This window comes from Harpia harpyja, chromosome 2 (genome assembly GCF_026419915.1).
Source record: "Harpia harpyja isolate bHarHar1 chromosome 2, bHarHar1 primary haplotype, whole genome shotgun sequence".
Classification (NCBI taxonomy): Eukaryota; Metazoa; Chordata; class Aves; order Accipitriformes; family Accipitridae; genus Harpia; species Harpia harpyja.
In genome coordinates, this window is record NC_068941.1 from 31,863,765 (window position 1) to 32,007,943 (window position 144,179).

At 38.6% G+C, this 144,179-nt stretch overlaps 1 protein-coding gene and 1 long non-coding RNA gene across 2 annotated transcripts; both read left to right on the plus strand.

Moving 5' to 3' along the window:
- Nucleotides 1-22,871: 22,871 nt before the first annotated feature.
- PAPSS1 (3'-phosphoadenosine 5'-phosphosulfate synthase 1) lies at nt 22,872-69,894 on the plus strand. Its single transcript, XM_052774933.1, has 12 exons — nt 22,872-23,119; nt 30,151-30,265; nt 33,853-34,088; nt 35,456-35,594; nt 37,698-37,816; nt 45,765-45,878; nt 47,833-47,944; nt 51,003-51,208; nt 53,510-53,645; nt 55,100-55,368; nt 59,204-59,433; nt 69,065-69,894. Exons 1-12 carry the CDS (start codon nt 23,060-23,062, stop codon nt 69,201-69,203), a joined length of 1,875 nt encoding a protein of 624 aa, XP_052630893.1. The 5' UTR covers nt 22,872-23,059; the 3' UTR covers nt 69,204-69,894.
- Nucleotides 69,895-92,601: 22,707 nt separating this feature from the next.
- Nucleotides 92,602-101,610, plus strand: LOC128152457 (uncharacterized). Its single transcript, XR_008238661.1, has 3 exons — nt 92,602-92,705; nt 99,732-99,853; nt 101,521-101,610. It is a non-coding gene; the product is annotated as an uncharacterized LOC128152457 (long non-coding RNA).
- Nucleotides 101,611-144,179: the final 42,569 nt, after the last annotated feature.

Sequence of the window (144,179 nt, forward strand, 5' to 3'; positions counted from 1 at the left end):
TACTCTGTTCCTTGGAAACTGAGAGCTGAGGTGAGAACTCCTTGTGGGTATGATAATTCCTATGGCACATTCACAAGTACCCGCACTTATGCTCTTGAGTAATCTCAGTAAATTACTTGAATAATTGCAGTTGGCTTAGTGGTTTTAACTGGTTTAGTATTACTCCCTTGTTTAAAATTACAGGAGAGACAAATTGTGTGCTCTTTGCTAGCTGCAACTTTCCATTGCAGAAATTTCAGGTTAGCTTGCCTATAAATACCTCCTTTAAGAAAAGGTTGTAGCAAGTGCACAAAACTTACACTTTACAACTTCAGTTATCTCATAACGTATGGGTATGCCTGGAGCACATAGCTATCAATGCTGCTACACACCTATGCATGTAGCACTAGGATTTTAATAGTTTTTAGATGCATAGTACAAATTTTAGATGCATAGACAATTGAGTAATTCTCAGAACTGTTTAAAATGAAGCAACATAGCTTCTATTAATATTAGGAATAACTTCTTATATAGTACTGTAGCATTATTTGCACCAAGAATCCCATCCAATGCATAGTAGCCATCTGATGGAAACATTTGAAATTTACTGTTAATGCATTTCTGTAGACACAAGGGTTCAAACAGGCATCACAGACTCAGTGTGGTTTCTCCTGTAATTAAAAATATTTTCATTTAAAGGCAAAATATTTTTGTTCTTGTTCCAAGAGCACACCACTGCAATCCAGTGTTTAAACCGGATGTTTTCTTTTAGCTTTCCTCAAATCCTTAGTTGCCAAACTACACATGACTTCAGTGGATCCTACTCAAGCTTTCCCATATAAACTGAATGGCTTTCTTATAAATGCAGCAAAGAAGAGAAGCTGTGTTCCATGGTAAATATCAAGTCCACTGCTACTGGAAAAGTTTACCATTTGCTCCTAGAGAAATAAGCATCCTGGTCCTTCAGCCAGCACCTAGCTGAGATAATTCAGATCCATTAAGAGGTTTCCATAAACTTCAGTAGACCAAACTATACGAGAAGACGTCTGAGATTTAACTCGTTCTAAATATGCTGATAATGCTCTAAAGTGAAATCACAATGTAGGCTGTCTATCTGAAGCAAGAGTGCAATTTTGCTTAGATTGGGAACATCACAGAGGACTGCAAGAGAGATACACTTTGGAAAAAACAGATTAAAACACAAAGTAGGCAATGCAACCTGACAAATTCCTAACGCAAAAAAACCCCAAACCTGTCTTCAGTTATAATTCCATCAGCTGCAATAATAGAATCTGGTTTTGGAAGGCACGAGGCACTATAATCCAGGTGATAGAGAATTTAAATAGGGAAAGGAAATCTTCCTAATCCCCAGTATTGCTTTGTTACATCATTTGGTTAAATTAGATCATCTGTACCAACTGCTGCCTTCAATGCGCTCCCAAATGAACACAAATACTACTACTAACCTGTCTTTTTGTGTTTTGTTATGTTAATTTATTGGGATCCAAGGTCATAATTACTTTTTAAAAAGTTTCTTGCTAGAGTCGTAGGGAAAACATTCAGTGGGAAGAAAATAATTAAGGAGAAAATAAGTGTATGAGATCAAAGGCTTCCCCCCCCCAAATAGATTAAAGGCAGATCTTGATTTTATCATGCAAGTACAAGTCAAAGATACATTGTTAGCATGAATTTGCTTTCATTTAATGTTTTTGTAATACAAATAACTTGAAAATACAACTCCCCTTAATATTGTGTTTTTCTATATAGCAAACAAATGGATTTAAAAACTTGGTGAGGGAGTGGTAGGTGGCTAAATAAATACATAGAAACCCCAGTGTTTTGTCATATAACAAACTATAATAGCACTTCAAAGTTTTGGACAGACTTCCTTATATTATTGGTTTAGGGTGTAGCTGTGTGGAAAATTGTAAATGTTGTCTTTTGGTATTTACTTTACAACCCTTTGTAATCTTCAGCTATATTTATAGCTTAAAGTGGGAAGAAATCAAAATTAAAAAGGCCTGTTTGAGCATCCTTTGTAACCAAACGCTTTTCCCATTTGTCCTTAAAATAAAAGCACAGCTTGCAGTTTGGCTGCCTGGGGAGACCACCAGAAGAGTTTACAAGACATGACCTTACTGCGAAGGATCTTTGTGGAAGAGCGTAAGTTGCAGGAACACACAGAGGGGAGTCATGGACAAACTAGCTGATTTTTGTGGGGCAAAGGGGCTGCTTTATTTTGTATGGGAGGGTTTAACTAGAAATAAGAGGGAAAGGGCGAGGTTTTCTCGCCTGGGGACAACACAGGAGTGATGAGTTACTTGCTGGGGTTGCCGCTCACTCTTGTTTGCCGGTGCACCACAGCAGTCCGTCCCCACAGCCCACTCCCGGCCGGACTTGGGCAGAGGTTTCAGGCCCCCAGCAAGGCCACGGCGGCCCCAGGCCCCTCTGCCCTGGCTGCTGCCCTCCGCCTGGGCTGCCCCCGTCAAGGGGCTCCAGCTGCCCACCCCCTGTCCCCCCCCAGCTCCTGCCCCAACGGCCAACACCACCACAGAGGCCGGGACGCACAGTGCTGCTGGCTGTCCGCCGCCCAACGGCCGCCCAACAGCCGCCGGGGCCTTTGCTTGTGGGAGCCCGTGATTTCTGCTCGCCAAAGGGCAACCTTGCCCCCATTAGCCGAGTGTCAGGACTACCTCTGAGGCCTCCCGCACTTGCCCGGGCGCAGGGGCCTGTGACAAGTGGCGTCTGGCCTGAAGCGGGGGTGAGGCCTGACTGACGGGTGCCCGGAAAGGCAAGCCGGGAGGCCCCAGAGCCCCGAAAGCGAGAGCTGTCCCCTCAGAGCCGCTGCAGAAGGCTCTGGCCTGAGGCAGGTACTGACCCAAATGTGTTCTGTGTACCCTGGGATCACCCGTGCTGGGGAGAGGGGAGAGAAGACAGTCTGAGGGGAGGTTGCTCCAGTGAGGGCATGGGTGTTGCAAGGGAATGAATCCAGTTACCGGCAGTGATGGAGGCACCGCAACTGTGGCAGTTGGTTATAGCCAGAGGCGAGCATCCAGCCAAACAAGGGCACCAAAATGCAGAACCCAAGACTGGGGGTGAAAAACTGGCTATGAGCTACTTTATTTAGACTTTTGAAAATCGTTTCCATCGTAAATAAGGTGGTCGACAAACTCCTTTTAGGTTTTGACTTTCCCCTGTTGTTTACAAGATGCTCAAGGCAAGGTTTATAAAGAGAATTGCTTTTTATTGGACTAACAACTCTTTTTGGCAAAAACAGCTAGGCTTTAGGGCAAACAAAACCTTCAGGTTTGTGTAGCTGTAGAAAGGTGTCACGGGTACATAAATTACAGGAACTCCTTTCCATTCTGCCACACAGTCTCAGGCTAAGACTTGAAAGCTATTGCTTACATAAGGAATATCCCTGGGGAGCAAAGTGGGTTTTCTGGGGGGTGTACAAGAGCCTTACCAAAACAGGTTCTGGCTCTGGACTATCCGTATAGTGAAAACAGGCCCTCATTTGCTATAACTGAAACAAAAGTAGAACTGCTCACAGAGGACACAAATCTATCTCCTGTAGCAGCTTTGGAAACGTCCCAGAACTGTAGTCATAAGAGCAGCTGCGTATGCTGTAAAAGAAACAGAATAGTAATGTTTTCCCAAATTTCAGGTAAGAGAGTTTGCCTTATGGCCAGCTAACCTACGTCCAGGTGATCAGATCACAGCTGCATTTCATTAAAATTCTGTTCCTTTATATTTGGGCTGAAATCTTCTTGTTGCCTTTTGCTTCCTTCATTGCTTAAGCCTTCTCATCTGCTTTTTTTCTAAATAGAACACCGGATCAGAAAAGATTTCATGGAGTCTAGTTCCTTCCTACAGCAGTTAAACATGTCATATAATCCCATTTGTAAATTTGTCAAGCTTTCATCTTAAAACAGGTTTGGGTTTTTTGCAGCCATACTCCTACTGGGAAGCTGTTGCAGTACTTGATGACCCTGACAGTTGGAAACTTTTCTAATGTCTATGATAAATTTTCATGGCAATTTACGCAGGTGATCGTATGCTGATACTGAGTTCTACTTTAAGTATCTTTCCTTTCAGTGTTTCTCTTATCCGCCTTTATCCCCAGTATATTTGGAGAGCAATAATAAACCTCTTCTCAGATTTTCTTTAAATAAGGTAATAAGCTAAATAAGGTAAATCCTTTCAATCTCCTCTATCAAGATTGTCACCTATTTTACATTATTTCAGAAAAGGTCGTAACAAATTCTTACATAATAGGTTGTACCCTTGCCTGTCTATAGGAAGACTGTGGGGAGGGTTTCATAGCTTTATGTCCCCAGTAGTACATAGTTCTGCTGCAACAGATGAATATGCTATTTTTTTAACCTAAGTGTCTTTTCTAAACTATGAACTATTGGCTGGTAATAGAAAATTTCTGTTATTAGTTCCAAAGTGTACAACCTTGCACTTTGTACATTTTAACCTCATCCCCTTTCAGTAACTGAAGTTCAATGACCTTTATGATATTCCAAGCCTTTTCTAGTTTGACACTGCCTCCAGACTTTGTCATCAGAAAATGTCATAAGCACACGCTTATGCTGTACCAAAATTAGCTATGATACTATCCCCTATTTTTAGTCTCCAAACTAATCCTAGAGAATTCTGCTGGTAACTTTCCTCCAAACATACACTTCCCCTTTCAATGCAACAGGTTGAATCTTTGTATTTTTGCCCTGGTAGTGAAGATAGTACAGTCCGTCCAACACCAAGGAATTTGGTTTTTTTCTCTGTAATTTTGATTTGATTCCAGTTCATTTCCTACCTCTAAATTCTTATTTTCTCTCACAGTGAAGCCTTTTTCCATTGTAGACTAATTTTTGATGGGCTAATGTATAAATTGTTTAATAAGGTACATCAAAATTAGGCTTATTTGGCTTATTTTAACTAGAAAAGGAAGGAGTTGTTTTTATCTGAAAAAAGGCAACTAGGTAGATCTTATATAGTCTGCTTCACATAAAATTATTTTTTTACTCTTCACTGTTTCAAATTTCCATTTACCTTGTTGTGTTAATTGTTCTTTCCTATGCTGTGTGTTTTAAAACCTTGCATACTATTAAAGTCAGTTTAATAGATTTGTAGTTTACTTGGTTACTTCCTCTTCTCTCCCCATACTCCATTTGCTAATCTTTAGTAATACGTTACAATACTTGCCTCATTCACTTAATTAACTAACCCTCTGCTTTTCAGTTCACCATTTCAGGCAAAGTACCAGATTTTTAAAAATTTTATCGTTCCAAAAATAAGCTTGGTAAGGAGTACTGTGCTGTTAGGAGCAGAACCGAGGTGCCTAAAGCAACAACTATACAGGACTCATTTGGCTGTCTGCCTAATGGTCAGCAAATCCACAGGGGTTGTATCTAAACTAGGGAATAAAAGGAGGAGCCTCGCTGTAACTGTATCTCATTTAAGTTAATTGCTGAAATGCCTGTTTTTCCTTGTCTTTGTTATTAGAAGTCACTGTGATTTACCATAACAATTACTAATCAGTTTGGTCAGAATCATTCTTCTCTACCGTATGCTATGTTCTTAAAAAGTGATACTTTTTCCAGTTGTTTATATTATCTTGACATTCTCAGATATATTTTGTAATTAACACGTGAAGTTTTTTCCTGTATCTACACCAAAACAGGAAAGAGGCATCAACTGCACAGTATTCTGACTGACCAGTATTCTGGAGAATGTTGTCAGAATTTGCAAAGGGCACAAGCAAAAACAAAGATCAGGGTATTCCCATTAGGAATGGTACAAATCCTACTGTGTAACAGATATTTAAAACCAAATTTTTTCATGTTAGCAGAGCACTGCAGAGCTGAAATCTCTAAGGCATCTGAAACTGTCATCCTTATATCCTTTATTTTAATGTGAAAAATAAAACTTGTCATTTAGATCCTTACAACATCCATCTTAAACTTACTTTAAAAATACCATTCCAGGATAAAACAGTAATTTCATTGTTGACCCTATGCTGTAGAATGGGATCATGAAGGAGAATTGCAAAAATTTCAAGAAGGAATCTGAACTCCTGCTCCTTGCGTATGGAACTGGATTCTTCTTTGCAATATCTGCTGTAAATGAAACCATTTAGCATCCCCAGTAACAACTCCAGAGAAATCTGATTTTTACTTAGCAAAGAAAGCACTTCAAATTAGAATTTCTGTAAAGCATGGGTTTAAAGTTTGACCATTTATCTGGAAATACGGAAGGCCTTAATATTTCCCACTAGGTTCTGACTCTCTCATATTAGTCTGTCTTACTCTTACTTACTCTCTTAACACTCATAGTACAAAGCCTTGGCCACAGATACTTTGGAGCTGTTTCTCCTGAAGCCAGAGCATCTGAAAAGAAAGCTCTCCTGGTCTGATGCCTTCCTTTTTTTTGGTTAATGTCCTCCTGCAATGTAAAGAGGTGGTTAATGTGTACCATGTCTGCTATTTCAGACACATGCCTATTAAGATGGAAGAAAGCCTCTGCTTTCCTAGGCATCAGAGAGATTGATCAAACGAGCCAGAAGCCTGTGGGTTTCTTTATTGCCAAAGAGTGCATTTTGCTTCGAAGTTTTTTTAAACCACAATGAATCAAGGGCTTCAAATATGAGCTCTGAAGCGAGAGATTACAGATTCTGAAGAGAGGCCTGTCTTGTCTAGATATATCACAAGGGTTGCTGTAAAGGTTAGGTCTACAAGAGAGCCTTTCAAGCCAGTGGCCTGCAAATTGTGGTCTCAGATGGAAAGGGTGAGGCTGAAGTGGGGAGCAAAGGAAATTACCCAAACCTGCCAAATTGTACAGCTTCTGACAAGCATGGAGTGTGGAGGACTGTGCTTGAGTTACTTTGTATGGGACTGTTGATCCCATGTTTTCCTTCAGTCAGAAGATATGTCACTGTGTCATCTCAGAAGAAGATGGTTGCTCTTTTTGTTCTTTGAGCTGCAAATCTTACGCAGTGTGAAGCCATGGAAAACCAACTGCTGGATCTCAATGACATTTTTCTGAGTAAATAACATGAAAAGCTTGTATTGTTTAAAGTGCAGGGGAAAGTCTGTGAGAAGTTTGTTTGTGTTCTACCTGTTGAACAAATTGTTCTTCTGTGTGAAAGATCTGGCAGCCAACATTGTGCCTTGAGCCCTCATGACTTTATAGTTTGGTTTAATACAAAGGTTTAGGTTCTACACTTCCCCAATATACACAAACAAACACACAGATTGTTTAAAAGACAAGTGTGTAAGTTGCTTATCTTGGCTTTCTCTTTTTTCTCTTCTTTTCTTCTATTTTTCACAGGTTAGCCCATACTTCCTTAGTTCTATCTCTGGGAAATTTCCCGAGAAACCTATGAAATTCTCTGGGAAGAACGTGTTCTCTGAGCTAAAAAAGATACATTAAACTGTACTTCTACAATTTCAAATTACACAGGAAGATTATGAAGGACATACTCATATGTCAGATCAGAATAAAATTTTATAGGTTGCTGTGTAAATATACACAGAATGGCTCTTGATGTGGTTTCCCGCAATAGTTGCTCTAGGCTTTCATCTGATGCAATTTTCGCTGAGTGCCATAATGACAGGTTCCACAAAGCCCCCCTCATTCATTTTTAGCTCTACCAAACCAAAACAGAAAAGATCAGAAGAGAACAGCCAGTAGCTAAAACCAGACTCAGAAACAAGACCTTCTGCTGGTAAATCCTGTCTCCACACACTTGGGACTGGTCACTATAACTCTGCCGAAAAACTGTATGTATAGACAAAAATTTAGAATGCAAGTAGATGGAGATGGTTCCAGGCACATGAGGCAAGGTGAATGTGAGTGGCAGCAAGAAATGAAGTAATTTTATGGTATAGGTCAGTTTAACCAGATCAAAGGGACTAAGCACAAAGGCTCAGGATCACATGGAGCTACCCCCACAGCAGGTAGCCAGCTGTTCATACACAGCTTTGAAATCATGTTTTGGCTGAAGTCAAGTAGCAACTTTACCAAGCTAAGGGACTAAAATCAATGTGAGTTGAAACAAAGTCTAATGAGTTTGCTGTGAAGATACTAGCCCTAAATCAAATAATTTTAAGAAAGCAGTAAAGGTGCTCTAGAGGATAAAGAAAAACTTACTAAGCAAAATTAAAATGATTCAGTTAGAAGGAACTTCATTTCCATCTCTGTCTGAGCTGTATTTTTGGTTAATTGGAGGAGTTTGAAATCATAAATAGAAACATAAACAAGAAATAAGTGTATTTCCTGTCATGACCCTTCCCCTGATCATTGCAAGTTACCTTTCTATGACAAAATTCTACACGACAACCTCCCCTCACCACCACTCCCCCCACCCCCTCAAAAAAAAGAGTTTGTTGAAATATGGATAAAATAGTCCTTTGGCAGTATTCCACCTTGTTCTAGTAACAAGACCTTGCTCTTCACTCTGCTCCACTGCCCAGCTCCTACAGAGAGGGAGTTTAAAGCTACCTTACCTCAAGGTAGTCAATGTAATTATTTAGGTAAATTATTGTCAAAGCTCTATGTAGAAGCATTTTGGCTTAGAACCTAACCAACTAATCCTCATGCTTCTTCCCCTCTGTACTGTAGATTGAATTTAGGTAGCACTCTGTTGATTGACTGCTGATTGACGTATATAGATTGTGTTTACATGTGGTAAGCTAAACCTAGATGTAATCATTTTTCTAGTCAAAACAACTAAATCATAGGTGAATATGTAAACACTGGAAGTGTTGCAATGATGTTTATGCAGCACTGATGTTTGTCTCTAAAATTGACTCGGGAAGAACAATTTTCTTGAAAGGATGACTCCGTATATGAAGGCCTTCATTTCAAGTAATTTCATCTTGGTCATCTGCTTTGATTTCCAGACTAAGAGAAGACTGAAGTGGGTATAAAGGAAAATTTGGATATGAATATGGTGATGATTCTGCCAGAGGTACACCTTGCTTTACAAATTCAAAACTTTCCTTGTTTTCTACCTTATTTAACTACTTCTGTTCTGCTGTTTTGTCCTTCTTATTCAAATATTCTCTTTTTTCAAATTACTTTGAGCTTTATTTTTCATTCTCTTGTAACATCTTGAAAGATGATTCTGCAGCACAGTTTTCTGGAGAACAAAAGCACACTGTTGAAACATTCTTCTTCCTGCATGGCTGTATTTTATATCATTACAATCCAACTGAGTAATAATGTTAATACGAAAAATTATTCATCACAATAATAAATCTCCTAAGATTTCTCTAATTACTATTAGGCATTCTGTTGAAGAATACTTGAGTCCTTTGTGTGAATTAACAAGTAAGTGAATACATATTAAACCATGGATTTTAAAGGCCATATACAGAAATGATCTTTATAAAGATTTAGAAATGCCAGACAAACTGCAGCCACATCTGTCATGACCAAATGAAACACAATATAATACATGAGTTAATGCTGCCACAAACCAGGTCAGTCTGCCCCTTGGACACTTAACAGATCGTGCTGTTTGCTCCCAGTCCACTGGGCCTGGTATGTGTTAAGCTTCTGGAGTCTGAAGAGACTCCAGGTGCTTCATTTGTGTTTGTATTGTGAGGTGCAAAATTTAATGCTCCCTTCTGAAACCAAGCAGATAGTTCAACAAACTGATTCCTGTGCCTGTTGTTGGCTCTTCAGGCTCTTTGTTGTTTAAGAACACTTTCAAGAAGAATTTGATTTGCATGGACATTTTGGGCTATGTTTTAGTTCTTTAGGCATACATAGATATGAAGGCAAAGACTTAGTGAACGGCAAAAGAACTAAAATATGATCTGTCTTTACTTATAAGGTAGCAGATTTATTGGTTAGAAAACAGCACCTAAATGCAATGTACTTTTTTCTTTCAAATTACCAGAAGTCTATCTGTTCAATGTGACAGGATTCCTCCCTGCAATTGCTCTACCTGCTTTGGGTGGAAATGCCATGTAGGTTAATTCTTACTATTTTTTAAGTTCTCAGCCCCTCCTGCATAAGATTTCTTTATCTCTGTCATCACCTTATGCAACCAGGTGATCTGTAGCTTAAATGCCCCATCCTTTTCTCTGGCTGCAAACCAGAAAGGGTGTGTTGTAATACAAACATCTCCTTGTCCAAAAGATAATAGCCAAAACATTGTGATCTTATGCCAACTTCCATTGGAATTCTGCTTCAAAATGCAGGTAACGAAATGACATATGGGCTTAAAATCAATGTTTTAAGTCCAAGATAAACGCAGTTCATAATCACATTACTCAAATCCTTGTAAGAGGTACATGAGTACAAATGTGTTCCACATAGACACAGTATATTCGTAACAGTGTTTAAGTCATCCAGTTTATCTGATTAGATTCTATATTAAATGAACCATTTGATATTGGGGAGAAAGCCTGATGTGATTAGAAGTGGTTTTGGCAGAAAGATATTATGACAAAAAAAGGTTCATGATAGGGACACATGCTTACAGTGCTCGTGAAGTAATGATTCGTTCTTAGTGAGACGTTTTACAGGGTGACATTTTAGAAGAACTTTCCCGCCAGATATATAGCTTCTCTCCTAGTTTCTTTGCCTCCTTCTCTCTCTCCATTCTTCACATGATGATGAAAGGAGCTCTTTTTAATCTTCTCCCACCTCAATATGTCCTGTTCTGAAGGCCTCCAAGGCATCATTCTTGGGGCTATGTTTTTCAGGATTTCTTCCCCCAATTCAAAATTGAAGCTTTGCTGAACAGATAGGTACCAGCCTGGAAACATTATCTGCTGTTTCTGAATGGAATGTCAGATTCTGGATGCAATCCCATCTGGTCTGCTCACTGAAGAGTTTGCCCAAGAGATTGTGCAGTCTTTTTCAGACAGTAACAATAATTCCAGACCTTTTTCCAGGGGTGACCCTTGTGATCTCATTTAGCAATATGGTTAGGGACCTCTAGTGACTCAAAAGATTACTCCAACGAGATTGCAAAGTTGAAAAGGTTTGAAAGTTCTATGTTTCAGAGACCTTTATAAAACTCTCCCTCCCATTTTTTACATTGTTTATAGTCATAAGAGACAATTTTTGAGGAGACAGAGAGTGGTTGAGGTGACTAGATAAATGAGTCTGACCAAACCTGACTGTGCCCACAGGAAAGAACAGTTAAACTGCTGGCATTTTTTGGTTGTTTTTCTCCCTACTTCAATTTTGCTGGTGTGTTTGTCAGCATAGCAAAGAGTACTGTTCTCAGACATCAAAAGGAATAAAAGGAAAAAAATGATTACTCTAGCATTTAGAGATTGATCCTGTTAGCTACTGGGCTGAAAGCCTCTTAAAAACGGCTAAAACCTTCAGGTCCTTTTGATTTGATTAAGTGCACTAATCATCTCTTCTGACTTAAGTCAGTGAGAGGGCCAGGTACAAGCACTTCACAGGCTGTTCTCTGTATTGCTCTGACCAAAGCTGCAATAAAGTCAGGCTGAGATGAGCATCTCTCCGAGGCACTGAGGTGAGAAATTGCTACTTGGGAGCAAAGTTAGCTGTTAGTTAACTAACCAACCAACCAACCAACTGTTGCTGCTCCCACCTTTAACCAGGACACAGGAAGTGACCAGCGATGGGTGTGAAGTATCACCAAGACAGCTTGCAACAGCTCTGCTCAGAACTCTGGTTGGTAATGCATCCCACTGGAGATTGAAGCAGTTATTCTGGGAAAATATGAATTCTAAGTTCCTGAGAGATGTCTTGAAGGAAGTCTTTCAGTTAAAGCTGCTTCAGACTTGCACATCTGGCAAGTAATTCCATATTTTTAACCTTAAGGAAAACGTCTGTAGTTTGATTAAATATTTTAGATTAGAGAAGAGTTTTCCCTATTCTTGAGTCACTGGATTTAAGCATGTTGTGAACTGAACTAGAAATGTGGTTTGAGTCTATGTTAGCTTTGGCCCTTGGGTGTTCTCCACCAAAACACATTTTATAATTCTGTACTAGTAAATGCCACCATGGTAGAATAACTTATTTAATGCATATAACATAATAATATTTAGGGTGTATAAAAGTCTTTGCTTTCAAAGCATTTTCTTCAATTTAAGTAGCTACAGTAAAAAGAATTATTATTCATATGTTACAGAATGGGAAATCGAAACACAGAATGACAAGCCAAAAATTTTTACAGTCAAGTAGTAATTTTGCAGACCTATTTAAAGTACTCATTTTTCAAGGATGGTTAGCATCTACATGGCTTTAGTAGTACTGGGTAGTCCTCTGAAACTTATGTCAAAAGGTCTGATACTGAACAACAAATAATGGAAGTATAATGTATAAATTACTTTTCCCCTTCCAGTATGCATTTCATGATCCTTGTCCTGTTTTCTAACAAGCAGACTGTACTCTTCTGGAAACCTTTAATGTACTTTTCTAGTGGTGATTCTTATGAAGCTACCTTTCCAGGTTTAGTGATTATGTGGCAATTCACCAATCTATCTGTTAGTATCTGTGTGTACAACACTTGTAACACTTTCATACAGAATGTTTTTTCCATCTTTTAAAGTTGTTGTGGGCAACTTTCTATTTATTAATTATCTTGGAACTTGCTAGTTCCATTTAGAAAAAATAGAGCTTGAAATTACGTGCATTTGCCAAAACTGCTAAAGACAACTAAAATAACTTTTCTGAAAATTTCTTTAGAAGAAATAATTCCTAACATCAGTTAGATTCTCAAAATGTGCCATGGTTGCATAGCCAACCAGATAGTCAGGCTGCTACAGTTGTTTCCAACAAGTGGATATGCTTGTGATACAGTCCTCTATTTAGCAGTCCAAAAATCTTTTTAAGATGAGATAGCTATTTTTCCCCAAACGTGTTATTCTTAGGAGATGGATTTGCATTTTGAGAGCAATAAATTACTGAAAAGCACTCTAATGGCTCACTTTCCATTTGCAGCAAATCAAATGACTGAAGAAGAAATTGTATTACAAATATTGCTGAGAACAGGCTTTTCTCATTAAAGAGAATTTGTTTGTATTCTAATGACAAAACCTGTTATTAAGCTAGATGATGTATGTAATGAGTAGCAAATGAAGTGGTAGAATACTTGTAACTGGTGAGAAAGCAATTCAATAGCACAGTGACAGTAGAAATTACTTTGCAAATCTCTATATACAATATATTTACTTTAGTTGCAAACCATTTACTCTTGGAACTTCCTTTTCAACAGTTGTGATTTGGCAAAAACAGTCCCAGGGACATTATGTCCTGGGATTGTTGACAAGTGTGAAAGTCCTCTGTATGTCCTCATCCCTAAGAAAACAAACTGTTAGTTCACGTTCACTTTCTTTCTCAGCTTGTCTCTCCTACTAGGATCATATCTAAGAAGAGCTGGTCCTTCTTTGGCTTTAGGGTAAGAACTGTTACATATCTCTTCATCTTTTGGTTACCTGACAGGAGCTGTAACTGCTCATCCTTCTCCCAGTTTTCTTCTCTAAGCATCTTCCTATCTTCCTGCCTGATAACCTTCTTTTGTTCCATTCCTAATCCTAGAGATCCCACCAGGTTTAGCTTATTTACGGGTTTGCCACAAGATTTTTTTTCCACATAATGTCACATCCAGAGATGTGGAAAAAGAAAGAAAGAAAAAAAAGTAGTTTTCTTCAAATGTTGAACAAAGACCTTGATAGGAATAGAGAAAACACCTTTAAAGTTATTCTGTCTTTAGTTTTGCTTCACTAGAGATCTCTTTGTCTAGAGTTTCTCGGTCTTGCTCCTGATGTTTCAATAGATAATACACCTGTCCTTCCTTGTATCTGCCAAAGACAGGGTGAACTTACATAGTACCTAAATTTGAAATAGACAAAGTTATATGGAAAATAGGCATCTGTCATATAGATGAATATTTTTGAAGTTTGAACACTGGAATCAGGACCAGATTTTTTAAGGGTGTTACTTACCTAAAGACACAGAGAAGCAAGCAGCAAAGTATTCAGGTTTCTAGATATATGTCTAGCTCCCAATAAAATTAACTAGCACTCTTGAAAATGTCAGCAGTCACCTAGGGCTACCTACAGTCACTGTGTATCTATAGAGTACACGGATTGCCAATTGTCTTCACAAATCTAGTACTTAGCTGTCTTGTAAAGTTAACTCTTTATGTTGTTAATGACAAAGAACAAAATAAAACAAATAAGCCCCAAATCAGAAAATGACCACCGAAAGGCTGAATTATTTCTTACTCATTGAATGACCTCTAGTGGTCATCACAGCTTTTACAGCAGTTGAAATGCCAGCGCTCGGAACATTCTAGAGGAGATGTGCATTTTTTTTCAAAATAAGGAGCATGAGGATCAACTTTTTCGAAAATGTGCACTATGCACTTTTGCTCTACCCCGTCTCTGTTAAAATCAGATTTTATTTCACTTTACAAAGTGAGCGCCCTGTGAACTCTGCAGGAGTTTTAAGCCAGAGTTCTAGTATGTGCACTGCCCCTTGCTGTCTCTCTTTGCTAGCCAGTACCTCCCTCAGTCTACCTCTTTTGAACTTTGTCAGAGACAGCCTTCCATCGGCCAACACAGCGTTGCTGTGTATCCTGTTACCCTGTATGACATCTGCTCAACTTCTCATAACATCATTGTATCACCTGGAACTGGCCACCAACCATCATCTCTCACTGCTGGCCAAAATAGACCACTTCATTCTGAACACTGACGGCACATGGAGTGTAGTTTATCTGTCTAAAGAGCAAACTCAGCAGATGTAATACTTGCAACATAATTGCGAAGAGAGCTCTAATCCTCAGTATTGTGGGACATGAAAAGAAATCTGAGTTGAGCATTCAGCAGTATGTCAGAAAACAAATGGTATTATCATTACCCAGGGTTTTTATTAGCATTTCTGCTGATCTTTCTGTGGCTTCTTTAAACAGCTGGGCCAGATTTTTCTGCTGGACATATATATCAGTCCAAATATTAAAGAATTTATTAAAAGCTTTTGCTAAAGACAGAGAATGGGTTCCCAGAAATATCTCCACTATTCCCATCTTTCTCAAACATGGGAGTTATACAGGACTTCCTGCATTTGCGTATTTTGTATGTAGATGAGCATATCTTGTCTGCAACGCAAGCTGCATTACAGGTGAAGTATCCACATGTTAATTTCATTAATCTCAGGTAGCTTTTGACAGTCATATTTTCCACTACACAAAGCTGGTGACAAAAGAAAAATAGCACCTCCAGCAGAAGACCACTGAATAAGGAATTTGTGGTTAAGAGCTGTTAGAGATTGCTTCATGGTCCTACTTCCAGTGTTGAAAAAAAATTGAGAAGAGCTTGAACAAAATGCTTAATCTATTTAAAAGGCATTCTGAAGTTCTTACTTACCAGAATGGTGTCAAAAGAAGAATGATTTATGTGAGAAAAAAGTTTGGAAACAATCCTGACAGAACAGTGATGAACCTTTTCTATGTAGGCAGTATCGTCTACATTGAAGATGATACCATTCTCAAAAAAAAAAAGGCAAAACTGCAGACAGCCTTCATGACTACCTGAGTTAGTTACACTGCTGTGGGTATTTTTCAAGAAAAAAAAATTGAATAGATGCATCTTAACATGACCATGACGTCATCAGAATTTGATCAGAATGTTTGATGTCTGGAAGCTACTAAAAATAATCTCATCTATTCTTGAACATCCTAAAACTTGATTTAGCTCTGTTGTTTTTCACTTGACATCTTGGGACAGATTGGCTGGTGAAACACTATATTAAAAAGTAAATATCAGACATCATCATTTTTTAATATTATGATTAAATAAATATTTTTTCGTTAAAAAGCTGTTTTTTCCCCTGCAAATTTGTATATTTCTTTGGAATATAACCTAAGAAGAAATCTTCTCATCTTTTTCTTAGCCTGGTCAGTAGCCCAGATTGTACTGGAGATTGAAACTGTATGGTACCATGTATGTCTGTTTGGTAATGTTAAATAATGCACATTGGGACTCTTACTATATGTTTGGGATTGATTGGTATTAGATAGTATAACTGGCTATGCAGAAGCTAACTCCATAGAGAATTATTTTCTATGGCATTGTCCCTAAGTGGAATTGAAAGGATTTCCGTGACTTGGTTTGGTCAGCATGTCCATATGTAGAATTTGCTGTGGGCTGTCAGTCCTTCTTCAGTGGTATTATGTGGTTGTAGGCTGCTTTGTCTAAAACTTCATCTGTGCTCAAAGCCTGTTTTTCCCAACCTTCAAATCAGAATCCAACGTGGTTTCTTTAACTAGTCCCTGTGCTGCCTACAAAGATTCTAGTAATTCCTTTTTAACAAGTACCTCCATTTTTATGTAATTTCTCTTTTTGAAATTAAGCACAACAGTAGTGGATGTTTTGGTTTTGTTGCTTCTGCAAGAACATTACAACCAAATTGATTATGGTCATTTTACAGAGTAGCTCTTTGACAGAAGTATTCAGCATCACAATCAACTCAAGTATACTAAATCCTGGTGGTTCTTAACATTTAGTAAGGGCACAGGCATACAGCACATGAGCTCCATACAGAAGGGTTGCAAGAGCACCTGCTGTCATGAGAACAGTTTTTTAACTCAGGTTGGAAACAGGTTAAGAAATAACAATTCATCAGGGATTGTTTATTCATTTGAATTTCACTAAGGGCTCCCACAGAAATTTGCTTTTGAAGTTCAGAAAACACCTGGCTTGGATATCAAAATCAATCCATCATGAAAGGTTTCAGGAAAGTAGAACTGGAACTTACTCCTTATAGCCATGCAGAACTTACACATAACCTTACAAAGAATTCATAGGCTGTTCATTTTCGCCAAATCTTTGTATAAGTTAACATGTATTTGCTTCCTATGTTTAAAGAATGCTCTTCTCATCTCCCTCTTTAATAGTTTGAGGAGGTTAAGATGTTAGAGAGGCAAAATACACGGGCAGCTCTGGATGGACTTATATGTCAAACTTCTGTACACCAAAAATATATTTACATTTTCACTAAAACAGCATTGACAAGAACTGATGAAATATGACCTATGCTTGTGACATTAGCCTCTGTAAAATATGTAAATGTTGGTTATTGCCTGATATACCTCATCTACGCATGTGGCTTTACTATATAGTTAATATTTCACTATATTATATATGCATACATATGTATACATTGTTTTAGAGTGCTAGTGTAATCATAAAAGGTTTTAGGAATTGCTGTTCAGAAATGGTTTTTTTATTACCTCTAAGATTATGTCATCTGCCTGACCACCAGTGTCTATATTTGCAGTTACACTTCAGATTTCACTAGTATGTGGTCCATTCATCAGGGTTTTTGCAGTATTTTGTGGAAGGAATCATGCAGCTCCCTGCCTTCAGTCTGTTTGGGCAGTATTGCGCATACATCTTGATTAATACAACTGCATTTTCTTCTCTTGTGATTTTCCAAACTGTAAATACCATTGCCTAAAACTTCACCTGTGCTTGAAGCCTCGTTTTCTCAAACTTCAAATCAGAATCCAACACAGTTGCTTTAGAAACTAGGTTTCTATGCAGACCATTTAAAAAAATCCACTGTGCCTTGCTCCCTGTCAATGTGTGAGTATTACAGGGGAGACAAATGTACCTGTAAGAAGTCACCTGCATAGTTAAGTGGGCTGCCTGTGTTTTTAGATTTAATTTACAACTCTTGCAAACTACCATCTTCCCACTATTGTCTCTCAGACTGCAGAATGAACGGTACCAATCTATATCAATACAGTTAGAATGAAGTAACAGTAGAATTTTAAAAAGAATGTGATTGCAAATAACATTTAGAATTACCCTTAAGCCACGTAAAACAATGTTGTGCAAAGCACAGTGGACCAAGTGTGCCCTAGACATAACTGAATATTCAACAGGGGGAAGCCCTCAACTCACTGTTCCTCAGCAGTATGCTGGTTCTCTTTCCATTGTGTGAGAGATTAATTAAAATCCAGGCCCTTCCTCTGTCACCATTTGTCATGGTCAGAACGGTTACTTGCAGGGCAGCATGCTGTACAACCTTGTCATTCTGACCTTCAAATTGCCTGAGAGCATTTCTAATTATTTTTCCTGATCTTAGAGAGGTTATCTACCTTGCATAAGGATTTTAAGCTTTTAATCTGAACTTCAAAATATGCTTTAAAACCAACACCTTGGTATCTTTGGAAGGATGTTTTTCTGATATAGCAGGAGTAAACATTCATCCACAAAGAGGGCCTTTTTATTTCCTGTTAAAACTGTCAGAGAACAAGCAATCTACAGCCAGACTGTAGATAGGCTAATATTTTTACAGTAAATACAACTCGTGTTAGTACAGCACCATTTCCACCTTAAGATTAGCACTTAAGTGCTGAAGGAATTCCTTTCTTGAACTAATATAAACGGACTAATATTTATACAGCAAATGTATTGCCTGTTCATATGGCATCATCTCCACCTTAAGATTAGCACTCGAGTGCTAAAGCAGTTCCCTTCTGGAGGTAAGAATCCAAGAACTTCTGGTTCTAAATTCACAGTAAGAGACATTTCCCAGTTGCCCCTACACAACAGGTATGGGGCTCTGGAACTTGAGGACCAGGTCAATGAAGATCAGGGTGTAGATGAAGCCCTATCTAGGGAGGTGCCTAGGCTCAGTCGGGCAGCTCCACGCATTCTCACGTCCTGTGAAAAAAGGACGGTAATTGTCATAGGCGACTCCCTTCTGAGGGGGGCAGAGGGCCCAATATGCAGACCTGACCCATCCCACAGGGAAGTCTGCTGCCTCCCCGGGGCCCGGGTAAAAGATATTACCAGGAATTCCCTCATCTGGTTTGGACCTCTGATTATTACCCATTGCTGGTTGTGCAGGTTGGCAGTGATGAGATTGCAGAGAGAAATCCAAAGGCAATCAAAAGGGACTTCAGGCCTCTGGGACGACTAGTGGAAGGATCAGGAGCACAGGTAGTGTTTTCCTCAATACCTTCAGTGGCAGGGAAATATACTGAAAGGAACAGGAAAACACACCTGGTTAATACGTGGCTCAGAGGCTGGTGCCGTCGGTGGAATTTGGGGTTTTTTGATCATGGGGAGGTTTACACAGCACCAGGCTTGCTAGCGACAGATGGTATCCAGCTATCTCAAGGGGGTAAAAGGACTCTCGCTCATAAGATGGCGGGGCTCATAGAGAGGGCTTTAAACTAGGTTTGAAGGGGGTAAGGGATAAAACTAGGCTCACCAGAGATGAGCCTGGGGGCAGCATGCCAATGTTGGGGGCGGTATCGATAGCCCAGCTCAAGTGCATCTATGCCAATGCATGCAGCATGGGCAATAAACAGGAGGAGCTGGAAGCCATTGTGCAGCAGCATAGATATGACTTAGTCGCCATCATGGAAACATGGTGGGACGACTCCCATGACTGGAGTGCTGCAAGGGATGGCTATAAGCTCTTCAGAAGGGATAGGCAAGGTAGAAGAGGTGGTGGGGTGGCTCTCTCTGTTAGGGAGTGTTTTGACTGTACAGAGCTACATGATTGTGATGACAAGGTGGAGTGCTTATGGGTGAGGATGAGAGGGAAGGCCAATAGGGCAGATATTGTGCTGGGAGTCTGTTATAGACCGCCTGACCAGGTTGAAGAGATGGATGAATTGTTCTACAAGTGGCTGGCAGTAGTCTCAGAATCGTGTGCCCTTGTTCTCGTGGGGGACTTCAACTTTCCAGATGTCTGCTGGAAATACAACACAGCAGAGAGTAAACAATCTAGGAGGTTCCTGGAGTGCGTGGAAGATAACTTCCTGACACAGCTGGTGGGTGAGCCAACCAGGGGAGGAGCCTTGCTAGATCTACTGTTTACGGACAGGGAAGGACTGGTGGGAGGTGTGATGGTTGGAGGCCATCTTGGGCTTAGCGACCGTGAAATGATAGAATTCTCAATTCTTGGTGAGGCAAGGAAGGGGGTTAGCAAAACCACCGCTATGGACTTCCGGAGGGCAAATTTTGGCCTCTTCAAGGCACTGGTTGAGAGAGTCCCTTGGGAGATGGTCCTGAAGGGTAAAGAGGTCCAGGAGGGATGGACATTCTTTAAGAAGGAAATCTTAATGGCTCAGGACCAGGCTATTCCCATGTGCCGCAAGTCGAACCGCTGAGGAAAACAACTGGCCTGGCTGAATGGGGAGCTTTTGCTAGGAGTCAAGAAAAAAAGGAGAGTTTATCATCTCTGGAAGAAAGGGCGGGCAACTTGGGAGGAGTACAGGGATCTTGTTACATCATACAGAGAGGAAATTAGAAAGGCAAAAGCTCAGCTAGAACTAAATCTGGCCACTTTTGTAAGGGACAACAAAAAATGTTTTTAAAATATGTTAACAGTAAAAAGAATCCCAAGGAGAATATCTGTCCTTTAATGGATACAGAAGGGAACGTTGCCACGTTCCACGGGAAAAGGCTGAGGTACTTAATGCCTTCTTGGCCTCAGTCTTTAATAGGGAGACCAGTTATCCTCAGGGTACTCTGCCCCCTGAGCTGGAAGGCGAGGATGAAGAGCAGAATATACCCCCCTTAATCCAGGAGGAAATAGTTAGTGACCTACTACGCCATCTGGACACTCACAAATCTATGGGTCCCAATGGCATTCATCCAAGAGTACTGAGGGAACTGGCGGAGGTGTTTGCCAAGCCACTCTCCATCATCTATCAGCAATCCTGGTCAACAGGGGAGGTCCCAGAGGACTGGAGGCTTGCCAATGTGATTCCCATTTACAAGAAGGGTTGGAGGGAGGATCCGGGGAACTACGGGCCTGTCAGTCTGACCTTGGTACCGGGGAAGATTATGGAACAGTTTGTCTTGAGAGCACTCACATGGCAAGTCCAGGACAAGCAGGGGATCGGGCCCGGTCAGCATGGGTTTACGAAGGCAGGTCCTGCTTGACCAACCTGATCTCCTTCTATGACCAGGTGACCCACCTAGTGGATGAGGGAAAGGCTGTGGATGTTATCTATCTTGACTTCAGCAAGGCCTTTGACACTGTCTCTCATGGGATACTCCTTGAGAAGCTGGCGTCTCATGGCTTGGACAAGTGTACTCTTCGCTGGGTAAAAAACTGGCTGGATGGCCGAGCCCAGAGGGTTGTGGTGAATGGGGTTAAATCCAGTTGGCGGCAGATCACAAGTGGTGTTCCCCAGGGCTCGGTGTTGGGCCCCGTTCTGTTTAATATCTTTATTAATGATTTGGATGAGGAGATTGAGTGCACCCTCAGCAAGTTTGCAGATGACACCAAGTTGGGAGGCAAGGTCAATCTGCTTGAGGGTAGGAAGGCTCTACAGAGAGATCTGAACAGGCTGGATCGATGGGCTGAGGCCAATTGTATGAGGTTCAACAAGGCCAAGTGCCGGGTCCTGCACTTGGGTCACAGCAACCCGATGCAGCGCTACAGGCTTGGGGAAGAGTGGCTGGAAAGCTGCCTGGCAGAGAAAGACCTGGGGGTGCTGGTTGACAGCCAGCTGAATATGAGCCGGCAGTGTGCCCAGGTGGCCAAGAAGGCCCACAGCATCCTGGCCTGTATCAGAAATAGTGTGGCCAGCAGGAGCAGGGACGTGATTTTTCCCCTGTATTCGGCACTGGTGAGGCTGCACCTCGAGTACTGTGTTCAGTTTTGGGCCCCTCACTACAGGAAAGACATTGAGTTGCTCGAGCATGTTCAGAGAAGGGCAACCGAGTTGGTGAGGGGCCTGGAGTACAAGCCTTATGAGGAGCGGCTGAGGGAGCTGGGGCTGTTTAGTCTGCAGAAGAGGAGGCTGAGGGGAGACCTTGCAGCTCTCTACAACTACCTGAAGGGGGGTTGCAGTGAGGTGGGTGCTGGTCTCTTCTGTCAGGTGGCTGGTGATAGGACAAGAGGAAACGGCTTCAAGTTGCGGCAAGGGAGATTTAGGTTGGATGTTAGGAAAAATTTCTTTACTGAGAGGGTTGTCAAACATTGGAATGGGCTGCCCAGGGAAGTGGTTGAGTCACCATCCCTGGAGGTATTCAAAAAGCGAGTAGACGAGGTACTCCAGAACATGGTTTAGTGGGCATGGATGATGGTTGGACTGGATAATCTTGAAGGTCTTTTCCAACCTAAAGGATTCTATGATTTCCTAGAACACAGCACAGGATTCGCTTTGTTTGTTGGGGAAATCCTTGTAAGGTGGGAGATTTAACTGAAACAATCCTCGCCTTCCAAGTCACTCATGACTACATCACCACCGGTGCCCACGCTGCTGCTTCTTAGAGTTTTTGTCACCTCCAAGCCAAAGCTTTGCAGCAAAGCCCTGTCTTTGAGGGCAGGGGAATGAGCGCTCTGCTTCGTCTGCGTCTTTAGCTTGCCCCCGTCACTGAAAAATGAGACAGCCACTTGCCCCCCCCTCCCCAGCTGCTGCTGAGGGGCATAACAACCTCTCCTCCACCTCCGTGTGGTAACCGGAGAGGCGGGGGGAGCTTCTGGGTTACTGGTGCCAGCTGCGGCATCCCGGCGGCAGGAGCAGGCAATCGGCCTCTCCTATTGCTGCAGTCTTCCTCATTTCCATACGCGCAGGGCTGGCTGTGCAACCCAAAGCATCACACGCACGAGCCAGCCGCTCCGTAACACCGCCCCGAAGGTCACGTTACGGGGCAGAGCGGGCGGCAATAGAGCGAGCTGGACCTGCGCCGGCGGGCGAAGCCCCGGGCCGGGCCCCGCCGCCCGCCAGGGGCAGCAGCGGGCGGGCTGGAGCGGCCGCGGCGGAAGCTGCTGCCTCCCGCGGCCACCACCCACCCTGGCGCGCGTCACGGCGCCGCGCACGCGCGTGGCCGGGCTCGTCTCCCCGCGCCCGCCCCCCCTCCCCTCTGTTCTCTGGCTGCTCCCTCCCTCCATCCCTCCCTCCCGCCGGGCCGCGGCTCCTCCCTGCACCGCCTTTGGCCGAGCCGCGGGCGGGGACGCGCACACGGCACAGCTCCCCGGCGGCAGCGGCTTCATCCGCGTCGAGCATCTGTGGGGAAGGCGCGTTCTCCTCCTCCTGCTCCTCCTCCTCCTCCTCCCTTCCTCCTCTCTTCCTTCTCTCGCTGCCTCCGCGGCCATGGAGCTGCCCGAGAGCCAGTGCAAGAAAGTCAAGCTGAGCAACAGGGTGCCGAGCTGGGTGAGCGGGCGGGGAGCGGTGCGCCTGTGGGCAGGTGGGCGTGCGGGAGAGAGGGGCGGGGGAGAGCGGAGAGGGAAGGAAGAAGCGGCCGAGCGCCGTGGTGATGTGGCAGTGGGCGGCTGCGGGCGCCGGGACGGGGAGCTCCCTGCACCGCTCCCTGCCGCCCGCCCGGGGCGCGTGAGGGGGGATGCGGTGCGGGGGGGGGGGCGCGGGCCGGCGGCGGTTGCTGCGCGCGGGGCGCTGCGGGCCGAGACCGTTAACGGAAGGCCGCGTGGGCTGCCTGAGGGGAGCGTCGCCACGGAGCCTGGCGGGGGCGACGCTGGGGGGTGCGCCCGCGCCCCATACCGGTGTGCTGGGGTTCCGTCGCTGCCCTCGGGAAGGCGGGGGCTGCCTGTGGGGAAGGGCGGGAAGGGCAGGAAGCCCCTCCGGAGGGGACCGGGGGCCTGGGGGTTTCGTCCCTGCCTCTTCCGTCGTGAGCCCTCAGCTTCCAGCGTTTTGGAAGAAGGAAGACTTAAGAATGCGATGTACAATGTGGCCATTCATAAACCTGGGTTGGCCAAAGACTGAGGTTCTTTGTATGGCGGGTGTTGTGTGGAAAACTGTCGAGACAGGGCTTAAAAAAATCTAACCAAAGCCTTCATTCTTGTTCATAAAGATGGGGGAAGATCGGTTTACAGTGAAGACCAAAATGCAGCTATTTAGAAGATACACTGCAGGCCTTTGAGAACATTTAATAGTTTTGATGATGCAAGACAAGTGTGTGTGGGGGGGGAAGTATGGCTTCTTTCAAATAATGCTGAGCTGAAGCAGACAAGAGATAAGATGCAGAAAACATTTGATATGGAAGTAACAGTGTAAACCAGTCTTTGAAGTCTTGTCGTGAGTAGTACAGGCCACTACTCTCATTAAAATGACAAATCTATTAAAGAAGACAAGAGCCTCACGGTTGCCTGAAAAATGGGGAAGTTGGTATTGTACTAAAAAGCATTCAGTAGAGCCTGTGCCTGTCCAAGCCTCTTCCACTGTGTGCAAGTTCAAACTTGTTTACATAAGAGAGTATTGGTAAGTTACATTCTTTCAATTTCTATGAGGAAAAGGAAAAATCAGATGTTAGGAAAATAGTGAAATAGGTCATGTCTGGTGGGGGTAACAAAGTGTATTCAAAAGTTACTCCGTATCATTTAATTTGTCAGAAGCAAAGCCAAGATGAGTTTGTCCAAACCAGGGAAATCATGGGTCAAAAAAAAGTTACTGATGTTAACTGTTTGCTGAGTTCAGTTGAGGTTAGCAACACCCTCTATGTTACGTGGCAAGCAGAGGAAGTCTTCTGCTTCTCCCTTTTTCTTCAGAAGACCTCAGCTGAAATGCTTTTTATAACCCAGTAAGCTTCACCAGGAAAAAAAATGCTGCTGATTCACACGCTCCGCAGACAAATGTTCTGGCACTTCTGGCTCTGCGTCTGTTCAGCTGCGAGCAAGGCCAAAGTGACCTATTATACCCTGATGGAATCGGCAGCCCCTAGGAGACCAGGCAGAGCTTTGTCTTCCAAACTTTCTCTGGGCATTCAGCACTATTTGAAATACACCTCTGCCTGTGGAAATCCCCTTGCCAAGCCCACCTCTCAGCACAGCAAACTCCAAGTTACAGAGCATCACACAACAGAGCCACAAATACTGCCCTTACAGTAGCTAGGATGATAGGAAGACTTGTGGAACGCTTTCTTTAGTGTAGTTGAATTCCTAACACAACTGAGGTGTTGCATCATTTTGCAGGTAACTCCTAAAGACAACTTGCTCCAATTCTCCTTTCTGAGAGCATATTCAGCAGAGGCATTTCTGTCTTCGTTTTTGTCCCTTCCCTCTGATGCCAGCCAATGACTCCACTCCCGCACTGGTGAATAAGCTGTCTCTGCTTTTGGTCATACTGTTACTGCAGCAGATGGCAAGTGAAGATATACTCCTTACAGTACAGTTATCACTGAATTGCTTGTATCCACAGTACTGTAGAAGATTCTGGCTGCTTTCTGCTGCTTTGATTTTTTTTGAAACTGTCCTGGTGCTAGAATATCTGGCAAACATGAGTTAGCCTGTGTAAGTGGCAGGAGAGCATGCATTTGGCAGATTGGGTGGTGCTACATGCAGAGGTGTTTAGATGCCTTATTGTATCAGTATCACTGTGGCAAACTGCGTTCTGGAGGGTGGCTGTGAGGATAAAAGTAAGAACTTTTGCTGTAAGTGGGAGAAAATGTAATGCTGTAGGCTATGGCAGAACATGGATTGGTGAATTGTTAGTTTTATAATAACTGTAAAACATCTTAATGTTCAGATATCATTTCTGGGCTTGCCCTTCTTTCCCAAGCACAGTTGTCCAAATCAAAGGACAAATTTTCAAACCACAGTTTGAGAAAGTAGCTATTGGAAGGCATTCCTGGCAGATCTGTTGGTGAACAGGTCCTGAAACCTCATCTAAATATGTGAACAAACAGACTCTCAGGTGAAGTGCCATTGTTTTAGCATCTGTGGTAGTCCAGTTTGTATGTTGGAACTATGTCTGTTCTCCTTGCTTGTGTTTGTATGTAGAAAAAGAAAACAGGCAATGTTCAGTCTGCTTGAGTTGCTGTTTGACTGTTGAGGAGAGCAGTTTGGAGGGAAAAAGAAACCTATCATTTGGTTAATTTATCAGTGCTGAAGAATAAATGTCATAAAAATGTGTTGTTATCAGGGTATCCCCAGCTTATAAGAGGCACATGGTAAGCAAGTTAGCAAATGGCCTAGAAAATATCTGAGATGATTGGGAAATGGAATAGGCATTAAAGATAAGACTACTTTTCAGAGGTGATGCCAGATGTGTTGCTGTTGTTAACTTGGGGAATCAACACTGTTATCTTAGAGCAGAAGAATATGGAATTAGTCACAGCTTCTTGAGTATATATGGTTTAAATAGAAACCGTGCCCGTTCTTTACACAGTTCTTCCCTAATGCATCCAACCTCAAAGCTGTCTCAAGTTGGTGCTGTAGTTTGGGGAGTCTCTGCTTGCCATTGAAAGCTTTACTTCCTACCCCAGAGGTCCTGCTTTGTGAAAAGTTAAAATTTGATGTAAAGTGACTGTAGAAGAACAATGTTTCATTGTTGCTCTGAAGTAATAAAGAATAAATTCAGTTTCTGCCAGTGTAGTGATCTGTCTGTTAACTATGAAACAATTAAGCAATAATCTTTTCTTTCTGCTGTCTTTTGATCTTGGTGTCGCAACTTGGGTTTGCTCTTCTTCATCTGGATGTCTGATCTGAGTTCTTACATGAAAGGTGTTTGGCACTGATAGTCAGACTTGGCTTTGGCAAAAAAAATATTATAGTTGCAACTGGGCAAAACATCAAGAATAAGATAAGAAAAAAATATGGGTCAAGTCTATCTTGGCAAATCTTTACATAGCGAAATTGACAGTATTTCTTTTTGGTCCCCATCTTCTTTCTTTCTTCTGTTCCCATAGTTCTTAGATGTCTGTACTCATTTGCCCTGTCAACACCTGCAAAGCTAAAAGGTCTCCTTTATGCCAAAAAAAGTAAAAAAAAAAAAAAGCTGCAGAGTCATCCTTCCTTGTTCTCTTATCATTACAGCTCTTCAGGGCACATCTGTGAAAGGCTTGTTATGTTAATACTCCAATTTTTTTTATATTCAGTACAAAGATATTAGCCTATTATGGCACTTTAGATTTCATGTGAGAAACAAAGTAGCATAGTGGGGGAGAAGAAAGGAAGGATATGTCAGCCTTCTCAGCTGACATTACCCTTATAATGAAACAGAGTGGACTGAAGCATTAATTCTGTTTAACTTGGTAAGTAAGAGGGAAAATTTTAAAATGCAGTGTTTGTATTAGTGTGGAAGCACTTAACATGTAACAGGGGATGGAAGAAATATTTTTGTGGGCAAGTCGGAGGGAAAATTTCTGATGGTTGTAAAAAAAGCAGATAAATAGGCCTTTGAGTATAATGCCCTTTTTTTCATTAGCCCCTTTACAAAAATCTAGCGTGTCCTTTCAGTAGTGACTATTATAGTGAATGTAATTAGGCTAAGAAATTTAAAATAGCTTTTTTAAAGAATACTTGCTCATCACATCGAGTTTTTGTTACTCATTTTCTTATGTTTCATTTCTTTTAACACTGATAATATGGATCTCCAAGGTGAGTGATGCTTCGATGTAGTGTAAAAGGAAATTACCTTTCTTTCTGCTGTCATTTTTGATGGCCATTTAATTTCATCAACTGATACACATCAAATTTTATGTACAGGAATTTGAAGACTGGCTAAATAATTTAAGAGCACAGCCAATGTAAGCCACTGGTTTCTGCTCCTGAGTATTTTTCTGTGCCACATCAATATTTATAGTAAGTGTACATAGCAGGGATAGTATTTAAAAACTTATGTTGTTGAGGATCGGATGTTCAGATTTTGTTGCTCAGTGGTGGTAGTGAATCATCTAGTAGCAAAGTGGAAATGATTAGGAAATATTACTAGGTTTTTCTGCAGCAAGAGAGAATGACTTGCTAAATTATTAACTCTTTAGAACACCTCTATAAAAAGCTGTTTTCTATTGGAAGATAAGATATTGCTACAGCTTTGCCCAGGAGTAGTGCTGGGCTGTCTTGTTTGTGCGCATGCGCATGTGAACTGCTGGGCATGGGTGTGTTTGTGAATGCATGCAAACTGGTTGGACACTTTAACCTTTAGTCTTAGATGCCTGCTTCTGAAGTACAGATGGATTATTGTCCCACTGCTGAGCTTGCTGGCTGCTCTGTTGCTCTTGTGTGCCTTGTACTCTAGCAATTTCTTCGCTGTCTCGTTGCTGTGATTTGTCATCTCTACTAATTTGTTACTTGATACTTCTTTGGTTTTTCTTTTTTAAAGTTGTGTCTTTTTCATCATTTTAAGAATCCCTCTTGCCTGCTTCCTCAGGGTTTCATGTGTTTTTTAAGCCTAGTGCAATACCCTAATCAGTTCCATTGCTGCTTTGCTAGTTCTGGAAAACAAAGAAAACTGATGTAACTTACTGAATGCAGACTGGAAGAAGTCTCCTTGGATGAGACATTTGACCTCCAAAGTATTTGAGTTTGGTAATAGATTCATTGCCAGGAGTCAAAAGCAAAGCATGTGTGACTTTATGCTTTAATGTAAAAGAGCGTACTGAGACAGTGGCATGGTAGCTGTGCTTTGAGTTTGTCTTCTGTTTATCCATTGCCTGGTACAGCACAGTACAACTGGAATTAATGTGAAATAATGTTGCTGTTAATGTATTAGTTTGAATTGCTGTGTACGTTCATATGCACAGCATATCTTTCTTTTAATTGAAGGCTGAGTACTTTAATTCTTTTTGTTGTTTTTAATTCCACAATTTATGCATTTGCTCACTGAGATCTCCAATTTTGTGTAGTGCATAGTTGTTTCTACTATAAGAAGAAAGTTTTTTGTTTGTTTTTTTTTTTTACTCTGACTTCTGGTTTTAGTTAGCTGTATTGCACTGAGTGTGCAAAACAGCTTTGTTTTAGGAGATAAATTATTTGAAGATAACACAATCAGCAAGTATAACTTCATTTTGTATGGTTATAACCTATTTGCAGGTGGTGGTTTCTTATGGGTTGGTATTCCATCTTCATCTAATTTTAGATGCTGAACTGTCACCACTGAATTATGGAGTTGTATTTAAAAACTTGAACATCTGTTCCTACCTTGAGTTTCTGTTTGTATTAACTATGAGCCCAGCTGTGTATAGAAGTGGGGACATACAATCACACAAATTCATAACTTCCAATTAAGTTATAGGTAAACTTTTGAAGTGTTTTTCTACAGAAGAATGATGTAGCAGCAGTTCTTGAAGCCACAAGTAGATACCATTTTTCTGTTAACCCTACAGTGTGTCTCTCTAAAACTATGAATAGCTCTCTGCTAGGACTCTGTAGATGGATATCCTCCCTTCTTTCTTTTTTATTAAATGTCTTAAGTGCTTTCCTTTCCAGCTAGCACTGATACAACAACGAAAGAGAAGATAGTGCAAATATCTTGCAATGTGTTTGTAAGCAAGAGAAGTCAAAGCAGCATTACATATACCACTGATACCTCCCTCCCCTGGCTTTTTTTTTTAAGCCTTCTCTTCTGTTTGATTGTTCATGCTCTGTCTGGTTATCTAAGGTCTTGATCTTTTATGAACAAAGTTCATGTAACTATGATACCATTAAAGCTAAAGGGAATGCTGAAGTTGATCTTCCTGTGGGTTCCCTCGCCTTAGATTGTGAAATGTGTTTGACAGCAGTGTCATCTTACTTAAGATATTCATATAGCAGCTTATTATTATGAATAAATAGTTTTAAGAAAGTCTGTAACCAGCTTTGTTAAATTTAAAAATATATTACAAAAATCCCATCTTTTAAAGTAAATTCTTTAATAAGTCACTTAGAAATACTACTTTCTTTAAACTCTCAGAATATATAACTAATAATATATATATAAATACATATCTCAATTCTGGAGACTGAAGATAACATAGGTAAAGGCAGAGTGGTCTGGGGGTGTGTCTGCTGAACTGAAAGTTGGAACAGACATGCATAGTTTGCAATGAAAAGGCCTCTTAAGAGTTAAAAATGAGCCAATGTTTGGCTGGTTTATGACAGCAACTTTAGCTCGGAGAGAGCAAGAATCCATTTGATCATCTTGGATTTAAATGAATAGAAGTCAAGTCTAGCAGCTCTAGCTGTTCGTGTGTTTTTATAGTTGATTTTTCTCAAGTTGTATTTGAAAGTAGTAGTTGACTAACCTGGCAATACCAAGTTTCACAGAAGGAGCAGAATGCATGTGGTTTGCTGTGGGTGGCTTTTCTGATTTTCTTTATGTCCTTTGACAGCTGCAGCTGATGGATTGAGCATTGTTTTTGCTTCCATTGGTCTGTCTCCAAGCCTTTCTTTGTGCCTGTGAATAATTTTTAGTATGCTTTGCCAGCTTACCCTTTCAGAAGTTAAAGACCTAATCAACTACTTCTTTTACAGGGAATGCAGAGGGCAACCAATGTTACTTACCAAGCTCATCATGTCAGCAGGAATAAGAGAGGCCAAGTGGTAGGAACAAGAAGTGGTTTTCGTGGATGCACAGTCTGGTTAACAGGTACAGTCGTGGATTTCTGAGGATCCTTTTCGTTTAGTTACTCTTCTGAAAAGCTACTTAGCTATAGCTCCTTTTTTTTTCATGCAAAGTTGAATGTTTGTGGAACCTAAGACCTTGCTGCAATTTTCTTACTATTTTTGGGTAGACCAGCAAAAAATCGCTCTTGGACAGACAGTAACTTGAGAATATATCTTGTTCAGTGCTCTAGGAGCATTGTTTATTTGGCGCTGTCTGCTGCTTAATTCTGATTGAGTTTTGGAGTGTGTGTGGGGGTGTGTGTGTGTTTTAACCAGTTCTGGCTCTTTTTACTGTCCATTTTGCCTATTGACAAATGAAACCTAACTTTTTGGTTTTTTAGCACCTGGGTTTCTGAATGTTTTCTGTAAAGGTCTCTTCTCTTTGGAATGTTCTTGTCTCCTTGGGTTGAAATAACATTTCAATGTGAACTTATGCCTTTGGACAGCAATTGCATTTTGAGGCAATGCATACAGGGAGTTATTTTTTAAATGAGCACCATGTTTTTTTCACTGAATTGTTTTGATTGTAAAAAGAGGGGGTAAGTAAATTCTGGAAGACAGCCTTTGTTCATAACTGTGAGGGGATTTTTTTTTTGTTCTGTCTTTCAAAGTTTCTGGAACTTTTAACCTATTTCCTTCGGAGTTTTTTTCCAGTTAAAACTGAAAATAAAAAATAAATACAACAAAATGTGTTATTTAACTAGTTTGTAAGCCGTTTAGAGCACTGCTGTATTGGGATACAAAAGATCTTCAGAGTATTAGAGAAACTTGCTATACTAAGTAAAATTTGTTTCCACTAGTGTTAATGAACATGTGTGAAAGGTAAAGCAGTAGTTGATAACAAATTACTGAGAGCCATTCGAAACGGATTTGATACAGTAGCTTGCTGTCATGTATTTCTTTGGTAAAAGAATGGAGCCCTTTCTCTCCCTGTTCCCGTCACATAGCTCCAGCCTGTCTCTCAATGCTTGAATGATCTGGTAGGCTGCCTTTCTGTTTCTCCTGGTAATTCATTAATATCCTTTTGAAAAAGGTCATGATAAAAATGTTTTCTCAGTTATCTACACGGCAACATTTTCCAGTTGTCATTCTTTTTAAACAAATATAATCTTAATGCCCCATTTCCTTTTTTTCAGGAGGAGGAAGGGTGGTAGTAGAATACAGAAAAGTAGGAAGGCTGTAAGGTGTTAAGAAGAGTGTGTTGGGGAAGCTAGGTTATTGAAGATGTTTGAGCACTAATGTTGGGGAGTGAAATGGGCTGTAGGTTTTGAAGTAAGCAATACTACCCATTCTAGAACTGTGCAAATGTGAGTCTTCAAAACTGCTAGGTTTTAGAGTAAAAGCTGAAATGGTGGTATACTCCCTTCAATATTATCTCACTTCATCAGTACTCATGGGGTTGGAGTGTATGGAAAGTTATTTCAGAGATCACTTTTCATTTTTAAGCTAAGATTTATTTGAGAGCTAAATTGTAATGAATGTCTTGTTATGTTGAGTCAGAGTGTCCTAGTAAAAAAACCCTGAGGAATCTATCAAAAATATGGAAAATCATTACTTTAATGTGTAAAATAATATGCAATTTTGAGAGTGTAAGTTATTTTAAAGACTTGTCAGCTCAAAAGCTGTTTTTAAAATTCATTATTATATAACCTTAACTTTTGCATTTTGTTGCACGTTGGAGACCAAGTGATGTGTGAAAAGCCAGAGCGTTTGAGCCAATAGCAAGGTAGATGTGGGGACAAAAATTGCAAGTCAAAGACTGCATCAATGAGAAGTAAATGATGAAGTTGCTGAAATTTTTAATTTGGACTGCCATGCTTATTTTCTAGGATGGGGGTGTACTTACTTGCTGCCAAAAGAAGACTGTTCTGTTTCCAGCCTTGCTCTCCTTCTCTTGCCTTGCACAAGCTGTAGTGCTTTCCTAGCCCAACCTTGAGCTGATTCAACTTGCTAAATCAACAGTGAACTTAACACAGCCTCCACACACACACAAAAAAAAAATAGAAAGGAAAAAAAAAAAAAAAGAAACTGAGTTGGCTAACTGGCACCAGAGGTGATAGAATAATACAGGTAGGATGGTGTGAGTGGAGAGAGGGGAGGGCAAGAGAGCAGAACTTCCTCTTTTGGAAGCTGGTTCTGGACTAAGTCAAAACATTCAGCTTCATCATGTATGGCTGTTACTCTTTTCAAAGTAGACAGGTAAGCATTGACACAAGAAACTTGAGTTGTCCAAGAAAATGTAGATAACTTTTAATGATGATGATAGGACATTATTCACAAGTCTGCAATTTTTGGAGAGTTTTGAGTATAAGCCAAACCATACTGAAATCTGTGAGATGTATGCAGGGGCTTTTGTTGAGAGAGATGTGTTGGCTTAAGTTCTCATGTAGGACTTGACCTGGGATATATGTATTCTTATGTTTTCAGTAGACTGCTCTGCATCTTCTGGATATTAAATTGAGTGAAGGAGGAACCAATGCAATGACTCCTCCTCTTTAAATTACCCTAAACTATTGCAGCTATCCAGGTTTCCTTTGCACTTTGTGTTTTCTTAGAACATGCTTGTTAGCATGATTGTCATCCTTTGCTGTAAAGGTCTTAGAAGTAATTCCAAACTGCCGTTTTGTGTGATTTTTTTTTTTTTCTTCTTTCTCTGAAAGCTAGAATAAATCTTAACCACCACTAATAAAGATGAAAACACTTTTCTTCACCCACTAGTGCTATTTTTTTTTTTTTTAAACTACCATTATCCCCCCCCCCCTTTTTTTTTTTTTTTCTTACTTAAAGGATCAATGTCATCTTATGGAGATTTGAGTTTGTGTCCCATTTAGGAATTGCTCTGTATAAGCTGAAGCATGTGCTCCAGATAAACTCCTGAAATCTAGTCTGGAAAATTATTTAAATAAATTTACAACTTAAAGTGAACAGTAGACTTTTTGGTGCCAGCGAGACTTCTCAATTGTTTAAAGGTTTGTTGCCAAAGATTCTGAACTAGAGCAAAGTTTAATATTAAAATGGTCTTTGCTTGTTGCTAACAGACTCTGGTTAGTGGAGCATGACTGCTGTGTGTGAGTCTTGAGTGAGTGAGTTTTGTTGTGTCTGTGGTGTCTAATTCAGTGCTGTTATTTTGCAAGGACTAAGAACAGAGTGTGGTTTGGTCTGATCCCATTTCTTTTGTTGACTGGAATTCACTTCAGTGTGAGATCTTCCTCTTCCGATGTAAACGTAACATCTTAACTCTGTGTTGGGTTTTTGAATCTAGTTTGCTCAGGTAGTAACAGCTGCCAGCAGCAGCACTGGGGAATGTGCACGACCTCTATAAGCAGCAGCAGCTCTCAAGGCCAAACTGTTTTATCTGCTTCTAATTGCACACTTAACTTTGTGCCTTACTCTCCCTATACCCATTGTCTGGCACTTGGCTTATATTGCAGGTAAGCATCTCCAAAAGGCATTGCTGCTGATGCCTGTCCCTTTGGGTTTTTCATACTAGCAGTGGTACATGTACTACAATTTGCCCTAACTTGTTTCTATGCTTATAATATATATTCATATTATTATTGAATATTCTAGGTCTATCTGGTGCTGGGAAGACTACAGTGAGCATGGCACTGGAGGAGTATTTAGTATGCCATGGCATTCCATGCTACACGTTGGATGGTGACAATATTCGCCAAGGCCTTAATAAGAATTTGGGTTTCACGCCAGAAGATAGAGAAGAAAATGTCCGTCGTATTGCTGAGGTTGCTAAATTGTTTGCAGATGCTGGTTTGGTGTGCATTACTAGTTTCATCTCTCCTTATACTCAGGTAAATGTGAAAACCCTCTAGGTAAAGTGTAGGGAAAATAAAAAATGCACAATGTCACTCAGAATTTTAGTTATAGGATTCCTTTGTTGAACTTAGCCAGGATCAAATGCTTGCTTGATTTTTTTTTTTTTATGTAATTTCCTTTCTAGAGGTGATTACTCAAATTTCAGAAACACTAATCTCAATAAAAATTTAAAAAGTTTATGTTAGTCCCATAACTGCCCTTCAGTCTACTAGGCAGATTTATTAATCTAATATTAGGAGCAAACCCAAATGGTACTCCAAGAAAGAGTCTTAAAATGACAATATCTTGTTTGATCCATGTAGATTCCAGTACTTTATAAACATGAAGACTAGGTATACCCTTAACATGAAGACTCAGTTAAACTGTTTTTAAAACCAGCTTTTCCTTCAGTTAATGAATAGCTTGAGCTGTATTTTACCAAGTGGCTTAAGGGAAAAATGTTTAATTGCCCATAGTTCTTTTTACTTTATTTCATGTTGTGTATACAACGTGACATTAGATAATACTGAAAATTAACCTAAATCCATGTTCACATTGTTTTGTGAAGACTTTTTTTTGTCTGTGTATGAGAATATGGATGGGAGAGACAAAAAGGATGTGTGAACATCAAGCATCTTGAAGAATGACCCAGGGGCTGTAGCTCAGATGTTTCACAGCATGAGAAGGTGTTATTTCTTCAGTTATAGTGGTACAAACAGTTCTTCTGATAATAATTCAGGGAACTCAAGATCCTGCAGTAAACCAGAAATCTTTACATATGAGGAAAAATAACCATATTTAGTAAGAGATGGTTTTAGTGGATTTTTTGAAAGCTTTTTGTTCTCTAAATGAAATTCACCAATTGTTTCAATGCTTGGCAAGCTATACAAATATTATTTTATTTGGAGTATACAAGTCTTGTGAGATTAATGAATCTAGGGAAATCTGGTGCTCTGGAGAGAAGAGTGGTCATATCAGGAGCAGCAGGTATAACAACTCCTCTGACTTTAGTGAGCTAGGTGGATGTAACTGCTGGGGATGTAACTCCTAAGTTAGGGGCAGGTATAGAAAATTCTGCGCTCTATGCCTGGGTTTGGTTTTTTGTTTTTTGTTTTTTTTTTTTTATAAATCGGGTTAATGTAAAAGGTCTCAGATCTTCATGTCAGCTTTTACCATGTGATGAACTGCAGCCAAACTGATGTAGCTTGCAGGGCATCAGTTGATCAAATCATGTTTCTTTTTCCAAAATTTGAAAATTCATTTACATTCTGCTATCAGCTTCTTTAAAATGAACTTCTAAAGCAGAAAGACAATAAGAATATGTGGGTGCAATCTTTTGGGGTTTCTTTCTGTTTTCTTTCAGGATCGTAATAATGCCAGACGAATTCATGAAGGGGCAAGTTTGCCTTTTTTTGAAGTATTTGTGGATGCTCCATTGCATGTCTGTGAGCAGAGAGATGTTAAAGGACTCTATAAGAAAGCCAGGGCTGGAGAAATTAAAGGTGAATCTAGATGTAGTCACATCCTTTCTACATAAGTGAAACATTGCTGTAATTTGACTCCACATAAGTGGATGTGCTCAAGTCTGTGAGTGTACCACCCTTAAAAGCAGCATGGACTGGGGACAGGACTGAGCAGAAAATTGGGATTGACTTCTAGCTCATGCAACTGACTAGTTAAATGCATAGGACAATAAAAGGGCAAAAGTGGCTATCCTCACATTGAAAAACCATGAGCAGATTACATGGTTTCTATTGCAAGCTCTTATGATTGAGGATTAGTCTATCTCCTTTGTGTGTCCATTGACTAGTTAAAAAAGAGCCTGATTCTCTCTAAAGTCTACGAAGAATTGCATTAATAAGAGTTACTAACTTCTTTCAAAAAGTAAAGCATGATCACTATCTTTTTGTAAAGACCATTAAGAACACTTCTGAAGAGACTAACTTTTATTTTGAAATTAGGGTTCTATGCTACTGCCCGTGAAAATGATTTCCTATCCCCAGCCTCAGATGAAGATTTAAGTACAGCCTGCAATAAAAAAAAAGCTTAAGTAGGTGATTACTCATTGCAATTATTGTTTCAAGTGCTGCTTTGCTCTGTGTTGTATTATAGTTTGCAGAGGTTAACGATAACACTTTTTACCTGTATTAAGAAGCAAAGCATTTTTTAAAGTAATCACTTTCAGGGGCTGAGTTTGCAGGTGCTGTAATGATGAACTCACCATTAATCAAAAGTGATATAAAATTCAAGAAATCTAAGACATTCCACATGAGTGGTTGCTTGATACTTCTAGTACTGCCAAATATATAACGTGAAGACCAGGAATAAAAAAGGCTGAACTAAGGTTTGCTCAGAATCAAAGCAAGATGGCTTGAGATGGCACAATACAAAGACATAGTTCTGTACAGAATCCTTATTTGTGCTGTAGAACTTCCTTAATATTTTTTTAATTTTACAAGCCCCATATGTTATTGTGTTACTTTAGAAGTGGTAGTGAGGTAGACAGTGCCTGAGTAAGCTACAAGTGGGTCTAGCAGTAGCTGTATCTTATGATCTATCCAATATATGAAAGATGAAAATTAAATGAACTTGCCTATTCATAAGGAATGTCAGCACCTGTTATCTTCTTTTTCCCTGGCAATAGTAATGGGACACTTTCTTTGCTCCCTATTCCCACTCCTCCAGTAATCAGATACTTATAAAGTATACAGGTTTTGGAACAGATATCGGCCTTTCATTATCACATGGGGTACTGCAGCAATTGATCTTTTTCTCAGATGGGGAATTAAGCTACTAATTTTGAAAGTATTTCAATCTGAAGTGAAAAACTCGAGTTTTGATGTTTTCATTTGCAATTGTAGAGAATGCAGATTTTCAGTTGCTGTAACCCAGCTGATATTTCTCTGCAGACCTGACTTGTAGTGCTTACATGCTTTGTCTTTGGGCTTGATTTTTCCTTCTTGTTTATGCATTGTTAGTCAGAATCTCCTCTGTTTCAAAGCAGATTGCTAGCTAAGTAGGCCAGAACAAGTGTTAGTGGTAGCTTGCACGGTCTGTGACAAAAGTTATTATAACTGTAATACACACACACATATCTACCTTAAATTAACAGCTATCTTAAGAAGGGTATATTAGCTAAACTAATGTAATAGGTGTTGGAATTCCTTACTCTTCAGAGTACTGCTTGGTGGCTTGAGTGTAAATTTACTTATATATTGGTTGTTCAACATCAGGCTTTGTGTTAAAAAAAAAAAAAAGCAACAATCACAGCTAACAGTGAAGGACAGCTGATGGATGACTAACTCTGGGTTGATGTGCACAGTCTTCTGCCAGTGCTCCTTTGTTTATTCACAGTATAAATCAAATAACTTCACCAACAAAAATGTGCTATGTATGTGCTGCATGCAGTCACGTAGTAGGATTAGCAGATGGTCTTATAAAGAAAAAAAATGTTGATTTCCCTAAGAAATTCTGTATTAAGGAAGCTAAAACTGTGTTCTTGCCTGTTGTGTTGGTTTATGTCTAGAAAACTGTCTGTGAACAATGTTAAAATGGAGTCATCTTTTGGAAAAAGTCACTTACGATTTTTGTCTTATGTTCTGTAGGTTTTACTGGGATTGACTCCGAGTATGAAAAACCGGAAGCCCCAGAGCTTGTGCTGAAAACTGATTCCTGTGATGTGAATGATTGTATACAGCAAGTTGTGGAACTTCTTCAAGAAAGGGTAAGCAGAAATACAGACATATTTTAGTAACTTTTTTCAAAGAATTTGTGCCTGCAATCTGAATGTATGTGCTGGGAAAAGCAAAGACAGTTTTTAAGAGTTAAAGGCTTATACATCTTTAAATTCTAGCTTTTAAACTTGTCCTATTGCATGTTTCTGTTTTAAACATTGCAACAACATTGATCTCTAAGTGAAATAAGATTTGGACAAGTGGAAAATTAATTTATATTATCATAACTGATAACTGGAAGGGAGAGAAGGCTGTCTCTGTTACAGAACCAATGATGAATGCTGACTTTAAAATTGGTTGCTACCATTTGTAGGAGTCTGAAATTTTTTACTTTGTCTCTATAACGTACAAATTAATATATACTGCAGATGTGAAGAGATAGGGAGGCACTTACACGGTAATTTGAGATGGCTTAAATAGGGGCTGCTGTGGTTGTGTCTGGTTTCCCTTGTTTCCACTGTTTTTCTTGCGCTAGTAAAAGTGGTCCTGCACTTGTGTAATGACCAGTTCAGGAAGCTGATCTTCTTGACATGGCTGAGTTGAGTAATGGTTCATAGCTTCTGAAAGGTAGGTCTCTTTCGTTGTTCATGCCTGCAATCTATACCATCCCTTTTGAAGACTCTGGGCTTCCTCCTGTTGTCTGATAAGTGGATTCAGCTCATTACCCAACCTAAAATAAAACCAAACAAAAAAACCCCACAAAGAAACAAACAAAAAAACCCCAACAAACCACCCACAGAAAACAAAACAAACTTACAAAAAACCCCAAGCCAAAAACTTACTAAAAGTGAAGGCAGCCATGAGATGGCTTTATTCTCTTAAAAACCATACCCCCAGAATTTGCTAATCTTCCTGTAGAAGAAATGTGTCTCCTTACATTCTTATCTATAGTCAGTGGGTAGTGGGATGACATTTCAGACAATTATTTTAATTTAGATACTCTAGCAGACAATTATTCATGGTTTTTTTGTGAGGTGGATGTTCTGGAAATTTAGGGTGTAGGCAGTAGCTTGAGTAAAGCTCCACCAAGTGTTGAAGTTGGTACAAGCAAGAGACCTCATCACGTAGCCAGCATGGAGTTAATTTTCATTCTCCGTGTCAGTACAGGTCTGGAGAGATTTAGTCTCTTGTATCTAAATTTTCAAGAAAATTGTTAATAGATCACTGCTTTCTCAGGAGATAAGACAGAAAACCACAGCAGAATTCTAGATTTTTACCCTAATGCTCATCTGAATATTTTTTTGGAAGAAAAAAGGAGGGAGCTGTGTAGGAGTCCTACCTATGGGAGGTGGCAGTTCCTGACAGTGGGAGGCCCTGCGCCTCCTGCTCAGAAGAACAATTCAGTATGTTTCATAATTGTAGAAACCAATGTCACGTGTGCCAAGATAGTGATCCCCAAAGTCTTGCATTGGTACGCTTGGTACACAGTGCTGAATAATGGCTCCTGGCCCAGTCAGCTTTGCTCAAGGCACATTTTAGCACTTTTTTTCCTTTCTTTGTAGACAACAGTATCATGAATGCCAAGATATCTTAGTGGTTGCTTACTTTAATGAGAGACAACGAAACCAAGGCATGGCTGAACAGGCACCTCTTGTTCTCAGGCCATATTAATACAGTGATATCTTGAGAATATAATTTCTGTAGGTTTTCTTTAGTTGGAACAAGCTGTGTCTGTGGTGTTCTTTAATAATCCATTGTGATTACTAAAGAAAAAGACCATTGGCCAGCAGCACTAAAAATAATTTGGGATGTTTGTTTTGTTTCAACAGCTGTGAAAAACTTTGGGAAGAAGTTTTTGGTAAGCCTTGAATTTCAAGGACTGTTTTTATACTAGTTCAGACAGTAATGGCAGTAAAGAGAAGACAGCTGGAACTGTATAAATCTGTGTTGAGACAGACAGATATACACACACATATGTTTATTAAACAAGAATTTGAAACATTGTTCTTTTATAGGTAGTAGAATTATTTGTTTCTTAGAATTTTTCATAATATTTGAAAAGAACTCTGAAACAAATTTATCAGGTCTTTTCCAAAACCATGTTCAATTGTTAAATGGAAGAAAAAAGGAGGTAACCACACAGAAAAAGGAGTAATAAGCAGCTGTTGAATCTGGAAAGTTCTTTTGTCGTATAACTTGGTTTTGAGGGCCAGCTGGTTTGGTTTCTTTGCATGTAAATGCAGTAGATACTTCAAAGTTCGTTTTAGGGACCTAGATTGCAAGGTACTGATGAGTATCTCCTAAAGCTACCAAGTCTGAGTCATATGAAAAGTTCCTTTTTTTTTTTTTTTTTTCTTTTTCCCAACTGCTTTCAGTACTGTACAAATCAGTGCTTGCACACTTTTTTAAGTCAATGTGGCTTTTGAGCTTGATAAATTTGGCTTTCAATCTGCTGATATTTTCCAATGGAGTCAGACGAGCCTAGTGCGGGTGTTGGGCTGTAAAGATTTCATTGTTTTCATTGTTTTTGCTGCCAACAAATCTAGCTGATCTAGCCCCTTGCACAAAGTTCATATTTCCTTACTATGGAGTAAGTTCAATATTTAGCCTGGAAAATATTTTCTGAAGAAGTCATAGCTCAGGAAGGCCACCTTTATTGTTAAGGAAGTGCAAAAGTGTACAAGGAAAGAGTTGCATTTCCAGTAGGTAACTTTAAACTTTTAACTATCTTTGTATAAATGTCCCATTCTTAGGGACATCAACTTATGGCGGCTCTGCGAATATCACCCCCCAAACTGGAATCTTATTATGCACTTCTGCTACTATTTAGATCAATCCACTGTGAATGTATGAACTTTCTGTCCCTTCCTCTATCTCCCACCCATCCCCCAACAGTTACAGCCAAGTTCTTATCTAAGCTTAGCATTATACTTGTGTTTGGGAAGGTGGTCCTCATGGTATCTTATAGTACTGATTTCCTAGCTATATTCGCACAATTACCTGCAGTTGTATTCAAATTCTGTGTTTTGGAGTGGTGAGTATTTGGAGCAGAGTAGAAGTTGGGGGTTGTTCTTTGTTGCTTTGGTTTATAAGGTCAGTCTCTTGTTTTAGGATGTGAAAGTTGAGGCTGGTGGTTCCTGGAAAATATGTAGAAATGGATTCTGCTGTTCTGTACATCTGTTCAGTTTTGTTGGTTTTTTTGCCTCAGATTATGCTGCAGCTACCACTGTAACAACACAGTGATTCTCTCTGGAGCAAAGTTCTCAATCTTGTGTAGTTCCTCATTCACTTATCAAAAATTTGATAACAAAGAATACTCTGGGTGATCACCTTTATCACCAACATGACTTACAGCAGGCTCCAAAACATCTTTCAGTATTTTTTTTTTTTATTGAGAAACTTGCAAACATGGGAGCTTAGTATTTTTAATATCTGTAACATTCATGTAGAGCAGGCATTACAGGTCTTCAGCCCACTTTTTCATTATTTGACTGTAAATTAGGTACTCAGTAGAGTATATTTGACACAACTGATTATACCCAGCTGCTAACTAGGTACTGAATAATTATTTTATATGAAACTTTGTTTCTTGTCTCCTCCTGCTTTCAAAATCATTTCAGCAGAAAATTTGTACAAATACAACTGTTACTTGTGTGACGCAGTGTTCAAACCAAACACATACAGCAAAAGGTGATTGGGTGAGACTAGGATTCGCAAGACAAAGTGCAGACCATGGGGATTTTGTAAGTGGTTTCTAATGCTGGAAGTGAGCATTTGTGTGAAATATAGTACAATGACATTAACTTGCAGTATACCTACATTTTAACTTTTATATATGCTGACATTGTGTGGAATAACTCACCTTTTTGATAACTGAACAAAGTATCTCTCTTCCTAAGACTTGAGGAGGATACAAGAGAACCGAAATAAATTGTTCAGCATTATAAAAACATTTGTCAGCATTATGAAAATACATGTCCATGCAGCAAAGGAGGCCAACTGCATACTGTACTGTAATAGCAAGAGCATAGCCAGCAGGTCAAGAGAAGAAATTCTGCTGTTTTATGTGGCACTTGAGACCTTATCTGGATACCATGTCCAGGTTTGTGCCCTTCTCCCTCACTTAGTAGAAGACAGACATTGATGTACTAGAGTGAGTTGAGCAGGGGGCCACTAAGATGGTCAGGGGCTGGAGCACATCGCCATACAAGGAGAGGGGAACTGAGGGGAACTGGACTTGTTCAGCCTGAAGAAGAGAAGGCTAAAGGAGGTCTTGTTGCTGTTTCTAGCACCCCAATGGAAAGGTATAGAGAAGATGAATACTTTTTTCAGAGTTGTACAAGGGTAGGATGAGGGGCAACAGACATGAGATGAAACATGGGAAATTCAAAGTAGACAGAGGGGGGAAAAAGGCCTTTCACTATGAAGATGATCAAATATTAGAACAAGTTGCCCTGAGAGTTTGTGGATACTCCATCCTTGGAGATGTTCGAAAATTTATGGGCCAAGTTCCCAAGCAGCTTGCTGTACTGGGATCAGTTTTGAGCAGGAGGCTGGACTAGATGACCTCCAGAGGCCCCTTTGTGATTCTCTGATAAGGTTAATAGTTATTTTGTGTGAGAAGCTGGGATAAAAAAAAAACACTCTGTGTAAAGGATATGCAAGATAATACTTTTAGTTTTATACTGTTACAATGAAGATTTAAACACACAACAGTAAAGATGTAAGCCAGAGTGAGCAGAAATGAGTATAAGCTTTTAAGTATAATTTAAAAAAAACACCTCAGTATTCAACTTCTGTAATTCCCACATCAATAAAACATTGATTTCTTCTCATGCTTAGGAAAGTAAGCAGAACTTCCTGTATTTTAAATTATGGATTTCCTATTCTTGAGGTATGTGTGCTTTGGTTGTGGTTGTTTTCTTCTGAAAATATACAACTTAATGTTATAGAGATTGTTTTCAGTAGCTCAAATTAATAAAAAAGCATGTATAATTTTGGAGTTGTTATTAAAGAACAAGCTTCAGTTACATTGAATTGTGTAATCATGAAATACTGTGGTGGTGTCATTTTTGTTATTTCTTCTGCTTTCTTCTCTTGTTTTTTAGCTTCTGTATTCTGGGAAAAGGCACAGACAAGGTTTTGGTTCAGAGCCATTCCGTGTTAATTGCAGAGACTCTGATTAGGCAACAATCATCCAGTTAGATCTGCTGACTGATATGTTTGTTATGAGTATTTCCTAAATTTTTTCAGTAAAAATTATTTAGGTCAATATAGATATACTATGTAAGCTAAACATGACTCATTTTGATGAAAACAAATGTGTAAAGGGTGTCTTTACACATTTGAGAGAAACAGCAGTGAATGGCTAGCGTCAGAAATTCCTCTTGAAATTCCTCGTTGGCACAAGAGGAGGAGTGTTTCTATGGTTCAAGTGAACTTAAAACGTGATAGAACACAACTGATGGGCAGAGAAGTGGCCCTCAGTCCAGAAAATCGTACCTCTCTCTGTTAAGATCATGGCTGTCATTGCACTTGTCAGTTTTCCCTGTACTTAAAAGTACTGACAAACTTCCCTGCAAGCTGTAGGTACCAAAACTTCAGTGATTGTTATAGTCAAGCAAATACTTCTGGTTTGTTTTTTTCATATATAAATAATTTAGTGGCCTCGCACATCAATTAATATGAACATATAAGACTAGTCGTTCACTAATGTAAATTGGATGTTACTTGTGAATGCCCATCTACCAGAAACTTGCCTGAAGGCCCTTTCCTTACAGACTGTTGAGGACATTAGACAGCATCAGCAAAGAGCCTACCACCACAGTCTGAGGTGGCACATTCCCATAAAGCATCTAGTGTATTTTTTTTATTATTTTGCCATTGTTTATATGAATGCATTGAGAAATAATAAATATTGAGGAACATTGCATAACATCCTTTGGTAGAATGAACCTTTGAGTAAAGTTACTACCTTAAAGTGGTCACTAGATGGCTTGCTAACCTAGCATTTTCCTAAAATTGGTAGTTTAAAGACCTATGGATTCCTCTTGCTGCTGCGTGTTTTGGTTGTTTTGTTTTTGTTTTTTTTTTTTTTTTAATTTAAGGAGTTGTTTTAAATACCATTTTTATGTCTGCAAGGGAGTCTAGGTTTACTAATCTTACAAATTCTCTAAATGTCTGACTCAGTGTTGCTATAACTGTCTTCAAGCTCTTTACATCCTTATAATGAGGTAGGTTGTTGACAAACTGCAATGTGAAACCTTTTTCTCCATTGTTTTGCCTGTTAGTGGGACACTAAAACCAGGATAATACTTGAAGAGACCTTTTTAATAGGCACACTTATTTTAAGCTTTTGATGGTTTGTAAAATTAGGACATTCTAGCACGGTAATGGACTAGGGTCCAGAGGGGAATCTGTGAAGCAACATAATGTGTACTCAGTCATTATACTTTGCTTGTAAGGTCTGCTGTTCTTTACAGCAGGCAATACCTTTATTTGATTCTGGGCTTATTGCTGTGGCAGGAGTCTGCTGCAGCTCTCCTGGGCTGTAATGCTGCTGCTCAGGCAGAAAAAATAGAAGGCAGGTTTTGTCCTAACTTACTGTCTAATAAAATCAGCTTCCCAAATGGTGTCTGATATGTAATGGACTGAGCTTTTCCTTGTAAAATGCAATTTCGAAGTGCTAGTTTAATTTGTGTTCCTTTCATTTGTCTTTGGATGAATGATGTAATAGCCAGTGAGACTCACCAAGTCTTTTTACTCCTGCAGTCATTTTATCTCCCACTTGCTTTCATCATCCCACTCCCTTTGTTTTACTTTGCATGGAGGTAGTGCCTAATGTCTGATAAATGCTTGGATAAGTGCTTTAAAATTCTTCGGCAAACTTTGTGTGTTCTATAGGCATACCTGTTTACTCTGGGCTGCGTATACTGGAAAAATAAAGATAATTTCTTTATTCTTATTATACGTCTGTATATACTTTGCTGTAAGGATAAGCTTTTTTCCTCAAAAAGCAAAGCATTACTTTACAAAAGTTTCCAAAGCTCTGAAAAACGTATTTTAAAAAGAACTGTCAGCTGCTTTACACTGATTTTTTGCTACTGAATATCACTGGAACATTTGACTGGGTTTTGACATTTTACACCATCCTTCATCAGAGGAGACTCTTTAAAGTTTTATCATGATGGCCTTCTCCCTTCTCCTTTTTTTTTTTTTTTTAAATTATGTTTTTATCCTTATATTCATATCTTATGAGAAGTTTGAGATCTTGAGCATTGTGGATTGAGAATGTCTTGTTTAAAAAGCATGGAGGAAAACTGAATTTTTTTCAGATAAAAAACTGATATTCTGTGGTATTCTGGTTATAAAACTAGACTTCAGTTCATTGCATATACATATATATATGTGCACAGATGGCCTCACATTTAAATGTTCTAAGTGTTAGTGTATAGATTAGGACACTGGTGTTATGTCATTAGCTGTAGGTAATACATTTAATTTGTGCTTCTGTATTAACCACTTTCAGTTGAGAAAGAGATTTTTTTTTTTTTACCTCCATGTTACCAATTCTAATATACATTGTATAGTGAATGACTTAAATTTATAAATGCTCAGTCTCTAAAAACTTTTTTTTACTTCTCTAGCAAGAATAAAAGCATAGAGCCTTTCTGCTGTAGATAATGTGGGCATTAAGTCATAAAAACTGTGCTTAATTTAACAGTTAAATATTTACTAGGTAAATGTTACATGGGGTACTTCAGGTTCAGAAAAAAAATCTCGTCAGAATGTTTCACTTTAGCTACTCAAGCCAGCAGCCTGGCTAGCAATATATCATAATGTGGAACAGTGCTGGTTTTTAGATGATTAAAAATTATGTAATGAATAAACTCTTGCTACAGAGTAGCGCAACATTAGAATTTTACTTCTTGACCATGTGTTCAGTGTCCAAGAAACATTCTGAGCAAACATTAAGTTCTGTTTATTCCTTTTACACAGGACATTGTACCAGTGGATGCCTCTTATGAGGTGAAAGAGCTTTATGTGCCAGAAAACAAGCTACAGTTGGCCAAAACTGATGCTGAGTCTCTGTTAACCTTGGAAATAAATAAGGTATTGTGTTTTCAGTTGTCTCATTGCTGAAGTTGAAAGACAGTCTAATCTGTTGCTCAGCAGAAGTAGATATAGTCAAAATACCTGTACTGGTTACAGAATGTATCTCGATATAAGTTTTCCCTCTTTTCTTGAGAGAAATCACAATATCTGTGTTTTCTTTGATCACTTACTAGAGATAACAATTGAATCTTTGTAATTTCATAAATTATGTCTGGTATAGTGTTACTTAGTTTATCCCAAGCCTGGAGATTAAATTTACAGTGACTTCTTCCCCTGCCTACCCCCCTCCATGGAGTAAACCATGCCTGGCATGTCTTGTATGAATAGTTGTTTCTAGAAGAATTACTAACTTTTTTTTTAGTTTACTTACACAAACCATTTTATTTTGAATTGTAATGACTTAGAAATACGAAGGAAATCAATTACTGCTCTTGATTGTCCTTGTTGGTAACCTTCAGCTGAATGATAGTAACCTTATAGACCAGGCTCAAACAGTTGCGACCTTAAGTCTACAGAGAGATGATCAGATCTACTTTATTGGTTTTTTTTCCTGATTAGAACATATTCATGCTACTTTTCTAGCTTCCAGCAGAGAAAATGTGGAAAAGTATGGATCAACTTGATCAACTCTGTTCTTATTTTGGTTAAATGCATTCTTTTCTGACTCAGATAAATTAGGCAAAGCTGCTTCTGGCTGTGTTTCTGTTCTACCTCATCTTCTTTTTCTGAAGAACTAGGCCTAAACACAGATACAATGCATGAGTTTTCTCACTGGCTTTTTGACAGTATTACTAGAACTTAAAGCTAAGCATTTGATATAGGAGCTGACTAAGCTCAGAGTTGAGCATCTGCAGTGAGTAACTTGACTTCGAAGGACTGAGGTGACATACTAAGCACTGAATTAAATAGCTTTAAAATTTGCCTAGCCTTCTACTACTACTAAATTTTAATAATTCCTTTCATTGTGTCTTACTAGATTCCTTTCACATATGTGTCTGTAGAACTATTTATTGCTTTGATGAGGAATAAATATTTAAGGTCACCATTACTAAATTTCTGTAGTGTTCTGTTCAAAATTGCTCCTTATCTACAACACAAAACGTTTCCCCCTCCACCCCCAACAAGCGGTTTGTTAAATATCAAGCAAGTATATAACGTAAGCTTGGAATGAAAATGTGTGTTGTACTTGACTCAGTGTAAATTAAACAGTGTGATAAAATCAGTCATGCACTTTACAAAAGTGCATGACTGTCCTTGTCAAAGACTTGACCAAGTCTTAGTAATGCACATGCAGAAATAATAGAGGCCACACACTAAGTCATAGTGTGGCTGTTTAAGTGCTAAGGAAGGAAATTCCCTGTAAGCTGATAGCTCTTAAACTAAAATAAGTACTAGTCCTGAGAGAATTTTACTTCTGGATTGTCTCACTAGTTTCTGCAATAAAAATTTTCTTTCTAATCCGTTTTAAGATTAGACCTCTTAATATTCACCCCCATAATTCTGATATTTTTGTGGTAATTGTATGTGGTGTTTTTCTTTTTTTTTTTTTTTTTTTTTTTACCTCTTGGTTATCTTGCATTGTTAAAAAAATAAATGCAAGTGGGACTCTAATTCTGTTAAGTTGAACTTTATCAAATGTTTACAAATAAAGTTTGTTGTTGTGGGTGGGGTTTTTTTGTGTTGCTTGCTTTGTTTTTTAACACATGGAAATTTGATCTACTATAAGGACTGGAAAATAGCAGAAAATATGAACAGTGAGGAACAAGTTGTTCTTTTTTTCTTACTTGTAGAAACTTTGAATTCTTTGTGATTAAAAACTGTAATATTGAGAAATCTTCCATTTATACTGTCCTGAATTTTATGGGTAAATCATGATCTATTATGATTAATACCTGATGTCAATCATTAAGCAGCAACTCTTATCTACTCTGTTTCTCCATTTCTTTACAAGGTGGATATGCAATGGGTGCAAGTGCTAGCAGAAGGTTGGGCAACACCCCTGAATGGCTTTATGAGAGAGAGAGAATACCTACAGTGTCTTCACTTTGACTGTCTCCTCGATGGTAGTGTAGAACTTACCATTTGTAAAACTGAGCAAACTAATCCTACTTCTAAAATATTCTTGATGCTTTGCTTAGTGGTGGTGTGGTAACATGTTATCAGGCTTGTGCGCAGCCTGGGATAAGAGAATAGGATATCACAATCATCAGTTTTAAACACGATGTTTTTATTCTTTTTATACCTACCATCATGTTAGAGTTTGAATGTCTTGCCTTTTTGCCTTTACAAATTGTATTTTTCAAATGATTTAATTTCTGAAAAACATTTAAACCTGAAGTCCATGTTTCTAGTTTGTTTTGAAGAAATTGATTTTAGAATTCAGAATTGCAATTTAATTGCTGTTTAGCTCTGTGTGCCAAAAGATTTGGTCTGTAACAGTAATGAAGGAAAGGACAACAAACTGACTTGAGTGCTGGAGCTATTGCAAGCATGAAATCAGAATTTGAGGAGGTAGCTTGAGTATAGACAATTGTCACATGTAATTGAATTACTATGACTTAGTAATTATCCTGTGATGATTTAAATGAATATATTTTATTTTCCGTTACCAATTGGCTAAGAGCAAGCATTAGTTAAGGTAGTCAACAACTGAGAACGTCCTCAGGTTTTGGAATTTGATTGTGATCCTCTGTCATTTTTCATTTATTCCTCTTTGAAGACTGTTTTACTCCAGCCTTTTAGGTTCTTTTGCACTCTCTAGATCAAAGAGGGATAGTGAAAATTCCTGTCTCCTCACTTCTTTCTGCATTACTCTTCTCTTGCTGGAGACCAAATAGCAAAAAAAAAAAAAAAAAAAAAAAAAGTCACTTGTCTCAGTTCTGTGATCCAGACATCTGTTGTCCCTCTTACATTTTCTAGTTCCCTTTTCTATAAGCCTCTCGGATACTATCCTAGGCAACATAATGCCATCCTGTTATTCTGGAGTATCTAAAATTTGCAGTATTGTTTTGGACTGCTAGTTTTGTTTTCATTCCATTTGCCTTCTCTGTGTCCATCCATGTGAAATGTACTCTGCAGATGGCACGCTATGCATTCAGCTGCTAAAACAGCTTTTAGCTCCTTATTCTGCCCTGTAGTCTTCTGTAAATCAGAATTTTTATAAGGCTTTTAAGACCTTGTATAGGTGAATGTTTCAGATATGGCAATATAACAAGTTTTTAAACTTCTCTTGCAATTGTTTTTAGCACCTCATGTATGCTGTAAAAAATATGAGTAATGAAAAATAATGAATAACTTATTGATGGAAACAATTTTCAGTTCTAAGCTTGAATAGAACAGTCATTTTCCTCTAGATGCTACCATATTTCCTCCTCTTAGATATTTACTGCAACATTTACGTACACAAACCTTTTTAGAAAAAGCTGCTTTGCTACTTGAAGCAGTGGCAACAGTTAAGTCAAAACATCATCCTGAAAGTTTCCTCCCTGCTTGGTATGTTAGTTCTGGAGTCCCCCAGCAGCAGTCATTTTCCAGAGTTTTGATTTTATAGGGAGGGAAACTGTTTAATACCTGCAATGCATCTCATCCTTTGGGCTCTAAGTGCAATGTTCATACTGACTGACTTCTACGTTATGGACATCAGTGCAGGTGTGTTGATATTCTCACTTTAAAGCTTAAGTTATCTGAAATAGTGTCTAGCTGACACTGTGCTCATCTGTCACGTAACAAACTCACTCCATTACCTTGCCTCAGTCTCTCATTTGTACAGCTAAAGAGAGATGTCAAAGATATATAATATTTTTTATTGGTCACTGACAAAATTTTAATAATCAACAGGTTTGAGATCTCTTCCCAGTTTGAAATATTTACTTGTTCGCAAAGCAAAAGGATTTTTTTAATTATCAAGTTAGGGGTGGCAAATCACCTTCTCTGTGAGTGTTGCCAAGCTCAATTTTATGACCTAGTTGCTTTGAAAATAACTTTGAGCACTAAGACTGAACTTAGAAGAAGATGCACAGCATGCTTTTCATTTTGCATTATGAAGGAAGGAGGGACCTATTTTTCCCTTAAACTTCATCCAGCGTCGTAATTTTTAACTTCCTACCACACTTAAGGTAAAATTGAGAGAATGTTATAAAAATGTATTGCTCAAATAATGGGGAACTCAGACTTATTTAGGGTCTTGGCCCCACTAAAGCCAGTAGCAAAACCCCCATTAACTTCAAGGTGCCCATGACTTTTCTCTTGGAGACCACCCAAAAGTTTTGCACTTTTGGCAAGTGTATGCTCATTAGAATTCAAGCCTTTTATGAAACTTAGAGTATTATTCCACTCGGTTTCTCATCTCACTCTTGCAGTCAAGAAAAACAAGACTTCCAGTATCTATCAGTGAAGTAAATGCTTAAAAATGAGGACCACACATAACCTTAAAATTGATATATTCGTTTAGTTTTAGAAGTAAACTAGCTGGTAAGCTTTCAGCTGAACAAACTGCAAAATGTCTGCCTGACTAACCATTTTTTTCTGAAATATATATGCTTGAATCTGAATACAGTTTTGAGTAAACATCAAAGTCATCTTTTGAAATAGTTGAATTATATATGCTAACTACTTGGGTACATTTGGCTGCTTCTATCACATTGAACTTTTTTTATGCACCAAAAATATGCCTACTGAGAATGCTATTTCTTTTTTACTCATTAGCCACTCCAGAAGTAATTTTGCCTAATAGTTTAGATGGTCTGTTTAAAAATGTCAATTGTGTATTTCTGCTTACTCTATAGCTTCTTGAAGAAGATATTAATTTGAGATCCCCAAAAAGTAGTATCCTCACAGTCTAAAAACTTGTATGCAGCTGTAAGTACTTGCTATTTTCAGTACTGTCTTTGCTCTTTCTCAAACCTCAGTGTTCGCACATTTTTATAGCACACGTATCTTATGCAAGAGTTCATTCTAAAAGTTGCTTTTAACCCCTGTTAAAATAAGTACTTGAAATACCTGTTGTGTGATACACTTACAGCCTGGACTATAACTTGTTAGGAGGGTAGATTTTCGCAGTATCATTCATGACTATTACTAAGGACAAGGGCTTTTTAAAAATTTTTTTATTTCACTCTGCAGGGGGAGTTATTAATCTGTCCGTGCCTATAGTGCTAACGGCTACTCAAGAAGACAAAGAAAGACTGGATGGGTGTACAGCAATTGCACTGGTATATGAAGGTTGCCGTGTGGCCATTCTCCGGAATCCTGAATTCTACGAGCATAGGAAAGAGGAACGCTGTGCTAGGCAATGGGGAACAACGTGCAAGGAACATCCCTATATCAAGGTGTGTGTTTAAAAGTTGAAAATCTAGTCCTATTAGCTGTACTGTTTGTGGAGCTGCAAATTAAGTGACGCTGATGTCTGTGACTGGTGTGTTTCAACAGCAAAACTACTTTGAGAAATAAATAAAACATTTGAGCAGAAGCAAAGATGAATTTTTTTTGTTCTCTGCAGCTATTGAATAGTCTGCCCTTAGTGTGAAAATCTAATGTCAAATCTATGTGCGACAGAAGAGGAAACTTTGCCCTCTAGTGTGCCTAGGAAACACATCCCTCTGTGTAGCCAGATGGATCATCAAAGCTCCTTAGTGAGCAGATATATGCATTGTGAAGGCAAGAAAACTTCTATTCTGCCTGCATGCGGAGCATGTGAGAACCGCCTGGTTTAGATGCTTTTGAAATAGGCCCTGTTCTTGGAGAGTTCATCATTTCACTCCCTGGGGAGTTATTTCCCATCTATTGTGTTCAGTATGTTTTATTGTCTTGACCTTATGTGTGTGTCACACTGAAATATTCTAATTGTAACATACTCATTGCAATGCTGTGTTTGGTTTTGCAAGCTGATGTAAGTGTTGCATCTTAGCTCTGCAGAGCCAAAATGTTTCTTTCCCCATTTGTCTCTAGTGTCCTTTTGTTTAAAACTATGATTTAAAATCAGATAAAAAGAAATCAAGCAAACCTCAAATTATGAGCTTGGTCTTAAAAAGGGAAAGCCTTTGATGTGTTCTAAAAGTATCTGTGTGACTAACAGTTACACATATGTGAAAACTATGGATTTTTTTACTTCTTTATTAATGTGTAATCAATTTTTTTATTAATGTGTAATGACATTCTTTTACTGACTAAACTTGTATGCAGGAGTATATCTGAAAAAGGACATCTCCTAGATACAAGTAAGAGTATTCTGGAAGACTTTCAAAGCCCTTGATGTGCTTTGTGCTGATGAACATAAGATTACCTCTTTATTGAAAACTTAACACAAATTTAAGAAATTCTAAGAAAATCTCATACAGACAAGATTTGAATGACTTGTTACAACACATTAGCAATTACAGAATGACATGGCTGAAACTAATGTAGAAGAAGAGGAACTATGTCCTTATGTCTGTACTGGAGTGTATAGCAGTATCATGACAGCACATGAATCTGGTGGCCCTTCTAATTAATCAGAAATCTTTGGGTGCCTGAGAGTTACTGTAGCACAGTTTTTTCATCTTCATATCTTTATCACACCTTCCCCCCACCTTGGTAAGACGTCAAAGTCTAGCATTTTCTTTGAGAAGGGGGTGGTGACTGTAGCATCATTTAATTCCAGCAGGTCCTCTATCTCAATGCAAAAATAAATTGAAAAATCCACACTTAATTTTAACATCTTGGCTTGTGGGTTTAGTATGTAATGTCTTATGTTATATCAACATTTGTTGTCATCTTTAAATTACATAAGGCTAATAAAGTATCAGAAATTTGTATGAAACTTGGAAGTTTTTTGTGGTGCCATCTTCAAAAGCAAATGCATTCTCAGAAATTAACAATTCCTGAGTGACTTCTGTGGCCATTGCTAGCATATGTTAAGCAGCTTGCCATAATGCTTTTTGATAAAGGGTGAGGTGATATTTGAAGATATCAAAAGAACTCTAGTGAGTGTATGTTGCCTTGGTAAATTGCTACTATGAAACAAATGCAAAAGCTATCCTACTTCAATGATTCTGATTTTTATTTGTAAATTAAAGTGGGTGAGTAGTTAATCAGAACCGTTTTATTTGTTTATTGCTGACTTGTAAAATCTTGTAAACTGCAGGGTGATACTGGAACTGCATTTGCTTTGGCCAACAACAATAAAGTGTGCAACTTCATTGCACTTGATATATCAGGCTTTCCAGCCACTATCTCTTTTTGTCATTTGTAATAATGTTGGTTAAGAATACTGGCTGCTTGCTTTTCTATATATTAAAAAAATCCTTGACTTTGAAAGAAAGGCATATGCCTATGGAAGATTTGTGCATCTCTTCTGCACCATGGTATAACATGTCTGGACTATGTTCCAGTGTTGTTTTGGTTTGGGGTTTTTGGTTTTTTGGGGGGTTTTTTGGTTTTGTTTTGTTTTGTTTTTTTTAAACATTGAGACTGTCAAATAAAGTTAGCCCAGAACTCTTCCCTTGGTAAAGATGTGCCCCTGTTGCAATGCTCTAGGTGCTCAGGAGAAGCTGACAACCAATCCTAACAAGGATTTTCTCTTTTTTTTTTTGTTTCTTTTTGTTGTTGTTGTTGGGTTTTTTTGTTTTTTGTTTTGTTTGTTTGTTTCTTAGATGGTTATGGAGCAAGGGAACTGGCTTGTAGGTGGAGATCTACAGGTCCTTGATCGTATTTATTGGAATGATGGACTTGATCAATACCGTCTCACTCCAGCTGAACTAAGGCAGAAATTCAAGGAAATGAATGCTGGTGAGTAAATTTTTCTTGTTCTGTTTCTTCCAGCAAAGATTTATCCAAGTGTCTGCTGCCTCAATACTACAGGGGCTAGCATTGTTTCAAGGATGAAGATTTTGAATGCTCTGTTAGGCAGCATTCTTTGCCTTTTATTGGTATTAATTTTTATGATCTCGGGCATTGCATTGCCTAAACACACAAGAGAAGCTGGTAATGCCTGAGGTTTTGAATTTTATCTTTCCATGCACACTAGACATGTTACTAATGCAAGAAAAGATAAAGTTAAAATGTGGTAGAACGTGATTTAAAAATTGTCAGGTTCGGCTAAAACTTTAGAGGTATGGATGAGTGCTGAGCTTTCATGCTTTTTTATTTTTAAGTCTGTTCCATGCTGCTTCTTGGGAGCAAAGCTTACGACAGTAATGCAAGTAGACTGGTGCAAAGGGAAATGTATCACAGTTAAAAATCGTGAGCTAACTGCTAGCTTTATGTTGCAGAAGAAACAAACCAGTTTTTCTCACTAAAGCAGTTGTGTTAGGCAGATAAGTAAGAGGCTGAGTAATGTCATAAAGCAGAGAACAATCAGACATACCGCCTTCATTGTGGCAGTGACTGACAGACAGCTGCTTAGCACTTCTAAGTGTGAGGGAAGAGATTAACATTAAGAGTGCAAACCGAGATTGGTCCTGAGCTCCTGTCTTTTTTCAATGTGGTCAGTATTTCCAGGACCTTTGAGGTACCAGTCTTTGTTTTAGCTAGCCCCTAAACAAATATATTTGATACTTGAAAAAACCCTGTTCTCTAGATTTCATTGTTTCCTTATTGGGAAATCTCTCAGTTATGTTGATTTTGCCATCTTGCAGGGTACCTTAGTTCATCTTAATTTGGAGAAGGGAGAAATCCTGGTTGTGCCAGGGTTTTTCATCGAACGGTTTGTAATACTTTGAAATATCAGTTAGCCTTGCTTTGTTCTTACTGTGCATAAACTCCACGAAGCTATTTAGGTGAAGGAAACTTCCTAAGGCACATTAAATCCCCTTTTATCTGTTTTGTTGCAAACATGTCCTTTTGTTCTCCTGATGATACATTGAGCCTTTAAGACAGGTAGCATAGTTTTATTTCCTCTTAGAATTTATTCTATATGCTCGTGCAAGTGAAAAATCCAAAGAAAAGATTATAGCTATTGGAGAAACTAGAGTAATTCTGCGGAAATCTCAAAAATAAAGGAAGGTGATTTGGTTTGGGGTTTTTTTAGGATTTTTTTTTTTTTTTTTTTTAGTTTTCCTTATTGAGTATAATGATTTTATAATAATTCATAATCCTTTAAGGACCTGTGACTACTGCTATTATACTTGTTTAATAAAGTTCAGAGGAAAGATCGTACTGTTTGAAGATTTTTCTATGGTTTGTACAACTCCTGATAAAATAACCTGCTTTCCTTATATCTTTTGTCTGTTTTTTCTCCATAGATGCTGTCTTTGCATTCCAGTTACGCAATCCGGTGCACAATGGGCATGCTCTTTTAATGCAGGATACTCATAAGCAGCTTTTGGAACGTGGCTACCGGCGGCCAGTTTTACTCTTGCATCCACTTGGAGGCTGGACAAAGGAGGATGATGTTCCTCTCATGTGGCGCATGAAGCAACATGCTGCAGTACTGGAGGAGGGAATCCTGAATCCAGAAACAACAGTGGTGGCTATATTTCCTTCCCCCATGATGTATGCTGGACCAACTGAGGTAAACACATCAAGAGTTTAAAACACAACAAACCCCCTTTCATAGTGCACTTAAGTATTTTGTGCTATGCCTGACATTTGTGGATTGTGTTTTTTTTAATGGAGAGAAGAGACTAATTTTCCTCGGGAAACCAGACTGTAAGGGCTCCCTCTGTCATCAACCAAAACGTTCTTCGATGAAGAATCCTCTATATTGGAGGATTTTGCTGGAAATGGTGGGAGACAATATTGGGTTTATGTGCTCATTTCTTTACAGTTATAAGGGTATGATAATGAATTAATCCCTCCTCCTTTTTTACAGACTTTTTCAGAAGGAATTATAAGATCTTTTAGGACAACTATTTGATATGTTGAATGTTAAGATACTTAAGTTTTATGACTGTTAAGCAAAAAGTTTGTATGTTGGAGCACTATACACAAATTGGGGGTGGGGAGTGGAAGGCTTTGTTTATTTTTTGGCAAACTTAATTCAGAGAGAATTGTTTCAAGGCTTTTATATGAAATAATTCTTTGGCAGCACACTGTTTAGAAGCCAGGTCTTGGGCTGGAATCCCTAGAGGCTTGTGGGAAGAAGCAGGGAGAATTAAGAGCGCTCATCTGAGGGCAATTCCTTTAGGGGATATTGGTTCTCCATCTCGTTACCCCCTCCTGCCCCATGCCTCCATGAGTCACAGGAAGTTCAAATTCTGACCAGGCTCAAGAGGTTAACTCTGTGGTAGCTTTTTGATAGATTGGAGATCTCACCAGTGGAATTAAATTAGACAGGTGGTGCTTATTTTCTGCTGGCCAGTTGACTGATCAAACAGAGCTTGCACTGCCTTTCAGTCCAGATAAAAAAATGTAGTCCAGATCTAGCTGAGGCATGTAAGCAAGTTACTGTAGGGAATCTTGTACTGTTCCCCATAGACCTTTTGTGAGAATTAACAGAAATCTTCTTCTTCGGTCTTGTATTCATAAGCTTATGAGGAGGAACAAAATCCACAATCCTTATTCTGAACAGAATTAGAGCTTTCTCCTAACCTATATGGCATTTACAGTGACCTCAGAGTACAGCCTGACTAATGTTTGCAGCCAAGTAATAAGAGAGACTCTTCCTTTAATAATTTTCCATAGGTCATTTAAAAGACGTGCTACAGAAACAAATCTGGTACCAAAGTGCTTTACAGAACAACAAGCAGCTGTTAGTATGGTTATCTATAGGATGGATGTGGCCTTCCAGTCTGTAAAGATTTTAAGACATGTTTTATAAGCATGAATTTAGCATTTTTGTATTTTTAACACTCCTGATAATTACCTTGGAAGAAAAGAAACAGTTCTATAAGAAAAAATTCTGTATCAAAATGCAATAAATTCACCTGCTTAGGAAAGTAAATATGTTCTGAAGTAGTATGGATGTATAGAAATGGGACAAGAGCTGCTAGTTTTGTCTCAAACATATGGTTTACATTGTTCTAAACTGTCTTAGTCAAATAGCTTTACTTATTCAAAATGGAGTTCTTACTTGCTGCTACCCAAATGACAACATGAAACTTAAATTTCTTAACTATGCTAGAATAGTTTCAGAAAATATGCTGCTAGCTGCTGTGGTATGCTGGAATTTCATGTGTATGGCCCACTCTGTGCTTGTAACATAAATATTAAAATTATTAGCATAGCTATCATCATCCAGATGCTTCCATAGCACCCTATATGCTTGAATAGCAGTGGAATCTGTTGTGTGTGATGTCTGGCTGTGGTCAGGATGAAAACTGATACCAGTGGTACCTTCATAACTCATGACTGGTTCCTGATTTCATTATCTGACTACTGATTTACAGAACCGTGTCCATATTGACTGCGAAACTTCCTCCTTGAATGATTTCTATAACAATTAGTTATAAAACTAATGTAGAACTAACAGTTAGTTACTACTTTGAAAAATCACTTTTGAGCTTCTTGCCTAAAGCTTATTAACGTAGAACAGCATGCACAGTGACTAAAAGATGAAACACTTTGATTTTGTTTTATGTAAAGATTTGCAGTAAGCAGATGCAATTTTTTTTTTTTGTAATGGAAGGAAAATTTATCCATCACATTGTCCCTTTACTACAAGGTAGTGGCAGCAACTTTTGTCCTATGATTTGTGGGTTTCTTCCCCTCCTGCCTCCCCTTTTTTTTTTTTTTTTTCCCCCCTTTAGTGCTTGACAGATGTTTTGACAGATGTTTATTACTGTTCAACTCGTGAAGCTATTTTACACTATGTAGTTACTGGGTAGACCCTTTAGTTTTGTGTGAAGGTAAGGCTGCACAAATAAGAAACTACTGTTATATACTTGTGGGTTTTTTAAACTCTTCTCTGAGTATCCTTTGGCAGATACTAAGCTGTATAGATGGTATGACAATTCATTTAGGGGAATACTTCCCAGTATGAGAACATATTCACATTTCCTGAAGTGGTGTGTCTTTGTTACCTGAAGTAATGCAATAGTTATTTTACTTTTCCTGTACTGTACAGTTAAATTTTCTACTGAAAATATTACATATAAAAATGAATTAAGAAAATTCACCAACAGTCCTATACCGTAATAAGTCTAAAACCTGCCATAAGTGTAACATATCTAACAGTCTAGGATCTAGTAAATACTGCAAACAGTCTTTGGGAGGAAAAAAGTCCTCTCCCCGTGTTTAGTAAGAGATGCATTTCTAAATAATTCAAAAGCATTTCTTTGGTTGTCAGGTGTGGATGATTGAATAGTCTGTGTGCAGAATTTCCTTTGAAGTATTTCTTTCTTTTTTTTTTTTTTTTTTTTTTTTTTACTTTCAGTAGTAACTGAGCTGTAAGGAAAAAAGTAAAAATCAAGTTGTTAGTTATGAAACCAGTCATTTTGAAATGTGCAGCGAAGTAATGTGGGAAAGCTGTTTGTCAATATTTACAATACTTCAAATATTAGGTGGAAGGAAGTTGGTGCATCCAAGCAAAAATTCAGTAAAGCTAAAGTTTCTGATTTTGACATTGGTTCCTCCCCAGTTCATATAGATGCGTTAGAATCAAATTATTTCAAAATGCTTGGGGAAAAGTGACTAAATATTTACTAAATCTAGAATTGCTTCATCAGTTTTCATCTTGGAAGCTTGTGCTATAAATAGGCAGTCTTAGTGCTCTGAAAGCCTACTCCAAGCGTTGATGTGCAGTATGTACCTAGTTTATATGTCCTTTGGGTTTTAATATTGATGCAGACTAAGTGTTAAAGTCCTGCCTCGGACAACATCCTTGCCACATGCACCAGGTGAAAATGCTGAGCTTGGGTAATTTTTCTTTTTTAATGTGTAGATAGATTGATTAGATCACTCGTGAACACTGTGTTTAAGTAGCCTATCTTGTCTTTCTTCCGATGAGATGTTTGACAGCTATCTGTTGGTCAGGGTGTCTTTTTAGAGAAATTACTGTGATTAAAATAGGGCAATGTACGGCTAGATCCCACTAAGCTTCCCAAAGCAGTTGCTTTTCCATTAATCTTTTATATAAAAGGAAAAGGACGGAGGGTGACAACATCAGGAAGAACTAGGCTAAGAAATGGATGAGCTCCATCTTTCTTGCCCTGATTATACTGTTCCAAACACTGTGCTAAAGTAACTTTTTAAGTATCCTAATGTGCAAATGAAACAGGGGAATAGTACACCTTAGTTGTAAGTTTGGTGGTGATTCACATAATTGGTTCTTTTTTCTGTTATGGCTCCATAATAAATATCATGTCTGATTAGGAAAAAAAGTGGTAATTATACAATGCATGCACATTTTAAGGGTGATATTTTGACAGTTTTCTTCTGTTAACTGTTTTAACCTGTCTCTGCTCTAGGTTCAGTGGCACTGCAGATCACGGATGGTTGCAGGAGCTAACTTCTACATTGTAGGGCGAGATCCAGCAGGGATGCCACACCCTGACACTGGGAAAGATCTGTATGAACCAACCCATGGTGCCAAAGTGTTGACAATGGCTCCAGGTCTCCGAGCACTGGAAATTGTACCCTTTAGAGTTGCAGCTTATAATAATAAGAAGAAGTGCATGGATTATTACGACTCTGATCAGTAAGTTGTATTTTTGTTTTAATACTTTTTGAGCAATAGCTGCCTTTTACCCCCCGCCCACATCAAAAAAAATTGTTTTTAATTAAATTCATATTGCTCAAAGATGGCAGTGTTTAGATGTGGTTTTAGATCATGAATCCAACTTGACTTCAGCATGATTTGGGTGTGGTTTCACAGCACAACTTACGTGATCCAACTTTAGCTGCCACTGGAATCTCCCCTTTTCCTCCCAGGTACTGGAGTTTCTCTAGTCCTGAAACATGTTGGCACAGATTGCTAAATCCACAGAAAAATATTACTATTTATTTTAATGGTAAGACTAGCTGTCTGCTGGTTTATCTTTCTAAATATGCTTCTCAGGTGTCAGGTTATGCATCAGATATGATGGAAGAGAAACAATGAGAGAGTGTAGCAGAGAGAAGATAGTAGACAGGAGAGAGTGACAAATAACTATTTGCTTTGTTTAACAATAATGCAAAATGATGGCCTAAGTCCATTTTATGTCCCAGGGTTTTCAGCTGGTTTTGTTTTGTTTTGGTTTGGTTTTTATCCAGTTACAGGACAGATAATTTCACCTTCTGCATGTTCCAGTATTATTTTTCACTTGTGTGGCATAGCGGAGTCCAAAACTCACTGTATCTGTTGCTGTGGTGCCTGTGAGTGGGATTGGGAAGATGGCTTGTCATTTTAGTTTAAACCTCTTTATTCAGATTATTGAACTGTACTTTTGTTTTACATCACACTGCAGTTGAAATTAGTACTGAAACACAAACTGCCAAGGAAGTTGTTTTTCTAAAATTACTTGGATTTTTTTATATTCTGACTATTTCCTACTGCTTCTAACTGAAGAAGTATGTCTATACAACACAGTTAACCTTTGAAAGCATGGAATCGTGATGGAAGCATGAAAACAGATTGGTCTGTAAAAATGTACCCATCTCTTATCCCTTGTTCTTCAGCTGCTTATGCTGCAGTTACACCGAGTATAAAAGCCTCCAAGGATGTCAGTGTGGCTTGTGACAATCAACCAACAAGTTTTATTCAGCAGCTTGTGTCTTTCTTACCATGAATTACACTTATTAGTAGATAGTGTGCTGGCTTAACCTTGATTGTAAGTTATGTAACTGCTTTGTTTCAGCAGTAAATTCCAAGCACCTGAATTAGTCTGCTTTTATTTTTAAAAGCCACAAAGTGTTATCATCTCTTACATAATTTAATATAACTATGGTATGTTCTTCTGTTTTTTGGAAATCATGAGCAGCATGATAAAGGCAAATGTGTTGAAACCTGACAAGAATTAAAACAGTTTCACTGTGTATTACTCTACGATGTCCATATGTGTTTAGAAATTTGATGATTTGCTACATTGCAGATGTTTTAAAATTGAAGATAATCAGGGAGGCTTATTTAGCAGTTGTAGTTTGCTGATGTTGTTCTTCCTGCCTTCTCCCTGCCCCATAGGCAGCATTCCAACGTAAGGTTCTCCTTAGTGCTGTGAAGCTTCTCTTTGGATGGCATTGCGGCAGGTTTTTTTTTTTTTTCCCCAGGTGAAGCTATGGACAGTAGCATCAGATCAGACCTATGCCCTGATATGTATGGTATTTTCATTAGGAGGAATAAAATCAGAGGAAAGGATACTCCTAGCATATATGACACCGAAGTCTTTTCCTAAACTTATTGCCTTTTAACTAGCTGTTGAACACTTTACTACCTTTGTGCCTTTCATTATTTGAGATGCATCTAGAAGTCCTCGTTGCTGTGCACAGTAACTAGATTGTGATGTAAATATTGCTAATTTTATGCAAACCTGTATACATTGTAACATAAGGTTCAAAAGGCTGTTGTAGATACTATGGGTATTTGTCCTGTTTGTTGTCCAAGTAATTCAGCAAGGTTTAGAAGATAAATGCACAAAGATTAAAGTGAAATAGTTATACTGGTGTGTCACTTAATAATTTGGAATAGAAGGGGAGTAGCAATGTGAGAGGCCAGAATTCCCATTGCATGGAACAGAATCTTTGTAGAAGAATATTGATTCTGTGATCATTGATACTATACTCTTAGCAGGATAGAGTTGGTATAGATAAAGGAGAGTAAAGCTGTACCTCTGTCACTAGCCAGAGAAAATGATAAAAAAAATCCCTGTGGTAACAGGTTTTGCCTTTTGTCACAGACCGCATTATGCACACCCTATTATCCTTTCATCATGCCTGTGGGCACCCTTTGGTTTGAGGCATTTTTCTTCTGTTTCTGTCACTGTCTTGCGAAAGAGACCATGCTGCTATTAGTGTGCAGTTTTGTCCTGCTGCTGTCAGAATGTAAGACCATATGTCCTGTCCTTCCCTAGATACTGTTCGTAAACTACAAGGGTGGACTGGAGTGTGGCAGCAATCCTCTAGATGGCAATGCAGACACATGCAGACTCCCTGAAGAAAGATATTATTGCTCCTGCTTGCCACAGACAGAACACTGTGGTAGGCTCCAGAGTTAGAGCTTGGGTGGGTGCAGCTGGCTGCATTTCAAGATAGTCTGTGTAATGCTGAAAATGTGGCAGAGTCCTGGACCATGTGGTGTTTGACTCTGTAAGAAGGATGGCAAGGAATAGAGGATTGTCTGGAAATATGAGAGGATCAGTACCGGTGGAAGACCCTTGGGTGTGAAATAGTGATGTTTGTGGAAATCTTTCCTGAGCTTACCACTTACCTGGTGAAAAACACAGCATGAAAATACAGGGAAGAGGGATGTATGCATAGAAGCATTCTTCTGACTTGTTTTGGAAATGGGTAACTTGATTTCTATTGCACCTTTAGCAGTTCTTTGAGGCTTGGAGACTTGACAGCCAACTAGGCAATTCAAGAATTTACATCACTAATGGATGCACGGAAGTTTATGGCAAGTGGGTTTTCCTTGGACTGAGCTATAGCTGAGCTGTGTGTCTTAGCTGCTGGAAGTAGTTATTGTCTCCCTGAGTAGTCATCTCTTGTATTCTTTCAGGCCTCCTAGAGTTCTCTATCTGGGGAGGTGCTTGTGAGAAGCCATAATGGACACCATCTGCTATCTTGGGTGTCTGTCTAATTTGGCAGAGTTGGACCCCCACCTGACTTGGCAGCAAAGACATGCAAAGGTTATTGCAGTTGGGCTCTTTGCTGACATTAGTGAATTACCCTTCTGCTTCTGACGGCAATCCCAAGCTATGGGGACAGTGGGGGATGAACCTTTGGCTAGTGGTGAGAGGTTACCAAAAACTTCATCCAACTGTCAAAAGGATGTCTGACAAGTTGGGGCTGCAGCATTAGCAGCGGCAGAGAGTTGCTTTGCTTGTGACATCTCTAAACATTCACGCTCAGCTTTTATAAGAAAGATGTAACACTTGGTGATAGCATTCCATGTATGCCTGTGGGGGTAGGTTTTCACATGCTGAATTGGTACTGGTCAGCTATGTACCATAAGATACTGGGCAACTATGTGATACCTTGCCGTGGCTAAGCTGCTCATGACCTGGTGGCAAGCCTGGGAAGCATCAAAAAGCCTACCACTGGCCCTGCCTCCAAATTAGTAACAAAGGCCTTTACTTCTCAGGTGTGCTGCCTGTGATTCTAAGAGGTCATTGTTCTTAAGGTCTTCAGCTCCCAAAGGTGTCCATGCAAGTGTAGGTTTGTGGAGCTGATATAGAAGTTAAGTTTGTTTCTCAATTCCATTAGTATCCTCCAGAACACATGTTACCCTTGGAGTTTTGGTAGACCTGGTATCTCTGCTTGGGAACAGTCTGGAGAACATGACTGTTAATTTTGAGTGTTAGGGCCTCGTGCTGCTGGGTAACAATGTTGAGCTGCTGTGGTGCTGTGTTGGAGCTGAAGTCACTTGGCAGCAGGTGTAGCTACATGTTTCCCTGTTTATAAGGAAAGGCAGAGGTATCCTGGTTGCATTCAGGGATAATCATGGAGCATTGCGTGTGAGGAAAGGGGGTAAGAAAAGACTGATGTAAAAGCCTTCATACTAGCTGCATGGCAATTGTAGTTGCAGAGTGGTGCACAAAGTTTAACTCATAAATTGTTAGACTAAAGTTACCCTTTAAAATATTAAGACATGTGAACACCCAATGACTTGAAATTATATTGGTATTTTACCTCATGAAGCCACCAGAATTTTTAATTTGTTTCTTGGACATCTTAGAACTAGGTGTAGCACCTCATGGAACCGCAGTCTTAAAACATATTTTTGAAAAAGATGTCTCTAAAACTAAGATTTAGGAAAGAGATTTGAGGAATGCATTTGAAGTGATGTATAGCAGCACAGGTAGAGCTAACTTAAATTTATTTTCCATTTGGTCAAAATGAGGATAATAAAAAAATTTCCCTTTTTATTGTTGCTGAAGTCAGACAGCAAGCCTAATCTAAGATTCTATGGGAAGTTTGAGCGTTTCCACTTGCATAGGATTCTGAAGAAATAATACATGTAGAAATTAGTATGAATATTGGTACAGTTCTTTGCTTATCATATTTTCTACCCTTTTAGATTTCATAGAATTTTTCATCAATAATTGAATACGTCCAAACATGTTTTGGAAAAGTTTATAGGTAGAATTCTAGTTATAATGGAGAAATTCCGAACGAATGTCTGATCTGCTAACCACTGTTAGACTGAAGTGTAAAGAAAAAAACCCAAAGAACCAAGCAACCAACAAAAACCACCCCACACCCCCAAATCCCCTACCCAATGCTGAAATCTCTTCAGAAGAACAGTTAGTGTGTTTCTTCAGCCCCAAAGGCTTCTCAAACAGTTACCACAGACAAGTGTAATTTGGGATTGGTGGCTTAATAATAGTAGTTGTTTGGGTGAGTAGAGATTCCCAGTTCTTTACAGAAGATCAGTCCTATAAAATGAAGCCACAGACTGCTGCTGAGAAAAAACTCAATTAAGAAAGGAAATTAGACTGGTAATGAAAAAAGCCACAGCAGTGTCTGGAAAAATGGATTTTTTTTTTTTTTTATTTTTTTTTTTTTGTCCTGAAGAAAACTGATGAGATCATTTTGGCTAAAAGAAACCCATAAGTAAAGTTACTGGAGCAGACTGTTCATGCTTTCTGTAAAATGTAAATGAAACACGGGTATCTGAAGAGGAGAGATTTTGACTTTATAGTTTATTCCCAGGACCTTTAATATGGTTGTCATGACTGCTTTAATACTATCAAGTCATATTTACAGAACAGGTGTTCCAACCAAGTACATACTGTTCCCAAATTTGTTTGGTGTGATACCTGATTTTTAAAGTGATAGTAAGAGGCTGAGATAAGCACACTTGACTGTCCTCCTTAATTTAGCTATGTGAAATATGGTTTCTCAATTAACATTTGTACATCATTTAGGATACATTGAAACTCTACAGCAGCTCAGAAGACTTAAACCCTCCTGCCAGTCAGAAAGGAATTTAATTCACAGCACGTAAAGGATTTGCTTTGCATACGTTGATATTAATCACTTTATTATGTTCTACTTTCACAAAGGGTTTCTTTATAGCCAGTTAGGTTTTGAACCTAGCTGATACTAGCTGCTTCATTCACCATCATGGGGCATTCTCAAGGCATAACATAGACTGACATAACAAAGACTTGACACTATAAGGGACAGCGTTCTTTTCCTGAAGGAGTTACAGTGTAAGTCATGACTTGATGCTTGAGAATTGTTAAAGGACTGAACCCCAGATAAGGAGTCTATGAATTGTCCTAGGAATTAATCAGATCTAAAGTTTACCAGTTGAGTAGAACATGGCAGTTGTTTTGAAGCCAGACCAGGGTGATTAAGTCATGTTATCGTTTTATTTCCATACATTTGTTTCCAAAAAACATATTTTTACAAACAGGCAAAACTAGGAATGAATGGTCTGTACTTTTATCGTGAGTCACTATGTAATATATTTTATACTTAGCTTAAACCTGTAGGGAATAATTCTTGAAGTGGAAAAAATATTCTACTCAGTCACTGTATTAAGGTACTGTATTGACACCTCAGAGATATGGCAGAGGTTTCCTGTAGGACTGCAGATATCTTCATGCAGTTGTTTCCCACTTGCAGACTGGCGATGATAACTTTGTTTTGTCACAAGAACTGTAAGGTCTTCAAAATCTTAGCCTCACACACTGCTCTTAGAGTGTTTGAGGTCATAACAAAGCACAAAGAGCTGTCATTGTTGCTGGGGTCACTTGTGGTGTTATAGTAAAAAATAACTACTGAATGCACAAAAAAAGTGAAATCCATTTAACATTAAAACAGTAGTCTTTGTAAAGGAAAGAAAGGGAAGAACTGGTGTACGAATTCTTAATCTTCTGTGCATGGTTTGTAGTGTTCTTTGAGTCTGATGCTCAGTTACTGGAATAGTTTGAAGATTAATAAATAGCACAAACTTGTTTCTATGTTATTCTGAATAAATCACTTACTGTTTTCCAAATATACAATATTATCTTGTGCATCTGTGGGTGTCTGTATATACATATAGCTCTGTGAGTGGAAGGAGGGCACAATCTGAAGTGTAAGAAAAGATTCCTTTTCTCCTTTTGCTAGATGTATGAGAGCACAGCAAAGTTATGTATTTTCTGTCTGCCTAGCCCTGTCCTCTATAAGGAGATTTCACAGCGTGTGTATGTAAGGCTTTTTCCACACTGTGAGTGTAATAGGGTTCTAGGATGCTATGCCATGCAGCAAATACCAGCCTCAATGTAATACGTTTCAAGACTGGTTTTCTGTTGACAAGTTTTTGTTGTGGATTTATTTCTGCCTTTTTTTCTGCTTTTTTTTTTTTTTTGAGAATGCTTTTAATTGCATTGGCACCAAATATTATGTCAATACTAGTCAAACTCAATTGGTAGTAAAAGGTCAAATCAATGTTACAAGCATTTACTAACATACAACGTGGCTCAAAGAAAGCTAATTCTAGCAGTCACTGAATAAAAATTTCAAAGTCACTTAACCCAAGCCTTTTCTAGGCATGGCATTTAAGTTTCATTGAGACTCATTCCAAATCTCACTTGAGAATGGAATTTGGATGGCTTTGGCATTTATATTTCATAGCAGCTTTAATGGTCAAATGTTTCCCCCTCATGTTCTGCTCAAATCGATTTTGTGTAGAGTAACTCCTAATATCCTCCAAATTCACTATGAACAAAATTACTTGACTCTTCTTTCTGGTTTTGTTTTTCCACAAAAGCAAATCACTCATACTGATTTGTTTTATTTCAAAATGCTCGTGGTTCACATCACACTACAGTGCCAGAACTGATAAGGTATTTCTGCTTAGTGGAAATTTCTGATATTCGAGAGATTTGATTTTTACCATTAGTAAAGACAATGAGTATTGAGTGGTTATTCAGATACTCTGTTTTAGGTATAAAAGTGGAGGTTAAACTGGAAACAATAAAATTGCAAATGCAGTAATTTTTTAAAAAGGCAAAAATTACTGTGTTGTTTCAGCATACAGTATATATTGTCAAAGCTCCATTTGAGTCACTTTAGTGATTACTAATTAAGGTTTGTTTGGGTTTTTTTTAAAGAAAAACCCATTCAGAAGAGAAGTTTGGGATAACGAGAGGGCCTCATTAGTACTTTTGTACTTTTTTAATAGTATTTTTGAAATATTTCTAGAAATGTTATGAGATGCTGAATGTGGTACATTTCTTAAATGATCCTCGCTCATGTTTTTCTTTCCTTTTCTTGTAGTTTCTAGAGAACTCCTTAGCTTCTTTTCATGTTTCTCTCTTTCGTGATATCTCCGATTTCTAGAGCTGCTTTTTGTGCAACTAGGGATAAGAAGAAGCTAAATGAATTAGGGGTCTTATTGAAGCAAGCTTATATGGCATATCTATTGTCTCAGTACCTTTATTTCACTTGTAGGGCATGGGAGGAAGTTGAGTGTTTTTCTGAAAACAACAGGCAAAGAGGGGATAAAGCAGCAAACTTTTTTTTTTTTAATGCCCAAACTTTGGTATTGCTACCACACTGTGGAGAAAACCACACATGGAGAAACCTTATAGCACTCGCTTTACTCTTCTCTTCCTGATCATCTGAAGACTTAGTATTTTTTGCTAGAATTAACCAGTCTTATCACTTCCCCACATATATTTTATAGAAACAGTTCTTTGCAAAGAATGCAAGTTACCTTCAAGCAGTGTTATTGAACAGTAGGCATCTCTCTGCAAAGGAACAAAATTTTCAGGTGTTATAAATAGCAGTGACATAAATTTTTCTCCTATGGGCTTAGATGAACTTCAAGTTTTCATTTTTATGTAATTTATATTTTGCAGAGTTGAAGCACAGTAGGGGTTTTTGCCTTGTTGTGACACTTCAGGAGCCCACAGTCCTGAATTGAGAGCAATAAGAAAAGAGCCAGTATGGCAGTGCTGCTGTGTAAATGTATACAACCCAAATCAAAAAGTTATGGGGCTAGTGGTTTTGTGAAAGGGAACTGTGGAATGCTTTCTGCGTCTTGCTTACTTCCATACCCTACTGAGCATAGCTCAGCACTTAGAGCCAAGTTCTGCCCTCTGATGCACACACTTGGCTCCTGTTTCTGTCTAAGCCACATGCATCTGAGATCAATACTTGGCTTTTATTTTAAACAGACAAGTAAAGAATGAATAATGCATACATGTTGCAAATTGAGCAAATCATGAAAGTAAAATTGCATATTTAATTTAAGAATACGTAATTTTTCCTTTGGTGCATTTGGTAGAACTCTGGCATTCTTGTCTTGTTTTTACTGTTTCAGTCTTGTGAGGAGTAAGAGTTTAACTTACGGAGCTTTTGCTGCTTATGACCACATACCTGAGAAGTTAATATTAATTTAGATTGCCATGTTAACAATGATAAACAATCCTGATCTAGGTTCATTTGTCCAACTAAATTCTGTTTTTTAAGGAAAAACATCTTTAGGGGAAGATATTTTTATTATTCCCCTGCTTTTTTCTTTATTTTGAACTGTATGAGCCGCATTAATGATAGGCATATATAGGTATATGCGTGCTCAGTGGCTTGCAGTGGCCCAGCTATGGAGCTTGCCTCTAGACTCTGAGGCTTTTACTTTCCCTGTTCTGCAAACTGTCCTTCACTAAGATTTCATGCAATGTTGTTTTTTCACATTCACTAGTGGCGCTGAAATTACCTTCTCCAACCAGCACTGGAACCTTCAACCAGCACAGAGGGCTGGTGTGCTTCTGTGGCAAGGGTGAGGTATAAAATAGGATGGCTGCTGTTGTTTGGCAGAGCGCTGAGACAAGAGGTGGAGGAGATGTTCCTCTCTCAACAGCAGTTCCCTGTTTCCTCATAGAGAGTGAGCCAGGCTAGATGGAACCACAGACTCAATTCAGTCCACAGGAGATCAGTTGGACCATGCTGCTAAACCTCGGGAGTTACCCAAGCTGAATATTGTAGAGGGTGTATATTCTAGAGATTTATTGGCATTGCTGGCCAAATGTCTGGAAATGACAGTTGCTATATAGCATTATACCCCAAGAAGAAATTTATAAAGTATCAAGAAAGCAGAAGGAATATAAGCAACTTTGCCTGCTTTTAAAATATGTTCTTTTTTCCTCCCTCCTTGCTCCTCTCCCTCTCCCCCCTTGCCCCCACTCCTACTCTCTCAGCCATGAAGACTTTGAATTTATATCGGGGACCCGCATGCGCAAGCTGGCTCGAGAAGGACAAAACCCGCCGGAAGGCTTCATGGCTCCTAAGGCTTGGACTGTGCTGACAGAATACTACAAATCCTTGGAGAAGGCTTAGGCCTCTTATTAACTGCAGATCAACCTTTGACGCCTGATTTATTTACGAGAAGGGGACCACACAGTCACCGTTCATGTTGCTTTGTTGTGGTGTCTGTCAGGAAGTTCTTCTCTGAAAACAGACTCTTTCTCCCTAACTTAGCATCATTCTTTGCCTATCCTTATGGGTTCTATTATGTCCTGGCACCTAACTAGCTGCTGGTTTTAATGTCTTCTCTTTTATTACAGTTAATATTCTTGCAGTAGGATTTTTAATTCTTGTCTTTTTTTATATTTTACTGCCTCTGTCCTATGAGTTCTGCAGCTGTTAAATAGATGCAGCTTTTTTCATATGTTATTTAAACTGCTGGGTAGTGTCTGGTTTTAGTAGTTTGTAGGATAAAACGTAATGGTTAAACCCTTAACAATGGATAGATTATCTATAAAAAGAAAAAGTAAATAAGTTTTAAAATATCCATAAAAGTGTCCTCATGTTTATCTCATCATCATCTCCAGAAGCACTTAATATTAATTTCTCCTTATATGTAATCAAAAAGCAGAGATTTTTATGTAGCATAATTAAACTTTTTTGCTTTCTTTGTTTAGTTTCGGACTTCATTGCATTGTCCGGTGATTCTCTTCTGCTGTGGACCTGTAAAGATGGCCAAGTAATGAATAAAAGAAAATATCTAGTTTTCGCTTTGAATTGATAACTAATCCATATATATATATTTTTTTTTATATATGCTTGTTGCCATAGGTGTCAGTAGGGAATATTTTATTTCATTTGATATAACTTGCTGGTTTTCAGTTCCAGATACACTTGTTCAGCCTACTACAACTTTAAAAAAAATAAGGCAGACCAACCTTGAAATCATGTTTAATTATTGCAAGAAAAATAATAAAAAAAAAAATCCTTAGATCTTGGCATTTCCTGTGGTACAAATGCATAGTCCTGAAGTTAATTTTCTGGCGATTTTTCAAGGTCTCCAAAGAGTAATCTCCTTCTCTTGGTTCAGCTTTGCTTTCTTGAAAGACAAAGCATATATTCTTCTAGGATTCTTCAAAAATCTTTAAGTTGGTCAATTCAGTATGTGAAACATTAACTGCTAAAGGAAAACATAAAAAATGAAATGTAAAATACTTCTTTAAGTGTAAAGTAACGCTGACCTATTGAGATCTTTTCAAGCATTTGCAGCTGATCAGTGGAACAGTCATAATCCCTCTTAGTCTATTAGCTAGAAACTATCCTTCTCACAGAAACTTACTTTCTGTTGTTAAACAGCATACATAGGAGGCACCAGCTCAAAACTGTTTTTAGAATGTTGATGCTGGGCTCCTACTGAGCCCGGATGAAGCATATGTTCATCTAGATTTTTTGGATGGGGGAAAGGTTGTGATGAGGGGACCTGTGTAACGAATGGGACTAATGCTACTTGCAAGCTTTGTTTGCTTGTTCATAGTAGTATTTAAGACAAATGCTTTGATAATTACTTCCTTCTCTTTTCTTCCTCCATCTCTTTGAAGAGATGTAGAAAGTATCTTTTAATGGGACTCTTACCTCTGATAGGAAGTAAGGCAGAAATGGGAAAAGATAAGAGGCATGTTTATTAGTGAACCACAACTACTTGTGACTGTGTTTTGGTAGTGTAAAGCTTATTTCTTCAGAATTGCTGAACAGATTTTCTTCAAATTTGGCTTTCTTTTTAGATTGTATCAATATGTAGGATGTGTGAAATCCAGAAGAAAGAGTCAGTTCATCTGTGTGCAGCTGTTCATGCAAAACTTCAAGTTTAAGCATGAAGGTGAACAAGAGTTATTGGCTGCTAAAATGGGATTTGCTGTTGGAAGTTGGAGTTTGGACTCTTTGCTGTCAGGTTTGATTTTACTGCTAGCTATGATGAAAGATAATAAAAATATTTTGGCAGAATACCAAACACAGGTGAAAGTCTACAGAAGTTTTAAAAATGCTCTGTGTGCTATATGAAGTCTGGAAAATAAGTGGGAGTGGTGAGCATGAATGTGAATCATCCTGTAAAGTTCATTAAGAAGCAGGAATCCCTTCAAGCAAATTAATACAGTGATAACAAGTAGATCCTAGTTTTCATACTTAGTTGGTTCGATGCTGAGGCCCTGTTATAGTACTTCTGGAAATCATTCCTTGCAAGGCTCTGTATTAAACAAGCTTTCAGGCTTATGCTAACATTGAGCCAGGAGCCACGGCATTCCCAGCATAATGCAGATTATAAGAACAGGAGTGTCTGGTCAATTTGTGGGCACTTGCTTTATACAACAGTATTTTCCTGTATCATATGAGTTTTCACCATAGACTTCAAGTTCTTCTTCTTGTCTGCAGCTGCCTTATTTAAGGAAGCTGTACTTACAGGAAAGGGCTACCCCAGAAATTATTCTTTTGCCAGTGTGTCTCTTTCTTTAGCTTTTCTCTACCTTATCTCAGTCGGTAGAGTTGTCAGTTGGCCAGTCTTAACATTCTGTTTTTAACAGTAGGTTCAACTTCATTAAGGTTGCTATGGCATTTGAGGCTCTTCTGAGACAACAGTTGTGTGTCTTCTAGGAGGCAGCAACAGGACTAATGAGGTAATGGTTGTTGCACCCAACACCTGTCTTCCTGCACCTGCTCTGTCACCAAAGAGCAATGACCTCAGGAACATGCTGTACAAAAGTAATAATACTCTTGAACCATGTGATGGGTGTGAGGACCTAACATTCTAGCTGGGAAAATAAAAAGCTCCATTGTCTCATTTCTTCAGTTCCTAACCCAACTTTTTTTTACTGGAAAAATACTGGTATGTACATGAATCATGAATCTAAGCAGTTATATAGGTGTGTTCTTTTCTTATGAAGAACAGAAAAATCAAACTTCCAAGTATGTCCTTTATCTAAAGGTCATTTTGCTTTAGCAATCAAGAGGAGTTTTACTCTGTTCATTAAGATGAAAAATGTCAAAAAGTATTCCCCCTGCCTTCCACTTTCTGCATCTACATTGATCTACTGTGTAAGTGGTTCTTTACCTGCTACTCTTGCACAGGATAATTTATGGCTATTATCCTGTGCTTTTTGTACAGTGTCAGGATGATTATTCACTTCTAGCTGATCATTCTGATGTATTGGACGTGATGTATGAAAATAACACCCTTGATCTGTATGGCTGATACAAGTGCAATCTGGACCCAGTTTTACAAAATACAAGGATTAATGAGGTAGGTGGAGACTACCAAACCCTAATCCTTGGGGTTAAATAAATGGTACAAAATCACTACCTTTCCTAGGTGAAATTATTAATTCCAGATGACTTTGATTCCTACAGTACCTATGAGCAACTCAAGAAAAAGGCAAGTTTTTTGTAAAGAACCTCATGGCTGAGAATTTTGTTTTCGTATGTGAGATCCCATATGCCTGTTTTTGACTAATATGAATGTTCAGGGTAACTTTTAAAGTAAGGCTCTACAGGTTGTGATGGAAAAATAGTAGATGAATGCCGAGGATCCCGACTTCTGTCTGATTTTTTAATTTTTTTTTTAATAGGGGATCTGAGCAGTAACAACTCAGTAATACATCAGAGATGCCAAATGGAAAATGTAGACTAGGTCATAGGTTTTTTTAGATGCAGCTTAGAGCTAACCAAGCTTCTACATCTGGAATAATTCAGTAGAAGCCAGGACAGGGAGGAGATGAGTGGATGTCTTGGCATGGTGGTGGTGGAAACAGAACACGGTTACCATAAGCTGCATAGCGAATACTGTAATTGGCTTCAGTTTGGACCTCCCTTGTATTTCATATTTCCTTAAATTCAAAAAATTCCACAGGTGGGTGACACAGAGGGTTAAACTTACTGCCTTTCCATGCTACAAAAAGAATAAAAGTTACTTTGAGCGTCCTGACCAAATACTAACAGAGTAGTCCAGATCCTTTTGCCTTCCTGACAGATTAAAAGTGCTAATCAATGTATTACTTTACCTGTAAATGCTAACAGCTTCAAAAACAAGTGTGTGTGTGTGTCACTTTCAGTATTTACACACACAGCATCCCTTTTATCTCAGGTCATGAATCTTTAAGCTTTCGTACTAGGCACTGTAGGAACACAGAAAAAAGCTCTCATCTCTGCTTCCCTGTGAGTCAGAAGATAAGTTTACTGCATCTATGGCACCATCTCCAAAGACAGGGAAAGCGAAAACTATTCCTTCACTTAATATAGGGGAATCCACAGGGAAAAACAAGATGGAAAATGAATCTTCATTTAACTTTGCACGCACGGCTGTTTATCCATCTATAGGAATGGGATTTACTGTGGTGCTTGAACACTAGTAAGAAATGTGTAGGAATGGTATTCTACTCCTTAAACCTGACACAGAATCCTTTACTACCACCTGTAAAATAATAGGGTCTTCAGCCTGGAGTGAGTTGGCCAGGTTAAATGCTAGAATGAAAGCAACCAATAGCTCAGAATTAGTATTTTGTTGTTCTTTATGAATTGGTCTTGGAAACTTGCTTATCAAAACTCCTGATTTAGATGCTGTTAAAAAGGACAGGGACACTAGTTCCATTTTTTTTCATGTTTAGAGTTTTTTTACAAGATGGAGCTGAGAAGCTAGATTGCCAAGGGTAAATTTAAAGCCTTCAATGGCCACTTCATTGGATATGAGAGTTCCTTGCCAGCAGCCAAACAGGTATTGGGTAAACATGTGATTTAAAGGAAGACTGTGATGATGTTTCTGCTCAGTTGTGTTGGTTTACCTTGAAGAAAGCCAGAGGGCTGGAATAGCAGGGCCTCTTTTAAGTTTGCTTTGTCATTTCACAAAAAACTTTTTGATTATGAATATAGCTGGATTTTTACTAGGCTTTTGAAGTGTCCAGTGAAGGGTTTTCTTTGTGTCTCCTGCAAGCTCTGTGTCTGCTCTTGTGGTATTAGGATTTTTTTTACCTGTATCCCTTTTCATTATTTAGTCTTTATTAAAATAACTTTTTTTCCTCTTTATGGGAGGGTATATATGTGCATGAGCCTGAATCATGCCTTCAACATTTCCAGAGCTGTTTGTCCTAGAAACCTCATCTTGATATCATTTTGAAGTTGAGGGGGGAAGGCAACTACACTGAAAGCTAGAAAACACTGCTTTAAAGCCACATCTGGAATTCTTAGACAGTAAATGGCTCCAACTTAAAACAGAAAATACAGAGATTTTATATGCCATAAAACTCAAGGAACCTTGGATTCAGTATAAGGACTGTCACCCGACCTTCATGTTAAAATCCATCTAAACAATGCTTTGAAGTATGATTGTAGTCAGAATGCTACCTGTCTATGTATAAAAGGAGAACAAAAATTAAAAAAAATCAGTTTTGGTATAAACTTCAGTGGGGTGGAAATAGTGCCCAAATCTTGCTTTTATCTTCTGCAAAGCAAGCTGTTTTTTCTGTGGAGTCCTATGCTCACCACTCTGAAATTGCATTGTATGAGAAGAATACAAACACTTTGGTCATATCCACTTATGTTCATCTCATGACAGCAGTTATGATTGCAAGTAAAAGACTTCCAGTCTAAGCTGTGAGTTTTCAGTTTTTGCTGAGCACCTGCAGATCTTCAGGCTTTCCACCGAGATGACCTGTGTCTGAATTTTTGTGGTGTAAAGCAATTATTTCTGTAATGGTTGACAATAAAGTCTGTTGCAATAATTGTGATGAGACAGATGAGAGACACCAGTATCCATGTGTTAATATTCCCTGAATGCTGTTGGTGCATTTTATTTATTACAAAATATGACATTTTGTTCAGGAGGACAAACCCACTCCTCTAACCTGGAAACATTTCTCTGATTTCAGGAGTGCTCCTCAAAGAAAGAGAAAACGTTTAGGCTTTTGTACTATTAATTTGATTTCATCAACAGCTTTCTCAAAGGGTTAAGTGGAAGCAGAAGAGACTCCTTGACCCTTAAACATTGGGTTCAAATGGCTTGCCTGTTGTAGAATGGAAAACTGCAGACGGATAATCCATGGAAGGTTGTTTGCAGGATTGCTCATGTGTCATTGAGTTCTGCCTTGTTTATAGTTCATCTACCACCTGTGAAAAACAATATTTTGATCATTTGATTCAATTATTTCCAGACAATGAAGACAATCATGAGACAAGATCATGTTTAAGCATAACTTTCCACTAGGAAAAAGTTTCGCACTATTATAGTTTATATTTAAACAGGATACAGTCTGAAAGATCCAGTGTTATAATTATATGAGCAAAAATTTCCTGTCATACTACATGACAGCAGAGCAATAAACATGCCATCAGAGTGAACATCAGAAGTACAGTGCAAAATGCTAAGTATTATTGACACTTCTTCATTAGAGACAGTTATTTATAAATCCTTTGTTCATTATTTTGTCAAGGAAAAATACTGCTGCTTTCTGAAAACGGAAAATCTGTTTGCCTTACTTGGTAGTTAGAGACACTCAGAATGGCAGTGATTCTTCATAGTTTTTACTGTTTTGCTGTGAGTATTTTTAAATACATGCACACTTCTGAGATCCACAGTGAAATGGCTTTGCAAAGAACATTAAAGTTTTGAAGTTTTTCTTTGTAAATTTTCTTTGCTGTTTTGCTACTACTTGTAGTAGTTTGGTCATTTTTGCCTCTGTACAAAGAAAAAAAAGTCTCATAAAGGTCAATCTTATGTAGAGATTAGGTACAGAGTTTTCATTAACTATAAAAACAACTATAGCTGGTTTCCTTTTCATACAAGCTTTTGGTTCAGGGATGTCCTTCATTCATGTTGTGAGGATTTCTTGTCAAGTACTTCATGTGCTGGAGAAAAGTATATTTAAAGATGGTGAGTTGGTGGTACATAATTCCGGGATAGCCTCAATCAAGCACTAACAATAAAAGACCACATTTTGTAATATGTAATTCTTTCAAAAGAATATTGTGCCTTTTCTATAATCATAGTTGGGATATAAATGGAAATTCAAAGCAGCATGTTGTGTCTAAAAGATGTGCAGAAAGAAATGAACGTTCTTCAGTCAGTGGTTTTCTAGAAAAAAAAAGCTTCCTTTTCACATTTTTAATGTACTCAAAAAATTAAACATAAATGTCCTGATCTTTCCATTTCTATATTTAAAGATGTGCCTTGATGGGGGAACCAACATGTTTTCTCTCTTTTATTCAAACAGTTACATTGTCTTCAGTTCGGGGATTTGCAGAATATTGGCAATGAACTGAAAATTGTGGTCTGTCTAGACCAATCCTACACTAGACAGTTTCAAACAAGCAAAATCATCCTTTCATTTAGACATAGTTAATTGACTTTTTTCACCTGTATGTAACTTGCAACAGCTCCTCATTTCAGATTTTTCTACATAACTGTGTAACTAATGAAAGAAAGTTCAGCCTCTTCATCCATTCTTGGTTTGATTATTATCCTACATGTGTCTGTAGATCTTGAAGCTAATGCTAAGGAAGTAGGTACTTTTCCACATTGATTTTATGACATTAACTCTGGAAGACATCATTGATGTTCATCAATGTGAACTTGAAGAAGGATCTGGCTGCCTGTGGAGAAATGAATCTGATTGTATTGAGAGCCTGCAGAGTGTGTGCTAACTCTTCTCTCTAAGTCTATGACTGAACGTTTGAATACACAGAGCCTTTTTTTTTGACAGAAAAGGGGTAAGTCACTGTTTTCTCAAATGTGACACAATGGGGGTTTCCAAAGAAATAGACTTCTCTTACCTAGCCAAATAAAGACAACAATGTAAAGTAGGAGTTTTTTAGCCAGTGGCTTACAAAATGATCAATACAAATTAAAGGCGGCCTGCCCACTAAAACCCAGAGACTTGTGCCTGTGTATATCCCCAGAGACACTACAATGAATATGAAGAATTCCAGCATTGAAGAGGATTTTATACAGTATGAATTTATTATGCATTTCATGATTCCTGTGGAATTTTCAATGTCTGCTCAATCTCCACGTGCAATTTTAATAAAATATGTGCTCATAGTACATTCTGCTCTTGTATCTTTTTCTTCCTCTTCTCATAAAATACTCTGTTATTGTTTCAGGCTGAAAATTTTCTTGACTTGGATGTGCCGAGGGAAGCATCGCAGTTTACAAGGGAACTCGTGCAGTTTACGGTTTCATCAGTCAGCTGTGAAAGCTATGAGAGAAGAGGCTGGAGAGTGTTCTGTGACAATGGAGTTTCTGATTTTGGTCAGGGCCAGTATGACAGGGGCCTACAATCTTTTTTTAGTTTGCAGACTACTACAGGTGTGTAGGGGTTTTTTGTTTGGTTTTTCTTTTGTTTTAGTAAGCATTAGACAGCTTGTAATCTTGTTGTTTAGTTATCTTTTGAGGTTCCTTTAATGGCAGCCTGTGAGCCTTTCTAGGAACTGCAGCTCACAAGTTTAAAACCATTGCTCTAGAATAACAGTTAATAAGTTTTCATGAATTTTGTCTATATAAAATTACAAAGTACAGAAGCATTCAAAGAAACAAGTATAAAAATAAAAGGAAAGAATAAAAGAAGCTTATAAATGGAGTAGGCAGTATTTGAGGGGTTAGCATGTTCCCATTTAGGCCAAACTCCCTTTTACATCCACCACATACAAGAATGTTGCTGGTATATATTGGCTCTCTGGGTTTGTACACTACCACAAATGCAGGTGAGAACTGAGTGAAAGCTAAGACAATAGCTCCAAACCAACCAAGGCTTAGAAGGCAAGCATCTGAAGGAAAGACGATTCCTGCCCTCAAGTTAAACAAGTGGAACAAAAGAGGAACTGAAACCCTGAACTTTGGGACTGGATCTCTTGTACATTAGCTGTGGAGTTGGAGCCAAGACAAATACCACCACTTTGGTGGGATGTTCATCTAGAATAGTCTTGTGTAAACAAAATGTTGAACGTTGTCAGTGTAAGAAGAAATCGTGTAGAGTACTAATGTTCTTCCACTTGCTTTTCTCATTAGAAAAGCAAGCATTGTCTGCCATGTGACTGCTGCCTTAACCTTGGCTGCTTTGGGATTGTTTGTCTTGGGCCTGACAGCCTTGACCTTTCTTACTTAGGGTTTACCTGGACTCTAGCTATCTTTGTGGGGCACCAGGAGTTGGTTCTCTTTGGAGTCTCAGCTGCTTTCTCACTGTGGCAGATGCTGGATCTCTTTCACAGCCGGATTTTTTGGGTTTCCTGAGCGTGCTTTTCAGTGAGCTTTGCTATTTTTACCATCTCTGGAGCACGTTTTCATGGTCTGTGATTTTTTGGGGGGTGGGTTGTTTTGTTGGGGTTTTTTTGCTCCCCCCTCATATTTGTGGAGCTGTGAGCAACAGTTACTGTTGTATGAACCAAAGTGTCCTAGTTCACCATCTCTCTATGCTTCTACTGCTGCTTTTCATGTTACAGCTTCCAATCAACAGCCTACTTGCTGAGAAAGGGGGAAAGCCTTGATATTGTGCAAGCACTGTCCAGCAATAGCCAAATCATCAGTGTGTTACCAATACTGTTTTAGTTGCAAATCCAAAACACAGAGCCGTGTGGGCTGCTGTAAAGAAAGTTAACTCTATCCCAACCAAACCCAATAAACCTTTGCTGCGTAACTAGAGCAGTGGAGGCTGGAACAGCTGCAGCTCCAGAAGTCCTGAGATTTTTCCATATTGGGCAGAAACTGCTCTTCTGATATAGCCAGAGAGATGGTAAAGATAATTGCAATTGCTTGTGACTGCTCTACTTCCATATGCTTCTATCTCTTCTTTTATATGCTTCTATCTATGGAACACCAAGTAGCAATGCAAGTGTGAAGCCTGCTGAAAGAATTTGTTCCAGATCTGGAAGAGCAGCACTGCAAGTATTTGTAGGATTTTTTTTACTTTTGCTATGATATATCACACTGTTAGTATAACAATCAGTATGGTTTCTCCTCAAAAATTAGGAAGAACAGTACGAGCTTAAGTGACATGGAACCCACTGAAATTCTGAACAGAAATCAAGAAAGTGAGGAGCTCTGAATTACCTTTTTCTCTTAATAATACATACTTCATCTTTTGATTGCACCTTTCTGTTGTTCTATATTTTGTTTTCTCTAATGCTTCCATGGTGAGCAATATGGATCAAAGAGATTAAACCTTGTTTGCTACTAATCTGATATAAAGGCCATGATTCTTCAGTATTTCAAGGTAAAATGATAAATAATCATGGTAGTGAGGAAAACTTCCTTGTTTGCAGTATGATGCAATTAAGCCGCATCTGGTAGCACTTCATTTGCAAACATAGAACTGTTCTAACACCATCCATGGTACTGATGCACAAACTGGGAAATAATCAAAAAGGCGTATTTGTTACAGGCTTCATTGGAAACAAAGAGCAAAAGAGAGGCCCGCTGTTCTCCGAGTAGAAACAAACCAATCCTGCAATGAGTGGGAGGGATGGGGGAACATTAAAACTTCAAATCAGCACGGACAAAATACTAAAGGAATTTAGTGTTTTCACTAATATTGGTCTTAAACAGGGTTCTTTACTAAAGAACTGATTGCATAAAAGCTGGAAGATTAAGCTTGTTCAAAGAACTGAGCATCACTGTTTCTTGTTTTTAAACTGACTTTCAATTCTCTAAGAGCTGCTAAATTTGTTTTAATTAACAGCACTTTTGAATTGTAGGACAGAAAAGTGCATTTGGAAAGTGGTAAGTTTCTTGGCGTTTTAGATTTTTCCCTTGTCTCTGGTACCATGAGTGTTTTCAACCCAGCCTGAAAATATAAAGCTGAATCAGACTGATGGTTATTACCCATGAGCATATCTTTGAGCTCTGTCACAGCCTCTCTGTGGGCTTGTTGACCTTGCACTAGGGGTAAAAGCAGATCTGCCCTTACTGTTCATGCTCTGGGACTAATTTAATGGGTGCAGTGCAAAATGCTATGTAGAATTCTGTGAGAACAGGCTGCTATGGGAACAGCTGGCTTAGCATGTTCTTGCCTTGGTAGACTTTCAAGCCACTTGGACCTTCTTCTGTGGCAGTCAGTGCTGGCAAATGCCCTCTTATGTTCAGAGGTGAATCTTGTCCCTGGAAAAGTCATTTTGTAAGTGCAAAAAAAGGGCATTGCAGTTTTACCGCAGGAGTCAGTACTTGATCTTTTCCTGACACTGCTGAACAGGCCTTGCTGTCTTGAATGACTTAATTGGAAGATTGGAATATTGTCGAAAACTTCAGCGGTTGCTGAGGGATTTCTTTTTCCCCTTCTGTCCTACTTGGTAAAATTGAACAGTCTCTGTAAATATGTGTCAAAGAATAAAAGTCTTCCCTTTGCAGAGTTCTGCTGAACAAGCAGGACTGTATTGGTCTTCCTCAGAATTAAATACCAGCCAGACCTGCTGTTCATGTGTGACATGCTTATTTGCCTTTGCTCTGATCTTCTGCCCAAATAAAAAAGCAGGAACTGAATAGGATTTAATTATGGGCTTATTAAGCTTTCTTTTATGCAGACAGTTGTGGAGTGTATATTTATCTGAGTAAAACTTGAAACATGGTCCTTTCTGCTCTCCATTTTCTCTTTTTAAGAAAGAGATATCTAGCCACTGATGTTTGTTTTCTTGTTTTTTGTTTTGTTTCCTTCTGACAGAAGCCTACATTTAGTGTGATGACATCAGACTACTTCTGTCATAAAGAAAATAATGAATTATTAATTTCTTTCTCACTGTAAGTCCTAAGCAAAAATATTTGCATTTTTGTTTCTGGTGTATGTAGTTTTATAGGGTTCTGTTTCATCTTAAGGAATTCTTATTTCTCAGAGTGTGAGGGGCATAAAATTAGACTAGATTCATCTTTCTGCTGTTTGATAGGGCTTTTCATTGCTTCTTGGAAGAACTTGCCAAATCTAACTTCTATAATTTTTGGTTTTCTGGTTTCTCTGGATTTATACTAAATGATACTTATCCTTATCACCCATAAACCAAAGTGTTTTACTGGTGGCTTAACCAGTTCAATTAACATTAAAACCAAACATAATCTTCAGCCATCTTTAGAAGCAAAATTTTTTTTTAAACTCAATTTGTATTAATTTTTCTTGTTGTGATGATTTTCTCATTTACTGGGAATGTGCACTAGAAATGCTAGCCTGTTTCTACAGGACAATTTCCCTGATGGGTGAGCAAGGTGTACTCAATATGGTGAAATTGTGTTACTAGGTGAGTTTTATCCTAACTTATGATCAAGAGGTGAGTTTGTTACTGAACCTTTCTGGCTTGCAGAATTAGTTGTGTAGAGATCTAGCGTTAAGTGTTATTTAGTAGGAATCACATAATGAGAAATGCAAGAGAGCTTTTTTGTAAAAAAACTCTGCCTGTAATATAAAGATTTTTGATAATGAAGTAACCATTGGGAGGCATTTTTTTTTCTTCAGTGTTGTTCACATTCAAGAGATACTAAGGTATTTGTAAATGTTTCTATGTACACGTCTAGATAGAGAGGTGAAAAGAGAAGAAGTATCTTAACCACAACATATGTTTCTATTGAGTTTCATCTGTTTTCTTCAGTGACAAAGCCACATGATTGTTGACTATCCCTTTTGGGATTGCAGGCTAATACAGATATGGAAGAATGAGCTGGATGCCATATTGCTTAATCAGCTAAGTGGTTGGTTAGTCTGGTTATTTTGTGCAAAGGACAGATGCATAGCCTCTGGCAGAAGTAATAGAACATGATTTTTCAGATCCTGTCATTCTTTCTCTGCCGGCAGTTGGGAAAAAGATACATGCTATACAACAAAATTTTGCATATTGAAAGTCAGTAGTATGAAAATCAGTGGGGAAGAGCAAACTGTGTCTTTTTCAGTGTTGGAATGTTTCTTGGAGATTAAGGGAGTATACAGAATATCATTTAAACCACTTTCAGGTTACTCGCTCCCGTTGTGAAAGTTACCTAGACATATCTCTTAGGCCACTTAATGTTGTCATTACAGAACAAAGTCAACATATAACACCTAAGGGAAGCTTTTATCATTCAAGATGGTGTCCTCCCTGCTCAGAGAAGCTCGTTCAGTGTGGTTTTGCAATACTTTGTTTTAACTTAATTGTGCATGTACAATGGCAAAGAAAGAATAGTTAACATCACTGAGAAAAGTTTTCCTGGTAAGCCAAAGGTAAAGAGACTTTTACTGTGTATAGATTTTGTTACTATTCAGGATTTCATAAAGGCCATTTTAGGTTCAAGCAAAGCTCTTAAATTTTTTTTTCTCTTGTAATACATAGAATGGAAAAATCATGGTTTGAATTAGCTTGATATTCATGGAGATTATATCAAGGAAAAAGTCCACTGTTAACTTTTATTTAGTTACTTGGTAAAATTCAGTTTGGTGTCATTTTAAGAGATTAATTCTATTCTATAACACTGAGGAGTTCCGTGAGAATTAACTTTCCAAGTAGGTATAACTTTGTCCCACATTTAGGAATTTTTTTCTATTTAAGCCAATGGCAACTCTTGAAGACATTATGTCCCTGATGATACAAGGGTATTTTTCTCTGTGTCCAGTTTTTTAAGTTGCAGCACAAATGAATGTTAAAGATTTCATAGGACTTGATTGTCCTTTTCTCTTATGCCAGAGAATATGCTGGCTATATTAATGAGAAAATGTTTCACACCTGAAAGTAGTAGTAAAGGAGAAAATGGGAGACTGATATGAAAGAAAATTCACAAATGTATGCATTTGTGCATAAAAAAAAAAAAAAAAAAAAAGCCTGTTCTATTGCTATGTAACAGAAATGTCATGAATTAAAAATAGTCCATTAACTGAATTGGCAGATCATCCTGGAAAGAAAAGGGTCACGTAGAATAATCTCTGGAAAAAGAAATCAAGATAGTTTCCTGGAATTTGTTTAGCTTGGGATCCTAATAGTACCCCTGGGTAAATCCATCCATGACTCTTTTCCACCTTCTTCTGTTGTTACTCTTCCATCAACCCCATTTCCCTCTCTATTTTGATCTTGTATTTTGTTCTGATGTGTCTTATGATTCTGTGTTCAGGACTATTGTGGTTAAGAGATACGAAACTTGTTATTGTGCACAAACTTGGTATTTGACAAACTAAAACCTTCTGCACTTGATTACGTGCTAGCAATTAATGTCCTTAATTTTATTTAATACTTTTAGATTATTAGAACACATCATTTGAATACATTATTTTTGCAGCTTTCACATCCCCAATTTAATTTTTGTCTATATGTTAAACTTTGGAACTAGATAATCTCAGAGAAAACCTTATTTGTTTAGCAATGATGGCAGCAGAACACTTTTGGAGCCAAAGTGTAGCATGACTAATGGTTATTAGAAGGGAGTCTATGCTTTTCTGTCTTTAAGCACAATGGTAAATTCTGTCCCTGTACAGAAGGCTAATAAAGGCTTGCTTACCACTTGATCAGAAAATCCACACTGATGGAAACAGGTGTTGCTTTGCTGACTTCATGGGAGCAATGCAAATGTACACATTTGGATTTGGCTCAGAAACTTGAAGCGTTGTTGGTCCTTGAAGGTTCAAGTGGAGAACAGGCCTTTTAGCCTGGTCTTTGCATAAGAGTGAATTTTACCCTGGGTATATGGATTATCCTACATAAAAGGCCTTCATCCCTTTTTACCATATGGTTAAAACACATATACATATTTTTTCTGTTACCTCCAGGCACTGTGAAGCAGCTGGTATTAATGAATAAAAATAGCCAACAAAATCATGGCATATGATTGCTAGGAGGAACAATTTATAGCCAGGAGTCTTGTAGATTACTAGAAAGAAGAAAAAAGGAACAATCCCCAAAACACATGACCTCTGAAAGCATGTATGAACTCTAAGTTTCATCTGCACTTCGGGCACCTGTATGCTCAAGGCAACAGAATAAGGAACTGATTAGAAGATATTAATTCTATTCCTATTGTTAAAAATTATAGGGAAGGGAATCGGAGACAGTGTGGTGTTTTGGGTTTATTTTTTAAACACCATTGCTGTAGTTCATCTTCTAGTTGATAATAGCATCAAGATATTTGTAGCTTCATGGAGAGCTTTGGAAGAGATGATGTGATTTTTGCCTCTTAGAATAAATGAAATAACTTACAAGGTGAGCCTTGGAAGGTGGTCTTACTGTAATGCAAAACTATAAGCTCTAGTAATTTATTTCATAGCCCTGGTTTAGATTTTTACCTTCTAAAAAAATAAAGCTGACCATTCTTCTACACAGAGCAATGACAAAGTGCAAGATTCTTATGTTTCAGATAATGACTCTTTAATAGCCCTTAGTGTTTCATAATTGATAGTTACCAAGATCAGTGGACGAGCAGCAAACTTTCTTTAAATCTTCAATGAGGCTCATCTTTTGGGTGTTTTCTGGGTTTTTAAAATGTTTTTGTTTGTTTGTTTGTTTGTTTGGGGGGGGGTGGTTTGGGGTTTTTTTGTTTGGTTGGCTTTTTTATGTGAGCCAGTGAGTTCATAATTTATTTCTCATAAGGGCTGTGGTTCCAGTAGTGGGAAGATTAATATAGCATGCACATTCTATAGGGTGAGAACACTAAAAGGGATTATGGCATTGTAGTGAGAAAAATGTTGAAACTTTATTTGCAGTGAGACTATAATGGCTGCTGCAGTCATAATTTTTATAAACAGGGAAAAGGAGCAGCAATAGGAAGGGGTGTGGGATTCTGTTGTTCTACAGAATTGGGAAGATTGGCATCAGATTCTATCTTAGGTTAGCACAGGAGGGAAGAATACCAAAAAATCAGAATAAGGTCAAAATAAATTTAGAACTGGAAAACATTTTACAGAAAGACATTGTAATGCTCTATCATTCATTCAATTAATTCAAAAAGAAACTGAGAAGTGCCCAAGTTAGGTTAAAGCCGGGGAGAAATAGAGATCTTTGATCTAGAGAGAGACAGCAATAGTGTCTCAAAACTGGTCAAAGAAATTCAAATGAGAAATAAGGATGTATTTTGTAGTGAGGATGATTACCAGTTGGAACAGATTACCTAGAGATGTGGTAGTTTCTCTTGTTTCATAAAAAAGGCATGTGCCTTTGAAAGGTGTTGTAGACAAAACTGGGCATGATGTAGGAGTATCCAGGTGAAATACCATAGGTAGCAGGAGGAGCTATACAAAGGTATACAGTTGATCCACGGGAAGGTTCCTCTACAGAATATATTCATCTGTACTATAATTTGTCCTGAATGAGAAGTTCCCAGATTGTGTATGTCACTCTGACTGCAGTGGCAAAAGAATGTGACCTGCAGAAGCATTCAGCTGTGACCAAATTCTTATTCCTTATAAGGTTGAGGGGAACATAAGCAGGCTAATGATGTCAGAAGAGGAACAACGTATTTCCTGATTATGCTGCCTGGTGGATCTATGAACTCTAGAAAAGCCAGCGGGGGTAAATGCCTGGTGGTTTTGTGGCTTCATTACAGAAAAACTCTTGGAATATGGAAATCATAACAGACAGGCAGGCAATTCTAGTGGGAACTTGTTCATGATTAAAACTGTTAAACTGTGTTTTAGCTCTTTTAACTTATTTCAAAAGACAGTGCTGCTCACTATTGTTAAGTTTAAATTTTTGTTTACCCACCATTGTTGGTAATGGCTTATTAAAAGTTTGAAAATATGTTTATTATTAACCAGTATTATCCATTATGCATTTGTTTGGCAAGTGTGAAATGCACACATATGAATGGTTCTAATACACAGCTTTGGCTTTGTGTTTGAAAGCTGATCACCTGGAGTTTTTGCTGATTTCCAGTAACTAGTGTCAATAACTGTTTGCTGTGAATGTCAGATGAACGAGAGTACCTAGGAGAGGCATACCTTGATTTCAGCAAGAAATGTATGAAGATGGAAGGGACATTTAGTTTAGAAGTTTACCTAATCCTAGCAGAAGATGTAATTGCAAAGAAAAAAAAAAAACTTTAGGAAAATTAGTCTTTGTTGTAACAAGATATTAATACAGGCTTTGAACAAAAAATAGTTCAATGTAGTTTATAAGGATGGAAATAAATATCTGTGGTAGTGAGGGACTTTAAAAACTCTTAGAACAGAAGTGTTTGTACACAGAATTGTTGCATTTTTGCTAGGCAAATTCAGTTCCTAAGCTCCCTCATGTGAGGCATTTCTAATTTTACGCAGCTGAAATTTAGCATGCCAGCTGCCAGCCCTGATTGCTGTGTTTTTTGTTGCTGGGAGAGGGTTGGAACTCCTCATTTTTGGAGAATTCTTGCTCATAAACTGCAAATTATTCGTCATTGTGGTTGAAAAAAAAAAAATTTCCTTGAGTGTTTTGGATAAAGCAGGGTGAGTCTCCCTCTTGTATTCTTACTAATGTTTTTAAGTGTAAGGGCGGCATGGCAACTTGTAGTATACAAAGTGTCTTCAAAAGCAAAGTGCTGATTCACTCCATAGAGGTCAATGGTGCAAACTCAAAAACTGGTAGGGGAAAACAGTGATGTTAACACAGAGAGAGCAAGCTGCCCTCTGGAAATTGCTTGTTGTGTGCAAGTTCTTGCTTCTACTGCCTCATAGTAAGTTTCCTCTCTTGCAAAAGGAGTAACCCAAGTTAAGTGTGCACATCTGTGGTTCTTTTGGAGTAGTAGGCTTGCTGTAACCACACAGTCCAGCCCCCACCAAAGTAACTTTGTTATCTGGTGGTATGAAAACGTGTAGAAAGTAAACAACTTTTATATAAAAATCATGGGCCTTATGTACTCTATTATGCCACTGTGATGTTACTGTTTGTTATGCAAAGAGCTGTAACAGTATAAAGTAGGTGCACGTAGACAGAGATGGGGAATAAAATAACTCCTGTCCCTGCCATGGTCAGAATACTTTTCCTGTTTGATGGAAGCAAAACCTTTTTTTCGCACTGCAAGCACTGTTACAAGGAATATTTCCATTGCTAACCTAATACCATACTTTGAATAAATCCTTAGTTACAGCCATTTATTAAAATCCTGAGACTTCTGAAGTATGGATTTGGATGTCGCCTTTCACGCTACTAATAGGCCTAAAGGGGAAAGGCGGGGTGGAGGAGTGCGCTCCAAAACCACCCAAGTTTGAAGGTGGCCATTTTTCAGATGGTTTCAAGGCTTTTGTATGTATTTGTATTCAGGCACACATAATCACAGGATTGCCATTTGAAGAGTGGATTGTTAGCTGGCTAAAAATGAAGTATGTATAGAATCACATTGATATTCATATCAAGTGGATGTATGTATCATATCATTGCCTACTACATAGTCATCTTGTACACAAATTGATATCAACTGTCTTGTATAGAATGCTATAACTGTTTAAATGTGCTGTTAATTCTGAAAAACAAACTTATTTTGCCACAGAATATTCTATGCCATCTTAGAAATGTAGAGTATTAGGATACATCTAAAAATCTCTACATTAAAAAATTTGAAAAAATGAAATCTATATAAAGTCTCTCTAAAAATCTATATAAAATACAGATAAACTATTGTATACTTTTGAAGTGCATGAACTTAATACCCTCTTCTCTGTATTCAATATACTGGAAAATCCATCCAGAGTGTATAGGATATTATACCTATTCATGCTTTTAAATTGACACCCGAAGATAACATTTTAAAATCAGTACAAAACAAAAACAGTACGAAGTGGGCTGTTATTACATCAAATTGTTGAGAGTAATAAGAATTATAGAGAACTCAATGGCTGTTTTATTGCTGGCATACGTTGCCCACGCCTGCTGAAATGAATGCTGCCTATTGGAGTTAACTGGGAAGCAGTCTGCTAAAGACCTAACAGCCTTTCAGTATCATAGAAGAAAAAAACATTGCAAGATAAGAAAATATAATGGTAATAAGGCATCCTGTGATGAAAAACAAATGCTGAGTACATTTGGTGTCCTGTTTTCGGATTTATAAACTTTTTTAATTCCTCTATACTCTTTCCATGCTTGAAAGAAAACTATACTGTCATTTACCCTAAGAACAAGGTCTGAGGAGGTGATTTGATTAATCTTGACAAGTAATGCTAGATATAGTTGTAGGAGGAGGTCAGAGATTTACATGAACACCACCTGGATCCATTAGTTTTACTATGAATAGCATAGTTTTGTTTGTTAATTAACTCTGGGAGAACTTATTTGTTCCATGACATGCAAAATTAAATAAGCAAACAAAATACGTAGTTTTCTCTGATTCAGGAATTTAATGCAATTAAAATGTTTAAAAAATATATTGTAAAGGCTGCTTAAATCTTTTAATGAATAAGAGACTTTTTTTTTTTTTTTTTTTTTTTTTTTGTATGATGAGGACAGCATAATCCTTTCCCCAGAAGGCCTTTCTATCAAAAGAGTTTCTTTATAAATTCCTCCTGTGTCTTGGTATTATGTAAGCTAAGAGTTCCTTGGCTATAATAAATATTGGTTAGCTGACCTTTTTAAACAACAATTTAAATAGTTTGGTTTCAGCCCGAAGTTATTTGTAAATGAAGCAAATGAAATTATTGCTTTTATTTATTACTCACATTGAGTCAATTCATTTTTCCATAAAAATTAGTTTATTAAGATGTAACATTGGACCGAGAAGTAAAGATATCCGATTTATTATTCATCATGCAAGGTTATGGTAGAATAGCCCTAATAACACATGCAAGAGTGCTATAATTGTAGTTTTTATATTCTAAGGGCATTTTTAAGACTCTCTGAATCTTTGCCCAATCATCTTTTCACAATTTGAGACCAAATCCAAGCTCTTCAGGAAGAGAACTGATACGCGTTCTAAGACTCTGGTAAAGTAAAACACTAGGATCTTTCACCAGAATGCCTACTTAAACTTACGAATATTAACTCCTTTTTTTTTGCTTTAGGCTTAAGTGACAACTAAACCGAAAAGGACCTGGGGTTCCTAGGAGACAAGGAGGACATGAGACAAGTGTGGCTGTGCATTGACATACTGGAGCAAGTCCAGGGGAGGGCCACCAGGACCATCAGAGGACTGGAGCACACGAAGCAAGAGAAGGTGGGGGAGCTGCCTTTGTTCAGCTGTTGAGAAGGCTAAAGGGAGACCTTGTGTCCGTCTACAGCTATCTAATGGGATAGTTTAGAGAAGATGAAGACAAACACTTCTTAGAGGTACATAGCAAGAAATAAGAGGCAACTGACACAAGTGGCAACAAATGAAATTTTTAGTCATTAGAAAAAACATATTCACAGCAAGGGTAGTCAAATATTAGAAAAAGCTGCCCAGAGAGGAGGTGAAATCTCCATCCTCGGGGGTATTCAAAACTCAACTGGACAAGGTCCTGAGTAACCTGCTTTGAACAGGGGGCTGAATCAGATGAACTCCAGAGGTCTCTTCTAACCTAAATTATTCTATGAACCCTGTGGGAGAAAAGGGAAGAACGGAAAGTTTTATTTAAAGAAAAAAAAAATATCTTATTGCTCAGATGAAAATTACTAGTTGCTATGTTAAAACTGACCCATGGAAGAAAATCTGGACACTTTGAGGGAGATGCTTTGGAATAAAAATACTTGCTTTTGTTTGTTCTAACAAAGCTAGATGTATGATTTCCCCCCCCCCCATCTTATAAGAAGACAAAATTATTTATCTTTGTACTGTATCACCTTCCTCAGCTGTAGAAGAACATCTGTTCCATGGGAGTTACTATCTCTTCATTAATCTATATCTTCAGGTGGCAAAAAAAAAAAAAGAAAGAAAAGAAAAGGTGAACTTCAGGAAAAACTAAGGAAAAATACTGTCTTCTGAATTGTTTTCTCACTGTAGTCTTTCTCTCACTTTAAGGAAGAAGGTTATCCTTGCAAACTAAGAAAAGGCTTTGAGGCCAAAGATTGGTCAGTATTAGCATGCCTTAGACCTCCTATGTTTTCCATAAAAGGACTCAAATGTTTTTAAGCTCAAGGCTAGGTTTTACTACAATAAAAAAACCAAAAAAATTAACTTTTTGAGTAAAGTAAATTAGAAGTGATTGATAAGGAGAGGCATGACAGGTTTAAAGATTTCCCCTGCTCCCACTCCTCCCCAATTCTCCTGCCTGCTCTATTTTTGCAGGCTTGTCCTTACCATTGTCAATTCAGTGACTCTGTCCCCTATACGAAGTTTCCTGCTGGAGCTCTTTGGCCTGCTGCATCTTGTAATCCATCTGGCCTTCTTCCATCAATCGTGCCTTGTATCTGCCAAGCACAGTCTTTTACACCCCTCTCCAAGTTGTCCACCTAATTTCTTAGAGGAGCAATTTAATGTAAAGAAAAAAAATAATAATCATCTTATCTGTCACACAGGGTTTAGGCACAAATACAGTTTCTCTTGGTATGAGCTTTTTCTGTAAAGAAGGGCTTGCAAAAGGGCACTGTACAGTTGCCATGAAGAGGGAAAATGGACATTAAACTACCATCTTGATTTGTTGACAGAAGAAGTAGCCTGAATTTAAGGAGGATTTACTTGGGTTGTTGGACAGCTGAGTTTCTGCACCTGTAAGTCAAAAAGTAATGAATATTTTGCTACTTGTTTTCCACTATGAACTCATTGTATTCAGGAAGGGAAAGAACAGAAGTAACTCCTTTCACCTGTATTCTTATTTTACAGGAAAATGAACATCAAGTGTATTTTGTACCAGAGCCCAACTGTTGAACAACTATGCACAATGCTTTATTATTTCACTTTTCTCTTGGCCTTTTTTATGATCCTATTGTTTCCAGATGTGTCCATTCCAAATAAATATCTACCAACTTTCCTTGGAGCAGTCAGAAACCACTAATGAGCTGTCACATAGCAGCTGTGTCAGACTACTACCTGTTTTCAACCAAATTCTCGGCTCTTCTTGTAACATTTCTTAAGAGCATCTGTTCCAAAGCAGCACTGGATATTTTTGATTTCCGATGAAATGAAGGGTGACTAAAGCACTCAACATCATGCAGAATCAGCTTCATGAAGATATCCAAGATGGACCTTTGCTAATGTGTTTTCAAAATGTCAGTTAGTGACATATTTGTTGCACAAAACAGCCAAAGGCTTAGGTCTTGTTCGAGTTCATGTTATAGAACAATAGGCAAAATCAGAAAGATCACATCCTAGGATGACTGCGCTGGGTTAGGATGTGTTTTTCTTTTCCACTTATTTCTGTTGCTTTGAATGTCATAATTGGTCTCCTCAGTGGGCTGACTTTGACTAACTGCTGTCATGCATATGCTCTTTTCACTGCCACTTTCTTCTCGTCCCACAGACGGCTGAACAAGTTGCATGCCAGAAGCTTGATGGGAGCTGGAAAGAGCATGAAAGTGTCCTTCCTGGCTTTATTTCAATATCTTTGCCAGATCCTGATGTTGGGTGGAACCCGGAAAGTATTCACATAGAAAAACAATTAAGAAAATACCATGAACAGTATTAATTTTGGTTTTAATGTGAATTTATCTGACTCATTTGAACAGTATTTATTTCAAAGACTCAGAAACACTTTTTTTTTTTTTTTTTTTAAATTAACAATGAAAATGTACTACTTGTTCTTTTTTGTAGGTACTAAGCGAGCTGGATTCAGAGTAAAAACTTTATAGTTCCTTAAATTCAGAGGGACAAAATTGGCTTCAGAATAATGAAATTCATCCTGTGTTGTAAATATTGTACATGCTTGTTGCTTATAATAAGGATTATATAGTATAATAAACTATATAACAATAATTATTTTGTAACAGTCTATGGTTCAATAAATGCCTCATATGCATATTGACATAGGTGAACTGATAAGTTCCAAAGGAATTCAAACAACTTTGACTACTTTGACTAAGATTGACCAGCAATGGATGAATAATGCATGTGGATACATTGGAGACTGTAGAAACAGAGCCTCTATACCTTAAAAGACATATAGAATTCTTCATTGTAGGTGCTGTTCATCTGCCTTTTTCTCTTTGACACAGTTTTGTAAGTTTTCCCTCCAGCTCTAGCTCCTGAGTCATTAATTTTCTTAACTTCAACTATGCTGTGTTTGCCTTACAAAAAAGCACCTCCTACCAATTGTCTCACCTTTTAGGCAAATGACAATGTTGAGCAGCAGTAATGTTTTTTGATTCCCTTATTCTACTTTGATCATGGTGAGTATAATTCTCTTTTAGCTGGAAAATTGAAGATTGAATTGTGCTTAAGAAGGCTTCTCTTGAAACAGGAGCAGCATGGCTGAGTAACACTTCAGTCATGGGGTAAGAACATAATAAAAATGTCAATAGATAATCAGTTGTAACACTTACTGCAGTAGTGCTACATATAGTTGTATGTACCTTTTCAAAATTCTCTATTTTTGTTATGAAAAGCATAGACTTGCATCACACTGCAGAGATTGGGAATTCTGAGACTTCTCTGCCAAACTTAATGTCAGAGAATTTCCTCTCTTGAGAGCACTCATTATCCAGATTCCAACCTCTAAAGGTGACCAAGTGAACTAGAAACATTATCTCTTCAGGAATGGGAATGTAGGATTCCATATTTCTACTGTTCTTCCAGAAAAGAGTGAAACATTTCTAGAAAAGGTAAACCTACTTGTTCATTTTTTCAGACAAGTATGTTGTAGAAGCATGAAGTCCAAGTATGATCTTGTCCCTTCCTCTGTCTTAGCATATATCTGGTGATTAATCTGTTTTCTTTTACTTTAATGACCTGATTCTTTACTGCATTGTTTGAGTAAACATAATCAATTGGGGCCTAAACTTTGCTCTGTGGCAGATACCCAGTTAGGCTTATGCTGAAATATTTACTGAGCTCAAGCCTTAAAAAAAAAAAAAAAAAAAAAAAAAAAAAAAGGCAGGGGGCAGGGTCAAACTTGAGACCATCTTAAAACTTAGAGAAACATTCAGTGAATTTGCAAAATAATTTTACTCTTGGTTTGGCTGTTGCTTCCTTATTTTGAGTATTCTGATATAACATGTCCATTACCTTTCTGTTTGAATTTTGGCTGAGTGAGCCATCGTGTAAATTGTATAATGAGTCGAAACCACCTGTTCAGCATTTGGCATCTTCATATTCCATATGAAGACTGAGAATATAGCACTTCAGCTATCAGTTATTCTGGCATTAAGTAAGGAACCAATGAGAACAGGTTGGGAATGCTGTTGCAAACAATTTTAACCACCATTTTACTGAGAGGAAGTTACAGACACTGAAAGCATGCTGCTGGTGGAGAAGGATTTAAATGTAGAAGTTATGCTGGTAAACTTTTTAATATAGCTTAAAGGCAAGAAAGCTAAGGGTAAAGGGGAAGTGAAAAAAGTTAATAATTTCCTGAGCAGTGAGGTACAGATTGACGTCAACAAGCTTTTCAGATCAGTGCTGATAAATAATTCCAAATGAAGTTATTAATCTCATCTGGTAAAATCTCTCACTTGTTCCACAGTGAGTTTCAGGAAGACAGGGATCAAAGTATTTGCTTTTGCATTTTGCTAGGAAAACTATTCATCCCAAACCCCTTCAAGTCAATAGAAGGACTATTTTTCTACTAACAGCGAGACAGTCATCGTTAGTTGCACTGAGTACCCTGTTAATTTGCAAGTGATATGGAGGATTATTATATGAATAAAAGGATAGAATTTAATAAGTCATATATAGTTCACAAAGTTATTGACCAAGCTATAGTTACAGGAGATTTTGTGCAACTGGCATAATATATATTGATAAACTAGTAACCCACTTGTTGGACAATGAACATTAAACCCTGGTGAATAGTTTGCATCAAGTGCCTGAATGGTTTGGTTTTTTCTGTGTTATGTCTGTGAATGTCTGGTGTATTTACCAGAACTGGTCCTTCTACAGTGGTTTGTTTGTTTGATGTGGGTTACTCACTGATAACAAGTATCATTTGTTATTTGAGGCATAGGAAATAAGAAATCTGGAACTGGCTTGCTGTACTTTTTAATGCCTGAAAACTTCCAGGTCAGATGTATTAGTTAAAAAACAAATTAACAGCTCCCACCCACCCCTTCAACCCTCCCCCCCTACCCCAACCAAAAAAAAGCCCCCAAACAAAAGAGCCCCAAACCAAAAGACTGCAATTGCAACTGCTTCAAGAGGAAAAAAAGTACATCTCTGTCCTAGCACTCCTGTTTCGTACTTGTCCAAGTGTTCTGGGTACACTGTTCTTACTCTAAACATAGTAAATTCAACCCCAAAAAGAAGGGCTCTCATGATTAAGAGCTAGGCTGGATCTTGAAGGAAATTAATTTGGTTTCACTGCCGATTTCCTAGGTGAACTGGACCAAGGCACTGTGTCCAGACGTTCAGAGGTGCCTAGCTGAGAGGGATGCAGCTGTCCCACAGGGTGGAGAGCTCATGCTGCTCTGTCCTACCACAGCTATTGCTTCTGCCTTGTTGGTGAATCCACCCCACCTTAGGCATCTATCTCCTACTGGTTTCATTGTTCCTAGCCTTGTATTATCTGTCTGTTGATCTCTGTCTAGAAGGAATCTTTTCCTCACTATTTAAATGCTAAGTTTTCTGTGTAAGTGCAACCCCACTTTTCTGTAGCTGCTAGTGAATGCTGTAATACAAATAATCATCCTTTTATGTGGTTGAATTAAAAGACACATCTGGCAAAGCTGATGCAGAGAATAAATGACTATACTATTCCTACCTCCTCAATGGGTAATTTTTAACTCTCCTAGACTCTATTTCATTAAATATACAGGATTATCAAGTGTGAATTAGTGATGAATAGTATATCAGTACCACAGTAGTATTGTGGCTTTAATGTAGTAGCTGTGTAACAGCAAAGTATTTACAACACATTTTCACTTCTAGAGCTTGGTTTGGCCCTACTGTGCCCCTGCTCATCTCTGTGCCCATGCTCAAACCCTCCCAAAACTATGTGCGTTGATACTTTACACATTTCTTTCTATGTCTACAGCTGGCATTGCTCCTGTCTCTTTGGCAAGGACTTGGAGCAGAGCTACTGTGTTGGTGTGGTCAATGCAGTTCTGCTGGTGGGAGTTGTGTTGATGTAGGGGGTTGCATGTGCCTAAGTGACAGGCTCAGCTCCCCCTGCCATCTTGAACTGCAACCTTTAGAGGGGATGAAGTTCCTTAAGGACAGTTTTAGTGGACAGACATGGGACTAGGCAGTATAGAGAAAAAAGAAGTTCCCTAATATACCTGAAGAACTACTAATCCTGCCTTGGAAAGGTTTAAGAGGGATGGGAAACTGTAGCATTAGTGTCAAAACAAGATTTCAGTGGTACCTTGCTTATCTTCAAAAATGCATTTTGAATTTATTGGAGGTTTTCCACTGACAGTAGTTGGTTGTTGGTTTATCAAGGTCATTATAAATTCAGTTAGCAGTGCTGTTGTTTTTTTTTTAGAAACTTTTAAGTTCCTTACCGAATATATTGCCCACCTCATTTCCCATCTTTTTATTGTATCTGGTGGCCATTACAAGTCAATGGCATGTAAAATTACATTATTAGATCAAAACCACTCTTAGAGTATTGTTGCATGTATCAGATACATTTACTCCAGTATTGCTAATATCTTGCTTGCTAATATATGCATTTATTCAGAGGATCACATGAAAAACATTAACCTGTAATCACTGTACCTAAATGCAGACAGTTTTCAAACCTACACAGGGGTTTTCACTGACTCACATTGGAATATGGGGCTATTGGGGCTATGTTTGCTCTTGTTTAAGCAGAGACAAATCATAAACAACATTATGCAAATTCAGAGAGATCTTCGACAGTGTCACTGTGTAACAATACAACGCAGATGACCAGAGCAGAACTAAAACACTGCCATACAGGCATATTTAAAAGTAGTAAACAGTTCTTAGTATTCTTCTTCAGTATTCCTTAACTGGTGAAGTGAATGAGCGGGAAATCGAGGAAAAGATGTGATATACTGATGGTACATAGCAAACAGTTGAAAGTCAGACTAGATCCCAGATACTTTGCTTTCTAATCTGTTGGCCTAATAATCACTGATTTATAGTATTAATAAAGGACACAAAAAGCAGATATCATTTAAGAACAGAAAGTTCATCAGATATTAAAAAGCTGTTCAGAAAGTTGACTATCTGCAGCCCCAAAAAGCCATAGGTAGTGTTGGCAGTGTTTGAGACAAAGCAGATAATCCTCACTAGTTTTTAACTTGATATGGATCCTAAGACCAGTAATAAACCCAATCCTGAACTGCTTTCTCAGGCAAAACTTCCACTGAAGTTTCTTTGTTTGAGTGAAGACCAGAGGATGTGACGTTTTTTGTGATTAAACTCAGCATTAAAAAAATCTCTTCCCCTAGTCTTTGATGTTTACTTCACAGTTTGTTCTAACAGATTCTCCTTTTAATAATTTGCCTCCAACAGCATGGCAGCTTCTGTTGGATAATTCATAGTATTCATGAAAGATTATAGCAGTGAATGGACCTCACTGAAGTGTTTTGAATCATTAGCGATTCAGAAAATAAACATGGTTTTTTTCATTCAGTCTGGATCCAAACTGTTGGAGTAAACAGCGCTTTTTTTGTGGAATGGACATTGCATAAAGACACTCAGCTAGACAACAGTGCACCAAAATTGTATGTTTAAAAAAATTCAATGTCAGTGGTTTGTATTCTAAAAATATTGTAGAAATAATCTATGGCCAAAAAACCTGTGCTCAGCTGTAGCACAAGAATAATTTGCCAAACAATCAGCTGAAGCAGGAGGTTCCAATTTTGCAGAGATTTAGGGGCTTCTGGCAGAGAGGAAAGCTGTGTTATATACATGCTGACAAGTATAAGATAAGCAAGCTTTCCACTTGTTGGTTTAATTACCCTCCAGTGCCCATTTGTGATAGCCACTTGGAAAGTCAGTACTGAGGATACAAGTTTAAGTCAGATTCTGCTAGTTATCAAGTAATTGTGCATTTTGGCAGGAAAAAAATAGGCTTAAAAGGGGTGAAAACTACTACAGCAGTAAAACTCAAAAGAAACATCTCTCTTTAAATCAGTTTCCAAACCTATGATCAGCAAAATTTCAAAACCAAAATACCTCTTTGCAAAGTGAGTCAAAGCTATTTAAGCATTAAACGATACTTTCCCATTTGCATAATAGACAACTAACAGCAAAGCTTCTTACTATCTGCTTTAATATACACAATATACTGGAAGGGATTTATAGTATGGGTTGAAAATGGAATTTTCTATATACATAACTCAATTTCTACTTGATGTCATGCGGGATTGAGACAGATTCTGTAACATTTTGATGGGGGTTTTTTTGGTTGGGGTTTTTTTTTTTTTTGGTTCCAATGACTAAGTCATATGAGGAAATACTACCTATCTGGTCAAGTAGTTATAATTTCCTACTCTTGGATATGAAGTAGTTGATCTTGTTACACAAGGAAAAAACAACTTAATTGTTTTGTGATATGCTAATACTGTAGAGGTTTGCCCTTGAGGGTGACATTCTATTCACATTAATAATACATAACTGTTTTCTCTCTGCCTTTCAAAAGTACTTCTGATATTTGTTTCAGTTCAAATTTCCAAGTTTTCACTGTCAATGGTTGAAAAGACCTTTTAATCATACCTTACATTTAATATTTAGCACTCTGAATTTTTCAATATAAATTAACCCCAAATTATTTGCAATTCTCATATTTAAATTTCTTTCCCATTTCATTATATTTTTGTAGTAGTGTAGAGGGCACAGTATAAGAGTCCATTGTTAACAGCTGTGACTTTATGTGTAATTAACAGCAGAGGACCACCTCTTTGGTCCATGACATGATGTAGCTTTAAGCCATGCTTTCCTGATTTGCTGTCAGAGAAAGAAGTCTTTGGGGACTGGATTCAAGCTGTTTGTTTGGTTTTTTGGTTTTGTTTTATTTTATTTTGTTATTACACAACTCCTAATACAGTAGGGCCATGTTCTCAGCAGGTCTTCCAGGCACTGTTGCAATATAGATACATAATAATATTAACTCTCTTTGACAATACATTCTTCTTCCAGTTAGCTATTGGTGTTATCAATTATTTTTTCTCCAACTGTACTGTGTTAGCTTCCATCCCCCTTCCCCTTCCATATTTATTTCATCATTTACAACCCTGCTAGGTCTTTTGTAAATGATTTCTCTGTTGTTAATGAAGTTCAGAATATGTCCTAGATCAATATAATATTCCATTTTTTCCTTTGTTGTTGTTAGCAAGTTCAAAGACAAATAGATCATTAAATATAAAATTGAGATACAAAACATTCTTATCCACTGTGATACTTTATGTAGTTGTGGTTTTTATTTTCTTCTACTTCCTTGAAAACTTCTGATTACAGTGATAGAGACTTGCTTAGGGTGTCATTTAGGTTGGTGGTTATGTGCCTTAGAGTAACCCTACTCTCTTAATATGGAAGAAGCTACATCAAATACATGCCTGTGAAGTCTGTACCATGCAAGTTATACAGGACAAAATTTTTCTTGGCATGGTCACAGAGCAGATTACTTATATTAGTAAACATGGTCAGTGAGTCTTCATCATTTGCTGTAAACCATAATTTAACATACTATAAGGATACTGCCTGTGAAGTCTCTGAAGCTGAGAAATGTTAGCAGCTGAAAGCATACTTCAGAACAGTGTCCCCAGCTGCTTGCTGTGTTCTTGTACTGTTCCCTTGTTATGTGTCTGACCACTTCTGGAGAAAGGGTATGGGAATCAATGGACTGTTGATGTGACCCCATATATCTGCTCTTATGTTCTACCAGTGTCGTAAATTTCCCACATCTGCATATCTTTGCAAAGGAGGGAGAGGAGGAGTTTAAGAGATAATATAGGCAAGTTTCCCAAGAATATACTTAGTTTGCATCAAGGTTCATGTGAAACAAAGGGATAAAAGAAAGAAAGAAAATAGAAATGAGGATATAGAAGCTCCCATAATGAAAGAAAAGAGAAACCCAGATCTCAATGAACTGGGAGAAGGAGAATTAGATTATAACTTTCCCAGAGTTCTGAAAAAGCTTGTATTAAAACTTTACGTAAAATACCAAGTATTTTTAGTATGTCTGTCTAGTCAGGTTGTCCCTCAAGAATATTTCAGGTAGTATGCATATTTAAGGCAAGGCAGAAAGCAAACTTGGGATGATTATGAGCTTCATTGCAATATTATTGAGGACTTTGTAACAAATTTCAAAGGAAAGGATAATTTGAAGGTAAGTGGAGTACGGAATTAAGTACAGAATGGGTTTACCAAATGTAGGTCACAGTCAACTAACCTGATAGTGGTTTTTTAAAATTATAATAACTGCCAATGCTATACACTCAGATCTCAATAATGATCTTCCTGAAGTGAAATACTGAAGTTAAGTAGACACCAGACTGAATTGGATCAGCTCCAGAGCTTGTTTGACAATGATCATGCAGTTCTTTCTGTTTGTCATTAACAAAAATAAAGTTGTCAGGACAGTTTGCTCTTTTGCTGCTGTTGGTTTCATTGGCTTTCCAGTGTTATGCTAATAAAACCTTTTGTCAGCAGATGCAAATGAGACCTCGTTTAGCAATAGCAGAACTTTTTAACAAAACTTTTTTTTTTTTCTCACGCAGAGTTACTTTTTAAGTGCTGAATGGAAACCACATGAAGAGACAGATATAAAAGTTCTTAATGCAAATCTGCAATGCTGTTTTTGCTGACTTTTTTTCCCCCTCCTGCTTTCATGTCCAGCCAGGTATGTCCTGTTAATGTAAGAGTCTAACCTTTCACAGATTCTTAGAAAACTCAGATGGGGTCTGAGAGATAAAAAGTTTGATGTTGTAATTTGACTAAGGTCAGTTGGAAAGAAAATGCAAATGAATCTAAACAAAATACAGGATATTCCTGCACTAAAGATCCAAACTTAATTGCTTACGTCCTTATTAAATGTCTTAAGACAGATTTGGAAGCTTATTTTTATGTTAAGAAAAAAGCCAAAATTTTCCTCCTTTATATGTATGATGAAATCTATTTTATTATGTCCTTAAAGGCACAGCATTACTGATATTTGAGAATGAAATTCTGTTGAACAGGAGGAAATTATGGCTGGGTTTGGTTACAACTGTGTAGCTGTCACAGGCTGCCAGGGATTCTCCATTAGCTGGAGTAGTAAAGGCTTGTGCTTTGAAGAAGAAAGTCTTACGTACTATTACCATTTCATTATGAAGTTCTTAGTTATAACTCATTTATTACAATAAATATGTTTACCAATGTGAGTTCAGTATAGTATGTAGAAAACTGTCATAAATGGCCTGTTCTGTAAATGAAGGCATGTTAAAAAGAATAATAATTCTCCTTAAATGACAGAAACTGAGCTGATGAGAAGAAACATATATAAAATGAAGAGCTGGACTGCAGTTACTCCTGTTTCCTTCTCTACATCCAGGCAGGAGGAAAAATGCAACCATTGTATCTCCCTTTCATTTGATTATCTTTGTAATCTGTGCTACATACTGAAAGCACTGGGTGTATTCGTTGGAAGACCACCAGAGTTATATAAATGTATTTCTGTTCACAGGGTATGAAATTAAAAGGTAACAGGCTCAAAAGAGAACATCAGAGAAGCTGAAAAATAGCAAGGATTACCACTAATCCTGTTTGAATGCACTGACATAATGACATATCCTAACACAAGTCAGGCCATAGGTTGGAAAAAATTATGCCAAACAGTGCATATTATCTGCAACCCTCTAACCTTTTCTATTTTATGTTGGAAAATACGTCCACCCTAGAGACTAAAAATTAATCTAGAAAATAGGAATGTCTTTGTTAAACCCCAGACAATTTATCATTCCTTAATTAGGATGTTCTTTAGTAGGTACATCTTTAATCAGAAATGAGACCTCTATTCTTATTTCCTTTGCTCTCTTGATGTCAGAAATCAGGCCCTTTAGGGAAAAAATAGAATTTAAAAGCAAATCCTGCAGTAGGAGAAGCCTTTTGTGTTCCTTAAGATTCTTATATTTTAAGTACCTATAGGAAATGCTTTTCATTAGATGAAGAATAAAAGAAGCAAATGTTATTCTGCATGCCCGTGTTTGGCATTTGATGATAAGCAGCCAAAAAGTCAATGTGACCCATATGTCCAAACAATATGCTGCTAGGCGTATTTTCTCTAATGCATTGCAAACGAGATCAAGCATTGTATAGTTAGCATATGCATTTATTCTCTCATATTTGCCTTTGTAGAAAATTACAAAAGAATATTTTGCAGAGTAATGTACTTGTTTTTTCTTCTTTATCTTTATTAGTCTTTTGCACAGAGGGCATACGTATTGTGATTGGTCCCCTTCCTTACAGCTGTTGTCAGCAAGATGGATGAGAAGTGATCGTTGTGAATTATTATCTTGTTTCATATTCTAGATTACCTGTGAAAACAGAAGCAGATGGTGGATAGCAGAAGGGATGTTCTAAGTATGGTGGTGTCTGTGGTGTCACATGATACATGAATTTTCCTCTTTGTTGTTATCTCCATCATGAGTGTTTCTCAGGAAGATCTCACTTCTTAAAAGAGCTTGCTGGTACCTGCTTGCAGAAAACATTTGAGCCTTCAAACTACAGGAGAATGTGAGGGAATTTCTAGGTGGGTGGCTTGACAGAATCATTTTTTATTTCATCTTGGTAGCTGTTCCTTTGCAATCCAGCTGAGTTCAACAGTTGTAGTGCAGGTAGAGAGGCAACCCTAACCTTGTCTGATGCTGTGATCCATGCCTGTCGTGGTTTAACCCCAGCTAGCAACTATTCACCATGCAGCTGCTCACTCACTCCCCCCCACCCAGCGGGATGGGGGAGAAAATCAGTAAAAGAAGTAAAACTCATGGGTTGAGATAAGAACGGTTTAATAGAACAGAAAAGAAGAAACTAATAATGATATTGATAACACTAATAAAATGACAACAGTAATAATGAAAGGATTGGAATGTACAAATGATGCGCAGTGCAATTGCTCACCACCCTCCGATCGACACCCAGTTAGTCCCTGAACGGTGATTCCCCCCACCCCCACTCCCCCCAGTTTCTATACTAGATGTGACATCACATGGTATGGAATACCCCGTTGGCCAGTTTGGGTCAGGTGCCCTGGCTGTGTCCTGTGCCAACTTCTTGTGCCCCTCCAGCTTTCTCGCGGGCTGGGCCTGAGAAGCTGAAAAATCCTTGACTTTAGTATAAACACTGCTCAGCAACAACTGAAAACATCAGTGTTATCAACATTTTTCTCATACTGAACTCAAAACATAGCACTGTACCAGCTACTAGGAAGACAATTAACTCTATCCCAGCTGAAACCAGGACAATACCTCATCATGGTTTAGTACTAAAGGTAAACCATTCTCACCTAAAAATCACCTTTTGTTTGAGAGAGCAAAATACTTTTTTTTGAGTATTCTAATTGGAAATGTTCAAATTTTTCTGTGATAACACCAACTAATAAAACAATGGTTGAGCTGGAGATACAGGGAAAAGCTGTCTGTTTTTCCTTACCCTGCGTGCTGCTAAGCTAAAGTTTTCTTTTATTCATTATCCGAGTGTCATAGCAGAAATATGCCTGAAATACTTAGGTAACTTGTTTTCTGTTTCACAAATGTGTATGAAATACCCCTGTTTGCAGAAACAGTGGCCATTTTTTTCTCAAATGTGATGAATGACATGGTACACTGTGTTGTTTTCAGAGGTCTTACTTTTTGCGCTTCCATTAGTGAAGTTTTAATCTAATTCAAGGTTAGATTATTTAGGGACTAAGGAAATACTTGTTCTATGTGTACAGGAAGAAAAAATAAATCTGGAAACCTGTAATTCTTTAGTGAATGAGATGTAGACGTTGTTGCTAATGCTGTTTACAAAGCTTATAGTGGCAGTTTGTATTTTCTTTTCATACTGGAAGTCATGAAGTTTACTTACTATTTTTGTTGGCTTGGATAACAAACAAAGCCTCTGTGACAACCAGATGATCAGGCCCAGTCAGCATGGGTTTATGAAGGGCAGGTCCTGCTCGACTAACCTGATCTCCTTCTATGACAAGGTGACCTGCTTAGAGGATGAGGGAAAGGCTGTGGGTGTTGCTTAACTGGACTTTTGTAAAGCCTTTGACACCGTTTCCCACAGCATTCTCCTGGAGAAACTGACTGCTCGTGGCTTGGACAGGGATACTCTTTGCTGGGTAAAAAACTGGCTGGATGGCCAGGCCCAAAGAGTGCACTTTGTGTTATTTCACAAATATATGTAGATGTGTGCCTATACATCTGTGTATATAAGCTGTCCCCAGTGTAATCTCTTACAGTTTTGCAAAAGTTAAACAGGACAATCCCTTATCAGGGGCAGGGATGGGGAGGATTGAAGGTCAGTAAGTCATTCACATAGTCAGCAGCTTTCAAACTCACACTGAGAAAAGCTTAGAGTGGGATGGAGTGAGATCTCAGGGGACAGTGGTTAGAAATACTGTATGATGTGCTAAAATTGGCCAAAGCTCTTGATGCATCTCTTAGCTGTGTTCTACTTTGGACTAGGAAGGAAAAATGCTGCTTTCAGTTTTACTTATGCTTTTAGGAAAAATTTTGAAAAATGTAGAGAAAAGAGATACCAAAAGTGGATGAGGTGCTCCCTTGTGCCTTGTTGCATGCAGAGATGAGATCCTGTGTTGTCGCCCACTCTCATTCCCTTCTTTATACATCTAAAAGGCATGACAGCCTCTTAAGTCACAGCATAGCTCTGAGAAGTTGGCTTTCATTATTACCTTGGCTCCTGATTGTTGGTCTCCATTTTGTAGGCATGGCCTGCTTGCCATGTTCCCAAATGCATTACTTTATATTTCACAGAAGTGAAATTAATATAATCCGAAAGGATACAAGTTACTAGGAAATTCAGATCTGTTTGTCTTAAAAAACTGTCTTCCTTGTTATTGCTGTATTTTACTATATATACTGTCATCATCATTAAGGACTTCTGGAGGGTATAGACAATACTCATTTGGGTGAGACTTAATACTGTAGAACCCACAAGAAATAATGCCATTTGATAGTTTTTTCTAATACTGACTCTAACACTTTAAGCCACCTAAGGTGCATTTCACTTGTTCATGATTTAAACTGAATGTGATGTGGAATGAAGTCGGAGGTCTTGTAAAAGTCTGTATCTGTTACATCTGTGCAGTTACTTTTTCTGTAATAACCCTTGAGAAGGAAGTCAAGTGTCTTTCATAAGTGTATCGCTTTCTAAAACAGTATCAACTGGCATTTGTTACCTTCATAAGTTATTAGTTCAGTAGCTGTCAACTGTACACAAGTGTCTAAAGACAGTCTGCAAAGAGAGACTAAGAGGAAAAAAGCACTTTTTCAGAGGGCTTAGATTCACTATCAAGGAGTCTGAGATCCATTGCAAAATACATATGGATATGGAAATTAGAAAAGGCAGAGGACTACTGTTTAGCTCTGTATTAAGTTAATTTTGCATAAGGTTTTTCTTAATTATGCCTTGGAGTGCTGTCAAGCTATCTGGCCTACTGATAGCTTGTTGTCTTCTGTATACTATACAGTGAATGAAGTCTTTCAGGTTTTTTTGGCATTTACCAAGATTTCAAGATTAATTTAAAAAAATATATAATTTTACCACCTATTGAAGGACTCACAGAAATATTTTTTCTTTTTAATTCTTAATTGTTGCTTCACATTATCCCTGCTTTCTGAAGTACTGGATGATAAAAAGGCAACTGTCTAAGTTGCTGATAATTTCATTACATCCATCTTTCAAACACTTTACTATTTTCTTTTGTTCTTCACCTATGGCAAAAAATATCCTTTGCAGTTTAAACTTATAACTTTGTTTCCAAAAACCCCAGTTATGATATGTTGGTTCAATAGTTTCACATGCAATACTCTTTCGATAAAATAGTATCAACTGTAGTTGCTTTCTGTTTGTATACACTTTGTTTTCAAATCACAGTTGAAGATGTTTGGTTTTCCTTTCTTGCTTCTAATTCCCTGGTTTGATATTTTATGACTTTATGAGCAAGTAGTGCAAAATATTGGGAAATATTAGTAGATACTCTCAAGACATATTATTTTGATTTTCTGCATGTTAAATAACTTGTTTTATTCTTTCCTAAATAAAAATTTCTCAATTTTTTGTTAGGCTAAAATGCTGAAATATGAACACAAGATTTAACTGAGGACTCAAAAACATGTTTGATCCACCCGAGTAGTAAGTTTTCAACTGCTCAGAAACATGTGAAAAAAATATTTCATATTCACTAAAACCATCACCCTTGGCAATTTTGCCCGATATGCCAGCAAAGGTAAGATCAGGTGCTAGTAGATTTGGTTTGTTTCGTCTTTTTCCCTTGCCAGGTCTTTTTCTTTTCCTTATCATCTCATTGTATTGTTTTCTTCCTCTTTATTTTCTGCCCTTACACTACCAGAAAACTATTCTTTTGGATCCACACTCTTGCTTGTGCACTTTCCAATCTCTTTTGCGTCTGTACTCAGCTTCTTCGTTGCTGAGGTTTGGACTGATGGAAGCTGCTTAAAATGGAATGTTCTTAGGTTAAGGGCAACGTAGCAGACGTAATGTGCATCCCAGAAAGAAGGGCTTAACGTGGCAAGAAATGATATAACTGTAAGAGAGAGAGAGGGAGATGAAGAAAGATGAGAAAGACAAGGCAGCTGAGTGCCTTCTCCAGGTGTAACTTCATTAGGTCTGGCTAGAATTCTGTTTGGCATGAAACTTTGAGATTTTGGAACTTATGTTTATTCAGCATTGGGAAAAAAATAGACATGGGAAAAAAATAGACATGTGAAGAAAAAAAAAATATAAGGAGTGACATGCTAGAGAAAAGATAAATAAGCCTCCTTCCGCAATGGAAGAATGATTTACTTTGCCTTGTCTGATACCTTACTCAGTTTGGACGTCCCAGAGGTTGTTTTACAACTCTTGGCTACAGTGTTGGTTTGATACAATTGAAGTTTATTTGCACAAAAAAGAGTGGCTCTAGCAGATGAGTTGAAGTCCATAATGTAGGTCCCTAATTTAAATCAAAGACGAAAAAGTGCCAGGAGCCATTTTCCAAGCAGTGAAACAGCATTCCAACAATGAATGGTAGGAAAAAAGATAAGCTTCTGTTTTGGCATTTTTTTGTTGCTTGGTATTTAGTCTGTTTGTAGTAGGTATGTTAATAGTGGTAGCAGTGTGACTTTTCTTAGTTCAAATCCCAAATGAAGCTATTAAAGAAGCATTAACTTCTTGCAGTTGCTCTGAACATTGTGGTTTTATTATTGGAATATAATGGTTAAACAGGGCATAGCATTCTTTGTGGCCATCTGTTTTTTGAATGTTCTGGATATATGTATATAAATAACAAGTAGTATCCCTGTTAACTAAACATTAAAAAAAATTCAAATGCCAAAAATTATTTTTGTTTATTGTTTTCTTCCTGTGAGTGTCTGCTATGTCTCTTAGAACACAGAGGGACAGATTTATTGTTTCTGTATCATTATATTGCAGATAAATACCTGATTATGCAGCCCCCACGCAGTCTTTGTCAGGTTATTGCAATCCAATCATTAAAAAATTCATTGCATCCATCCTTATGAGAAAAATCCCACTTAGGAACTCAGATGGAAGAGTTGCACATTGAAAAGAACAATCATGATGTCTTGATTTAATTGCAGTTGCACTGTCTTGTCTTACTGGTTTTACTCTGGAGGGGCTCAATGTAAAAGCTTTTGATTTTCCAAAGTGACTAGTGATTTTGAATGCCTTGCTAAAAGATTCTACAAGTTTCCCATGTGAGACACACAGAAGAATCTGATTTTTTTTTACCCATTTTCAGGCAATCAAGTCCATGCCATGTCTTTTACAGACTGCTTACAGACTGAAGAAATCAAAATTGGAAACTGTTTTTCACTTTTCCCTGCATTTTGTGAAGGGAAAATATATTTCTTAAATTTTTTTTTTGTTGTTGTTAATATAAGTACATATTGTGAAAAACCTATTGGTGCTAATGAGTGTTTTTCCTAGAAAATGGGGAGAGGGAAAAATCTTTAGGTGAAGGAGATTTAGTATAAACCACAACCTTCTGAAACAAGAATGAATTCCTGTGTCTATCTCTGACAATGACTTTGGTTGTGAATTTATTTTTTTTAAAGCTTTCTGCCAGGTATGTCTTAGAAATCATTACTAAAACACTATTATTTACTCCTGCTCAGTTTCTGACTAGTTGTGCAGGACACTGCATTCAATGGAGTGGAAAAAAAGCTGCGTTGGAGTACTAGTGATTTTACATTTTAAATTAGACACAGATCATACAGAACGCATAACTAATTCAGATGGTGCAGATTCATTTGTATCTATGAATATCCTTGAAAAATAGATATGTTCCCAGTTTTATTTGGATATTCTTCCAAAACTTTTGTCTTTGTGAATATGTGAAGGAACATGTCTTCATTTCTTTACGGAGCCTTGAGTTTCTTCATTATAAAAAACCTAATTTGTATAGAATGAGGGAGTTTTTCTCTATGCTAACCTCAATAAAATTGGAAGGAGAATTATTCTTATTAAAACTGTCTCAGGCAAAACAATTTATTACAACCACAAAAGTACTATTTGTGCACCAGTTGTAAGGAATGAAATTTTAGAGACATCTCCTGGGTTTTTTCACCAGCCACAGAGTTCAGGAGAAGGCTAATGTAATGCTTTCATTTATTTTGGAAGAGCAAGAGAAAATGAGGGTAAGCTTTATTATTATTATTATTATTATTATTATTATTAATCATTGGTCATATAAGAAGTTGAGAAAAATCTATGCTAAGCCTGTAAGTTGTTGAAATTTGCTTTCACAGGATGAAGTGCAGCCAAAAATTCTTTTCAGATGCTGTTAATGGATAGCTCCATGAAATAATGCAAGTGCCTCCAAATATTTGTTTTTATTTATTTTATATTTAATTTTGCTGAAGAATTAATGCAAGGTAATGACTTTGAAAGCAAGTGTTTGTGAAATCTGAATGAAGTTAGTGTGAGGTAACAATAATCGTGTTATGTTCCTTTCACAGTAAGGTTCAGTCTCCTAGTTGTTTATTTTTTATGGTTCAGTGAAGATCTCCTAATTTATTTTTAGGTCTAAACCAGTCTCAGTTGCTTTCAGTCCACTTTTACAGTACGTGCAACACCTCAGGGTCAAATCAATCACTACCACAAACTTCAGTGAGAGTGAAATGTGTTTTTGTGTCTGCAGTTATGACATTATTTCCCACAGTCTGCTTCCACTTTCTTTAACAATAGCCTCCATGTCTGATCCAATAAGTTAACACATAAAAATATGTCAACTTCTGAGCCATGAGCACTTTAAATGATAAAGAAATCTCTACCTCACTTTTTATAAAGGCTTTTTTTAAGAGCATTTCAGAGCCTTTTGCATTTACTTACTGTAAAAATATTCTCTTCAACTACAGTTACTTTTATCATGTTGGTTGGAAATGGAAGGAGAATAACAAACCCCAGAGTGGTAACACTTTAAATTAGCAAGCAGTAAGCAATTAGAACAAGATCACGGGAGAAATGAGGAAGTCTGTAGCTCAAACTATTACAGTTTTAATAAAAACAGATTTATGTAATTCTTGGTCAGTGTAAACCGCTGCTGCTGCTTTGAAGTCAAAAGATGTAGACCATTTAACTTAATACAGGAGTAGGAAATTATTGCTTTCTAGATATGAAGCGTCCCTTTTAAAAAAGTAAACAAACATCAAGCACCACCACCCCCCATCCTAAAAGAGCTCCCTCCCATCCCTCTTTAAATTGCTGTTGTACTTCTGAAGTGTTCTTCAGGCCCATGTCATGTATTCGCTGCTCTCCACCTGCCTGCACTGTGAGAACAAGCTTATGGGTCTTCTCTGACCCAAACACATGTGCACGGCTCCCAGTCGTGCTACCCACATCACTCCACAAACTGCCCTGTCAGCAAGAGGGAACAGGACAAACTACCACCTCTGTTGGTTCCAGATGCACCTTGCTCCCACACGCAAGGGAGAAGTTGGTGGGAGAACAATTTTAGTGCTTTTGGGTGCTGACCAGCCTACCGTGCTTTAAGCCAATGTGTTTCAGTGTGGATGAGTTTCCTAACTAGCTAAAACCCTTTTTTCTTCCCCTGGCCTTATTCTCAAAAGCCAAGGTAAAAGTGTGGTTGTTAACAGGTGAAAGACAACATGGTTGTCTTAGTGAGTTAATAGCTATACTCCCTTCTGGGGTCTTGTTCTGGTTTTGAGATGAATAACTTGATGGCTATTCAACTGTGCTTCCTCCATGCGAGATCAGGCTTCCTTGTGATCTGTGTCCTACTTACTCATGACATTTTGCTTTGTGTTTATGTGTGTAACATTCTTTGCTGAAGCTGTGTATTGTCATGCCCCACATGTCAACCAGAATGTTGTTCTCAGTGTGGGAAAATAGTGGAAAATGAAAAGATTGTTGCTGGATTTTTTTGGCTTTAATGTTATAGCTGAGAACCTGAGGTAAATGGTATGTTACTACTAGGCTGGGGGTCATCCTGTTTCCATAAAACTGCTGTTTGCAATGTGATATGAGCCATTGTTCAGCTCTTGGGACAGACAGGGAATTAAAAGGTAAGGCTGTCGTCCTCCTTCTGTCCTCTAGGTGCAGGGTGTTACAGAGACAAATGCCTGTAAGGGGAAGATTTCTGACCATGAATAAGAGGAAGGGTATTTCAATGTAATTAGAGTTCATCAAATCTGACAAAACTGTGTAAACCTGTAGAACTAAAGTGAGTGCAGCTGTGTTCTCTGCATCGTACTTTATGTTGTATTTCACGGGTAGCCATAACTATAGGTTACAAAGCTTGTTTAATTTATACTGGCAACACTTGAGTGTCTAAGAAATAATACTAGAGTGGTGATGTGTGAATCTCAAAATATTCAGAGGTTTGTTCTAGTTTTGATAGCAGTAAAAAGTGCAGATGCTGATCTGAGCCTATTGGATCTCTCAAAATGGGCTGGGGACCCCAGTACAGAAGAAGGCTCCTAAGTTTTTTGGCCACTCCGAGAATTAATTTTGAACTGGTTGGAGCAGTGCCCAAGGCAGCTGAAACCAAATGGTAGTAATCAGCAGCAAAGACAGCCAGAGAGAAATGCAAAAGCTACACAAATAATGTAGCCAGTTTCATTTCAATTTAACTCTGGCATGTTTTTTCTTGTTGGCTCTGAAATCTCTTGGCATGTAGATCAAGATATCCAAGCAGTTTGAGCAGAGATTTATTCTTCATCTCTTTGAAAATGCTTTATGCCTTCAGTTAGGGAAGTTCAGCAGAAACCTGCATCTTCAAACTGAGTCCAATGGCAAATTCTAGTCTGTTCCCATCCATACTAGTTCCACCAGAGCAAGTCTGCCTCTAGAGGTCATGCTCCCTTCAATATTTGAAGGCACTGAAGGAGATAATCTGCTCTCCAGTGTGGAATTCAGGTGCTGGGGTAGAGAGTTGTCTTCCCTGTATAGCAGGGAGTTGGCATAAACAGTTTGAGACAGAAGAACAGTGAAGTTACAGCACCAGAGATAAGGAGCTTAAATACAAATTTCCAGGTTTTCTGACATTTAAGGGATATGTATTTTAAAGGACAATGTATCTCCAGCCTTAATTCTGTTTTACACACTCTTTGAGCATGTTTCATGCCTAACTGAGGCTTTTAGCTTTTTGGCAAAACCTGGGCTTAAAAAAAGCCTAAAATAGGTTGCATATGGTCAGAACCTGGGGTCCCTAAAGCAACCACCCATCGAAGAAACCCTTTTTGTTTCTATGATACTCAAGGCAATCTGTGTTACTTAGATATGGTAGTTTCTCTGTAATGAAAGTTAGGACCAGGAGTTCATTAGAAACCTGATTTGTCAGTATTTATTCCTGTATAACTCTTGCTGGCAAAATTCTTTGGCCTAAAAATTCTGCTGTTAATCCCTGGCTGAATTAGATTTATTTTTAAGTGTCAAGTAAATTGATCAATGCTTTCTTGGTTTTATTACAGAACTTTAAAAATTGCCAGATGCTGCTGGCGAGTGGTGGTTTATGAGGGTTCTTGTCAATAGCCTGAGGCAGGGTAGAAATACAAGGGCAAGGAGGTTATTTTTGGAATGTACAATATGATATTTTGTGTTGCACGTTTATTTTAAGAGAGGTAATGGACCATGAGGGCATTTTAAGTCTTCACCTTTTTCCCCTGATAGTTTTGGGGTTTTGTGTTTGGAGAAAAAATTGTTTGGGTTTTTTTTGAGAAAATGACTGACTGTCTGAAACTTGTCATTGGTCCTCTTCGGTGCTACAGACCACATGACGCTGGAAGGAGGAAACAGGTCTATAGGGAAGAATATTACTTATGGGTGTCTATAGTTTAAGGAAATATTCTCTCTATCAGACCTTCCTAGCTGGCAGAGGCACTGAAGTTGTTAGCAGTGGAGGTTCATGCTCACTGGGAAAGAAGAGTTTGTGTCTATGGGTCTAGATCCTTCTGATCACACCCACTGTTACCAAATGTGTGGTAACTGCCCTGCCAGTTTGTAAGAAAACTATAGAACTTGGGCTAATTGCTTAGACTTCATGCAGTAAATTTGGTGTTGGTCACTCAAACCATCTGTGATTCTTGGGGGAATTAAAAAAATCTGTGACAGGTTTACAAGCCAAGGTGCTGGTTATATGCTATAATTTACTTCCATAATGAAAAGTTAACAGATCACTTGCCTGAAGTTAGGCCCCTAAATAGACAAACAAAAATATTTTTCTAAAGATGCTGAATATCCAAATCGTTCCCATCATTTAAGTGATGCAGGAGTTGACCCGCATCTGTACAGACCCAATGCACTACTGTTTCTGTAAGCAAACACGTCCTTGAAGATAAAATGTAGAGAGGTAAAATGCAAATATGAAAAAATTACATAAGGCATGGCAAAGACTGTAATTTTTGTCAGTTATGGCAGGAAAGCTCTTGAACCCTGTGCCATTCATTTCACATATATCCAAATTATTCTTTTTGTTGGAAATATCCCTTTGTGCCCATTAAGGGCTGGTTTGCATAGGAAGTTTTTATCTCTGAAGTTCTTTAGCCTTTGAATAGGAGAGAGAGGGGGAAAAAGAAGAAAGAGAGAAAGAATATAATTTTCAGACAGCACGCCCCCCCCCCAATCCAAACTTGCAGATTTTTCAGTGTCTCATAATCAAGAAATGGTTTGTCTGATTATTTTGCGATAAATATCCTCCTCTGGGTATGGTCTAGACAGGAGATATTTTAAATCAGAAGGTGCCTTTCCTTCCCTCTGTTACAGGAATTCAATATTGGGATTATGGTTTAAAGGAAACTCTTATCTTTTGACTATGGAATTATTGGCATGGCATCATTATAGTGTGTTGGAAAGGGGTTTTACTAGTCGTTACATTCAGGAATTTTTCTGGACCCTCCACTTTAGGGGAGGAATTCAGGTTGCTCAGGAAACCTGATGACTGCAGTGCAGAAGCTGGTGGGGAAAGTCCTGATCCAGTTGTTCTGGCACATGCATGAGCAGTAAAGGATGTAAATGAGAAGTTCCAAGAAGTGATAAATTTGACAGCGTTCATGTGGCTAGTCTCAGTGAAGGAAAACAGACCTCAGAAAGCCAGAACTACTTTATTTAGTCATGATGAATCTCAGATAAGAATCTTGTAGTTCCATTAGCTTAAATGCATTAAAAAAAAAAAAAAAGAATATGATGTTTTATATATACACCCTTTAGCAATGTAAATCCAGCATCTACATTTCTGATACTTAATTGAGTGATATTGCATACAGAAAAAATCATCTGTGTTAGGTTAAAAATGTTCCTTACCTCATTCTCTGTGGTGTAAGTTGGCACAGTTTAATGAGGGCAAGGGAGTTATCTAAGGCATTAAATTTGCTTTGCATACAGAAAAGCAGAGAGGCAGACCTGTAACATGAATTTCAAAGCTATGCTTGAGAACATCATTAACATGCACCTGCATGAACGAGAATTTTTATTTCCAAGTGGCTGGTTTTACATCCACTAGCTGTTCATAGTGTTTGTCCACTCGCCTGTGTATGCCTCTTGGGAAAGGGCACAAAATTTCCACTGAAGCTCTGTTGTTTACTTCCAGAAAGCTGATCAGTATTTCTGAAAATATGTGACAGATCCTGCCACCCTTAGGGGAAGCTCAATTGTTTACCACCAGTAAAGTAAAAAATACCATATCTTGCTTAAGAAAGAGCACTGTTGGTATTTTCTTTCTCTTCACAGCTACCTGCACTATATAGTTATGGTTTATTTGTCTTTATTGCAATGTGGCTGTGCTTTGCCTATGTACATCCAAACTATATCTTGATTTAAAGCTGAATATCATGCTTTCTTTTTGTCTGGGGTTTGATATTCTTAACTTGCCTGGGAATACGGTTTGAAAGGGAGGACTAATGCTGGTTTTTGAGAATCTCTGGTCTCAGTTCAGAAACCAGAATCATCTCTGGACTGCAGACTGACAGCTCATTTCTTTAAGTTCCAACAACTATGTAACAATTTCAAATTAAAGCTCAGTTCAAATCCAGGTCACTAGAAAAAAACAGCTACCATTTTATTAAAAATATTATCACCGTCAATTTATCTATTACATAAAAAAACCCAACAATTTAAGACCCGTTTTTGATTTTTAGTTGCTCCTATTTGGTAAAGAACTTGGAAAAGTTTTGTTTAGTGTTTCACACAGCCATTATGTGGAACTGCAACTTACTGGACTGTGGTCTAATCGCTTTAAACAATCTCTGGTTGATAGAGCCAAAGAAGATCCTGAACCATACAGATTTAAATGTTTAAGCAAATCAGTGACCTTATTAATTCATAAATCCCTTGTTAGCAAGCCGGAGAAAGAATGCCTATTTTACCACATACAACTGAACTATACAGATGGATATGTGATTTCTACTGAAGTATGATCCTTATCTGAGCTAAGTTTTAGGGTTTTGTGTTTATCATGTGTCAACACATTCCAGAACAAGTTCATTTAGTTCACAAATAACTAAAGAAGTAGTAGTAGTAGTTCAAGCATCCTTCAAAGGATTATATTCTTATTACATGTTCAGTAATAAAGATTTTGAAATCGTATACTGTTCAAACCTATGTATGTTCAAGGCCAGTACTGTAAAATTCTGCTTTTATTGTATCTTGCCTTCACTAAAAATTCACTAAAGTGAAGAGTAATTTGATAGAAATATATCAGTTATGATACCAATCATGTCCATGAGGCATGATGTAAATTCTTGCATTTGTCTTTACAAAGGCAATGGGCAGATAGGACTTTGCATACACACCTTAGGAAAACAATTTTAATCAGCTGTTGAATGAGAATGTGCTGGGTGCAAAGAATTGCCTTTATGGGTAGAACTAAACTTTGGATTTGGAGACATTTCTAAGTATTGACTGCCAAATTGTTGACTAAAATTCCTACAAGTTTTCTCTGAAGACCTTTATGGATAGAAAAGCTCTAGAGAAGAAATAGAGCATACTGACCAGGCAATTAAAGCTACATTGTTATTGTCTAAAATCACTGGGCAAAGTTGTGTTAGTTTGAGCTGGTCATTTGAGACTACAAACAGGATGAACAGTTAGACGTTTACAGAAAACAGGAGATAAAATTGGAGCATGTACAGTTATATACTCTTTTTACGTTATTTTTAGGAAAGGAATATGCCCAGTTGTAGCTTTTGAAGACAAAACAAAAGGCTGATACTATAGACTATGTTTGTCCAGTAAACATATCTGTGACTGGAAGAGCAAGGTAATACTAGCCACAAGCAGCTGTCTTAACTGAAGTGTAACATGCTTTTGATCAAAATCCCATAAATCTTCACTGTATTCATGAGCAATTGTATTTTGGCTTGCAGGAACCTGAAGCCTTCATGTACCTGAGGTTAGGGAAATGGGATTTCTGTCCCACATTATTCTTGGCCATTGCCACCCACAGTGCACTGCTGCATAAATAAAGTCTAAAGAGGAATCCCCCAAAGTTTTGGTAAGTCCATTTAATAAATCATGTAAAAAGAAAAAAAATAAATTCCCTTAAGCCAAAGGGAAGTGGTAGAGCAGAGTATGTGGGTTCATCTGGTCAGAGTCATGTAAAAATGTGTTTACCCTTCATTTTACATAGCTTTTATGTGTTGATATGACATCATTCCCTATAAAGGTAGGAATACTGTGCATGCGTAACCATGAGTTTGTATGAGATGCGGTGAATAGCCCAGGAGAGAGGGAACAAGACATAATTTAAAGTTGGAACCTGGAGTGATTTATGAAGGTCATTGTCTTGCTGATTCAGATACTTTCCATATGTTGTTGTAGAAACCCCTTTTTGTATTTTGTGTAAAACATGTGTAGCAAATTAGTTTCTATACAACTTTCCTCCTTTAAAATATTTTGGTTTTAAATGTTGATGTGTTTTTTATCTCCAATCTGTGATATCCCACTGTATTTTTATTGAAAGAACACTTTAAAGATTTTGAGGTGACTTTGCTGAAGTTTGGTGTGGTTGACAATAAACCTGGAAGTGCTTTTGATGCTAAAACATCCTATTGCACTGGATTTATGGCTCGACTTCTGTATCTTGCTTAGCTGATATGCCCTATATTATGCTTAAAGTCCTGAAGGTACTGACCTAGTATGGGAGGAATAGAAGATTTTTTTGCTTACCAGCTGTAGTACATTATAATTCTATCTCATTTTATTTTAGAAATTATTTGAAGATGGAACTAGTTACATTAAAATTATGTGATGGGAACATGATTACTAAAAATATATTACTGTTTGAAACATTAAAAGACTCCATTTAATTTACTATAATATATAAAATACTTTTATTGCAGGGAGACTATTTCACTGGTTGCTTAGCAAGTGAACAGACATTTATTAATCAAATAAATCACCACCACCCATGGCAACTTGCCCCAGAAGTACCTGCTGAGGAGAGATGGATGAACAAAGCATGAGGAAAAAATTATCTGATCCGTGCTGTGCCTTTCTGCTTGCAATTTTCTAGAATTTATTCATTATTCAGCATTATTCACAAAACCATGTCTGCAGAGTAGTTTGGCTTGTAGCTTGTTCAGAAGCTATTTGTAGTGAGTATTCAAAATATACTTCTAAAGAAGATTATTTGTCATTAATATGGGGGGCCAGTTTTTGTGCTTTGTGTAGGATCCCTTACTCAAAAAAGTCCATGGATCAAAAATGAGGCTCCTAAGTGTTACTGTGATGCAAACAAATAATAGCATGAATCACAATATTCCTATAGCTTGACTTTAGACCCTCCATAATGATCTCCGCAGACTTTACTGGTATTCAGAGCAAACTTTAAAACAAATTTTTCAGCAGAGACATTTGGGACTGCCACTTTAAAATACATTAGGCGCACTTTCTGTACTCCTTTTTTAGAAATAATTGTTTTGGTGGCTCTGTCTGTCATTAAAAATTTTTGCTAGAGTATCCATGGAAAGTGAATTGTAAAGATGACACAAATCCACCTGGAACTAATAAAAGACTCAAATATCATTAAGTAATTGTGAACTTTGTTTTCCTGTAACTGTAACCCCAGGTCTATGTTTTCAAACTCTTTCTCCCACCTTCCTATCTTGTAAAGCTTTTAAATGTTCTAGCAAGTGTTCAAGGTATGCTCAGAAACACAAAACACCATCAGTGCTGAAAAACAGTAATGGTAATTCAGTTCTTTGATTAAATGAATCAAAAATAAGCATGCCACTTGAGCAACAATTGCATTTCTTTGGTTTGTTTCTTTCCTTGCTGTGCAGCTGTGAAGCTGCTGAGTGTGCAGAAGGCTAGGCTGAGCATGCCAGTGAATAGCACAGTAGCAAGCCTTTGGACATCCTTTATTGTATCCTGCACACTCTTGATGTACCAGTGCCCCATCGTTCTCCAGACTTCCACGCTGTGTGAGCTTGCTGCTGAGAGGGGAGAACAAATGTGGCTGTGAAGCTTTAACATCTGCTGCAGCCATGAGTGGTTTGCTGGATGAGCTCTCCAGCAGGTAGGACAACTAGTTCCTTGGGTCTGCTATCATTAGCCAGAGCCACTGCTGCTCACCTCCTGAGGATTGCTACTGCATGTTTTTGGGCTGGAGAAAAGTTTGTCAGCCAAACAGGTGTTTTCCTCGTAGCCTAAAGGGAAGGACAAACAACTCTTTCCAAGGCAACTGTGCAAGCAGCTTCTACGTGCATAAGATGTAAAGCAAATTTGCTGGGCAGGTTTGTGTTACTCATTTTCATTTTTATGTTTTCACAGAATGAACTTTATCTGTGGGCAGGGGACTGAAACAAGGTGTAAGTGATTCTTCCACTCTCAGAAGAGGATCTGAGGTGAAAACGAGAAGTGAAGGGATAGAATGCTGGTTCTCTGAGTGTGAATTGTTTTTACATTATGGTCATCTCTAATTGTACTACCCTTACCTACAGGGAAGCAGTAATGAGTCAGTGTTTGTGCTCAGGCACTAGCCTGCTGACCATAGATTAAAGAATTATGAACGTGTCAGCTGGTAAATTCAAAACGAGTTCACAGTTGCCTCTTCCAGGTTTTTCTCGGTGCTTAAAACATTTTATCATCAGCTGCTTTCTGCTGCTTGTAGAACCACTGGAAATCCCACCCCAGTCTACCGCTTATTCTCTCTAAGGTCAATTAGTTTCAATTCTTTGCTCTCACTGGGTGATATGGCTAATTAGAGAAATGGCAACTTGCACATCACAGCCCTGGGAGACCCTCTTCCAAGCAGAGTCCTTCCCAGGCAGGGACTGCTCCTCGTCACTAGTTTGGGCTTACCTTCTGCCTGATGCTTCTCTGCTTCAACAAGCTCAGTAACTCTCCCTGTTTTTCACTGAGGCACATGGGCATCAATTTTTCTGACTCTGTAATGGGCCGTCTTCATCAGATTCGTTCAGGTTCTCAGCAGAAATGAAAGTGGAAACCGAATGCATCCTGAGCATGGAATAATTCCAACTGTCTCAGCTGAAAAGATGAGTAATTTATTTGTCTTGAAGGTGCTCTGTTCACTCATGAAACTGGTAGCCCAGCCTAAGGCATGATAGCCAGAGATTAATATTAAAGGTTTTCTTTCCAGAAACACAGTTTTTGTATAAGTGGTATACAGCATAAGTCTGTCTCTGAGGACTGCAATGTGTGGATGATACATAATTCGATCTTTTCTTGGCTCATGTATCATCAGTTGTTTACTAGATTCTGGTTTCAAAACCTCTGTTAGCCGCAATAGTATAGGGAAAGAAACAAACAGCTAGAGCTTCAGATCTAGAGCAGGCTTTGTGGCTTTATAGCACTGACACTTAGGGAGAAAAAAATCATCATTCTTTGAATACCTTTGCTTTGACAGTTCCTAGAATGATAAAACAATTTAAGTCAGACAGACCCGCAGAAGGGCATCTTGTCCAACTCTGTGCTCATACAGATCTTCCCGCATTCAGAAAGGAAGGAAAGCTGCGTTGCAGCTGCGGACAGACTCCGGCTCCTGTGCAGCCACAGTGTTGCGTTTCCCCCACCCACAGCAGCCGGTGCTGGGACCCCGGGGAGCGTACGGCATCCCTGCCGCTGCCGTGGGGTTCGGCACCCCGGCCCTGCCTCGGCTGTGGGAGGTGCCCCCCTAACATCAGCCTCTCCTAATACAAGTGGTTTAAAAGTGGAGCAATAGCCCATGGAACCGGAGAGCTGGGGAATAAATAATAGGAAGACAGGAAGTTTGGGAATCAATGAAGTCAGGTTGGATATAAGGACTATTATTAATTTCCTTGGAATGGCTATGATCCAGGAAAGGATGTGATTAGTGTTCCTAACATCCTCTTCTTAGTAGGAAGCACTTTCCAGAATTGGGAACCGCAAACCTAACAAACGTGTTCGAACGTAACAAATATTTATACCGATGTGAATGAAATCAGCACAGGGAAATAACTAGCTGATGGATGAGCAGAAACAACCAGCGCTTTTTACACAAAAGCCAAAAGTATTAGTGAATTATGGTCTGATTTTTGATGCTTTTTATCTTTTTCAGGAAAGGTGTTTCAGTTTTCCTGTGCCAAGCACAAGAGAATTTCAGTTAAGAACATGCTGCTAACTTTTCAGTTTAATCTAGCAAAAGCATGACTTCATTTTACCCTATTTAACAGAACACAAGGATTTTGGCAGTGATTTTATACTGACTGCCTACTCTAGTGACTAAAACAGAGTTAGACAACTCTGATATTTAGGGCCATAATGTATGATTTGGAGCATTAATAATGCAGACCTGATAGGCCTTGGCTTTCTGTGCAGTTAATGGAGAAAGTAGATGCAATTCCTCAGGCACAGGACACTGTGCACCATGAATGCATATTTCAGAAGCACTTTTTTGTACTTTTCTGTTCTCTGAACTAGCAGCCGCTGCCTCCCAGTTCTTGATAATCCCTCCCATCTTGTTATAAAGGTGTTCTATTTCTTTCCAGTACAGTAACTAGCGGGAAGGAGTAAACACTAATAGGCCCCAGGAGAATGAAATTAGATATTTCAATGAAAAAGGGTGAAGAGGAAGTAAGATTTATCTTTCTGGGTCTAAAAAAATAATTTGCAAGCAGAGTCAATGACAAAAACACTGACAGGATGGGATTTCAAGTGGTATCAGATCATTATGGGGCCATCAAAGGTCCTTCCTGTTGCTGTTCTGTCTGAGTACTCACAAAACCCCTGAAATCATGCTTCACTTCTGTGGCCTTGGAAACTAAGGAAACTGGGAAGATTGTAAGTACTATGAAGATACCAAAGGTGAAGTGACTCCTATGTCATTAGCCATAATAACAAGTGGGATTCCAGCTAGACTCCATTCCAGCAGTGCATTGAGGCAGGATTTTTCTTGCAAACTGAGATATAAAAAGGGTGTTAGAAAGAATTATGCCTAACCACGTTTTGTGAGTGGCTGTGTGAGGGCATATTGTTTTATGTCTCAAAGAGATTTTTACCTGTGGTTTACCTGTGATTTCTGTCACTAGTGCTGGTTTCTAGTCCTATAGTCAAGACACCAGAAAACAGGAGAAACGTGTAGTAGAAGCATGCTGGGTACTAAGAGAGTTTCTACTGATGGGCGACAGAGCTAAATTCAGGCAAGGATCTAACTGCTAGACTGCCTGTCTGCCAAAATCTTCTTTTCTCCTAGCACTGTGTCATTACTTCTGCATGAGAGCCATTTATGGTTGTTACGCAGTCATCTTCATAAAGTTTGTTTTCTTCCAGAAGGATATCTATATGGTCAGTCACATTTACAAGATTTGATTTGTCTGGCACTTCTCATCTGTGTACTTTTAGACTGGAGACAAAACTATATTTTTGTACCTAACTTTGAAGTATTTGCCCCCCATGTACTCTCTCATGACTTGGAATGGGAGCAGCCTGGTATCATGACATTGGACATTCTACTTCAGGGGACATGATCTGGATCCCAATTTCCTGGCTGTGTTGTGGGCCAAATATTTGTTAATGAACCTGCCAGTCCATTGAAAACAAGTTATTCTTCTCTTAGAGGAAAATGAATGAATAACTTTTGCTTTTCCTTTTCTATATTCTAGAAAACAGACTTAATACCTTTGTCTGGCCTTCCTTCATTGGTAAATACGGGGATTGATTCTCCCCTGCTTTCTGTTCTGTATAGATATTACTCCTTGTCCTGAGAAGTTGTAATATATTAACATGTCAGAAACAGTGGCATTTAAAATCTATTTGTCAAAAAAATAAGTCATGGATGAATCATATTTATTAACTTTGCCCAAAGCTCCTGCTCAGGAAGGACTTCACCCAGAGCCATAATACTGAATTAATGGTGTAAATATAATTTCAGAATATACAACCCTCAAAACTAAGTTCAAACAAAGAAATGACATGATATATGTACTATCACTGAAAGGATACGGACTAAGAAAACCCCCTAAACCCAAACATCTGTGGTCATTTTTTGTTATCAGTGTACACCGCCAGTCAAGAATGGCTTCGGCATACAGAAGGTTCTAAGAATAAGTGTTAATAAATTCCAACTTAAATATAAAGCCTGTACCAAGGAACAAATAGTATGCTATGGTGTACAGTTGAAACTTCGAGCCTACCACAAATCCCAGAAGCACACATTCCCAAAACAAATGCTTTCCAGCAAATACCAAACAAAAATAACTTTTCAACAGAAGATGTCTCTGGAGCGCAGAAAAATACCAGCCCTCTTAGGACAGTCATGCAGGAGAAAGTTAGTAAATAGTCGTCATAAACTCCAGCTTCTTCTGTGGACTCAGCCAATAACCATCATGCTTGGGCGGTGGCGAGAAGAACAAGATTATTTTCATCTTCTCGATGTGACAAATTCCTCTGTTCTCCAGATTAAATGAAATAAAGCCCTTCACTGCATCTGGTGTAATAAAGTTATTCTATTACCCCCTTCTAGTCCAGATGAGGCAATCAGAAATGAACACTTTTCCCTTACAGCTGCTGCTGCTGCTGCTTCTTTTGATCAAAATTGCTCTGTGTTCTTAGTGACTGTAAATCTGAAGGAGGAAGTGTTTTTAGGAGATGGAATAGACATGCATCACCCTCCTTGGTAAGCATTCAAGGCTTTCTGTACTCTGGGGATTGCAAAAAAACCTCCACATATTTCAAGATCTCAGATGTTGTTCTTTATTAAAGGGATTTTCCACAGCAAAATCTCCAAGCATATCATGGATATTATTCAGCCCAAATGAATTCATAATTAAGAGTTCAAACAAAGCAAAATCCAGGACTTTTTGAGAATCTTAATAGATGTCACATTACTAGGCTGTTACCAGCCCAATCCAGAAGGGAATGAATAATGCTTAAACCATTGAGCCATCAGGGTTTTTGAGGAAATGGAAAGCATCCATCCTATCTAAGAAATCAGTTCCACAGAAATTGTTCCATTGTCAAACAGTCTGGGAAAGCAAGTCCATTAGTTTGTTGGGGTTTTTTTTAAGCTAGCAGGGTTTTATCAAGACAGCTTCCTTTTTAACTGTGTAATATTATGTACGTTATTTCAACATATGTTGACCTAGAACATTCAGATAGGGTGTATTCAGGGCAAGTGCTGGCACATAGGCTGCATTTCCAGATTAGTCCATTCTTACTTCTAAATAACTGGTGGCCATGACCCTTTCTTCTTACTACCTGCTGCAATAACACCTCAAGCCATTTAATTGGATCTCTGCCATCTCAGAACAGCAAGGATTCTGGGTACGTGCTATGGCTGAATGAAGGTATAATCACAATTTGGCAGCAAGCTGGAAAGGGGAAGATGAGGAGACTTAGTGTTCCATATAGCCTCATGGATTCATATTGGGTAGCTTGAATTTCAGAAAGTCCCAACTCAGAAGGAAATTTTAGAATATTTTGCCATATCTCTGGTTTATCACAGGAGATATACTTCACCTGAATACCCCTTTTCAATACCAATCACTTTGTATAAAGCATTTTAGACTGAGCAGGAGATTAGCTCAAGGCAGAAAAGAGCATTATTTGAGGCTCTTGTAGTGACAGGAACCCAAGTAGGTGCTATAATCCTCAGTGATATGTGAGGCAGAAGAACTTTTCTCACAGAGTCTTTCACAGTCTAAGTTGGGAAAAAAATGGGTTTATGACATCAGACCTGGTGATCTCCCTGGTCCCAAGATTTCTGTTGTTATAAATTTCCTTTTGAGTCTGTAGGATCAGGTGTGCTTCACATCTTTGCCATGTGCCCATCAGCTTTCTTGGCTATTGCTGGTCACTAGAAAATTCTTTTTCTGCATATGACTTTTGGGATACCAACTCTACAATCAGTCTGTACCAATACTATTCTGTTACAGCCTACTAGTTTTTGGACAGCCTAGGATGATGTGGAGGGAAGCTGAACACTTGTTAATAGGTCCTACTTCACAGAGTTTCACATCTTCCATACCATTAGTTGAAGAATAAATGGTTATTATCCCACTATCTTTAACTCAAACTATGATAGCGTAATATGTAAACAGAATACTTGAAGAGACAACATAGGTAAAGATTTTATAAAAAGATATAGGCGAAGGAATGTAAGAAAAACTCAGGTATTTTGTACCAAAATAAAACCTATAAACTGTCTCTTTGATTTGAACAGATTGATGTATGTAGTCAGCAATTCTCTTTCCCTTGATTTTGTGCATCTGAGGTTGAGCTTCTCAGAAAGCAACCCTTCCTGGTGAAATATTTGAGGTTTCATAGCCAATCTTTTTTCTCGAAGTCATTTGGACACATCATGTACATTCAGTCTCCTCTCTGTTCTCTCTCAGCAAGGTAATTGTCTCTAACTTATTCAGGAGGAACTTTGAAATTCCTCCACTAAAGACAGTGCCACTTCTTTGGAGGTGCGAGTGCCGCTTTGACAGGCTCTGCATCTCTTTTTGTACATGACTGGCCTGCATAATAGTCTCTGATTATGATTCTTCTGTTGCTTCTTTGACTTAGGGTGTTACGTTTCAGTATGAAGTGTTTTCATCTAGGAGCAATATAATAATCAGGCACTTAGGTGATGAAGGGTTTGGGAAGAATGGCACCCAGTACTTTTCCTGAAAAGACACAGTAACAGAAAGTGAGACTAGCGCTGAACTAAGAAGATTCCCCGTTCACCTCAGGGAATCAGGTTTATCTGATCCAGTGTCTTGTCTCTAGCAGTATTTCACATCCGGTGCTTCAGAAGATGATGGAAAAAACCCCTATGCTATGAAATATCTAGCCAAATATATGTTTATATCACTGTGTAACTTGGGACAGTGAAGCTACAAATTCACTGAAGGTCATAAAAGGAGAAGGCTGTGGAGTGCTCACCAGGGATGGGAGTCTAGAGAGACAGCAGGTGAGCTAAAGTTTTCTGGAGAAATCTGAGTCCTGAGAAGCCTCAAAAGGAAGACACAGGACTTGGTCTAATGCCTCTTAATGGAATGTCCTGACTGGCCTACTGTAGTCCTTGTCACCTGGGAGACAGCACTTTTCATCTTTTAAAAGAACTGTTAAAGAAGTTGAGTAAAATAATCGGTAATCTCGTTAATAGGAGGCTTTGAAGTGTTGCCTTCCTGCTAGTTTTCTTTTGAACTTCAAGACCTTGAAAGATTCTGGCTTTGCCAGAACTAATAGTGAATCTTTAGGTGGGTTGACCCCAAACAAATCCTTTGTCGTGATCAAAAGTGAGTGACAGTCCTGCTCCTGTTGCATTATTAAATCTATACCTGGAAGAATGTATAACATAAGGCAATGAAGGCTTCTATGTCATGTTGGAAACTGTTCTTCAACTTCAGTTGTCCTTCTGGCTTTGTCATTGACATCAGAAGCTCCTGCTGAGCAGCACTATAGTCCAAGGAATAAGGCACAGTCTCAGACTCCAGAGAGTTAGTCCTGAGTGACCAACTCAACAATTTAAGCAAGGTGGGATTTCTGTACATTTGTTTCATTACATGCACTGTTGCCAGAAATACTTCATAGTCATTGCTAGCAGGTTCTTCCTTTGAAAAGCCAGGCAGAATCAGTTTTGCTTCTGTTTTACAGTGAGAATATTGATGCCTCTCCAAAGGCCAGGGCTCTTCAAACCGGAGTCTAGGCTCTGGCAGTGGCTGGATCCAGACCTGAATTGCAGGTTATTCTGCTGAGCTCTATGGAACAATGGTTATAAAAAGGGGTGTAAAGTAAGAGAAGAATCAAGATATTTCCATTTAGATAAGCCAATAAAATTCTCCACTGAAGTGATTCACTGTATATTTTTTTTAAAGCAGAATAGATGCTTATTCTCGTCCCATTTTCTTTATCTTCTCTTTGTAGGCCATACGGAGTTTATTCACTGTATTTGGTAGCTACAAAGTAAACCAAAATTTCTGTATTTCATTGATTGTTTTCTGGAGGACAATTGTCAGGCTATAAAATTCTTATTATTTCTTCCAACTACATTAGTAAGTCTGCAATGAAAAAGGGAAAAAAAAGCCTCTCGAAATTTTTTTTATTAGAGAGCAATAATGATAGAAGGTAAAATCTGTGTATTTCAGATGGGGACAGGCTTTCTAAATCTAAGGCCGAAAAAACCAGCTGACTCCCTTGTGGCTTTCAGGGTTAAAGGTTTTAGGCTTGGGATTCAAACAACCACAAAAAGTCCATTTCATTCCAAATTTTACTTCTTTTTAAAATTCTGCCTGGTTTCAGATGAGTCTTGTGGATCTAGATGCTTTTATACTTAGATATACTACTACAAGAGGAATAAAACAGCTTATTTCATATGAAAGCTTTTCAATCCATTTCTATTGTATTTCACCTGCTGCAAAACATTTTAGCTCAGAATAAAGAAATGACATGATTAATTTATTTTTGTTTTGTTTATCAAAAAGATAAAGTCTAATTTAAGGCACAGTTAGCAACAAATGCACTTAAACATACGAACATAAATTCTTTTTTGTGTTCAGTATCATAAACTTACTTAAATGTAAGGAAAGGCTATACAAGAAGAGGTTAGAGTAAAAATAGAATATCAGTGAATTTAAATCACTTATGGTACCTTTCTATTTTTTCATCCCTTCCTCTCAATTTCTTCTAATGTCCATTAGAAGACAAGTACATGAAAATCTTTACGAACATACATTACTATAAATGTATTCAATGTTGTGTATATCATCCCTTTTATAATTTTCATGTCACAACTTGTGTGCCTAAGGTAAAACATATACATACCAGATTTGCAGGAACACAGACCTTTATGACTAGCTTTGATCTACTGAACACTCCAGTAGTTCCCATAGAAAGAATGTATTTGGTGGCAAAGCCAGGCAAAAGACATATTTTATGTGTGCAAAAGGGGGAAAGCTGACCTAAAATGGTAATTGAAAATAATTTTCAGCATTTTCAGTCCATTTAAATAATTTAATCTTAGTGCAATTTTAAGCTATGACAATCATTTTGTCTTAATACCTTTTCTCCTCTGCCTTGAAAATGGACTTGTGTACAAGAAGGCACAAGAAGTAGTAAAATAGCTAGATGTTTATGATTTTTATCACATCACTGCAAAGTTGCATCCTACATGTTTCCAGCTTATTTACTGAAGGAATAACTAGCTTTCAAGCAAAACAATGTGCTAGTATTTCCTACTAGCACTTGCGAAAAGCTGTAACTATCAAAAATATTATTTTCTTTTTCAAATTATATTCCTGACATGTGGACATTGTTGATGTGCATATCAATACTTTTAAATTTTTTGTATACAACCTCCCCAGCTAACTATTTCTAATTGGGTCTGTTCCAGTTTCACTGTCAAAAAATGTCCATATTCCATAATTGGTGTATTGTATTCTATAACAACCCACCTCCCTCCCAAGCAACAGAACCTCTTAAGAATTGTTTAGCTATGGATTTTGTTTTCGTATCTCATCTATCTCATACTGTCAATTTGAAAATCATGCTATTGGTTTTTTACCCTTATGGTTTTACGGTTAAGCTCTAGTGATTAGATCTATTTCATAATGAGTCCTGTGTCTAGAATTCCAAGGAGTTCCCTCCCTTTTCTTTGGTGAGGAGTGATTTATACCTGTGCTTTTCAGGGAGCAGAGTTAAGGCTGTACCTTCCTTTCACTGCTGTTTCAGAAACTAGCAAATTTCTACTTTTTTCTACTCCAACATTGTTCAGGGTTAGATACTTTTAAAAATGAGTATGATGGCACAGTTCACAAATTATGGAATAGATTTGTGGATAGTTATATCATAAAAGGGAAATATTTACTCTATACTCAGTTTTCACAGTTGTTTGTTAGGGTCTTCTGTAGAGCAGAAGAGAAAAAACACTTGTTGAAAATGACAGTTTAATTACAAAGAAAAACTGATCTGAAGACTTGGGACAGGTAGACCAGGAACTAAGTTTATCTTGTTCAAAGCATTTAGTAGATTTTAGGAGTATGGTGACTATGTGTCAGTTGTGACTAATAAATATGGTAAACTGGACATAAACGGAAGTATGTATATTTGTTTTGTTGCATCTGATGTGAATGCATGTTTTTATGTAGGGAGATGTGTACAGATTATGGAAAGAAAGACTAATATAGCTGCCTTACTATATGAGATGTAAACTTTGGATATTGAAAGAATGAGGCAAAAATGATTATGTTGTCTATGTGTTACATGGACTGTACTGTAAGATTGATTCTACGTATTGGAAAAGCATAGGCATCTGTAACTGAGGAAGTTCTACATTTGCTGTGATATTTGCAAAGAGTGTAAAATAAAAAGCTTAAACAATTCAGATTAAATTAATCAAAAAAAGTAAAAATCCCCAAAGGAATTTTTTTCCTGATAATCAACACAATAAAGATTTCAGGCAAAAAATTTACAAGTGGCTGCAACATCAAATTATAAATGAATAAATCATCCTGCAAAATGCATTGTTAGAAGTCTGTTTTGAGACAGCATAAGATTATGTGAAGGCTACTTATTTTTTCTCCTCAAAATAGAGCAGGAGCTCCTACTGCTAATATAAAACACTCCATTGTCTTGTTAAGGCAAAATGTCACTGAAAAGACGGAAAGCCCAAAGTCAACTCAGCTCAGCTCCAATTTTATGCACCTGTGTGGTCTCCTATGTTAATATTAATGATCTGTAGTTAAATGACTTTGCATCCTGGGAAACTGGGCTAGGAGGACACTTATAATTAATGGTAACGTCTGCACAAAAATGGTTTTGGGGAAATCATTAAGGTGATGACACTGGAAACACAGAAAGAAGATAATGAGTCCTTTCTTAGTGAGCAGTTGTATATCTATAAGGACCTAACTTGTCCTCACTTCTTGATATGAAAGTATTGCTGAAGTGTTTGTGTGTTTGGCAAAAAAAAAAAAAGTCATTTTCCAGAAATGGCCTTTGAGGAAGAATGTGCCCTGGTTTACTGTTACAGTATTTCAAATGAAGGAAATTACAATTTCCAGTGTGATCTGGAAGGCAAAGTCATCCTCTGTGTTAACTGAGACTCAACAAATGAAATTCTTATGTCAGAAGAGCTTTCAGGATAAGGGGATGTTTATTGCTTGCAACTGGCCGTACACATGTAGGCTGATGCAAGAAACTTTAGTCTGAGGAAAAAGGGAACAGTTTTCCACTGCACTGCAGGTGATGTTTCAATGGTCTAATCTAAGGATTATTACTGCACAAGGAGGAAAACTTGACCTCTTTCAGGCACCTTAGTTCTAATTTCTTCCTTTCCTGTTGCATTACTTTGTATCTGTGCACACTCGTTAATAATCTTTTCCTTTATTCTAGACCATCTGGTTGAGTCCTGGAGATGCTACTACGATGACAGGTAGCCAGAGACATACATCAGGGAGAAGTTTTCCCCTTCTATTTTGTGAGGCTGCAAATGACGAGGTAGGCAGTTGTTTACTTGAGGACAATACTGCCGAAGGCAGCAAATAGAGGCAAAGTGCAATAAAAATCCTGTTATGTTGTACTCTAGTCTCCAGCCCAGGGGCATCCCTGGCTATTTGGTGTAGGCACACTGCTGTATGCTTTGTAGAAGAAAATTGAAGCTTGTCCCAGTGGCCAAAGACAAATGAAAGACTAGAATTGAAGTGTTTTTCTTGGATAAGGAAAAAGGATGGCCTCTGAGTTGGCTTGAGGTACCTGCTGTCTACACACGCCTCTCAGAAGTACATACAGAGAAAATAGGAATTTGCTGGAAGCAAGAGAATGCTGGGGTAGTAAAAAGTTCATGGCACGGCTGCCTTCTTTCCTATGACTTGACTGTGGAAGGACAAGCTGGCTGCTGCATCTGTGGGAGGATTTCTGGGGTATTGGCAGTTACTGAGAACATTGCTGGGACACATGATCCTGCACATGAAAACTAGGAAAGTATAGGGTAATCTGTGCAATACATGTATTTAGAAGATGTTATCTTATATATGTCAAAACGTGTATTTGAAAATGCCTTGTAAATGTCTTCATAGACTTTAGATTTTACCCTGATTTTGCAGGTGAAAGAAGAGAGGTTTGGAGCAATTAAAATATAATTTTTTTTTTTTTTTTTTTTTTGGTCAGAACATCTAAAGAGCAAAGGAAACAGAGGGTTTCTCAGACTAGCCAGAGAAGGAAAAGTTGTCATCATTCTCCTTTTGCCAAATAGCTCACAGGGTAAGGAATGCTTTGAAGATATTTTCTCCTGCAAATGTGATGTAACCAGCAAACTGAAGTAGGCTGACCAGATTACAGACAAACAGCTCTGAGAAACTGTTGAGATTTCTGGAACGTAGGAGTGGTGTGATAACTCCTAGCAGGTAATACTAGAGAGATTACCCTCCTGCACTGACCTGCTTAACCATTCTGCTCAGTCTTCTGCCACTGTTGGGAATGACTAACTCCCAGGACTTGCACGTTTGGGTTAGGAAGATGGGGAAAGGGGGAAAACACCCTAGTCTGAACATCTAAAGAGTGTCTAAAATGTTTACAGGACAGCAACCAATGCCCTGCAGGGCACCTTTCGGGTAAGGCTGGATAGGTTTCAGCTGGGGAGGGGGGAGCAGGTGTTCCCCATCTCCTTTCATGGCTTTCAGCTGCAAGCCAGGGCAGCCAGAAGTGCCGTGTGGGAGGCTGAGCAGTGAGGAGAGCCTTTGTGTGGCTGCTGGGAAAGGTCTGTTGGTTTTTACTGTTGCTTTGGTTTACTTCCCTGTGTTTCCTGTGCATCCTGGAAAGGTGCCTGTCTCTCTTTGTACTGTGGAACTGAATCAAGAAGATGTTTTTGACTTGCTGCAGCAGGACAGCACAAGAAGGGGCTCAAGTCTGGCCTAAACCTGGGCTTTGCTATATATTTCCGAAGTTCAGGTTCTGTCCTCTTGCATCTCTGTAAATTATTTGGGTCTTTCCAGTATTTGGATATAACACAGAGGGGAAGTTAGCCAGACATTACATTTTATTTCCCTTCTAACCCCATGTTTTGTCATTTTTTAAGTGATTGACTGGAAGGAGTTTAAAGAGGATGCATTAATATTTAACTGTGCTGCAACAAATAATTGATGTTTTTAAAGTTCTCTTTCATTCAGACTGGTCTGGAGCTCTCTAGCCTAGTTTATTTTTGATTATAGAAATTCATTTCAGTTAAATCATTCCTTTATCAGCAGGATCTGCCCACATTTGGTTAGACTAAATAGCTCTAGAAACCACACTGTTTTTTCCAATTGCTTTGAGTCAAAGTTGCATTAAGAAAAAAAACTTTTGCTGAGATTGGGCTGGATCTCATTAATACAGAAAAATTATATTAAGGAGTCTTTAATGTGTAGCTGTGACGTTGTGCTAGTCACAGCTTCAGCTCAGTTTTGAGAAAAGATGCCTGATTCTCTAGTTTTCCCACTTGCAGTTTTGTGTATGCCCGTGACCTGGAAGATTCTACCTGTCCTTTCCTTTTGTCGCTCTCTCGATCAGCAGTGTCCATTAGTTTTTCTGGTGCTTTACAATGCCTTATCTTTTGGCAGGTAAAGCTAACAGGTCAGAAATGAAAAAAAAACTGTCTTATTTTGTCAAACAGTCACATTTATGTTGTTGATACATCTGCTTTTACTGAATGGCTTTGTACTGCTACAAAAGATGTTATGTTTGTGTTACAAATCCTTCAGTAGGCTTGTCTGATCTTGTATTTGTATATGCCACCAAACATTGGGCAGGGTCTTGGGGAGCAAGGGGAAGTTACACAATTGTAAAATAGGGGTAGCCTTTAGGTTTTTTGACGCTGATTTTTTTTTTTTTTCAAATTACTCCAACAATAGAAAGGGAGGTGCAAGTTGATTTCAAGGCTGGTTTATGTACAGCTCTTCAACAAAGAACTAGTAAAAGACCTTAGGGCCAGCAAGAAGGACCTCTGAAAGGTTTTTCAAATGTACCCATAATGCTACAGTCCTGTAAACCACCCCAATATGTGAAAAGGTGATAAAAGCATTCTGTAGACTTATAGGGATATTTTTCAACTCCAGGTCATGTTCTGAATCCCTTTGCTCCTGCCAGTAAGTGCATTCAAGTGTTGTGATGGATTTACAGGACTGCATCTTAGCTCTTAAGAACAACAGCCAGATGTCATAAATCAGAGCATCTCCATGATCATGTATTTATTAGCATATTTCCTTAAGTATTTTTCTAGTTCTTGGTAAATAAGCATATAGTCTGTGTTCTGATCCTTGCAAATCTCACCTGTTTTATTTATGTATCTGATTAGTTCCTGTGTAAGACTGTATTCCTAACTTACATCCCATGTGTTTCTCTTGCTGATGGTCCTAATTTTGGCACTGCAGAAAAAATTTTACTGCTTCATGGGACTGCAGATCATATACTATATCTATTGAAATGATTCCTCCCCCTTATTTTGTAACACTGGTTCCTGCTTTAGCCAATTAATAAATAGGCTAAAATATTGAATTAATACACTGTACCAATTCTTAAAATTTATTCCAGGTGAAAAAGAAATGACATTTAATGTGTTTGAGACTGTATCTGTAATATATTAGTATATCAGTAGATTGAACTCAGGAACTCACCACTCAAAAATTATTTATAAAGACTCCAAGTTCACTTACTTTTATGGACTTCTGCTTCAGCATAAATAATCCTTGTTGTAGTGCTGAACCTCTGACATTGGCATCCAGAAGAAGGAAATTTTAAATGGAAAGTATTCAAAAGAGCTTGCTTTTAAAAAATGTACTATATTGTATATTGCTAGGTACAGTTCTCTTATCTCTGATTATTCCTCTTCACGTAGATTTCAGGTTGGGAAAAAAGAATAAGAATCACCATGCTGTATACTTCATGCTGAGATTTCGTGTTTTGCAGGCACTGCAAGGCTCTGCCTTGGGTTAACAGTATAATGTGGCCCATTAGTCTGGAAATAAATTCTGCCCTCTTGTAAAACAGTCCTATATCATGTTGGCCAAATGTATTACAGCAAATACACGAAGTGCAGTTTTCTCCCTGGTAATGTTAGCATTGCTAAGAGGTGTTCAGTTCAGGTGTAGGAAGCAGAAATCCCTGTGTTCAAGGAAACGAACTGGAGTATGGGAATGTTTCTTGTGCCCACCAGCACACAAAGGGTGTGTTGTGATTTTACTGGGACTTGACTGAAACTTTTTACAGGTGAGCCAGATCTGAGTGGAAAGGAGGGCTGTTACAAGAACATACATGGCACTGGTAGAGCATTGCTCTTAAGTTTTTCTCCTTTGTTAAAAAGATCAAAATGACTATTCCTTAGTTTTAATGTAAATATAACTCCATTTTCTTTGTTTGCACAAAGCTCGTGTTAGTTTCAGAACCTCCATCTATATTGCTGCACATTAGAACTCTGAATCCTTCTGCTCCCTGCACTTGTCCCAATGAAGCATTTGGATCTGAAACTCCATGGATCAGAGTCACAAATTTGAACCCTAAATCCATATGTATATATAAAAAAATACATGAGTGTTTGTGTATATATGAGTTTATGTAGTTCTATATAGGTGCATACTCAAACTCTAGGAGGAAAAACCAAAAACAATCTACATCTTCAGCAAGAGTTGGGTATGCCCTGCTGTGATCAGAGGAACAATTACAGCTTGTGACATGTCTAAACTGTCCAATTAAAACTGGTTTATACGTGTACAGCAGTAGGTCTGCAGCAGAATAGACTTTAGCTACTGAATATATGCTGGGGTTTTGTCAGTCTGCTGTACTATTGTGCTTTGCTACCCTGGCTAGGATAGAGGTGGCTACTTCGGGTACATCTAAAACACATCTGTCACAGCATGGTATTGACATGTTTTTTCAAAGTTTCTGTGTTATAAATTCTTAATATTGGATCAATCCTTAAAACACTGAAGACTGGGCTCATCCTTGGGATTCAGTGCTTTTAATGTTCCCCCCTGAAATAATTTGATCTGCCTTCCAGATCTTTGCTTTTCCTCTGTCTCATGAATACCTGTTACTATGTGATCCACCTTTAAGATACTAGCTCTCACTCCTGTGGTGCTGACCCTCTCCTTCAGCTCTCTCCATCACACAGTCCTTTAGTGCCAGCACATATGTCATCAGTTTCCTATGTGACAACCATGTGGAAATCACCTGAAGTAGTTAGAATTAAGTGCTTTAAAGAAAAGGGATAAATTGCTTTGTTTGATGTTGTTTGTTGTTCCTCATAACCAATGATCACCTGTCTATGAAAATATTCTTCTAGGACAGTTGTGAATGAGTTCTAATTATGCAGTTAGCTGGAAAAAATCTGATGTTATCTTAGACCATCTTTCTTCCTTGCATTTTTTTTATCTCTACTCTCAAACACAGCCATCAAGAACTAAACACAGTCAAGGGGGTGGAGAAACATACAGGGAAAGATAAAAGCAACTAAACACGGGAAGTTTGACCAAACAATTTCCAAGACAGACCATGATGGCTTTGTATTTGTTACATGGAAATTCCAGAGAGGGTGAAGAATTCCAACTTAGAAAAAAGGGGACCGTAACTGGGAATAGTGGAATTGAAAAATTTTAGCCAAAACGTCTGGGGGGAAAAAAAAATGTCCTAATGATGATATATATTATACTGTGGAATAGTTTCTCTTTTTTAAACCCTGTTACTTGAGGTTTTCCTTTTTTTAAATAATGGTTTTAAAAAATAAAATGTGTATGGAAGAAATCTTGCACAATTGGGGATACATTGACCTGAGTTCCATGCTGCTCTAGAATTTTATAATATGTTTACAAAATCAACAATTAAATCACAAAAACAACATTTTATTTATTTTATCACTTAATTTGTAGATTTTTAGGAGTTCCAGGTCGCATCAAGCCTGCATAATGCTCAAGCACAGACAGCCTCTTTTGTACAAAGGATGTGACTTATGCAGAGATGCCTGAATTGCGTCTGAATAAAGTAGCTTTGTACTGGATATTCTGTATCTGCATGCACACTGCATCCTGCTGTCCAGGCTAACACAGCCTGCCTGCCAGGGTATCCCGGTTAACTTGGGCAGTTCTGAGCTTGCGTGGGTATGCTGATGGGGTTCCCAAGATGGGTCAGGAATATGTGCATTCGTTTGCGTGAATCGGTGGCCTAAGATGATGCTCTGAGTTATGCCCACTTGTGATAGCTGCATGTTAACATGATCTGGTTTGATAAACTAGCTGAAAGCAAACTTCTTGGGTCTGATACAGAAGAGCACCCCCCAAAGTGTCATACCCTGCATCTAAAAGGATATTTTTTTTCCTCAGAAGTGACTTTTTCAAATACTTGAACATCCTTTTCCTTAGGCCATGTACTGGTTTTAAGTACCTGAAGGTATAGTTTCACATGCATATAGATAGAACTTTCAAGAAAGTGCTGAAGAAAAAAAAATAATCAAATATTAAGTTTCTGCCTTTCAGAAAGCTATAACAGAGGTCCAGTTATGGAGCCTTATAGAGAGAAAGAGCTGATTGCCTTTATCCAGAACACCCCATGCTTTATGCCTCCTGTTTTGAGCACTTTATATTGCTGGTCCTCTATTTTCATTCTGTCAAGATTTAAACACTGAAAAAAGACTTATGTTATTTCATGTCTCAAATAGGATGCTTAAAACAATAAGAAGCAGTTTTATTTTCCTGATTTTTTGGGGTACTATCAGTCTTCTCTTCTTTGCCATGCTTTTAGATGTAAGGTTGAACAAAGTTCCCTTCTTATTTGTTAGGCAAAGAAGCTTGGCCCTGCTGTTCAGTATTGCTTGCCATCATTTTCACAGTGAATATGCAATAATATACATGAATATACAGAATATACATGTAATTGTTTTGCAAAACTATTTCATAAGAGTTCACTAATTGTACATATTCAATTGTTAAAACTGCCTGTGATAATTTTCAGAGCATTAGCTCCAGTGCTTGAGCTAGGAACACTTCTTCAATACCTGCTTTAATGTTATTGGGAAAGGTGTATGCCACGGGTTAGGCTCACCAACAGTAATCCGCTAATGTAGTCTCTACGAAGACTTTTGTTCTGGCTATCTGACTTGGCTTTTCTGAAGAGCTCAGCACCTCACATGTATTAACCCTTCTACTGATCTGGATGCTGAGATGAGAACTAATTTCTGCATTTTAACAAGAAAGATTTATTTCAATTAAAAAAAAGTCACCTGCAGTTAAACATCAGTAATATGATACTTCTGAAGATTTGGTTCAGGAAAACAAAAGAAAAATAAGTAGCTGGCATGGCAATAATGTGATTGACTTTTATAGTAAGGAAAAAACAGAGTCTGTGTCCACATTCTGTGGGTAATATTCTTCTTTTTCCTCTCACAGGAATGACTCTCATGCTGCATACTGTAAGCAGTCCAACCTCACTAACAGACCACATTTTGGGATTGATCTAGGAGTTCCTTCTCCAGTGTCATGTACGATAGGAGCAGTGGAATTAAGCATACTAATCTCCAGCTGAAATCGGCATCTCTTTCTCAAAAACTTTTATTTTCCTTTGGACCCCCATGAAAGTCAAGTTTATGGAATAATGAACTCCAGGAAGGAGCTGGAGCTCATTTACTATTTGAGTAGTACAAAACGTTTCATAATAGGTTGACATTATTCAGTGTGCAGCAAAATAGAACTGGTGTAAAACTGCTTTTTTATAAATACTTCAGTTGTTTGTTACCACGAGAAGAAGAGATTAATTTACAAACTGTTCATCTTTCCTGTTCACAGTTCCAAAACTGCTAGTCCACTTGTCTCTAGCTACTGTGTGCAATTAGTGTGCAGCCTGCCAGGAAGAGAAACATAATGAAATAGTGTGTCCTTCAGTTAACAATGGCAGATCAAAGGGAAAGTATTACTAAGAGAACATTTCCCAGCCATTCTCCTCCAGAACATACAAGTGCAATTAGGAACAAAAACAAAGACGTCTCCTCTACTGCCTGTTGTAGGGCATAGTTGTTTGAAACAACCTGCTTAAGGTAAAAAATAATCCTTACAAAATTTAGCCCACTGTTATGAAATGCAAAGCAGCCAATGTGGAACTTTTTAGTTCCCAATGCTTTATTAATTAACATGCAGCCTTTAGGGTGTTTATCCTCCCAAATGTGCCTAGATATAATGAGGTGCTATTTTTAATACTTAACCTGATTAAGAGGGTGAAGAGGTGCAGAGAGTTCATAAGAGATTAGGAGAGCAGGGAATGGGACCAAAGCAATTCCAAGGATGGTAGCTCAGACTCATATCAGTTTCACTCCTTGGCTGTCTTCTCTTTCTCCCTGTAGGAGAAAGTGACAGCACAGATGACATGAGGACTTGGGTACCCTACACTTTAGTAGAGCTGCAGATTTGTGTAATCCATAACTAACTCAAAAAGTGAACCTGCAGTGTGTGGAATAATGGGCCTGTGTCTTCTAGGATGGTGCAGCTCTGTGAACTGATAGCAGTGTTACGTGTGGTACCTCAGGGTAGGTATCTCCAGAAGCACTCTCCCTTGGTATAGCTTGGCTCCTGTCGTATTCTATGGTGGCTCTGATAATAATGCAGGAGGCAACATGGAATGCTTTAAAAACAAACTCTGAAATTTATGCACAATAAATTTCAAATGCCAAATACCAAATTAATACCTGCGGTCTTCATAGGCTGTCGCAGAGGCACGCTAAGGCTTCTTCATCCAAAGGAAAGGAAAGTCAAAGGATTGTAGCACAGTGGTACAAAGGCTATTCAGCTTCAGAGCCAGGAGAAGACCTCTTCTGCTTTTTGGATTCTCTTCTAGACGCTGCTTCCTCTTGCATAAAATGTAGCAGTGTTAGTTTGTACCCTTTGAATAGAATTGTTTAAAACATGGGCTTAAGGAAGGAAGTGAAGATTTTATGTCTGTGAGATGAAAATCAAGAGTGTTTACTAGCCAAATGGCTCTAGCCATTGACTCAGGAGCTGCTCTGCTCCCTTCCCCCTTTCCAATTTCACATGCCTTTCATCTTTCATCTCATTCCAGCTTTCAGGGTGGTGGTCTGTCCTCCTCCTTCTGATTCCCTCCTCTCTGCTGGAACTGAAGCTGTAGCAGAAAAAAGAGACTGACTACTCAATGGGAGTGATCTTGAATTTGTAAAAAAGGACGTTGCCTTTTCCATTTTGTTCTTTCTTATTGTAGCTGCCTACTTCAGAACTTGCAAACATGAGTGCAGACAGTTTTGGGATGACATTTTTTGTTCCGTGGTTGCATATGTGAAACTTTGCGTATTTGATATTATATTCTGTACAGAGCCCAAGTGAAAAACATGGAATTAGTGCTTCAGGTAATTTAAGAGTCTGCTGGTGTTATGTGAGAAGTTTTGGAAAGATTAAGTGGTCAATTCATATGTTTCACACCTCTGAAAGCTAGCTAAGGATGTCTTTCCTACTGTCATTTAGCTCTTGTTTCTCCTTGTGGATTTTCTCTGATCAGAGTTTGATTTGCTTGATTTGAATTTTAAAATTATTAAGGTGGCCTTTTTTTTGGTTGGATAGCTTTAGGCAGTTATATGAGCCTACAGACAAATCCCATAGGTAGGAAAGGTGACTAAAGATATTTTTGTAGATGAAAATTTGTATCTGTGAATACCCATATGCAACATAAAATGACATGGAAAATTACATCAAAACAGTGCCAACATGAGGTTTTATAATAAGATTTTACAATAATTTTTTCTTCTATAGTTTGATTAAATCACTTATCCTTTGTTTAAAAAAAAATTAGTATTACATCATTTCATTAAATAAGAAGAATCCATTTGCATTTTTAAGAAACTATTTTAACCTGCAGTACAGAAGATGACCAGGTTTACTGTCATTTTAGTTGAAAAAAGTAATCTGTTCATAATTTTCTTGTTCTGAGGCTCCCTGGGTCAAATGACCTAGATTACTCAAGTGATTAGATCCATAACCACCTCTAATTATTTTTTTATTCCTTTGGTTAATTCATGTTATGTTGGATTAGCTGATGTTCCAGTTTGATTGACTACCACCCCAAATGTGTGGAAATGGCAATATCTTTTTTTTTTTTTTAAACAATCTCTTAGAACCATGATGCTTGCCTGCCTTTACTCCTTGAAGCTTTCATTAATCTACAGCAAACAGCTTACATACATGATATACCTTAGCTATATTTTAAAACACCTGGTCCCTGATGAAAGACTGTAGATCCACTTTGCTGTTCTAAGTACATCATTTTTACCAGTGCCACTGTCAAATAAAACTAGTAATGATTCATCAAAAGATTTTTAGCAAAATAAAGACATTACAATGGCTTAACTCCAAAAATTTTCATTGTCCTTGCAGCTGTTGTTTTGCTCCATTTCCTTTTTTCAAAGAACATTCTATCTGCAAATATGACACTTGAAAATTCAGGAAGAAGTGACACCTCCCTTATTAAGAATGTCTCTGCTTTTCCATTAATAAATGTTATATTATCTTCAGAAAAAAATCTGCTTGGGTGAGTGTGCATCAGAGCATATGATTAATGAAAAGCCAAGAACAAATGTGAGTGCTCTCCTGAGTATAGGGAAAGAGTCTAACACACTTATCTGATGTTTTCCTCCTCTTTATCCCCTGGGACTTGAATATTATTATTCACAAATCTCTGTTCTTCTATTTGTAGAAGTAATTGCAACAGTAATTGTTCAGCAATTGAACTGGGGATTGTTCATCTTATGCATGGCTGGGTTGTTTATAATTACTCCGGGGAGACTTGTTGAAAGTGGTGTGGATTTTCTGGTCTCTTTATGGTTCTGGGAATACTCCTGTGAACGGGCTCCAGATGCTCAAGCACTCCAGCTAGAGCTCTTCAGCAGGTCAGGATTGCTCCTTGGGTGCCAGGCTCTGCACAGAAGAGGCTTACTGGGTAGGAAGGCTTGACTGGTGATAGGAGAACCAATTCTTTCTAGTAGTCTTTCAGGTATTGAAGTATGATGTGTTAGGGGAAAAAATGATGTGGTGGTGACAGAGAAATATCAAGTTCAGGCAAGATCCTAGTCTATGCCTGCCATGAGGGTCTTGGGAGTACCAGCTGGGTCGTGCTACTAATAGACAGTTTTTATTGTTGGTCTTTCTGTAGTTCCGTTGCTGTCAATGCCAATAAAATAAATATTACTTATATGTTTATGTTAGAATTGGCATACTTCAGACTGTATTACTTGTTCAGGCTATACCACCCATGATGAAATCCTTGCTCAGAGTACATTGAAACATTTTCTCTATCACAGCATCATAGAAAGTAAGGCTAGAATGCATCTTGAGCTGTAATCCATTTATTCCTGTATCCCAAAACAAGGGATCAATACCTGGGTCCAAGCCTGGTGTCACTGGCAGAATTTTGGGTTTTTTGATCATGGCTCAGTCTACACAACACCAGGCCTGCTGGTGACAGACGGGGTACACCTGTCTCAAAGGAGGAAAAGGATCTTTGTGCAGGAATTAGCAGGGCTCACTGAGAGCTTTAAACTAGATTTGAAGGGGGAAAGGGTTAAAACCAGGCTTGCTAGAGGTAAGTCTGGGGGAGGCACACCAATGTTTGAGGGATGGTGTGCTAGCCAGGTCCTTTGGTCTGCCATTTCAGTGGAGGTAGGGGATGGGAATCCATGTGGCAGCAAAGATGCAAGGGTTATTGATGTGTTAGAAACCATGGAAGTGGCTGAGATGGTCACGTAGGAATTAGGGCTTCTCCCCCAAAAAAGTTGCAGGTACAATAGCCCAACTGAAGTGCATCTACGCCAATGCATGCAGCATGGGCCACAAAGAGGGGGAGCTGGAGGCCATTGTGCAGGAGGACAATTATTATATAGTTGCCATCACAGAAATGTGGTAGGATGACTCATGCAACTGGAGTGCTGCAATGGATGGCTATAAACTCTTCAGAAGTGTTTTGGGTTTGTGTGGTGGGGTTTTAGTAGTGGGGGAGGGGCTACGGGGTGGCTCCTGTGAGAAGCTGCTAGAAGCTTCCCCTGCTCCATGTCAGACCCGCCTCTGGCCAAGGCCAACCCAGTCAGTGAGAGTGGTAGTGCCTCTGGGATAACATATTTAAGAAGCAAAACCTGCAGCTGAGGGGGGAGTGGAATGTGAGAGAAACCCCTCTGCAGACACCAAGGTCAGTGGAGAAGGAAGGGGAGGAGGTATGCCGGAGGAAGGGATGTCCCTGCAGCCCGTGCTGAGACGGCAGGCTGTCCCCCCCCCAGGCCGTGGAGGGGAGCGGGGGAGCAGATGCCCACCTGCAGCCCGGGGAGGAGCCCACGCCGGAGCAGGTGGATGCCCCCAAAGATGGCCGTGACTCCATGGGAAAGCCCATGCTGGAGCAGTCTGTGACTGAAGGACTGCAGCCCATGGAAAGGACTCACATTGGAGAAGTTTATGAAGGACTGTCTCCCATCGAAGGACCCCACGGTGGAGCAGGGGAAGTGTGAGGAGTCCTCCCCCTGAGGAGGAAGGAGCGGCAGAGACAATGCGTGACGAACCGACCCCAATCCCCATTCCCTGTCCCCCTGCACTGCTGGGGGGAGGAGGTAGAGAGAACCGGGAGTGGAGTTGATCCGGGAAGGAGGGAGGGGTTTGGGGAAGGTGTTTTAAGATTTGGTTTTACTTCTCATTATCCTGTTTTGATTTGACTGACAGCAAATCAAATTGATTTTGTTTTTTTTTTCCCCAAGTTGAGCCTGTCTTTTGCCCATGACCATAAATGGTGAGTGATCCCTCCCTGTCCTTGTCTTGACCCACAAGCTTTTTGTTTTATTTTCTCCTCCCCATCCCACCAGGGGAGGAAGAGTGAGCGAGCCGCCTCATGGTGCTTTGTTGCTGGCTGGGCTTAAACCACGGCAAGAAGGGGTAGGCAAGGAAGGAGAGGCAGTGGGGCAGCCCTCTATGTTAGGGGGTGTTTTGATTGTTTAGAGCTTAATGATGGTGATGACAGGGTTGAGCATTTACGGGTAAGAATCGGGGGAAAGCCAACAAGGCAGATATCATGGTGGGAGTCTGTTATACATGACCCAACCAGGATGAAGAGGCAGACAAAATATTCTATAAGCAGCTGGAAGCAGTCTCACAATTGCTAGCCCTTGTTCTCGTGGGGGACTTCAACTTACCAGATGTATGCTGGAAATAAAGTACAGCAGAGAGGAAACAGTCTAGGATGTTCCTGGAGTGTGTGGAAGATAACTTCCTGACACAGCTGGAGAGGGAGCCAACTAGGGAATTCACCCCACTGGACCTGTTGTTTGCAAACAGAGAAGGACTTGTGGGTGATGTGATGGTTGGAGGCCATCTTGGGCATAGCGATCATGAGGTTTTGATTCTTGGAGAAGTAAGGAGAGGGATCAGCAGAACTGCTACCTTGGACTTGTGGAGGGCAGACTTTGGCCTGTTTAGGTTGCCAGAGTCCTTTGGGAGGCAGTCCTTAAGGTCAAAGGAGTCCAGGAAGGCTGGACGTTCTTCAGGAAGGAAATCTTCAAGGCGCAGGAGCAGGCCATCCCCGTGTGCCGAAAGACAAGCTGGCAGGGAAGGAGACCGGCCTGGCTGAACAGAGAGCTTTGGCTGGAGCTCAGGCAAAATAGATAGTTTATGACCTTTGGAAGAAGGGGCAGGCAACTCAGGAGGACTACCAAGATGTCGTGAGGTTGTGCAGGGAGAAAATTAGAAGGGCCAAAGCCCAACTAGAACTTAATCTGGCTACTGTCATAAAAGACAAAAGGTGGGCTAAGGAGAATCTCCACTCTTTATTAGATGTGACAAAGGATGAGGAAAAGGCTCAGTCTTTAACAGTAAGACCAGTTGTTCTCTGGGTGCCCAGCCCCTGAGCTGGAAGACAGGGACAGGGAACAGAACGAAGCCCCCATAATCCAAGGGGAAATCATTAGTGACCTGCTACACCACTTAGACACACACAAGTCTATGGGGCTGGATGGGATCCACCCAAGGGTACTGAGGGAGCTGGTGGAAGTGCTCACCAAGCCACTTTCCATCATTTATCAAGCAGTCCTGGCTAACTGGGGAGGTCCCAGCTGACAGGAGGTTAGCAAATGTGACACCCATCTACAAGAAGGGCCAGAAGGAGGATCCAGGGAACTACAGGCCTGTCAGTTTGACCTTGGTGCCGGGGTAGGTTATGGAGCAGATCATCTTGAGTGCCATCACATGGCACATACAGGAGAACCAGGTGATCAGGCCCAACCAGGGGATCAGGCCCAGTCAGCATGGGTTTATGAAGGGCAGGTCCTGTTTGACTAACCTGATCTTCTTTTATGACCAGGTGACCCACTTAGCAGATGAGGGAAAGGCTGTGGGTGTTGCTTAACTGGACTTTAGCAAAGCCTTTGACACCATTTCCCACAGCATTCTCCTGGAGAAACTGGCTGCTCATGGCTTGGATGAGCATACTCTTTGCTGGGTAAACACTGGCTGGATGGCTGGCCCAAAGAGTGGTGGTTAAATCCAGCTGGCGGCCAGTCACAAGTGGTGTTCCCCAGGGCTTGGTACTGGGGCCAGTTCTGTTTAATCTCTTTATCAATGACCTGGATGAGGGGATCGAGTGCACTGTCAGCAAGTTTGCAGATGACACCAAGTTGGGTGGGAGTGTTGATCTGCTTGAGGGTAGGAAGGCTCTACAGAGGGATCTGGACTGGCTGGATCGATGGGCCGAGGCCAGTTGTATGAGGTTCAGCAAGGCTCAGTGCTGGGTCCTGCACTTGGGTCACAACAACCCCATGCAACGCTACAGGCTTGGGGAAGAGTGGCTGGAGAGCTGCTTGGTGGAAAAGGACCTGGGGGTGTTGGTCGACAGCCTGCTGAATATGAGCCAGCAGTGTGCCCAGGTGGCCAAGAATGCCAACAGCATCCTGGCTTGTATCAGAAATAGTGTGGCCAGCAGGAGCAGGGACGTGATTTTTCCCCTGTATTCGGCACTGGTGCGGCTGCACCTTGAATACTGTATTCAGTTTTGGGCCTCTGTATTGGCTTTGTGTGGCAAGGTTTTGGTAGCGGTGGGGGTTACAGGGGTGGCTTCTGTAAGAAGCTGCTGGAAGCTTCCCCTGTGTTCAAGAAAAGCCTATACCAGCCGGCTCTAAGACGGACCCGCCGCCGGCCAAGGCCGAGCCAATCAGCGATAGTGGTAACGCCTCTGTGATAACATTTTTAAGAAGGAAAAAAAGTTGGGACAGAGGTATTCGGCAGCCAGAGAGAGGAGTGAGAACATGTAAGAGAAACAACTCTGTGGACACCAGGGTCAGTGAAGAAGGAGGGGGAGGAGGTGCTCCAGGCGCCGGAGCAGAGATTCCCCTGCAGCCCATGGGGAAGACCATGGTGAGGCAGGCTGTCCCCCTGTAGTCCATGGAGGTCCACGGTGGAGCAGATATCCACCTGCAGCCCGTGGAGGACCCACTACAGCCTCCCACTACAAGAAAGACATTGAGGTGCTGGAGCGAAGCTGGTGAAGGGTCTAGAGCACAAGTCCTATGAGGAGCGGCTGAGGGAACGGGGGTTGTTTAGCCTGGAGAAAAGGAGGCTGAGGGGAGACCTTATTGCTCTCTACAACTACCTGAAAGGAGGTTGTAGCGAGGTGGGTGTTGCTCTTATATCAAGTAACTAGTGATAGAGTGAGAGGAAACGGCCTCAAGTTGTGCCGGGGAGGTTTAGGTTGGATAATAGGAAAAATTTCATCACCGAATGGGTTGTCAAGCATTGGAACAGGCTGCCCAGGGAAGTGGTGGAGCCACCACCACCCCGGAGGTATTTAAAAGATGTGTAGATGTGGTGCTTAAGGACATGGTTTAGTGATGGACTTGGCAGTGTTAGGTTTATTGTTGGACTCAATGATCTTCAGGCTCTTTTGCAACCTAAATGATTCTATGATTCTAAGGTTAGTGTCCTGGTTTCAGCTGGGATAGAGTTAACTGTCTTCCTAGTAGCTGGTACAGTGCTATGTTTTGAGTTCAGTATGCGAAGAAAGTTGATAACACTGATGTTTTCAGCTGTTGCTCAGTAGTGTTTAGA

Coding starts and splice junctions, on each gene's coding strand:
- PAPSS1 (XM_052774933.1), top strand. CDS start 23,060: ATGGAGCTGCCCGAGAGCCAGTGCAAGAAAGTCAAGCTGAGCAACAGG. Junction 30,266..33,852: donor ATGCACAGTCTGGTTAACAG/GTACAGTCGTGG, acceptor TGAATATTCTAG/GTCTATCTGGTGCTGGGAAG. Junction 45,879..47,832: donor TAACCTTGGAAATAAATAAG/GTATTGTGTTTT, acceptor TTTCTTTACAAG/GTGGATATGCAATGGGTGCA.